This window comes from Erythrolamprus reginae, chromosome 3 (genome assembly GCF_031021105.1).
Source record: "Erythrolamprus reginae isolate rEryReg1 chromosome 3, rEryReg1.hap1, whole genome shotgun sequence".
Classification (NCBI taxonomy): Eukaryota; Metazoa; Chordata; class Lepidosauria; order Squamata; family Dipsadidae; genus Erythrolamprus; species Erythrolamprus reginae.
Genome location: NC_091952.1, coordinates 179,070,209 through 179,214,387, shown reverse-complemented (window position 1 = coordinate 179,214,387; position 144,179 = coordinate 179,070,209). Strand labels below are relative to the sequence as shown.

General features: G+C 40.7%; 1 protein-coding gene across 4 annotated transcripts; it reads left to right on the top strand.

The window, feature by feature from the left end:
* Nucleotides 1-58,599: 58,599 nt before the first annotated feature.
* LOC139164785 (RNA-binding protein 24) lies at nt 58,600-136,996 on the top strand. 4 transcript variants are annotated; one of them, XM_070747318.1, is made up of 7 exons: nt 58,600-58,675; nt 65,652-65,796; nt 71,510-71,643; nt 76,032-76,139; nt 116,889-117,012; nt 123,151-123,205; nt 134,497-136,996. In XM_070747318.1, exons 1-7 carry the CDS (start codon nt 58,637-58,639, stop codon nt 134,834-134,836), a joined length of 945 nt encoding a protein of 314 aa, XP_070603419.1. In that variant the 5' UTR covers nt 58,600-58,636; the 3' UTR covers nt 134,837-136,996. The 4 variants fall into 4 exon arrangements, with proteins under 4 accessions (XP_070603419.1, XP_070603418.1, XP_070603421.1 ...); XM_070747317.1 differs by lacking the exon at nt 58,600-58,675 and adding an exon at nt 60,054-60,222; XM_070747320.1 differs by lacking the exons at nt 58,600-58,675; nt 65,652-65,796; nt 71,510-71,643; nt 76,032-76,139 and adding exons at nt 114,645-114,993; nt 115,143-115,368.
* Nucleotides 136,997-144,179: the final 7,183 nt, after the last annotated feature.

Here is a 144,179-nt window from a genome sequence, read left to right as displayed (position 1 = left end):
TCACCTTCTTCCTTCGGCAGTGACTGTTCTCCTCCTCTTCTTCCTCTTCTTCTTCCTCCTCTTCCTCCCACCCAAATTCCGAGCTTTTATTTCATTCCTAATGGGTTTGCACACATTATTTGCTTTTACATCGATCCCTATGGAAAAAATTGCTTCTACTTACAAACTTTTCTACTTAAGAACTTGGTCACGGAATGAACTAAGTTCTTAAATAGAGGTACCACTGTACTTACAAACCCAAGCTTTGTAGATGCGCCATCCTGATTCTACAGGCCAATGTCATGATATACATTATTTAACTTGTTTGGGGCATAACTGTCACCTCTGGACAAAATCAGAGCTACATCAGCAAAGTTGCAACCCCATTTTTCTTCAGATTATCCCAGTGTGCAATCTTCAGATGTGCCAGATGGGACATCTAATAACAGTTACGACCATTCATTAAGAAAATGCTGGCTGGGGAATTCTGGGAGTTGAAGTCCAGATGTCTTCAAGTTGCCAAGGTTGGGAAACACTGGTCTAAAGTACCTGTAGGTAATCTCAAGTTCTGTCTTTGTCCGGAGAGGCGTTATCAAAGAGCCAGTTGACTTGTCAGCTCTTCATTTCACTTTGGTCATTGGCTCCACTTTTCACAGATCCGTCTTCAGTCCACTATTTCCCCCCCTGAAATCTGACATTAGATGTACATTTAACTGGGAAAAGGCTTGTGATAGTATCTGATAGTATTTGTTTGTTTGTTTTGTCACATATGTTTTGGTGGTATACAAAGATATAATCTTTATATACATGGTATTAGTAAAAGAGAAACATTAGGGCAGGGGATGGAAGGCACTCTGGTGCACCTATGCACGCCCCTTACTGACCTCTTAGGAATCGGGAGAGATCAATACTGGATAGTCTAAGGGTAAAGTTTTGGGGGTTAGGTGATGATACTACAGAGTCTGGAAGTGAGTTCCATGCATCAACTACTCAGTTACTAGAATCGTATTTCCTGCAGTCAAGTTTAAAGTAGTTTAAGTATGTATCTGTTGTGTGTTCGTGTATAGTATATATATTGCACTCCCTTTCTCTGTTCTACTACCATATGTAGATGACTGCCTTGGTCTATCAAACTATATTGCCAATGAGTTCGATAGCTATTTAAATATGTTTTTCTTCTTATTTTGGCATGACAAGAGTTTTTTTCCTGGTGTTCCAATATTATAAACTGACTGGTAGAGCCCCCTTGTGTGTTTGCAGAGCCATATCTTGTCTCTTACAACAAATAATTAAGGCAACACACAACTCTTTCCAACACAAAGGAAGTGGTCTAGTGATAATCACACAAGCTATCATTATCAGTACAATAACATTATCATACCCTTTATGCAACAAGAAGCTTATTCAGGGAGAGGAAATAACATGAATAGTTGCCTAGTAACTTTACAAACATCCCTTATCACTTCTGAATTGCATTTGGGAAGATGTAACTAATTGTCTGCTACTCAACTGTGGGATCCGCTCAGTCCCTTTATCATCATTAGTGGACTCATGCCAACACGAAGGCACCTGACCCCATCCAAAGAGGTTCTTTGGCATCCTGAAATTGTCTGAGTTGAGGATGTGCTCAATTGAACTGGTTGAACGGGTCCAAAGACGGACTACAAGAATGGTGGAAGGTCTTAAGCATAAACCGTATCAGGAAAGACTTAATGAACTCAATCTGTATAGTCTGGAGGACAGAAGGAAAAGGGGGGACATGATCGAAACATTTAAATATGTTAAAGGGTTAAATAGGGTTCAGGAGGGAAGTGTTTTTAATAGGAAAGTGAACACAAGAACAAGGGGACACAATCTGAAGTTAGTTGGGGGAAAGATCAAAGGCAACATGAGAAAATATTATTTCACTGAAAGAGTAGTAGATCCTTGGAACAAACTTCCAGCAGACGTGGTTGGTAAATCCACAGTAACCGAATTTAAACATGCCTGGGATAAACATATATCCATTGTAAGATAAAATACAGGAAATAGTATAAGGGCAGACTAGATGGACCATGACGTACTTTTCTGCCGTCAGTCTTCTATGTTTCTATGTTTCTATGTGCTACGTGACTTAATCACACTTTTTCACAACTGAACAAGGGGACCAAAAGTATTAGCAGGGGTTGGCTACTGCTCGGATGTAGGGGAACACAGTGGGGTAGTGAAAATGGAGCTCCACCCCAGAGCACCCAATTTGCACTGAAAGATGTTGAAAGAAAATGCAGGGTGTCCTGCATAAGCCACGGCCACAGTATGGTAGTAAAAATTTTGGTAGCCCTTCATAGAAACATAGAAGACTGACGGCAGGAAAAGACCTCATGGTCCATCTAGTCTGCCCTTATACTATTTCTTGTATTTTATCTTACAATGGATATATGTTTATCCTAGGCATGTTTAAATTCAGTTACTGTGGATTTACCAACCATGTCTGCTGGAAGTTTGTTCCAAGGATCTACTACTCTTTCAGTGAAATAATATTTTCTCACATATTTCCCCAACTAACCTCAGATTGTGTCCCCTTGTTCTTGTGTTCACTTTCCTATTAAAAACACTTCCCTCCTGAACCTTATTTAACCCTTTAACATATTTAAACGTTTCGATCATGTCCCCCCTTTTCCTTCTGTCCTCCAGACTATACAGATTGAGTTCATTAAGTCTTTCCTGATACGTTTTATGCTTAAGACCTTCCACCATTCTTGTAGCCCGTCTTTGGACCCGTTCAATTTTGTCAATATCTTTTTCTAGGTGAGGTCTCCAGAACTGAACACAGTATTCCAAATGTGGTCTCACCAGCGCTCTATATAAGGGGATCACAATCTCCCTCTTCCTGCTTGTTATACCTCTAGCTATGCAGCCAAGCATCCTACTTGCTTTTCCTACTGCCCGACCACACTGCTCACCCATTTTGAGACTGTCAGAAATCACTACCCCTAAATCCTTCTCTTGTGAAGTTTTTGCTAACACAGAACTGCCAATGCAATACTCAGATTGAGGATTCCTTTTCCCCAAGTGCATTATTTTACATTTGAAAACATTGAGTATTCATTGAGTATCAGTATTAATATTTTAAAGAAAAAAATAAGAAGCTGGGCTATTTATTTTGCTATAAAAGTCAACAGCCCCAAAGCCCCAAAGTGGTGTTGTTAAACCTCTCCCATCCCTTTATATTTGTGATATGAATCAAAGTATGGATTGAAATCCAGCCAGTACTAGAATAACCTTGATATATGCTTTGATTTGTACTTTCTTTGTTACACTTTTTGTCATTGTGTACAAGGGAGACCTGTAAATGCTCTAACATTGTGTCTATCTTTGGAGGATGAAGTTGACAGACCCAAAGCACCGTGGGTCTTTTATTGCCTCGTTGACAGTTTTCAAACAGACAGCATGTACCTTTCAAATGTTACCTGTATGAATAATTTGAAATAAAAACCTCTTGTAGAATTTGTTTTAACTGATAGTTCTAAAACTTTATGACTATGGAGGATAAATGTACTACTGACTAGGCCCTGTGGCTGACGAATAAGATAACAAACAAAGAAATACAACCACACTGCTCTAAGGCTATCCAGATCAGCAGTGGGTTGCTCCCAGTTCAGCCCAGGTCTGTGAATCAGTAGTGGCAGCGGCAGGAGGCTCCCCCCACCTGTTCAGGACACTCCACCCACCCGCCCGGGATGCTTCTGTGCATGAGTGTGAGCACACACGCAAATCAGTAGCAACAGATTTTAGAACCCACTACTGTACCAGATGTATACCAGGTGCAGGAGTGGGCTGCTGCCCGGATCGGGGGAAGATGCAGCGGGGTAGTGAAAATGGAGCTCCACCCCAGAGCACCCAATTTGCACAGAAAGATGAAAGAAAATGCAGGGCATAAGCCACGCCCACAGTGTGATAGTAAAAATTTTGGTAGCCCTTCACTGACCAAGTGGGATGTAAAAAATTCCTACCAAAAACTGCCCTGGAAACTGATTCTTTTTCTCACCACTTTCACGCAAAATGCTATTATCCAGTAAATAGTGTCCTTCCTCCCAACTATTAATTAATTAATTGGTTTAGAGAAAAAATGGGTTTCTGAAAATGGTGTGCAAACACCAATCTTTACAGGGGGGGAAACGAGACCTTACATTAAAAAAAAAAAACGTGGCAGAGAAATTGCATATCAAAGAATGAAAGCAAAATGGTTTTTCATTGAACAAAAGTTCTTGAGCAATTGACATTAACAATTATGCTAATGAACTGAAGATATGTCGAAAGCCTCCATATGTTCTCAGACATTGCAAACATGAATGAATATGAAATTTTCGGCAATGTTTTTAATCAGTACAAAAACATCAGACTGGAGTACTGCTCTACTAAGACAGGCAATAATGTAATATCTTTAGCCATTTGAACATTGCTAGTGTACAGGGACTTGCCATTTAGGTTTTCTAACAGATAAATGTTTGTCTAAATCTATGCATTATCCAATGCTAACTTACATTCTTTGATATTAATCATAGACCTAGGAAGTCCATGTAGGCCATGTAGACCAGAGGTGCCTAACTCAAGGGCCGTAGGCCAAATCCAGCCCATGGGGTGCTTATATCTGGCCTGCAGGGCCGCCCTGGAAACAGTGGTGCCTCTACCAGCAAAAACGAGCTTGGGAGGGCCACATACAGGTTTTCCAGGGTCTGTTTTCATTGGCAGAGGGCTCCATTAAAGGCACTCCTGACACCAGTGATATTGAGCTGGCCATGCCCACCCCATCCCCTCAGGTCAAACACAACCCTGATGCTGCCCTCAATGAAATAGAATTTGACACCTCTGTTGTAGACTAACTATCTGATCAGTGTGGTTAATTTAAAGCCAAAGTATCAGCCATGCATACTGAACCGGATTTGTCAGTGCCGGTCTGTGGATGCCGCCATCTTTATTTTATTTTATTTCATTTTATTTTATTTTATATTATTTTATTTTATTTTATTTTATATTATTTTATTATTTATTTTATTTTATTTATTTTATTTTACATTTTATTTATTTTATTTTACATTTTATTTATTTTATTTAATTTAATTTATTTTATTTTATTTATTTTATTTTATTTTATTTATTTTATTTTTTATTTTATTTTATTTATATTTTATTTATTATTTTATTATTTTATTTTATTTTATTTTATATTTTATTTTATTTTTTATTTTATTTTATTTTTTATTATTTATTTTATTTTATTTTATTTTATTTTTATTTTATAATTTATTTCATTTCATTTCATTTCAATTCAATTCAATTTATTTTATTTTATTTTATTTTATATTTTATTTTCCTTCTGAGCATGCGCAGAAGCTGAGTTTCGGCACTGAGCATGTGGTCGCCATCTTTTTTTTAGCTTTAGTTTTAAATTATTAATGTTTTTTTAATTTTTCATTATTGCTCATGCATGCACAATGTGCGCATATTCCCAGGCAGCGTGCCCATACAGCACAGGAGGGAGAGAACCAGCAGCAAGGCCAGGTGGAACCCACCCCTGCGTTAAAGGTCATGATGAGAATTTTAGTAATACAGTGGTCCCTCTACTTAAGAACTTAATTCGTTCCGTGACCAGGTTCCTAAGTAGAAATGTTTGTAAGTAGAAGCAACTTTTCCCATAGGAATCAATGTAAAAGCAAATAATGCGTGCAAACCCATTAGGAAAGAAATAAAAGCTCGGAATTTGGGTGGGGGGAGGAGGAGGAAGAAGATGAGGAGAACAGTCATTGCTGAAGGAAGAATGTATGTTTTTTTTAAAATAATAGGTTTTTAGATATTTTTTAAATATTAGATTTATTTATTGTATACTGTTTTATTGTTGTTGTGAGCCGCCCCAAGTCTGCGGAGAGGGGCGGCATACAAATCTAATAAATAATAATAATAATAATAATAAGGTGAGAGGAGGGGAATCAAATCAATTCAAAACTTTAAGGCGGCAAGGAGGAGCACGCGCCTCCCATACACCCGGCACAACGCTGCCTTCCATACACTGTGCCAGAGGGAGAAACCCAGGGGGAATGGCAGGAAACTGGCTGGGCCTTCATGCCGCTCTCAAATTTCCTGGGAAATTTTCCCGGGCTCGGGTTCTTAAGTAGAAAATGGTTCTTAAGAAGAGGCAAAAAAATCTTGAGCACCTGGTTCTTATCTAGAAAAGTTCTTAAGTAGAGGCGTTCTTAGGTAGAGGTACCACTGTATATACATTCTCATTTGCTTTGCTGATACCAACTAAATTATATCCGCAACACTTTCCAAATTTATTAAAGTAGTAACCCTTTAAAAAAATAGATAAAATCTGTATGACAAGATTTGTTCTTGAGAAATCCGTGCTAGCTTCTACGAATTGCTGCACTATTTGAAGCTAGCTTAGCAATTGTGTGTAGGTGGTTACGAAAGTACTTGGAGAATACAGTTTGCCTTTTAAATCCTAACTTTGACGTCATCTGGCTCACTCGGTAGGATTAGTATTGATCCAGCCAATCATAATTCAAGAAACCATAAGTTTTGGACTTGCATAAAAACATGGTATCGGGTATAAGTTAAAAATTGAAACAGGAGGAATTAAGCTGTTTTTCATCCATGCACTAATTTGATTTGCTGTTTTTATTTCTGATGCCCATCAGTTGAACATAGATTTTTGTTTGTTTGTTATAAAGATCGTGTCCTTTGAAAAATCGTACTTGTAATTCATGGTCAGATCCTATGCTGGCAGTTGTATGAAGAAAACTTTGTATCTGTGACACATTTGATACTTGCTGATCTTGTTATTTAAAAAGCCTTCGTGGTCAGTTTGACAACAAATATGCTGTCATTTCCCCTTTTCCAACTAAATAAAGGGTGTGTCTTAGACAAAGAGGAAGTGGTATCATCTCTTCAAATGCCAGTAACGAGTAGATCTTTGCTTTTCATAGGAATTTTAGACGTGGTTAATATACTGCTCAAAAAAAATAAAGGGAACACTCAAATAATACACCCTAGATTTGAATGGATAAAATATTCTCACTGAATACTTTGTTCTGTACAAAGATGAATGTGCACAACAGCATGTGAAATTGATTGTCAATCAGTGTTGCTTCCTAAGTGGACAGTTTGATTTCACAGAAGTTTGATTTACTTGGAGTTCTATTGTGTTGTTTAAGTGTTCCCTTTATTTTTTTGAGCAGTGTATTTGAATCTGCGTAAGGAAAAAGCAGTACAGTATATCAGATGCCTCAAGGGAAAAGCTTTTCAGTGGATCAAATACTCAAAAAATACCATTTAATTTTCAGCGCTGAAACAGTATAAGGGAGTTTTTGGCATCGTGTTGTAGAAGCAAAGTGAAGATAGAGTTCGAAGCAGTAAAATCAGGTGTGAAATCCTGTGGATCCTGATGGGTTCTGGAGAACTGGTAGCGGAAATTTTGAATAGTTCGGAGAACAGGTAAATACCACCTCTAGCTGGCCCCAGAGTGGGGTGGGAATGGAAATTTTGCAATATCCTTCCCCTGCCACGCCCACCAAGCCACACTATGCCCACCAAGCCGTGTCCATAGAATAGCTAGTAAAAAAAATGGATTTCACCACTGACTAAAATCCCAGTCTTAGTTTGAGGATGGAGGACTTCTTGAGTTGGGAAGAACAATACTGATTCTTAAGAGATCAATGAAGCAGAAATAATCCTTACTTTGAGCATTTTTATCTTGAAAATATATGTTCTATAATAAAACTGTGGAGTGACTTCTATGCTTAATTGTATTACACATTAGCAGATACAATTGTGCCATTTTTAGAGTGACACCTTTTGATTGCTCAATACCACAGCAGCACTCAGAGCAGTTATAAAATACTTATCTTCTTAACTATTTTTTTTTTACTATTCTAAAAAGTATGTCAAATATTTTTCAACATTTCCCCCCCAAAAAAGGTTAGCATATTTATCATTTCTGGATTCTTTTAAGAACAGACCTTTGGGGAAAATGTGTGTCAGCCTTACTAGTAAACATATACTACTACTACTACTACTACTACTACTACTACTACTACTACTAGTAGTAGTAGTAGTAGTACTGTGATTTTAATAGTGATAGAATCTCCCCAAAGTAAAACAATACTTTCCATGAAGAATTGGAAATGAAAAGAAATGAAAAGAAAGTTCAGGGAGTATGAATTATATCATTCCTTCCTCCGAATTTCATCATAGCCACCAGATGTTAGTTGAAACAAAAGAAAGATTCTTGCAACGTTGCTGGCATAGAGAGGCATCTAAAATTTGCCAAAGCTCTGGAAAACTAAGTACTGTATATGTCTGAAATTTGAAAAAAATGTAGAATTTTTGACACTACTCCAGGTGAAGCAAATTCTCAAGAAATCCTTTTCATTCAATGAGATGAGCTTACCAAGTAAACAGTCATTTCTGGCTGGATCTCAGTAACAACAGCTGTGAATTCTACTGATAAACAGATTTGTTTTCTGCTTGTCACTGAGCTCCTGGAACAGATGCAAAACTTTTTTAAAAAAGGTCACTGAAACATGAAAGGAATTGCATCAGGTTGCAAAACTATAGAAGTGGCTTACTACTGTAGTTCCTGTAACACCAAATTGTTTCTTATTGACTCATATACTGTCCTTCTCCTTATCTTATAATTTTACACCATTTTCTACTGTTCGCTCATATCCTCATAAAAAAAGAATACAATACATAAAATAAGTGTTTATTCAAAATGAGCTTTTCCTTTGGGGAACCTGTTAATCTATCTATCTATATACTATATATAAGCCAAATACCATTCATTCATCGCAAAATCTCCAGAACTTGAAACATGACACATATGTTTTTCTTCGCTTCAAGGTGCTCGCTAAGAAAGGATTTTTCAAAATGACCATCAGATCATGAATATTTTATATACATGCTCTAATGCTAAAGAGTTATACGTTCTACTCCCCCTCCCAACCTGAAAAGAACTCTGTTTCAACTGCCAGTTGCTGTATATTAACACGCTCTAATGCTAAGGAGCTGCACATTCTATGTAAATTTTCAAGCTTTAACTGTCAATTTATCAAGCATGATCACATAGTTTCGTAGCGAAGCACGGGTATCCAGCTATCATCCTTTTCCTCCCACTTAGGACTGTATGACTGTAACTTGTTGCTTGTATCCTAAGATTTTTATTAATATTGTTTCTTCATTGCTTATTTCACGCCTATGAAAATCATTAAGTGTTGTACCACATGATTCTTGACAAATGTATCTTTTTCTTTTATGTACGCTGAGAGCCTATGCACCAAGACAAATTCCTTGTGTGTCCAATCACACTTGGCCAATAAAATTCTATTCTATTCTATTAGTATTTATAATAAACGACGAACTTAAACACAGACGTGCAAGACATTTGCTTCTGGTACACTTATTCAGAAATACTTACCGGTATTTTAAAATACAGCCTTGCTTGCTTGCTTGCTTGCTTGCTTGCTTGCTTGCTTGCTTGCTTGCTTGCTTGCTTGCTTGCTTGCTTGCTTGCTTGCTTGCTTGCTTGCTTGCTTGCTTGCTTGCTTGCTTGCTTGCTTGCTTGCTTGCTTGCTTGCTTGCTTCCTTCCACAAATAAACTCTAAAGAAAATAAAATTCCTTCCTTCCTTCCTTCCTTCCTTCCTTCCTTCCTTCCTTCCTTCCTTCCTTCCTTCCTTCCTTCCTTCCTTCCACAAATAAACTCTAAAGAAAATAAAATGAGAGAAAGACAATTACTGGGTGGCCCACTCAAAATCAAAAACATGGTTAGCATAGTAGACGTAGGAGTAGCACTTACATAGAGGAGCACGCAACCTGTTTTTAAACACATTTAGTGGCCTTTTGAAAAAGCGCTAGACCCTTTTTAAAAAGAGTGCTAGATTCTGCCTCTTATTTGTTGCTGGGTTTGACACCAATGAGCACTTTACAGATTTTTCTGTTGCTTCTTTCTGTCAAGGAATTTCACACAACCATACACTTTATTATTTCCATTTCTTTAGGAGGGGGCTGCCATTTTGCCTACTCCGACACCATGTTCAGTGTTATTTGTGGGTGCTGTGGGAAACAATCACTTGCTATCATCATTGTCATTCTCTTGCAGGCTTTGGGATATAGGAAGTCTGTGTGAAGGCTTTCTCAAGTGGAGGTAATAACAAGATGTACAAATGTTTGCAATCAAATGACATGCAGGCAAAATAAATAAGTCAAGCTCAACTAGACAGATATGTAGTTTTCTTGGCAACAAGCTGTTTTCTTGGCAACAGCTTGTATTTTGCTTCCCCCCCTCCCATTCTTCACATTGTTGCAATCAAGTCCACACTGTACCCTGGTGATTTACTGGTGGTGTTGCATCCAAGCATTCTCCAAGTCTGACCCAGACAGGTCAACCAAGTACTATAAGGGTGGTTTAGTTACAGTTTATTTAACTATAGATAGATTGAGGCAAAATGTTAAGGGTGATTACATTGTCAATAGGTTCTACTGAAATTTTATTGCTTAGTACATTTTTGTCCTCGTCTGTTCATTCTGACTGCTGTTTAGAAGCCTTCCTCCACTGTTTCTCACAAATATGCTTTAGTCCAGTGGTTCTCAAACTTTCTAATGCCGCGACCCCTTAATACAGTTCCTCATGCTGTGGTGAACCCCAACCATAAGTCTAGCGCCAATTCTCCCAACAGAGCTTTAAACTGATAGGCAGGAAGGTCAGAGGTACAACTCCAATGTAAATGCCTCATTGGTTGGATTGTAAAAATATGTTCCAAGGCGTGAGAATAGAAGCTTTAGTTCCTAACACAATGGGAAATTTGTCTTTTCCCATGGTCTTAGGCGGCCCCTGTGAAATGGCCATTTGACCCCCAAAGGGGTCCCAACCCCCAGGTTGAGAACCACTGCTTTAGTCCATGACACTTATTTGATATTTACATATTTATTTATAGGCTTTTATAAAATTTACAATAAATTTATACATTTACAATGACTGTTAACCAATTTATCACTTAAATTTATTAATTACAATGAGCCGAGGTGGCGCAGTGGGTAGAGTGCGGTACTGCAGGCCACTAAAGTTGACTGCTAGATCTGCAGGTCAGCGGTTCAAATGTCATCACTGGCTCAAGGTTGACTCAGCCTTCCATCCTTCCAAGGTGGGTAAAATGAGGACCCGAATTGTGGGGGCAATATGCTAGCTCTGTTTTAAAAAAGTGCTATTGCTAACATGTTGTAAGCCGCCCTGAGTCCAAAGAGAGGGCGGCATTAAAAAATATATATATATATATAAATAAATAAATAAATAAATAAATAAATAAATAAATAAATAAATAAATAAATAAATAAATAAATAAATAAATAAATAAATAAGTAGGTAAGTAAGTAAGTAAGTAAGTAAGTAAGTAAGTAAGTAAGTAAGTAAGTAAGTAAGTAAGTAAGTAAGTAAATAAATAAATAAATAAATAAATAAATAAATAAATAAATAAATAAATAAATAAATAAATAAATAAATAAATAAATAAATAAATAAATAAATAGGCTAAGTTCACACAATGTGCTTGCCCTGAACCTGCAGGTTTAAAAAAATACAGTGGGTGGATTTGTATCACATGCTAATTAAAATTAAGTCTACTACATTACTGCCTAGTACAGTGTTTATCAATTATTTTCTGTTACACCTCCCCTAGCAAGAAATAAACATTTCACACACCCCTCCCCTCCCCAAACTCTCTGCTGGGACAATTGTTTGCAATATTCAGCACGTTTTTGCTAAAAAAACTCAAGCTGCTTATCAGTGTGATTGGGGTGTAATGTGTTTAAGTGACACCTTAATTTATTTGGCTTCATGCTGTCCGCTGTCAACATTTTTAGACACAGTAAACATACTGGTCTTTCCTCATCTCCCGCTGTAGTCACAGTGAAGCCAAGCACTATATATAATTTGTCATATTTCCTCCTCTTAGCTATCGGGAGACTTACGTTTGTCTCATTGTCTCCATCTCTCTCCTCCTTTCTTTTCATTCCTATTGAATATTTTTCCATGGTGTCTCTTAAGAGTTTGTTATATGCACTTCATATCTCCTACTCTGTGCTGTATGCTATTGTTCAGTGCAAAAAACCCCTACTCACTGTGGCAAAAAAAAGCATGTTCCTCTGAGTCATGCGCCCCCCCCCCCCGGCATTGCTCCGTGCCCCTCCAGGGGGTCCCGCCCCACTATTTGAGAAACACTGGTCTAGTACAAAAACTCAGATTATATTAAATGCAATTTACTGCTGTATTAGTGCGTGGAGAGAATTGAAGTCTGAAGTTGGCAGCAAATCAGGATTCATTTCCACAAAACTTTTAAAACTTCATCGACTTACTTAGTGCCCATGATTTAAAAGAAAAATGTTAATATACTGCATATATAGATGGTCCTTGATTTACGCCCATTCATATAATGATGGTTTGGAGTTAGAATGCTACTGGAAAAGTGTCTTAGAAAACATCCCTATGGTGATCAGAATTTGAGTGTTTGGCAACCGGGCATATTTATGATTGTTGCAGCATAAAGATAGGACTCAGTGGTGGCACGATTGTGGTCTTCTAATACAGGGCTGTCAGAGGGAAGAGGGGGCTGATTTATTCTCCATAGTACCTGAGGGCAGGACAAGAAGCAATGGGTAGAGACTGATCAGAGAGAGAGAACCAACTTGGAAATAAGTAGGAATTTCCGGACCACGAGCATGATGGTAGTTAAATGGAAAGGCTTATATCCTCTATCGCTGGAATTTTTCAAGAAAAGATTGAACAATGATTTATCTAGAATAGTATAAGTGCTCCTGCCTTGGGCTTAGAGTTGAAATAAAAGTCCCTTGCTGCCCTGTGATTTTATGATTTTAAGAATTTTGCCTGGCTGACCTATCAAATATGCACCAAGAGGCATGATCTAAAGAAAGAGGGAGAGCCCCAATGACCCTCACAATTAAGCTGCTGTTCTGTTCAGAAGAACTCACACTTGTACTGTTCCCAGGTCTATTTGACCCGGCCCGAAAATTGTTTATTTTAGGTACAGTGGTACCTCATGATACGAACCCCTCGTCTTACGAACAACCCAAGATACAAACCCGGGGTTCAGAAATTTTTTGCCTCTTCTTACGAACGTTTTCCTTCTTACGAACCCGCCGCTGCCGCCGAGAAGCCCCACCGCCCAGCTAGCGCTTTTTGAAACAGCCGGGGGGCTCCCCAGCGTCCTTCTGAACCCGAACACCAAACCCGAACTTCCAGGTTCGGTGTTCGGGAGGCCACCGAGAAGCCCCCCGGCTGTTTTAAAAGGTGACAGCCGGGTGGCAGGGCTTCTCGGCGGCCTCCCGAACGCCAAACCCGGAAGTTTGGGTTTGGCGTTCGGGTTCAGGAGGACCCTGGTAAGTCCTGCCGCCCGGCTGTCACCTTTTAAAACAGCCGGGAGGCTTCCCAGCGTCCTCCTGAACCCAAACGCCAAACCTGAACTTCCGGGTTCGGCATTCGGGAGGCCGCTGAGAAGACCCCCGGCTGTTTTAAAAGGTGACAGCCGGGCGGCAGGGCTTCTCGGTGGCCTCCTGAACGCCAAACCCGGAAGTTCGGCAAAAGTTCGGGTTCAGGAGGCCGCTGGAAAGCCCCGCCGCCCGGCTGTCACCTTTTAAAACAGCCAGGGGGCTTCCCAGCGTCCTCCTGAACCCGAACGCCAAACCCGAACTTCCGGGTTCGGTGTTCGGGAGGCCGCCGAGAAGCCCCCCAGCTGTTTTAAAAGGTGACAGCCGGGTGGCGGGGCTTCTCGGCGGCCTCTCAAACGCCGAACCCGGAAGTTCAGGTTTGGCGTTCAGGTTCAGGAGGACCCTGAGAAGCCCCTCGGCTGCTTCAAAAGGTGACAGCTGGGCGGCGGCGGTTTTTTGCGTTTTTTTTTTCTCGTTGCACGGATTAATTGATCTTACATTGTTTCCTATGGGAAACAATGTTTCATCTTACAAACTTTTCGTCTTACGAACCTCCCCCGGGAACCAATTAGGTTGGTAAAGTGAGGTATTACTGTACTTATATTTGGTCTTTTTGAAAATGTATTTCACTTGGAAACTAGTTTGAACATTTCTGCACACAATGAAATTAAAATTGAACTGAAACAATTAATGTTTATATTTTTATTTTGCTCATAAAAGTCCGCCCGCCCCTCCGTTTTTGTCAATTTTGTTTCAAATTATAGATAGTTTTGCCTGCAAAATGCGTTCAATTTTACTAAAGTTGGTGTGGTAAAGTTGAGGTCCTATGGAGGCAGGAAACGGCCTGTTTCCCAACTTCTGATGGGCCCAGTAGGCTCGTGTTTCATCCTCCCCAGGCTCCAAAGGCTTTCCTGAAGCTGGAGGAGGGTAAAAACGCCCTCCTCCATCCCCCCAGAGGCTCTCTGGAAGCCAAAAACGCCCTCCCAGAGCTTCTGTGCAAGCCAAAAATCAGCTGGCTGGCACACACATGCACATTGGAGTTGAGCTAGGACAACAGCTCGTGTACCAGCAGATATGGCTCCGCATGCCACCTGTGGCACCATGCCATAGGTTTGCCATCACTGATCTAAAATATCCCACAGCACTATGAGCTACCACACCCCGAAGTCTAAAGCATTCACCAGATTTGCAACAATTATCAACTTGCAAAACTTTGGATGTTTGCTATTCTATTTATATATTGCGTAGGCTAACAAATCATCTGTACAGTAACACTTGGGATCATGCTCAAAGCTCATACGCCAAGCTTTTAATCATTAACCTATTGAACTATTTACCACTCTTTGTACGGAATGCAATTAAAGACATGGTGGAGGTTACAGTGCTGCTTCTACATATTTGAGCTTAGGAGACAAGGGGTTGAACTCTGTCTTAGCTCTGATCTCCGACTTAGATGTGTAGCTTATCTAGGGAGAAATAAAGCGAAAACCTGACAGCCATCAGAACAGCTGGCCTGTTCATTTGAAAGGTAAATTTGTGGTCAGGTTAAAGCAGATGTGGGCTGCTAAGGCGCCCCTATGTGTCCATGCGCGATTTCGCTACCTGCCCAGGTGCAATTGCGCTGAACTCCGCTAGCGCTCAGAGCCACGGGGGAGAGCGCACGTCACTGTCCCACCTTAGCAGCCCGCCTCTGGGTTAAAGCAATCAGGCACAATTAATTGTGCCTCTGAGTCCTAGTGTGAAGGTCAGAAGGACAGACATGCAAACAAACTGGGAAAAATAAAACCTTCATATTGAGCTTGATTCCTGGAGACACTATCCACATAGTTTTCTTAGCAACGGGACAGAAATGGTTTGCTGTTGCCTTAGTTTATCCTATCACCTTGGCTTTCTCTGATAATCTCTCATCCAAGAATTAAGCAAGCCTGATCCTGCACAGCTTCCAAGAACTTTAATAAAATTGAATGCATTTTGCAGGCTTAACTATCTATAAACTGGGGGAAAAAAATCACAAAAAGGGGGAGCGGGCTTTTATGAGCAAAATAAACCAATAATCTTCAGTTCAATTCTCATATCATTGTGTGTAGAAATGTTCAGACTAGTTTCCAAGTGAAATAAGTTTTCAAATTGACCAAATATAAGCACCTATAATAAAGAATTTTCAGTCCGGGTCATATTGACCCAGGAACAGCACAAGTGTAACTTTTCCCCCCCACCAAAAACTAAGCCCCCCACCCCCCAAAAAAAATTCTCATAGAGAGAACCCCTGAAATGATGAAAAGTCATTAAATTTCAAGTTTCAGATATGCAGGGAAAATTTTTTACAGGGTCTCAAGTTCGATTTCGGGTCACACAGACCCGAACAGAACAGCATCTACCATGCTAGGTCACGTGGGTTGCTTCAGAACATGGTCTTTGAAGGATTTATTTATTTATTTATTTATTTATTTATTAGATTTGTATGCCGCCCCTCTCCGTAGACTCGGGGCGGCTCACAACAATAACAAGAACAATGTAAAAACAAATCTAATAATTTAAAAAACACTAAAAAACCCATTATTAAAAGCAAACACACACACAAACATTCCATGCATAAACTGTATAGGCCCGGGGGAGATGTGTCAGTTCCCCCATGCCTGACGGCAGAGATGGGTCTTAAGAACTTTACGAAAGGCAAGGAGGGTGGGGGCAGTTCTAATCTCCGGGGGGAGCTGGTTCCAGAGGTTCGGGGCCGCCACAGAGAAGGCTCTTCTCCTGGGTCCCGCCAAACGACATTGTTTAGTCGACGGGACCCGGAGAAGGCCAACTCTGTGGGACCTAACCAGTCGCTGGGATTCGTGCGGCAGAAGGCGGTCCTGTAGGTATTCTGATCCGATGCCATGAAGGGCTTTATAGGTCATAACCAACACTTTGAATTGTGCTTGGAAATTGATCGGCAACCAATGCAGACTGCGGAGTGTTGGTGTGGCATGGGCATATCTTGGAAAGCCCATGATTGCTCTCGCAGCTGCATTCTGCACGATCTGAAGTTTCCGAACACTTTTCAAAGGTAGCCCCATGTAGAGAGCATTACAGTAGTCGAACCTCGAGGTGATGAGGGCATGAGTGACTGAGCAGTGAGTCCCGGTCCAGATAGGGCCGCAACTGGTGCACCAGGCAAACCTGGGCAAACATCCCCCTCGCCACAGCTGAAAGATGTTTCTCTAATGTGAGCTGTGGATCGAGGAGGACACCCAAGTTGCGGACCCTCTCTGAGGGGGTCAATAATTCCCCCCCCCAGGGTTATGGACGGACAGATGGAATTGTCCCTGGGAGGCAGGACCCACAGCCACTCCGTCTTATCCGGGTTGAGTTTGAGTCTGTTGACACCCATCCAGACCCCAACAGCCTCCAGGCACCGGCACATCACTTCCACTGCTTCGTTGACTGGACATGGGGTGGAGATGTACAACTGGGTATCATCCGCATGCTAAATCCATGTTAAAAAAGAGAGTCAACCTGACAGATGGATTTGGAGTTTAGCATAAAGCATGATCCCTTCACATTTTCCACCATGCCACCAACCTATGCTTTGGCACTTCTCCACAAAATCTCTAGACTGCTGCTCATAAATAGCTGGAGTGCCAGGGAAGTGATGTGAAGAGCTTGAAAAGCTGATTAATTTCTCTACCAGGCACTCACAATTTCCCACTCAAACAACAGTACACTAAGGAAAGAGTTTGTTGCTGGTTTATTCCAAGGAGCTAACTTGGGCTTATTTCTAGGTAATGATTTGTTCGGAAGAAAAATTAATGAAAGATATAGAAGTACTGTTGAGGCATATGATTTTGCAGATTCGTGTAACATAGTCAAAATTATTATGTTATGTTGTACTACATACTACTTTTTACAGAGAGTAAATCAAGTGTCCATAGGGAAATGGCAAGTGTCAGAGTCCAGAATTATTATTCATTAGATGTGCGAGAAGGATTGGCAGAGCTGGGGAGGAGTAAAAAGAGGAACCAGCCTAGAATCTTTATGTAGTCATAAACAAAGTTCAAACACACACCCTTCTTAATTGCTATTACCCTTATCTAACTATAAACATGTGCTGACCTTGGTTGAAAAGATTCATGTGCATAGACTTTTAGCAATAAATCAATTAAAATGAATCTTCACATGTGGATTTGATCTTTTGTGCTTGACAATAGCACATACAGAAATGATTTTGGAAAAGACTTTTCCAGTTTTATTAATATAATTACTTTCTTTTTTAAAAAAATCCATTGCCATTTTGTTGCTCTTTAAGCTCGTTTCTCATAAACCAGGAGGCTAATAAGAGTTAGGTGCCTTTTTGAACGTTATCCAGATAAAAAATCCCATAACAGCCTTCATGGCATGCAACTTTCCTTTTTTTTAAGTCAATACTCTTTGCATTTAAGAAAGAACTTAAAGTGGAGACTACTTTGTCCATCTCACTCCTTTTCTCAAAAATCGAAGAATCAGTCCTCTAGTCCAATCTTCTACTTCCGGTCATGAAACACACAAACACAAATGCAGAATGCTCTATCAGGTCCCCAAAGGCTTAGTTAAATACTGGAATAAAAAGAGTTGTCTATAGAAATAAACCAATCCATTAAAAAAAAATTGGATTAAGAACATTAATCCTCCCAAGGAGCTCAAATCTTGGCTTTCTTCACTGCCTGGGTCATTGTAGTAAAAGATGGGTGTCAAACTCAAGACCCGGGGGCCAGATCTGGCCGGTAGGTTACTTAGATCTGGCCTGCAGGGCAACTCTGGAAACAGCGAAGGACCAGTCTGTGGTGCTTCTGTCAGTGAAAAGAGGCACCCGAGCTCCATTTTTGGCTGCCAAGGCCTCCTGAAACCCTCTGCCAGTGAAAATGGAGTTCTAGAGGGCCACGTGTGGCCTTCCCAAACTCCATTTTCAATGGCAGAGGGTTACAGGAGGCTGTGTGGCAACTGAAAACAGAGCTCAGGATCCTATTTTTGCTGGCAGAGCACTTAGACCACCACAGCCATCCCCAACAGGATTGATGTCGAGCTGGCCATGCCCCATCTGGCCACGCCCCTTTGATGTCAAATGTAACCCTGATGTGGCCCTCAATAAAATTGAGTTTAACACCCCTGTAGTAAAAGAAAACACCTCCCTCTGGTGACATAGGGCCGAGAGGCCATATTTTGGGTTCTGACTGAAATATGTCGGAAATTGCATGCTTGCAAAAATGTTTGAAACCAGCAGCTGCATGATCCAGATTATCGGATTCTGAAAGATCACGCAACCATAACAGGCAATCAACAGATTGTGCTATCTTCCTCCAGTCCTACATAATTTTCCCCTTCCCATAATTTTCCCCTTCCCATGAAACTTTCCCATCAGCCCTAATACCCCATTTCAGAGAACAAGCCTAACATTCCAGCAGATGTGGTAGATAAATCCACAGTAACTGAATTTAAACATGCCTGGGATAAACATATATCCATCCTAAGATAAAATACAGAAAATAGTATAAGGGCAGACTAGATGGACCATGAGGTCTTTTTCTGCCGTCAGACTTCTATGTTTCTATGTTTCTAACATTATTTGTAGAGTTGACAATCTGATTACTAAGTAGGAATGACCCCATTAAAGCTTGCCTCCAGAAGTTGTGAATGTCCCAACACTGGAAGTTTTTAAGCAGATGCTGGATGACCATTTGTCTGAAGTACTGTAGGGTTTCCTGCCCAAGAAGGGGGTTGGATTAGAAGACCACCAAGATCCCTTCCAACTCTGTTGTTGTTGTTGATGTTGTTATTATGTCAATGCAACACAGCAAACGAGATCACTATGCTGGATTTCGTATTTCATCACCAGTTGGGCGCTTACCAAGCACCTAGGACTGCGTGATGTAGCGGCGAATTATGTTTGCCGATCCCAGTAAGGCGGCCTTTTGCAATTGACAAATGGAGATTTTGTCAATTCCGATGGTTTTCAAATGTCCACTGAGATCCTTTGGCACTGTGCCCAGCGTGCCAAGTACCACTGGGACCACTTTCACTGGCTTATGCCAGAGTCATTGCAGCTCGATTTTTAGATATTATTATTATTATTATTATTATTATTATTATTATTATTATTATTATTATTATTATAGCATTTGGTCTACTGAACCTGATGGGTTTTGCCTGTAAAAAAACATCCGTACCAAGTCTCCTGGTGTTTTCTTTTGGAGCCAACTTCCCATAAGTAGCTGAATGAATGACAAGATGACAGGTGCCATTTGCCACATCCTTCAGTTTCTACTTATTGTACTGCTTCCACCTTATCTTTACATCATTTGCCCCTCCTAAAAAAAACCCCTATATTATAAACACTACATGACTGAATAACAATAGTAGGTTATATTGAAGATGTGTGGTGTAGTCCCAGCTATGAGTTCCTGTATTTCACAATTATTTTCCATCACATTATAGAAATGGTATTCAGCCAATTCAGACCAGCTTGGGCAAACCGGTAATAGCGACCCGACCCAGTGCTATGCCATCCTATTTTGCCATATTTTGAAGCCTCGTGCATGCATGCAAGCATGCACGAAAATGGAAGGCTGCGTGCATGGAAGGCTGCGTGCATTCACAGAAGGCCTTGTGCATGCACACAATTGAAGCAAACATGCACCCATGTGCACCTACATGGGCGAACCGGTAGGGAAATTTTGTGAATCTCAGCTGTGATCACATAGTGGTCTTTTCTCCACTAAAGAAGACCTGCCCTTCCCCTCCTATAAATTACATTAAAAATCAATCACGACATTCTTTTTCCAGAACAGCCATCACGCTCTCTCTATAAATATACATACACACACACACACACACACACACACACACACACATAGTTGTTGCTGTTGTTGTTGTTTTTGTTTTTTTATTATTATTATTATTATTATTATTATTATTATTATTATTATTATGTCAGTACAACACAGCAAACAAGATCACTATGCTGGATTTCGTATTTCATCACCAGTCGGGTGCTTCCCAAGCACCTAGGACGGCGTGATATAGCGGCAAATTATGTGTGCCGATCCCAGTAAAGCAGCCTTTTGCAATTGACAGATGGAGATTTTGTCAATTCTGATGGTTTTCAAATGTCCGCTGAGATCCTTTGGCACTGTGCCCAGCGTGCCAAGTACCACTGGGACCACTTTCATGGGCTTACACCAGAGTCGTTGCAGCTCGATTTTTAGATCTTCGTATTTCACTAATTTCTCTAGCTGCTTCTCCTCAATTCTGCTGTCCCCTGGGATTGCGATGTCGATGATCCATATTTTCTTTTTCTCCACAATCAGGATGTCTGGTGTGTTATGCTTCAGAATTCGGTCAGTCGGAAGTCGGAAGTCCCGCAGTAGAAACATAGAAACATAGAAGACTGACGGCTGAAAAAGACCTCATGGTCCATCTAGTCTGCCCTTATACTATTTCCTGTATTTTATCTTACAATGGATATATGTTTATCCCAGGCATGTTTAAATTCAGTTACTGTGGATTTACCAACCACGTCTGCTGGAAGTTTGTTCCAAGGATCTACTACTTTTTCAAAAAAATAATATTTTCTCATGTTGCCTTTGATCATTCCCCCAACTAACTTCAGATTGTGTCCCCTTGTTCTTGTGTTCACTTTCCTGTTAAAAACACTTCCCTCCTGAACCTTATTTAACCCTTTAACATATTTAAATGTTTCGATCATGTCCCCCCTTTTCCTTCTGTCCTCCAGACTATACAGATTGAGTTCATTAAGTCTTTCCTGATACGTTTTATGCTTAAGACCTTCCACCATTCTTGTAGCCCGTCTTTGGACCCGTTCAATTTTGTCAATATCTTTTTGTAGGTGAGGTCTCCAGAACTGAACACAGTACTCCAAATGTGGTCTCACCAGCACTCTATATAAGGGGATCACAATCTCCCTCTTCCTGCTTGTTATACCTCTAGCTATGCAGCCAAGCATCCTACTTGCTTTTCCTACTGCCCGACCACACTGCTCACCCATTTTGAGACTGTCAGAAATCACTACCCCTAAATCCTTATCTTCTGAAGTTTTTGCTAACACAGAACTGCAAATGCAATACTCAGATTGAGGATTCCTTTTCCCCAAGTGCATTATTTTACATTTGGAAACATTAAACTGCAGTTTCCATTGCTTTGACCATTCATCTAGTAAAGCTAAATCATTTACCATATTACAGACCCCTCCAGGAATATCAACCCTATTGCACACTTTAGAGTCATTGGCAAATAGGCAAACCTTCCCTACCAAACCTTCCCCTATGTCACTCACAAACATATTAAAAAGAATAGGACCCAGAACAGACCCTTGTGGCACACCGCTTGTAACCTGTCTCTGCTCAGAATACTCGCCATTAACAATAACTCTCTGATGTCTATGCTTCAGCCAGCTTGAAATCCACTGAACTATCCAGGGATTAAGTCCAATCTTCACTAATTTATCTATCAGCTCTTTATGTGGAACCGTATCAAAGGCTTTGCTGAAGTCCAGATAGGCAATATCCACGGCACCACCTTGATCCAACACCTTAGTAGTTTTGATCCTACACCAGTAGTTTTGCTTGCTCATTTTCGACCACTTTTTTGGGCTTATGATCCCACCAGTTCTTTGCCACTGGGAAATGGTAGTTCTGGCACAAGTTCCAGGGGATCATCTGTGCCACAGCATCAATTATTATTATTATTATTATTATTATTATTATTATTATTATTATCATTATTATTATTATTATTATTATATTTTTTATTATTATTATATTTATATGCCACCCCTCTCCAAGGACTCGGGGCGGCTTGCAACATATTTAAAAAATAGCATACATCGAGATACAGTTAGTTTGAATTAAAAGTTCCATTTTAAAAAGTTACATTTAAAAACTAAAAACAACCCTATTAAAATACACACATATCCATTCATACAAACACATTATACATTCACTTTATTTCTCCCTAGATAAGCTACACATCTAAGTCAGAGATCAGAGCTAAGACAGAGTTCAACCCCTTGTCTCCTGAGCTCAAATATAGAAGCAGCACTGTAACCTCCACCATGTCTTTAATTGCATTCAGTACGAAGAGTGGTAAATAGTTCAATAGGTTAATGATTAAAAGCTTGGCGTATTAGCTTTGAGTGTGATCCCAAGTGTTACTGTACAGATGATTCGGTAGCCTACGCAATATATAAATAGAATAGCAAACGTCCAAAGTTTTGCAAGTTGATAATTGTTGCAAATCTGGTGAGTGCTTTAGACTTCAGGGTGTGGTAGCTCATAGTGCTGTGGGAGATTTAAGATCAATGATGGCGAACCTATGGCATGGAAACTCCAGATCGTGCAGAACGCGACCGCGAGAGCCATCGTGGGGCTTCCCAGATTCGCCCACGTATCTACAACACTCCGTGGCCTGCATTGGCTGCCGATCAGTTTCCAGTCACAATTCAAAGTGTTGGTCATGACCTTTAAAGCCCTACATGGCATTGGACCAGAGTACCTCTGGAACCGCCTGCTACCGCACAAATCCCAGTGGCCGATAAGGTCCCACAGAGTTGTCCTTCTCCGGGTCCCGTCGACTAAACAATGTCGTCTGGCAGGCCCCAGGGGAAGAGCCTTCTCTGTGGCAGCCCCGGCCCTCTGGAATCAACTCCCCCCGGAGATTAGAACTGCTCCCACCCTCCTTGTCTTCTGTAAACTACTTAAGACCCACCTATACCGCCAGGCATGGGGAATTTGAGACATCTTTCCCCCAGGCTTATTATAATTTATGTTTGGTATGTATGTGCTGTTTAGTTTTTAATTATGATAGGGTTTTTAGTTTTTTAATATTAGATTTCTGCCATTATAATATTTTTTTTATCGTTGTTGTGAGTCGCCCTGAGTCTTTGGAGAGGGGCGGCATACAAATCTAATAAATTATTATTATTATTATTATTATTATTATTGTGCCACAGGTGGCATGCGGAGCCATATCTGCTGGCACACGAGCTGTTGTCCTAGCTCAGCTCCAATATGCATGTGTGTGCCAGCCAGCTGATTTTTGGCTTGCACAGAAGCTCTGGGAGGTTGTGTGCAACTTCACTACCTGCCCAGGTGCTGTAGCAGAATTGCACTGAACTCCGCTAGCACTCAGAGCCACTGGGGGGAGCGCACGTCACTGTCCCACCTTAGCAGCCCGCCTCTGGGTTAAAGCAATTAGGCACAATTGATTGTGCCTCTGAGTCCTAGGACAGGCATACAAACAACCTGGGGAAAATAAAATCTCCATATTGAGCTTGATTCCTGGAGACACTATCCACATAGTTTTCTTAGCAACGGGACAGAAATGGTTTGCTGTTGCCTTAGTTTATCCTATCACCTTGGCTTGCTCTGATAATCTCCCATCCAAGAATTAAGCAAGACTGATTCTGCTCAGCTTCCAAGAACAGCTGCATTATTTTACCTTCGCAGATAATGTATAATTCACTTTTGTTGTATTAAACCCCTGCAGTTGTAAGTTTCTAGACAGGATTGGATAGGTGAACCTTCTAAATAAAGCGTTTTGAACTATTCTTTAGAATCTTTTTTTTTAAAAAAACCCCACAAGTGTTATTTGGCCTTTACAAAAAATATCTACATCTGCTCCAGGGAATATTTACTTCTCACACAACAGCTTATACAATCCCAGCAGGCGTAGCTGTGTCCAAACAGTATGTTTTAAAATTATTATTGGCAGAAACCCATGAAATCCGAAGTGCTAACACAGATATCATAAACCACATGTACTGGCAGCTGCTGAAAGAAACAGTATGAACCGCTAGACCACCAACAGCTCTTGCTCATATAGTAAACGATGCCTAGATTGCAGTTTTACAAAAATCAGATTATTTGAAGGAGAAAGCCAATGGAAAGACACAAAGAATGCCCGTGTGACATAGTATTAATATACAGTAGGTATTGGAGTATAGGACAGGTGTTTGTACCATCTGACAAACAATAGAGGTGCTTGAAGCTACAGATGTCCAGGGGATGGAAGGCAGAATTAAATGGCCCCTGAGGTTTACCTTGTAACCCCCAAGAAAGCCCGTTGCCTGATGGAGGAAACTCTTTATTTATTTTATTTATTTATTTATTGGATTTATATGCTGCCCTCTCTGCAGACTCGGGGCGGCTAACAACAATGATAAAAACAGCATGTAACAATCCAATCAATAAAACAACTAAAAACCCTTATTATAAAACCAAACATACACACAAACATACCATGCATAACTTGTAATGGTCTAGGGGGAAGGAATATCTTAACTCCCCCATGCCTGGTGGCATAAATGAGTCTTGAGTAGTTTACGAAAGACAGGGAGGGTGGGGGCAATTCTAATCTCTGGGGGAAGTTGGTTCCAGAGGGCTGGGGCCACCACAGAGAAGGCTCTTCCCCTGGGGCCCGCCAAACGACATTGTTTAGTTGACGGGACCCGGAGAAGGCCAACTCTGTGGGACCTTATCGGTCGCTGAGATTCGTGCGGTAGAATTAAAATAAAATTGAAGTACAATTCAATTACTATTTCAGTTGGTCTATATCACTGATGGTGAACCTATGGCACGGGTGCCACAGGTGGCACACAGAGCCATATCTGCTGGCACGCAAACCGTTGCCCTAGCTCAGCTCCAACGTGCATGTGTGTGCCAGCCAGCTGACTTTTGGCTTCCACAGAGTCTCTGAGAGGGTGTTTTTATCTCCCAGAGAGCCTTTGGGGGGGATGGGAGAGGGCACTTTCACCCTCCCTTGGCTCCAGAGAAGCCTTTGGAGCCTGGGAAGGGCAAAACACAAACCTATTAGGCCCACCAGAAGTTGGGAAACAGGCCGTTTCTGGCCTCCAGAAGGCTTCCAAGGGGCAGGGGAAGCTACTTTCGCCCTAGCCATGGATTGATTTATGGGTGTGAGCACTCGCACGTGCGTGATAGCACATGCTCACGTTCTTTCGACACCCATGGGAAAAAAGGTTCGCCATCACTGGTCTATATGGTGGTGTAAGGTGCCATGTTTCTCTTGGCTCCAGCCAAGAGCCTTTTGTAGAGAAATGGAAGGTCCATCTAGGACCATGATGGTAAACCTATGGCACGCATGCCACAGGTGATACACAGAGTCATATCTAAGGGCACATGAGGTGCTAACCTATGTCAGCTCCAGCATGCATGCACACACTGGCCAGCTGATTTTTGGCCTAGGGCAGTGATGGTGAATCTATAGCACGGGTGCCACAGGTGGCACGCAGAGCCATACCTGCTGGCACACGAGCCATTACCCTAGCTCAGCTCCAATGTGCATGTGCATGCCGGCCAGCTCATTTTCGGTTCACTTGGAGACTCTGGGAGGGCATTTTCAGCTCCCACAGAGTCTCCGGAAGAATGGGGGACGGCATTTTTGCCTCTGGAGCCTGGGGATGGTGAAAAATGGGCCTATCAGGCCCACCAGAATTTGGGCAATGGTTGTTTCAGGCATCTAGAGAGCCTCCAAGGGGGCAGGGTAGGCCATTTTCACTATCCCCAGGCATTGAATTATGGGTGTGGGCACTCATGCATGCGCGATAGCATGCGCACCCGTGCTTTTGGCACCCAAGGAAAAAAGGTTCACCATCACTGGCTTAGGGGAAGGCTGTTTTCACCCTCCCCAGGCTTCAGGAAGCCTCCTGAAGCCTTTGGGGTGCGAAAAATGGCCAACAGGCAAATCAGAAGTCCACATTCCCAAACCTCTGGTTTTCCCATTGTGCCATTTTTTGCACTCCGGAAGCTTCAGGGAAGCTTGAGGGTGAAAAATGTCCCAATGGAGGGGGGCATGCATAATGTGGCAAGTGTGTGAGGTTGTGTATCCATTTTTGACACACAAGAAGAAAACAGTTCACCATCACTGATCTAGTTGTCTTTTTTGCCTTCTTCTTTCTCCTGATCCTACTTCCACAATTGTTTGTTTGTTTGTTTGTTTGTTTGTTTCTTTCTTTCTTTCTTTCTTTCTTTCTTTGTTTATTTATTATTTATTTATTTATTTATTTATTTATTTATTTATTTATTTATTTATTTTATTTGTATGCCGCCCCTCTCCGGAGACTCGGGGCGCCTAACAGCGACAATAAAACAGTGCACAGTAGTAATTTGGTGTTACAAATTATTAAAAATCCATTAATATAAAAACCAAACATGCATACATACATACCATGCATAGAATTGTAAAGGCCTAGGGGGAAAGAGGATCTCAATTCCCCCATGCCTGGCGGCAGAGGTGGGTTTTAAGTTGTTTACGAAAGGCAAGGAGGTTAGGGGCAGTTCTAATCTCTGGGGGGAGTTGGTTCCAGAGGGCCGGGGCCACCACAGAGAAGGCTCTTCCCCTGGGTCCCGCCAGGTGACATTGCTTAGTTGACGGGACCCGGAGAAGATCCACTCTGTGGGACCTAACTGGTCGCTGGGATTCGTGCAGCAGAAGGCGGTCCCTGAGGTAATCTGGTCCGGTGCCATGAAGGGCTTTATAGGTCATAACCAATACTTTGAATTGTGACCGGAAACTGATTGGCAACCAATGCAGACTGCGGAGTGTTGCAGCTTCAAGTAATGCAGTCACATTAGTGATCATTCTTTACCTTTCACAAGATATCCTGGTCTCCAAACAAGCTCAGCCGCATTGTTCATTCGATTATGTTATAACTTGTTTATCAGGCTTTTGCAGCTAGGGCTAAAACATGAACATGGTATTTATACAACCATCTAAATCAATCACCCTCGGAGCATGAAGGTGAAGGAGGTGGAGACGGGTAGAAGTTGTTTGGCATGGAATGCAGAATGATGGAAGTCATTCTTATGTTAAGTAAACATTGTCCGGGTTGAAGAGAAAACGGCTAAGAGCCAAGAACGAGAGATCATTTATCTTTGTCCCTTATTAATCACACGTGTTTAATCAATCCCAATCAATTTAATTAAGTTATGTCATCCATCTATATTTTAATCAATCAATAACTTCTTTCCAAATATACCCTGGAAATATTCAATTGCTCTTTTTTTATTTCCTACTATTAAGCACAATGAGGATGTATTTTTCTGGATGGGTTTTGCTCAGGGGAGAGAAAAGGATACGTTTTTAAAATGCATTTTTCACTTTCATTCTTTGGTTAGCCATTAGCAGACAGTTTTATTGACTTACAGTTCTGGTTCTGTAACATTCATTTAATTATTTCCAGTGGGATTTTCAAAATGAAGCTACATATTAATGTTTACTATTAGCCACCATTTGCATTAAATATATTCATTCATTCATTCATTCATTCATTCATTTCTTCACTATTTGGAAGTGAGGTAACTTGAATTCTCCAGATTAGGTCCAATATCAAATTAAATCACAATATAATTGAACTAAATGAGGTTAGACTACTTGTGGCATATTATTTCTATATTCATTGCTAAAACAGAAGAAAAATGGATTGCTTTTAAAAACAACTACTTTTATTCCAACTATTCCCCCACACACACACATTTTTTGGTAAATCATCTTGTATTTTCTCCAGTTTGGAAAAATCAGCACTATTAATGTTGCTTCAATTTCATGTTGTCCTTTATGTTAACAAAAAGTTATATTTTGGAGGTCATAACAGCAGATGGCAACACCTAATGACCATGGGTGACCTTAGAAAAAAAAACCTAAGCAAGGTAAATCTTACTTAAAAATAGAATATATTCTAGAAATCATGGTAATGTGTGTGTGTGGGGGAGGGTGTTTCTTACTATGGAGAATTGCATTTGTAATACAGATTGCAGTTGTGGTGGTATGGTTAGTTGGTTTTGTGACTGTTATTGGCGATCATTAATAATATATATTCCATGTAATATTTTCAAATCTGTGTTTCAGGTCTCGATTGATCACATAACCACTGGCAGCACAGTAGCAATATAGAGTCCATTCTTCTTGTTCATTTATTTTATCGACAGCTGGGAGATAGTACGTCAATTGTTTACTTCTGTGCAGGGGTGAAATGCTCCCATTTGGGTGTGCCTGCCGGAGCACTCTGCACATGTACAGAGGGTAAAAGAACCCAAATGGCGGCGGCCGAGTGGGGGGGCAAAACCTTGTCCTGCCGTTGCTACCAGCTCTCCGACCACTGGCCGGCATGCCCAAACTGGGAGCATTTTATTTATTTGTTTGTTTGTTTGTTTGTTTATTCATTCATTCATTCATTTATTCATTCATTTATTCATTTGTCCAATACACAAATACATAGGAAGAAAAATAGACATGTGACAATATAAAAGAGGGTAAAAGTGAACTTAGAGGAGAGGATATAAGAAAGGAAGAGAATATATAAGATAGGTGAAAGAAAGGAAAGACAATTGGACAGGGGACGAAAGGCACACCAGTGCACTTATGTATGCCCCTTACTGGCCTCTTAGAAACCTGGAGAGGTCAATCGTGGAGAGTCTAAGGGAGAAGTGTTGAGGATTAGGGGTTGACACAATTGAGTCCAGTAATGAGTTCCACGCTTCGATAACTCGATTGTTGAAATCATATTTTTTACAGTCAAGTTTGGAGCGGTTTGTATTAAGTTCGTATTAATTTCACCCGTTTGTGTGTAAGGAGTTATCAGATATATATAGCAGTGATGGATTGCTGCTGGTTGGATGGGTTCTTTAGAACCGGTAGCAGAAATTTACTGCTGCTCACCGAACTGGCAGCGATGACCGGTGACCCACACTCTGGAACCAGTCCTCCGGTCACCACGGTTTGCAAAAAACCCTTGCTCAAAGGGTCGTTTTGGGTGTTTTCCACAATGTGATGGGAAGTGAACATGCTAGTGCAAAACGCGCACTTCTGTCGCAATGAGAACCGGTAAGGAAGGTAGATGGAAGCCACCCCTAATACATAGTCTTATGTTTTCTTTAGGGTTCATATAAGGGTGATAGTAAGGCCAACTAATGTATTATCCAGCCAATCCAGCCAGCCTTTCTGTTGCTTAATGGACAAGAAATTAAGATAAACTTTATGATTTTCCCAGGCGGCTTCTTCCAAGCAAAGCCAATGGGAGAAGCTGGATTTACCGACCCTGTGATTCAATTAACAACAGTATCGGGTGGCTACCGGTACCGATAAAGATGGCGTATTGGTAGCAAAAATTGAGCTGGGTGCACAGCTTTGCTTTTGCTGCAGGCGCACAGATTTTGCTTCTGCAGAACCTAAGGAGCAAAATCTTGTGAGGGGATGCGCTTGGGTGTGAGATTTCGATGTTTTTTTTATTCTGCCCATGCACAGAAGCAAAACAAATGGCCGAATTTGTGTGTGCATGTAGTGGTGGAATCGAGAATCTGCCATTGCTTAACCACTGCATACCCGTTTGCTTGTGGCAAAGCACCCTTATTTTGATCCCGTAGCTACAGCGATGGTGCAACAGTCATAAGTGCAAGGATCCACTGTGAATCGCTTTTTTTCAGCATTGTAAATAACTTTGAACAATCCCTAATGCAGGGGTAGGCAAAATTGGCTCTTCTATGACTTGTGGACTTCAACTCCCAGAATTCCTGAGCCAATAATGCTAGCTCAGGAATTCTGGGAGTTGAAGTCCACATGTCATAGAACAGTGTTTCCTAACCTTGGCAACTTGAAGATATCTGGACTTCAATTCCCAGAATTCCCCAGCCAGCATTTGCTGGCTGGGGAATTCTGGGAGTTGAAGTCCAAATATATTCAAGTTGCCAAGGTTGGGAAACACTGTCAGAGAAGAACCAACTTTGCCTACCCCTGCCCTAATGAATGGTGTTAACTTAAGTCGATTAAGTAAAAAAATAAAATATTGTGATATTTCCAACTACATTGGCCACCAGGAGGCAGTATGTGACCAGTGTCATCCTTTTTGGGATAAATAAAGCCGGTCATTCCGTTTTTATTGGTCATCTTTATTACACCCCCCCTCCCTCATGCCCTACAAATCATATTACTCTATTCTGAAACCTAAGAAAAGCTGGGCTGAATATACCATTTTGACAGGCTGGCAGTCATGCAAGTGAATGGAGATGATTGATGAACATAGTACCAGGATAGAATGAGGACAGAAATATTCATGGACAAATGCATATAAATATATTCAGGGGGTTATTCACAACGACGAACTTGGGCTCCCCTCAGTGAAGGGCTACCAAAATGTTTACTACCACACTCTGTGGGCGTGGCTTATGCATTTTCTTATAACATTTTTCATGCAAATTGGGTGCCCTGGAGTGGAGCTCCATTTTCGCTGTAGCCCGCCCTTGGCTCCCCTCCACATTCAGTCAGGATTAATGTGGGAGAGAGGTGAGGTTAAAGCCCTCATACTTCGGCAACCAGATCCTGTGGGCCCTTCCCTCACATTTGGCTTTAGCTCTGCTGAGCAATGTTAGGCAGCCACTGGGCACTTATCCGCAATACACGGCAGCCATTACAGGAAGGGAACTTTGCCGTCTCTGTCTGAGAGCAATGATTCTCAAATTTTAAGATGCACAGTTAATCCTCGACTTTTTATCACAATTGAGCCCAAAATTTATGTTGTTAAGTGAATAAATAAATAAATAAATAAACAAACAGTTAAGTGAGAAATGCGTTACTTAACTATTTATTTATTCATTCATTCATTCATTCATTCATTATCTCCAAGACCGCCTTCTGCTGCACGAATCCCAGCGTCCGGTGAGGTCCCACAGAGTTGGCCTTCTCAGGGTCCCGTCAACCAGACAATGTCGGCTGGTGGGGCCTAGGGGAAGAGCCTTCTCTGTGGGGGCCCTGGCCCTCTTGAACCAGCTCCCCCCCCCGCCAGAGATTCGCACCGCCCCCACCCTCCTTGCCTTCCGAAAAAAATTGAAGACTCATCTTTGCTCCCAGGCCTGGGGTCATTACATCTCCCCCCCCGACCAACGAATGTGTTTAGAATAAACTGTTGATTGAATGAATGTGAACTGAATCTTTTAATTTTTAGGATGTTTTTAAGTTTTTTAAAATTATTATTAATTGGATCAAATTGTTTTATTGTGTATTCCTTGTTTGTTGTGAGCTGCCCTGCGTCCACAGAGAGGGTTGGCATACAAATCAAATCAAATCAATCAATAAATAAATTTGACTTCTATGCCGCCCAATCCAATATGAATAAGTCATAAATATGAACCAGTTTGTCAAGCATCATATGAATGTAAATCACATGACCACGGGGATACTGCGATGGTTACACGTGTGAAAAATGGCCATAAGTCACTTCTTTTCAGCTGTGGCTGTAACTTTGAACCGTCACTTAGCAAACTGTTGTAAGTCAAGGACTACCTGTATGGGAATTCTGAGAGATGAAGTCCACAGATCTTAAAAAGGTTGAAGTCGAAAAACATTGTCTTAGAGCAGGGCTGTTAAAGTTGTGGCCCACAGGCTGGATACATTGTGCGCTGGCCACGCCTACACACAGTTTAGCAAGGGGGGGGAGTTGTTATACATGACACTGCTGTGACAACATGAGTTTGACACCCTTATCTTAGAGGAAGAGGCTGAAATAAGAGGTTGCATGTAGCAGATAACAAAAGGTGTAGGCACAAAAACACCCAAAATTGTTTAATATTGATTTAATAAGAGCTGGGGTGGCACAGTGGTTAGAGTGTAGTACTGCAGGCTACTTCAGCTAACTGCTAGCTGTATTTCAGCAGTTCAAATCTCACCACCGGCTCAAGGTTGACTCAGGCTTCCATCCTTCTGAGGTGGGTAAAATGAGGACCCAGATTGTTTGGGGCAATAGGCTGGTTCTGTAAACCGCTTAGAGAGGGCTGTAAAAGCACTATGAAGTGGTATACAGTAAGACCTCACCTATCACTGGTGTTACGTTCCAGACCCGGCCACGATAGGTGAAATCCGCGATGGGGAATTTATCGACTGATAGTACTTATTTAAATATTTATATTGTAATTGTTTGGTAAGTTTTCATTGTTTTAAGTGTTTATAAACCCTTCCCACACAGTATTTATTTTAGATACAGTATTTACAGTTTTAGATATATTTTTTTTAAAAAACGTGCCGATCGAGTTCCGCGGGCTGTTTAAATCTGCCGATCGACTTCCTCAGAAACCCGCGAACCAGCGAAGATCCGCGAATGATTTTTCTCATTAATATTTCTTGAAAACCTGCGATGAAGTGAAGCCGCAGTAGGTGAAGCGCGGTATAGCGAGGGACTACTGTATAAGTCTAAATGCTATTGCTAATATATTAACTGCTTCTTACATGCCATGGGAATTACAATTAATTTATAGTTACAGTTTCAGGGTACAATTTATATACTTTTTGGTTAAGATATGAATTTATAAGCATTTTGGTGCTTAGCCCACCTTTCCATAATAACAACATTGTACTGTTGCTTTTTCCCTAAAGTACAGCACCTAAATAGGCTCACTTTGGATTAGAAGAACTTCAAAGTCACTTCCAGCTTAATTCTAATTGATAGCAATTAACTAATGGGATGACTTGCCTTCAAAAGTTCCATGGCTGATGGTTTTTAAGAAGAAATTGATCAACTATCTGAAAGGACCGTTGAAACTTACCTGAACGGTCTTCTCGATGCACTGCAAGGAGAGTCCAGGATGGGTAATTCTTCAGTCTGATTGGTCGGGACTGAGTTTAATTTAAATAATAGGCAGGTACCGCCCCCCTTAGCCCTCCAGTCTAAAGGAAACGAAGGAGCAGTATAGCTAACACAAATTTATTCAACATTCAAGGTAACTGGAAAAAAACCCAACTCTCAAAGGTATACCCTTGTCAGAAAGAGTCCCTGGTCCCCCTTTTGGGTGGGTCTGGACTCTCCTTGCAGTGCATCGAGAAGACCGTTCAGGTAAGTTTCAACGGTCCTTCTCCAATGCACTTGCAAGGAGAGTCCAGGATGGGATATACCCAAGATATTAACCAAGGGAGGGAGAAGGTCGGACCGGGGGCTCTGAGAAGGAACACACCCGCTGTAGTACCCTCCTCCCAAACGCTGCTTCCGCAGAAGCGAAAGAGTCAATTCGATAGTGTCTGATAAATGAGGACGGCGCCGCCCAAGTGGCCGCCCTGCAAATGTCCTCTAGTGAAGCCTGGGTGCTCCAGGCTGCTGAAGTGGCCGTACTACGAGTGGAATGTCCCGTGAGTCCCTGAGGCACAGGGGATCCTTTAGTCCGGTAAGCCTCTCTAATGCAATCACAAAGCCAGCGGCTGATTGTCCTAGGGGAGACTTTAGTGCCCAACGTCCTGGTTGCAAAGGACACGAATAAAGCCTCCGAAGCTCTGAATCCCTGAGTCCTGCGAATGTAAATTTTCAGAGCTCGTCTCACATCGAGCTTATGCCACCTAAGCTCCGAGGGGTGAGTCCCGTGGGTACAGAAGTCTGGGAGGACTACCTCCTGTGCCCTGTGGAAAGCAGAGTTAATCTTTGGTAGAAAGGCTGGGTCAAGTCTTAAGACCACCCTGTCCGTGTGAAAAATGCAAAGATCCTCCCTGATTGAGAACGCTGCAATCTCAGAGACCCTCCTGGCGGATGTGATTGCGACCAGAAGGGCCGTCTTGAGGGTTAACATTCTGAGAGGTATGTGTCGAAAGGGTTCAAATGGAGGTCCCGTTAAGGCGTGGAGCACCAAGGATAAATCCCAAGAAGGGAACCGATGGATCGGTGGTGGTCTGATGTTAGCTGCCCCTTTCAAAAAGTCCCTGATCCAGGGGTGTCTGGTCAGAGGGCGGGAGTTGCCCCCTCCTATGATGGTGGATAAGGCGGCCACATGACGGCGTAAGGTGTTTGGAGCAAGACCTTTTTCAAGGCCCGCCTGAAGAAAACTGAGGACCAGGGGAGGGGAGGCCTTTTGTGGATCTACCTCCCGCTCCTCACAGAACCTGGAGAAGGAAACCCAGGTAGCCTGGTATATTCTTCTTGTCGAAGGCCTGCGCGCCGCCTGGATTGTATCAATAACTGCCTCTGGTAAGAGATGTTGTCTTAGATGTTGCCGCTCAATTTCCATACGGCCAGCTGCCACCACTGTGGCTCTGGATGGGAGATCGAGCCCTGGGAGAGGGAAATCAGGTGATCTGGAATCCTCCAGGGGGGTGACACTGACAGTTGCATCAAGTCTGCAAACCAAAGGCGACGCGGCCAGTATGGAGCCAGCAGCAGTACCTCCGCTCGTTGCTCCAGGATCTTTCGCATGACCCTGGGGATGATGGAGATCGGGGGAAATGCATATAGAAGTCCTGGCGGCCACCGTATCCGAAGGGCGTCCACTCCTTCCGCTCCCGGGGTCGGGAAGCGGGAGAAGAAACGTGGGAGGTGGGAGTTGCTTCGGGTAGCAAACAGGTCCAGGATTGGCATCCCAAACTTTCGAGTGATGATCTGAAAAATTGCTGGATCCAGCTGCCACTCCCCTGGATCCAATGTCTCCCGGCTCAGCCAGTCCGCGCACACATTCTCTACGCCTGAGATGTGCTCCGCTGACAGGGAAGCCAGATTTGCCTCTGCCCATCTGAACAGGGACTCTGACTCCCTCATCAGTCGTCGAGACCGAGTCCCCCCTTGTCTGTTGATGTGAGACCGGGTAGAGACATTGTCGGTTCGAACCAGGACATGGTGGCCCGTTACCAGGTTCGCGAAGCTGAGGAGAGCCAGGGAAACTGCCTTTAACTCCAAGAAGTTGATGTTGACTTCTCTCAGGTCGGATGGGTCCCAAAGGCCCTGGGCCAAATTGGAGGAAAGATGGGCTCCCCATCCCGTCAGGCTGGCGTCTGTCGTCATTGTCAGAAAATGCTTGTCTAGGAAGAGTGATCCTTTTGTGAGAGCTGGGGAAATCCACCACCGTAAGGACCGTCGAACTGCCGGGTCGAGGTGCACCTGAAGGTGGGAATGGCTGGTCTTTCTCCTTTGGTATGGTAGGAGGAACCACTGGAGAGGGCGTAGGTGGTACCTGGCCCATGGAATGATGTCGATACAGGACACCAGTGTACCTAGAAGCTTGGACAGCGACGAGAGTCTGGGGAACTGCTGTGTCGCCAAGCTCCGGACGAGCTCTCTGATAGTGGACTGCCTCTCCTGGGACAGGAAAACAAGACCCCTCCTGGAGTCTATACTGGTACCCAGGTGGGCCAGCCGTGTTGTGGGAGTCAAGTGGCTTTTTTCGAAGTTGATCGAAAAGCCGTGGTCCTGAAGTGTCTGGATCGTGAGATGCAGGTCCTGAAGCGCAAGGTCTCGTGATCTGGACAGGATCACGATATCGTCCAGATAGGCCATTAGGCGCACCGATTTCTGCCTGAGGCCTGCCGTGAGAACGTCCAGCAGCTTCGTGAAGGATCTTGGGGCCGATGAAAGCCCGAAGGGCATGGCCCTGTATTGAAAATGGGCTCCATCCAGGCTGAAGCGCAGATATTGTCGGTGAGACGGAAGGATGGGGACGTGAAGGTAGGCCTCTTGTAGGTCTATGGACGTCATGTAGTCCCCCTGTCTGATAGCTGCCAGGATGGAACGCAGAGAATGCATTCTGAACCTCCTGTACTTTACATAGAGGTTCAGTCTCCGCAGGTTCAGAATGAGGCGTGCCCCTCCTGACGATTTTGGTACCAAGAAGACCGCTGAGTAGAATCCCAAACCCCGCTGGGGTATAGGGACCTCCTCGATGGCACCTATCTCCAGTAGGTGAGATACCTCCTGATATAGGAGCCTCTTCTTGGACATCTCCAAGGGGGCGCGACAAGGTAGGTAGCGACAAGGTGGAGGGCAAAGAAATTCGATCTGTAGGCCTTGTGAAACTGTTGAAGTCGCCCATGGATCTGATGAGGTGTTGGTCCAGACGTCGGAGAAATGGGTTAGTCTGCCGCCTAAAGGGATGTCCGGAAGAGAGTCACTTGGTCTTCCTGAACCCTCTGCCTGAACCTCTAAAGGGACGGCGGCCCTGGTAGGACCTGGAGCGATCAAATTGTGGGTTCCTGTCCGTGCGAAAGGAACCCTGACCGAAGGATCCCTGAAAGTAGGGCCTCGACCCTTGGTTGTTGGTCGAGGTGGAATCATTCCGAAAGGACTGCCGCCGTTGGTAAGGTGTAAAACGCCGTCCTTGCTTCTTACTGGAGTTGGGCATAATCTTCTTCTTATCCCTATCCTCCACTAGCACATCGTCCAAGATGTCTCCGAAGAGCTTCTTGCCCTTAAACGGTGAAGAAGCTAGGGCCCATTTTGACTTCACGTCGGCCTGCCAATTCCTTAGCCAGATGAGTCTGCGGGAGGCGACCGACGCGGCCATTGCCCTTGATGAGAATTTGGCGGCATTGACTGTTGCGTCCGCCGAAAATTCAGTGGCCGCTAACAGTTTGTTTAAGTCTTGGCGCAGTCTCGCATCCTGCGGATCGACTCTGGACTGAATGTCCTTTATCCAGAGGAGCGTAGCTCTATTAAAGAATGATGCCGCCGAGGCGGCTCTTACGGCCCAAGCTGACATCTGGTGAGCCCTGCGAACCACATTGTCCGCCCTTTTGTCTTCCGCTTTTAGTCCCTCCTGGGATTCTGAAGGGACTAGGGCATTTGAGACTAGGCCGGTTACCGGCTTGTCCACTATAGGCAGCTCCAGGAGGTCCTCCATGTGCTGGTCAAAGGTGTAGAAACGTCTGTCCAGGTTAGACGGGCCCTGACCCGTCGCTGGGTTTTCCCATGGGCGTTGTACAGTCTCTAGAAAAAGATGGGAGGATGGTACATTAACAGTCTCCTGTTTTGGAAATACAAAGAGACCACTCGTAGGCTGATCTAGAGCAGAAGCAGCCCCTTGACCTCCCTCACCAGCCTGGTCAATGGTGATCCTGGCTTTGTTCAGGAGAACCCGGAAGAGTGAGGCCTTGAACAGGCCTGGTAAGGCGGGTTGCTCAGGTGGCTGTTCATCGCCGGATAACTCATCCTCATCCTCGCTGAAGCCTTCTCTAGAAAATTCATCCTCCTCCCCCGACTCCAGGATGGATTGAGAGGCTGGAGCCGTCCAGGGGTCTCTGAATCTCGACGGAGCAGGTCCGGCCGGTACCTGCTGCTGCTGAGCCACGCTAGCCTGCCCTTGTGTGTAGGCGCTGACAATCAGGTCCTGCAGTGCCTGAGGCATGGTTTGCCAGGCATCCTGTGCCGTGCGCAATCCAGCAGCCGTAGGGGTGAAAGTGGCTGCTGAAGTCTGGCCACCCTGAGGGGGCGTTGGCTGTGGGGCAGTAGATGTGCTGGGCCACGCTGCTTGTCTTCCAAAGGCGAAGACATCTGGTCTGGAAGAGGTTGAGGGTTGGAAGTATCTTTCCGGTGACCAGTCCCTCACCGAGGCCGAGCCTGCTACCCCTGGTGCAAATAAGGGGGAGGCTGGCTGAGGGATGGAAATGGGGGGTTGTGCAGGCGGAAGCGTGCCTCCAGACCTCTGAGAGGATTCTAACTGTTTCTCCAGCGCTTTAATCCTCTTCTCGGCCTCCCTGAGCGCAGCCCCCTGGGAAGATTTTTGTTTCTGGGGCCTTTCCTTGGGGGTAGGGGGCCTGGTAGCACTGGCTTCCTCCCCAGCCGGAATAGATTGGTCAGCCATAACTCACGAAAAAGTTGAGACAGCAGGATCGTCTGCTTCTGCACACTCAAGCAACAGAACAGCAATCGAAGGTTGTTAAAGGTGGAATCCACAACCGAAACGTTGCTCCTAACCGCTAGCAGTAATGGCGTCTAAGGCAGTAACTGCTGGTTAGTGTTGTGCGCCTGCGCGTCTCTCGGCAGAGGGGACACTTGGCGCGAAAAACAACAGCCTTGCTGAGGAAGACGCTCTGTGCGCATGCTCGAAAAAACATGGCCGCCGGGCCGTTGTCCTGGCAACCAATGATGCCTTCAGACAGTAACTGGCCTGCCCGCTCGATTACGGGCTCCTTAAAAATGGCCGCCGGCTGTTGCCATGGAAACGGGCGGGAAGCCTCCCCTGGCTTCCCCGCCCTTCCTCCAGCGCTGCAGGCAAACGGCGACCGCCGAGGCTTTTCCTTGCTGCCAGAGCCTGCTGTATTATAAAGGCATGTCGAGCCTTTCAGCGCTTCCATTTGGCTTCTCCGCCGATGGTAAGGGGGGGGGGGGCGAGGCGCGCTCCCCTCTTCACTGAGGACCTTCCTCTCCTGGTCCTCGGGTCTATTCGCCACGGGCGGGACGGACCCTCCCGAGGCGTCAACCCCTTCCTCTCTTCCAGGGTCTACCTCGGAGGTAGTCTCCCTGGGTGCTCACTCCGGGGACAAGGCTGCCAGCCCAGCTCGTGGGTTGGGAAAGGAGGAGCTGCAGACCCCTGGATAAACCCACTGGAGGTTTGAATCCAGGGCTGCCTGAGGAAAAAAAAGGTTTCCCCCAACTGCACCTGCAAGATAAGAAAAAGAAGAGAAAAACAAAATATTAAATTGAATCAATACATATAATTAACAATAAACAATAAATATAAATTTATTGAAGAGAAACAAACTCAGAGTCCCTATACTGCGACTGAGTTTTTAGACTGGAGGGCTAAGGGGGGCGGTACCTGCCTATTATTTAAATTAAACTCAGTCCCGACCAATCAGACTGAAGAATTACCCATCCTGGACTCTCCTTGCAAGTGCATTGGAGAATGGCAGAGGATCTCCTGCTTAAGCAGGGGATTGGACTAGATGACCTCCAAGATCCCAACTCTATTATTCTATGTTCTATGGCTTAGGCCTTCAGGAGAGTCATGTTGATTTCTGAAGTTACAAACAATAGCATTTAGACTTATATACCACTTCTCTTAACCAAACTAAATCAGCTAGCGGTACCTGAACACACTTATAAATAGACCACAAGCATCCTAACAGACAGGAAGCAGCAGGTGAAGCTAGGAAAAATCATATAAGATACATGTACTGCATTTCAAACGATCCATCTGTTAAACTACTGAAGTTTGCAGACAACACAACAGTGATTGGACTCATTCGAGACAATGATGAATCCGCATACAGACGGGAAATTGAACAACTATCCTTGTGGTGTGACCAGAACAATCTAGAACTGAACACACTCAAAACCGTAGAAATGGTGGTAGACTTTAGGAGAAACCCTTCCACCCTTCCACCTCTCACAATACTAGACAACACAGTATCAATAGTAGAGACCTTCAAATTTCTAGGTTCTATCATATCTCAAGAACTAAAATGGTCACCTAACATCAAAAACATCATCAAAAAAGCACAACAAAGAATGTTCTTTCTGCGCCAGCTCAGGAAGCTCAAACTGCCCAAGGAGCTGCTGATACAATTCTACAGAGGAATCATTTAGTCTGTCTTCTGCACCTCTCTAACTCTCTGGTTTGGTTCTGCAACACAACAGGACCGACACAGACTTCAGAGGACAATCAGAACTGCAGAAAAAACAATTGCTGCCAACCTGCCTTCCATTGAGGACCTGTATACTGCATGCGTCAAAAAGAGGGTGGAGAAAATATTTACTGACCCCTTGCATCCTGGACACAAACTGTTTCAACTCCTACCCTCAAAACGTCGCTACAGAGCACTGCACACCAAGACAACTAGACGCAAGAACAGTTTTTTCCTGAACGCCATCACTCTACTAAACAAATAATTCCCTGTCAGACTTTTTACTAAATCTGCACTTCTGTTCTACTAGTTTTTCTCATCATTCCTATCATCCTTTTCCTCCCACTTAGGCCTGAATGACTGTAACTTGTTACTTGTATCCTAAGATTTTTAATAATATTGATTGTTTCATCATTGCTTATTTGACCCCTATGACAATCATTAAGTGTGGTACCACATGATTCTTGACAAATGTATATTTTATTTTATGTACGCTGAGAGCATATGCACCATGCGTGTCCAATCACACTTGGCCAATACTATTCTATTCTATTCTATTCTATTCCATTCCATTCCATTCTATTCATGGTGCTTTACAGCCCTTTCTAAGCGATTTACAGAAAGTAAACATATTGCCCCAACAATCTGGGTCCTCATTTTACTGACCTTGGAAGGATGGAAGGCTGAGTCAACCTTGAACCTACTGAGATTCGATCTGCCAAACTGCTGGCAGCTGATGATCAGCAGAAGTAGCTTGCAGTACTGCACTCTAACCACTGCACCACCGAGGCTCTATTAGGCTCTTAGAAACAAAATCTCTAAGACAAACAAGTGGGACACAGGAATGCGATGTACCAGACTTACATATTAAAAACTGTCCTGGGGTCACATAAGCTTGTTATTCATATTTATAGGAGCTAGTTATGAATATTTATGAACAAGTCTAATATAAACCACAATCTTGTTTAATGCCATACAGTATGCACATTTTCTTCATATTCACTTGTGTCAGGCTTTCCCCCCCCCCCCAACTAAAAACACATTTTGCAATTCACTCGAGTGCTATTATTATCTTGCATTCAGACCCACTATTAGAAATCACATCTTTCAATGAAGCTGTTTGACTTTCCGCTCTTCAAGCCGGCACTGTCAGGAGCCTATTCTAAATTTGCACCTGAATATTCTGCCTATGACAAATTTATAGATATAATAGCATGAGCTGATGATTAAATTTAACCCATACCATATGCATACCATTTCCCCCCCTCTTTTCCACGCGAATGATTTGGATAATTTAGGTGACTTGCTTATTAGTATATGTAAAGAGGAAGCAGTGTAAAAGACCTTGGACATTGATCGCTGCCCCCTTTAAATGAACTGAACGAATTACAGTGGGAATAGGGTACATCAATTCGAGGGAAGGCCAAAATGTTGCCACACATTAACAAGCAATGGGATTCTGGCATGATATTCTTGAGCATCGTACTCCTGTTTATCTGGCTTACGGGGGCCTGGGGCTGGGGTGGCTTATTGAGAAGATCGGTGAGGCAACGATTAATGTCATCTCAGTTACCAATCTGCAGGGAGAAAGCCTTACGCACAGAAAATCAAAACAAGCACGACAAGTGGGAAGTCTCCCTACCTCTTTCTCTCCATAGCACGTATTCATGCATGTCATTGGGGGAGGAAGGAAAAGGGAGGGAGGAAGGGAGGAAAAGGGAGGAAGGGCGGAAGGAAGGAAGGAAAAAAGGAAAAGGATGGGAGGAAGGAAGGAAGGAAGGAAGGAAAAGGGAGGAAGGAAGGAAGAATGAAAGGAAGGGAAAGGGAGGAAGGAAGAATGGAAGGAAGGAAGGAAAAGGAGGAAGGAAGGAAGGAAGGGAGAAAAGGAAGGAAGGAAGGAAAAGGGAGGGAGGAAGGAAGGAAATAAAAGGGAGGAGGAAGGAAGGAAAAGGGAGGAAGGAAGGAAAAGGGAAAAAAGAGGGAAGGAAAAGGGAGGAAGGAAGGAAAAAGGAGGAAGGAAGGAAAAGAGAGGAAGGAAAAGACGGGGAGGGAGGAAAGGAAGGAATGAAGGAAAAGGGAGGGAGGAAGGAATGAAAAGGGAGGAAGGAAGGAATGAAAAGGGAGGAGGAAGGAAGGAAAAGGGAGGAAGGAAGGAAAGAAAAGGGAGGAAGAAGGAAGGAAAAGGGAGGAAGGGAGGAAGGAAGGAAAAGGGAGAAAGGAAAGAGGGGAGGAAAAGGGAGAAAGGAAGGAAAAGGGAGGAAGGAAGGAAGGAAGGAAGGAAAAAGGAGGAAGGAAGGAAAAGGGAGGAAGGAAAAGACGGGGAGGGAGGAAAGCAAGAAAGGAAGGAAAAGGGAGAGAGGAAGTAATGAAAAGGGAGGAAGGAAGGAAAGTAAAGGGAGGAGGAAGGAAGGAAAAGGGAGGGAGGAAGGAAGGAAAGAAAGAAGGAAAAGGGAGGAAGGAAGGAAAAGGGAGGAAGGAAGAATGGAAGGAAGGAAAAGGAGGAAGGGAGGAAGGAAAAGGGAGGAAGGAAGAATGGAAAGAAAGAAGGTAGAAAGTGCTTTCCTAAGATTGTGTGCAGTAGTGAGATGCAGCTGGGACAGTGAAGTACGGCATCCCGGTAGCGAAAATGGAGCTGACCAGCGGGTGCATGCATTGGTGCGAGCTTTGGCTTTTGCGTATGTGCCGGGAGCAAAAATATTGGCGAAAATTGCTGATATCTTGCTCATGTGCATGCCCATGTGAGATTTGGCTTCCAGTGCATGCGCAGAAGCCAAATCTCATGCTAATGTGTGCCCGCCCGCCTGCTAGATGCTCTCGCACCTGTGCCGGTCACCAGGAGCGTTCCGTAGCACCGGTGATGGGGAGCCTCACTGATTGTGTGCATGCATTCATGTAGGCACACAGGTGGGTGCACAGAGACACACATGGACACTTGGTGTTACGTTTGGACATATGGAGCGATTATTTGCATAGCTGCTGCTGATTGGCTAATCTAGCGGCGGGAGATTTAAACACCTGTCAGTGGCTAGCGGGCTGCAGGATAGCGCTTAAAAGTGTCTTCCTTGCTGTCAGTTGGTAGTCTGTATTAGCTACAGCCAGTAATGGGAAGCCAAAATTTTTACTGACACACTGTGGGTGTGGCTTATTTTGTGGGTGTAGCTTAATGGTCATGTCGCTGGGTAAGCCGGCTATGTGATCAGGTGGGAGTGGCTTGAACGATTATCATCGTTCAAGTGAACTGTTAAGTCCTCGACTTACAACCTTACCAGTGTCACTCGCTGGGTGACAATTTGCTTCGCATTTCCCGTGCTCTCCTTCCTAGGTCACCCCCGCCTGCCTCAGGCTGTGTAGCTAGGCCAAAACTCTGGTATTTAGGTTGTCAGTTTGCACTGGAATAGTAGCATCCTAAATTGCATCCCAAATAAAATTAAAATAGAATCTCCTTAAAAATGTGATTATAAGAACTGGGGGCCAATATTATTAACATTCATCCCAAGTCAAAGTTATCTTAATAGAGAAATCGTTGCACCCAAGTAAATTTTTCAAAGCACACCATGATTCTCTTCTTCCAAATACGCTTTGACAGAACAAGGCAAGAAAACGTAAGAATACAGTGTTCCCTCGATTTTTGCGGGTTCGAACTTCCCGAAAAGTCTATACCACAGTTTTTCAAAAATATTAATTAAAAAATACTTCGCGGGTTTTTTCCCTATACCACGGTTTTTCCCGCCTGATGACATATGTCATCGCCAAACTTTCATCTGCCTTTAATAAATATTTTTAAAATAAATTTTAATAAATAAACACGGTGAGTAATAATCTAAATGGTTGCTAAGGGAATGGGAAATTGCAATTTAGGGGTTTAAAGTGTTAAGGGAAGGTTTGTGATACTGTTCATAGCCAAAAATAGTGTATTTACTTCCGCATTTCTACTTCGCGGAAATTCGACTTTCACGGGCAGTCTCGGAACGCGTCCCCCGCGAAAATCGAGGGAACACTGTATTTCAAACTCTGCCTCCTGCCTTCCAGGTAGCCACTAATTTTGAGTAGCCTGCCTTTGCCTCTTGTCTGCTCTCTCCTGCAAAGTTCTCTTCTTTAAGGCAATTTTCTTCTCCGACTTAACTATAGTTCATAAAATTATATACTAAAATGTCCTACTTTAGCGACTACTTCACCCTCAACAGCAACAACACATGAACACAGTAATAGATTTAAACTAAATGTCATCTGCTCCAAACTAGACTGCAAAAAATACGACTTCAGCAATAGAGTCATCAATACCTGGAATGCTCTGCCTGACTCTGTGGTTTCTACTCCCAACTCCAAAACCTTTAAGCACACAACAGATTTAAACTTAATATTAACCGCTCCAAACTTGACTGTAAAAAATATGACTTCAGTAACCGAGTTGTCGAAGTGTGGAACTCATTACCGGACTCCATAGTGTCATCCCCAAACCCCCAACACTTTACCCTTAGATTATCCACAGTTGACCTTTCCAGATTCCTAAGAGGTCAGTAAGGGGCGAGTACAAGTGCACTAGAGTGCCTTCCGTCCCCTGTCCTATTGCTCTCCTATATCTCCTATACCTTTCTTCTATTACTATACCTTCTTTTCTATTCTTTCATAGATATATTTTACTATGAGTATCTCCTCTATAACCTTCATCATGTATTTTACTATGTGTATACTGTATAGATATATACCCACTAAAACCCTCATTGTGTATTGGACAAAATAAATAAAATAAAATAAATAAATAGATTATCTACAATTGACCTCTCCCCCTTTCTAAGAGGTCTGTAAGGGGCAGACATAAGCGCAACATTGTGCCTACGGTCCCTGTCCTTTTGTTCTTTTACATTTTCTTTTTTTAAATTTTTTTAATAAAATTTTATTACATATATACACATTTACAAAAATAAGATAAATGGTCAAGTCATAAGTTGAAACAATGCCAAACTAACACATACTAACAAACAGACGAACAAACAAAAAATAGAATAATTCTAGTAGTATAGTTAATTACTTATTTAAATACACTAAACAATAATAACAATAACAATAAACATATAACATAATATGTAATATTTATACTTAAATTCCCTTGAGGGGGTAAGTTATAAATCATCATATAGTTTTAAATTATCTTCTGGTGAAGTATATCATATCATCGGTATCTACCATATTCTCCTTTTGGTTTTCCATATTTTTTTTAAATTATTTTTATTTTCTTAACCGCCTTCGTTCATTCATATTTAATTTATTTAGATTCATACAAATTTTCCCTAAAAAAGTTACTATATATAGATCTTTTGTGATTTGTCATATCAAATAAAAAGGATATAAAGTATTATTGTTGTTGTATTTCAATTTAAGTTTTTGTTTCTTCTCTTGAACCAATCATAGAAGTATTTCCAAGTTTTATAATGGTCGGATTCTTCTTTATTTTTTAATTTGAGTGTTAATGCGTCTGATTCTGCACAGTCTAAAAAATTTTGTTCTTTTACATTTTCATCATTACTTTTTATCATTACTTATCTAATGTTCTATCTGTACAAATTACCTTCCTATAATTGTTTGGCAAATATATAAATAAACATAGTCTATCCATTGTGCGCAGTTTAAAAACCAATTGTCTGCCATGCATGTGCTTGTGGTGCTTTCCGTTCTGTTTCATCTGAGTTTTGTTGACTATTAGTCAGCAAACCTATTTAGTATTTCATGATGATTCATAAACCCATGTGAGAGTTTCCCCTTTGATCTCTAAGTGCTCTGACCAGGCATTTAAAAACTGCTTTACGAGTGTTTCAGATGTATTTGCCTGAAAACGTTGCAGGGAAGGGATAGAATTTAAAAATAGCTGCCACCTTCCTAAGAGGATGCTGAACCAAGACAAGCTACTGATCTCATTTTCCACTATGTATAGAACATCCTGGTATAATCATACCTGCTTACTCACCCTGCTTTGAAATGCCTATTTATGCACAAAGACAATCTCTCGTTTCAATATTTTTTCCCCTGCTTCATTCCTTTGTTTCTTTTGGTGTTTCCATGACCTTTTTTTTCTACCATCTCATTTCTCTCTCTCTTTCTCTCTCTCTCGCTCTTTTTCTCTCTCTCTCTCGCTCTTTCTTTATCTCTCTCTTTTTCTCTCTCTCTCTTTCTCTCTCTCTCTTTCTCTCTCTCTCGCTTTCTTTCTCTCTCTTTCTCTCTCTCTCTCTCTTTCTTTCTCTCTCATTCTTTCTCTCTCTCTCTTTCTCTCTCTCTGTCTCTTTCTCGCTCTTTCTTTCTCTCTCTTTCTCTCTCTCGCTCTTTCTTTCTCTCTCTCTTTCTCTCTCTCGCTCTTTCTTTCTCTCTCTCTCTCTTTCTCTCTCTCTCTCTCTTTCTCTCTCTCGTTCTTTCTCTCTCTCTCTTTCTCTCTCTCTGTCTCTTTCTCTCTCTCTGTCTCTTTCTCTCTCTCTCTTTCTTTCTCTCTCTCTTTCTTTCTCTCTCTCTCTCTGAAAAATGCCCACACACATCTCGCAATCAAAATAGACAACACAATCAGACAGGAAACAGGCCAGATTCGGATTTTTGTTACACATTGTATTGTCGCAGCATGTCAAGTGTGAAGAATCAGGACCACCCATTAAGTTCCAATTAAGAAGAATTCTTGTTCATGCCTAGACACAAGAGTCAAAAAGCGAAGGGGAAGCAACAATGAAATGGCAAATAGTGACATTGACACAATGAACAAAAATTTGGGCAAACTCTAGGAGAAAGTATGATTTCAAAGAGGTGATTTCACAGGGGGCGTGGTGTGATATGTTAAATTATTATTATTATTATTATTATTATTATTATTATTATTATTATTATTAATTAGATTTGTATGCCGCCCCTCTCCGTAGACTCGGGGCGGCTTACAGCAATGATAAAAACAATATATAATAACAAATCTAATAGTTAGAATTTAAAATAACAATAATACATTTAAAAAGTTTAAAAAAGAAGAAACCCCAATATATAAAAACATACATACAGTCATATCATACACAAAAAACTACATAGGCAGGGGGAGATGTTTCAGTTTCCCCACGCTGGATGGCAGAGGTGGGTTTTAAGGAGTTTATGAAATGCAAGGAGGGTGGGGGCAGTTCTAATCTCTGGAGGGAGCTGATTCCAGAGGGTCGGAGCCGCCACAGAGAAGGCTCTTCCCCTGGGTCCCGCCAAACAACATTGTTTAGTTGACGGGACCCGGAGGAGACCAACTCTGTGGGACCTAACCGGTCACTGGGATTCGTGCGGCAGAAGGCGGTCTCGTAGATACCCTGGTCCGGTGCCATGAAGGGCTTTATAGGTGATGACCAACACTTTGAATTGTGACCGGAAACTGATCGGCAACCAATGCAGACTGCGGAGTGTTGGAGTAACATGGGCATATTTGGGAAAGCCCATGATTGCTCTCGCAGCTGCATTCTGCACGATCTGAAGTTTCCGAACACTCTTCAAAGGTAGCCCCATGTAGAGAGCGTTACAGTAGTCGAGCCTCGAGGTGATGAGGGCATGAGTGACTGTTGCACAGTGTTGGATACGATTTAGCAACTGAACGACAACATACACAAGAATCTAGTCAACTAACAGTACTCAATACACACTGGATAAAAGAGTTAATGGAATCCAAGATGGGCTGGCAACATAAGGATTCCAGACTGATTCCCCTCTTGACTCTACCACCACTCCAGCATAGGTGGAAATTCCTTTAATTTTCCTCATTACACTGTTCAGTGATTTTTGACTAAGCAAAGGGTTTTTCAAAGCCTTCAGCCAAGGTGATGTTTCAGGGCAAAACTCAGTTTAAGCCATGCCAGCAGCATTTCCCACTATAATAAAGGGTTAGTCCACAAGGAAAGCAGAAACCATTCAAGCATTGGGCAATGTGACAAATGGCTTGGTTTTTTAAGGCATTTAATCCCTTTGTGAATCATATGAATGGGTACATCACAACAAAGTTGTACATGGGCATCCTTTGCTGTATGGCCAAGTCTCTTCTCTCTCACCTGCCATTTTACTACAAGATGTTCATACAGTGGTACCTCTATTTACAAACTTGATTTGTTCCATGACCAGGTTCTTAGGTAGAAAAGTTTGTAAGAAGAAGCAATTTTTCCGATAGGAATCAATGTAAAAGCAAATAATGTGTGTGATTGGGGAAACCATAGGGAGGGTGGAGGCCCTGTTTCCTCCCGGGAGATTCCTAGAGAGGCCACACAGAGGCTTCTCCCTGCCTTTTCCGGCCCTCTTTCCTCCCAGGAGATTCCTAGAGAGGCCCCATGGAGGCTTCTCCCTGCCTTTTCCAGTTACAGTTTCAGAGGCGTTGTAAGTAGAAAATAGTTCTTGAGAAGAGGCAAAATAAAATATTGAACACCCAGTTCTTATCTAGAAAAGTTTGTAAGTAGGGGCGTTCTTAGGTAGAGGTACCACTATATCTTGCTTCCTTTTGGCAGCTCCAAATTAGCTTTCCAGAAATTCAGTGCAGCATAGGGAGAAATGAATATTATGGTAACAACCGCTCAAGCAATTTCCAAAGAGGTGATGGCCTGTGACAGTTAAGAATGTTGCTTCATCTTTAATCGTAGTGACTTTTCCTCCCACCTTTTTTCCTGACTGACACTTTCTGCAGCTCATAGTAAGAGACAATTATTTGTTGACATTCCACACATTTTTGCTCCGAGGAGCTCAAGTTCCCAACATCTCCCTGTTTTTAATGAATACCGAAGAGAAATGTTTACTCATTCTTTGTGCACATAGATTTTTATTGGAAGAGATCAAATGTTAAATTGAGGTTTAAATGTGACTTCTTTATAATATATCAGTCTGGGCTTGATTCAAACAGATGTAATTAAAGCAATATAGCCATTATTATTCCTCTAAGCAAGCATTCAGAGGAGTGCATGGTTCATGAGGTTAGGACCCTGGGCTGACAATTGGCCGGCTTGTGTTTGAGATCCAGTTGCTGCTGCAGGATAGAGTGAGTTCTCATCACATGCTCCAGCTTCTACCAACCAAGCAGTTATAAATAGGTACCACTTCAGTGTGTAACTTAATGGGTGCAGCATGGAAGGAGCCCACAACTGGGCATCCCTCATGCAACGGTGGTGTCACGGTCTAATTCTTTCAACCCAGAAGCACTTTGATGCTCCAGACATGACTGTAGTAGTAGTACCAAGCAATCAAGGATTCTTGCACCAGAGCTCTTTCTTTCTTTCTTTCTTTCTTTCTTTCTTTCTTTCTTTCTTTCTATCTTCCTTTCTTTTTATTTCTTTCTTTCTCTTTCTTTCTTTCTCTCTTTCTTTCCTTCCTTCTTTCTCTCTTCTTTCTTTTTTTCTTTTTTTCTTTCTTTCTTTTTCCTTCCTTCCTTCCCTCTTCTTTCTTTTTCTTTTTTCTTTCTTTTTCTTTCTTTCTCTTTCTTTCTTTCTTTCTACCACCAAGAGCTTTTATTACTGGATATGGCAAAGTTTGACTTCAAAGATGTGATTTTAACTTATTGCTTTCCCGCACTTCTCAACTTGAGCACTGGATGGATCTATGCCACAATCTATGGCATCTTTCACATTGCCACAGGCCTGTGTCGCCATCCATTGTCGCGGCATCCATGCCCATGTTTCTCTGAATCATTCTCAATGAAGTTACTTCTTACTTCATTGCTTGACTTTTTTTTTTTAATTTTAAGAATAAGGCCATTGTGAATAAGCTGGTCTCTCAAGAACAGTGCTGCTGTGGCAAGCACTATTTAAAGATATCTCACATCTTACAATTGAAGTTATTTCAGAATTCCAACTAAAATGAAACACGGCTACTTGGAAATTATTTTTAGATGTATTTACTACTGAAGTGACAAAGCAATAAGATTCAAGGGATTTTCCTATGGCCATTTCTTCCAAAGTAGTTTTCAAGGAAGAAACTCTTGTTTAAGTCAACTTTATCAAGAAGGAGGTGCTAGTTCCAGACAGCCCGGTTGCTAACAACTCTGTTCTGGAGAAAGGCAATGCCTCCTTGTCCTGGTCTTCTTTTTTTGCCTTACCTCCACAAGCCTGTCCCAGAAACATGAATCTCAAGGTAGTTCAAGAGAGAGCTGACCTACTCTCAGAACATTCATTCATTCATTCATTCATTCATTCATTTATTTATTTGATTTGTATGCCGCCCCTCTCCAAAGACTTGGGGCGGCTAACAACAATAAAAAAGACTATGTAAACAAATCTAATATTAAAAATAATCTTTAAAAAAACAATTTAAAGAACCAATCGTACATAAAAACATACCATGTATAAATTCTATAAGCCTAGGGGGGAAGGGAAAAATTTCAATTCCCCCATGCCTGATGACAAAGGTGGGTTTTAAGGAGCTTGCGAAAGGCAAGGAGGGTGGGGGCAACTCTGATATCTGGGGGGAGTTGGTTCCAGAGAGTCGGGGCCGCCACAGAGAAGGCTCTTCCCCTGGGTCCCGCCAGACGACATTATTTAGTCGACGGGATCTGGAGAAGGCCAACTCTGTGGGACCTAACTGGTCGCTGGGATTCGTGCGACAGAAGGCGGTCCCGGAGATATTCTGATCCGATGCCATGAAGGGCTTTATAGGTCATAACCAACACTTTGAATTGTGACCGGAAACCGATCGGGAACCAATGCAGACTGCGGAGTGTTGGAGTAACATGGGCATATTTAGGAAAGCCCATGATAGCTCTCGCAGCTGCATTCTGCACGATCTGAAGTTTCCAAACACTTTTCAAAGGTAGCCCCATGTAGAGAGCATTACAGTAGTCGAGCCTCGAAGTGATGAGGGCATGAGTGACTGTGAGCAGTGACTCCCGGTCCAGATAGGGCCGCAACTGGTGTACCAGGCGAACCTGGGCAAACATCCCCCTCACCACAGCTGAAAGATGGTTCTCTAATGTAAGCTGTGGATCGAGGAGGACGCCCAAGTTGCGGACCCTCTCTGAGGGGGTCAGTGATTCACCCCCCCCCCAGGGTAATGGACGGACAGATGGAGTTGTCCTTGGGAGGCAGAACCCACAACCACTCCGTCTTATCCGGGTTTAGTTTGAGTCTGTTGACACCCATCCAGACCCCAGCAGCCTCCAGACACCGGCACATCACTTCCACTGCTTCACTGACTGGACATGGGCGAGATGTCTAATAAAGCTCAGGAATGTGTGGTTTATCATTAATAGCATGAATGAAATGAAAATAGGACTGGAAATGGAAACTGAAACAGGTCTACTGCTCAGCAGCTCACCTCAGGCAATGCCTTGATTGCAGTCGTCCCTACAGTGGTTCTCAACCTTTCTAATGCCATAACCCCTTAATACAGTTCCTCAGGTTGTGGTAACCCCCAACCATAAGTCTAGCGCCAATTCTCCCAACAGAGCTTTAAGATGATTGGCAGGAAGGTCAGAGGGACACCCCTATTGTAAACGTCTGATTGGTCGGATAATAAGAATATGTTCCAAGGTGCCAGAATAGAAGCTTTAGTTCCTAACACCATGGGAAATTTGTCTTTTCCCATGGTCTTAGGTGACCCCTGTGAAACAGTTGTTCGACCCCCCCCGAAGGGCCCCAACCCCCAGGTTGAGAATTACTGCATAACTATACCTCTCCAACAGGTAACAGCTTGAGATGTTTTGGCTTGGGGGGGGGGGCAGAGCGGGAATGTAAAGTCTGACTTTCCTTATCTCACCTTATTGAGTTGATTAGTCTTCAAGAGCAAAAATAAATCATTCAAACACTTGTCTCAAAGGTGCTTTGGCAAAAGACAATAGGACTTTCTAGTTTTTGGCTTCTCATCCAAGAAGCTTCTTCAGCTCTGATGAGAAGCAAAATGTCTTCAAAGAAAAACCAAAAAAGTCCAGTTGCTTCTTGAAAAAGCACTTTTGGGACAACCATGACCTGGTTGACTGAGACTCTCCATAGACATTCAAATACTTCATACTCGTTATATATAATTTATGTCATTAAACGTTAGTTTATACTGGTGGAAAAGTCTTCGGAGAGGGGCGGCATACAAATCCAAATAATAAATAAATAAAATAAATAAATTCAGGTTTTTGACATATTGATTATTCATAAACATGTTTAAAAGTTTGTAAAATAAAACAAATATTTTTAATTAATATGTGCAATGAATGTATTTCTGACTCTTTCAAATTGCCTATAGTTTTCTGGCTCATGTGAAGGAAAACGATGAGCTATAAGGAAAGAATTAAGGAATAACAGGTACATTTGCATATGATAAAACTAACACACTGTATAATCGATAGCAGGTGATCAAATACAGACAAGGACAATTTTTGCACAGGCCTAGAACAACTGGCATTACACTACATTACACGATTTACATCACATACTTTATCCTACAGTAATAGGATAAATATCTTTTTTTTAAAAAAATGTCATTACTCTAGTCATATCGATTGAGTTTTTACAGGAGTGGATTCCCAAAAAATTACTGCCACTCCGTGGGCATGGCTTATGTTGTTGGTGTGGCTTGATGGCTCTGTGGGCATGGCTTTGTGGTCATGTGATTGGTTTGGCGGTCATATGACTGGGTGGGGTTGTTGAATGATCATGTCACTGGGTGGTCATGTGACTGGGTGGACATGGCCAACTTGATGTCACTCACATCAAGAGTTAGGATTAAGGTGCCTGGCCTCTCCTTGTCTCAAAGATCTCAACGAGATATAATTTCCCTGTCTATTTACTACTATTGAATATTCAAAATATGCTGTTTAATCCTATGTATATATGCCACATGTGTGCACTCCCCCCAGAGGTTTGCATTGCCCTCACCTTTCTGGTCTTTCAAAAGGCTTTAAAAACATATCTTTGCCAGCAAGCCTGGGGCCGTTGAGCGTTGACATTCTGCTCCAGCTGATGGTATGATTGGGATTGGGATGAGTCTGGATGAATGGGTTTGATGTTTGGGATTTTTAGACTTGGGTTTTTGTTGTGGTTAGCTCTGGCCCAGCTCCTGCCCCAAGGACTGTGGATGTGGGGGAGACATCCACATGCCGCAGGCCTCTTTTGCTCCCAGTGGAATCTGATGATGAAGGCTCCTCTGACCAAGAAGACATGAGTGATAGGGAGGAGGAGAGTGGGGCAGACAGCTCAGAAGGAGATCAATTATCTTGGATTCGGAACAAGAGTTAATGATACAGCCACGCATGCGGAGAGCGATGCATAGGCAGCAACAACTGAGAGATTATTATCAAAGAAAATGAGGCCACCTGTGGTTGGGTGGGGCTGTGGTAATTAGTGAGGCTGCTATAAAGAGCAGCCTGTGGGTTTGGCCATTGTGGAGGATTATCTGATCATTGTGTTTCGTGCCTGCCTTGCTGACTTTGGCCTTTTGTGTGCTGATTTTTCCCCGCTTTGAAACTAAAGCAGAGCAAAGGGTGTTTCACTTTATGAAAGAAGAAGGACTGTGAATTGCCTCACAGCTGCAAGCTAAGTATCTCAGAACTGATAAGGGACTTGTACCAATTACCAGTTCGTTTGGAGACGAGTGGTCTTTGCTATACAAAAAGAGGGCTTGGTTTAAGTGAATTTTCGTTATAAAGAACATTGTTTTGAATTTTCAAACGTGTGTGTGTCTGAAATTTGTATCTGAATTTTCGGGAGGATTCTGCCAGAGAGCTCGACAGAACAGGTTTTACAGCTGGGTTATAATTTATACCTGCATTTGTGTTGATTTTATCCTGTAAGCCGCCCTGAGTCCCTCGGAGAAGCTCCAAATAAGAGAGCTGCACTTTGAGGAACTAGACTACAAGCTGATAGAAATCAATTAATTTAGAAGCATGCTAGCATAACGCTTGTCTTTATTTGATTGCAATGAAATAAGCACTAGGAACTAGGAATCTATTCTTGAAATGTTGGCAAATATCTCTACTCAGATTTTTGAAGATAGACGTGCATTCCTTACACAATAGGAACATGTTCAAATGTACTTTTATGCCTTTAATTAGATATCTTATTAATATTTAAAAATGCAATATAGTATGTGAGGCCAAGTTGATGACATTCTTTTTAAAATTATATTTCTGCTATTATTCTGGTTAAAAATACATGATGTAAACAATGCAATAAGTACAATTGTACTTCATGCTAGCATAATGTTAATGTAATTCTTGTTGCTTTGTTGCCCTCTGCTGGTTTTGAGATGTATTCATTTGTATGCACTAATTACATAAATATATATAAATACTAAGTGAATTTGTATCATGTCATTGTGTGAGCTTATATTTTGGCTAGGTCACCCAGTTACATTAAGCATTGTGTGATTTAGTGCTGGGAATACTTTGTTGCATTGCATTAAGCTATTGTGGTTTGTAAACCATGGTTTATGATTTAGTGTTGCTTGTGAATTCCGAAAGAGATGGGAAAAGAGACATAGTTATTAATTAGCCATCAAGAAGATTGATTGATTTTTTTCCCCCTAAATACATTCCAACTACTGTCTGATGCGTAAATATCTAGTATTTCTTCACAGATAGTTTCAAGCAGTGCCAATCAAAAGTTATTGTGCAGGTCTTTTACTTTTTCTCTCCTCAACTGACATTTTTGTTAAAAAAGAAAAATAGAGGAGTTTCAGAAAAGCATTACATACAGCTGTGTGATTGTAGCACAACATTTATTCTAATGGGGCATGAGAAATGCTTGCTATTCTATTACAAATCATACAGGGATCTGTCAGTAAATCCCAGTGCACCTTCAGCCTAAAAATGATTGTGCTTATGATAATAATACAGCCCAGGAACATTTGTAACTCTGCCTTGTTTTGGGGTGTCTTTGGGACATTTTGAGCATCTGTGGGGTGAATGCCAGACTGGTCAATTTGGAAACCCAGTAAATCTACTTTGGTTACCCCAATTTACCTTTGTCCCAGTTGACTTTGATGCCCCTTTGCACAGCCTGATCATAAGTTGTGCCTCCAATTCCCACGAGACGAGGACATCATCAAAGTAGGGAACTATTCTGGGGATGATATGTAGTAATTATTCCATCATGCTCTGGAACAGTCCTGGGGCAACATTTACCCCAAATTGCAGGCGGTTACATTTAAAGGCCCCTCTCTGTGTGACTATTGTCTGGGCTTCTGTGGTGGCTACCTCCACTGGCAACTGTTGGTATGCTTGGGTCAAATCTAACTTGGCCAAAAACCCAACCCTTTCTTAGAAAGTGCAATAGGTGTTGTATTATGGGCATAAGGTAAACATTTGGCTGCAGTGCTTTGTTAAGGGTGCCCTTCTAGTCTGCGCACACACAAATCAAGTCATCCAGCTTCATCGGGGTAACAATGGGGGTCTCCCATGTAGCATGATCAACTGGCTCTAAGGCCTTTTGGGCAGTTCATCCACTTTTGGCTGGAGAGCAAATGGGACTATACGGGGCTTTAATCTAATGCGGGTGAGACTGGGGTCGAGGTTAAACTATCTGGGATTGCCTTATATTTACCTAGACTGCTGTCAAACATGTCTTGCTTGTCCAGCAAGCACATCTGCCAGTAGTTTGTCTAGTTCAGTGATGGCGAAATTTTTTTTCTTTCAGTGCCGAAAGAGTGTGGGTGTGCACTATCATGCATGCGCGAGTGCCCATACCCATAATTGAATGCCTGAAGAGGGCGAAAACAGCTTCCCCCACCCCCTGGAGGCCTTCTGAAGGCAAGAAATGGCCTGTGTCCCAACTTCTGGTGGGCCCAGTAGGCTTGTGTTTTGCCCTCCACAGGATCCAAAGGCTTCCCTGGAGCTGGGGGAGGGTAAAAATGCCCTCCCCAACCCCCTGGAGGCTCTCTGGAAGCCAAAAATGCCCTCCCAGATCCTCTGAGCAAGCCAAAAATCAGCTGGTCAGCATGCGCATGAACATTGGAGCTGATCTAGGGAAACAGCTCGCATGCCAGCAGATATGGCTCCACGTGCCACCTGTGGCACCCATGCCATAGGTTCGCCATCACTGGTGTAGTTTGTCTCTCTTGATTTGATGCAAGCTGGTGATTCCAATGCCGAGAAGCTTGAGCCATTCTCTCCCAGCAGGGTCATTCTCTTCCTCTCGATAATAGTCAAGAGCAGCTTGCCTCTAAAATATTTGAATCTGATGGCCACTTCTGCTCGTCCTAGCACTCAAATCAGGTTGCCTTTGAAGTCATTGAGATGAATGGGCTGTGTTTTTAGCTGGTGTCTCATGAAGTTCAGCAGGACTTACTTCAGGGTTTCCCAGGACATGATGGTGAATATGGAACCAGTATCTAGCTCCATCTGACATGGGGTTCCTTCTATGGCCACAGTGATGGGAAATTTCTCTCCTTGCCAGGCATCAGAGTGACCCACAGTGGTGTTGTAAATCCCCCAGTTGTCCTGGTATTGGTATTCATCCCTGTGCCTACCTCTATCACCTCCTGAATGGTTCTGCCCTTGTCTTCCCTGCCCGTGGGTGATTTGGTTTGATACTAGGCTGGCTGATATGGGGTCGGTTGGGTGATTCTGAAGGCTTCCATGATCTGCCCTCTATTCTGGCAACAGCGGCAAATGCATCTTTGAATTTGCAAAGTGCCTTGGCATGGCCCTCTAGGCAACCCAAGCATTAGTTTTGTCTGTTCTCACAGTCTCTGGGGCTTATCCCTTTTTCTGTTTGAACACAGTATACCCTTTTGTCCTCTTCTGACTAATCTTCATATTCGGGGACTTCAGTCATTCAATCAGGCTCCCTGTCTGTGCAATGGACCATGCCAGTTTTCCAGAAGTCTGTAGCTCAGTTGTCTGAGGATTTAACGGCTCAAACTTCTTCCATGACATATTTGAACATTGCCCCTTTCTGATCAGTAGATTCTTTTGAAGATTGAGATCTGTCATTCAAAGGATCTTTCATTGTTTCCTCCGGGTTTATGAATTCACATTTGGTTGAAATCTCCCGGAGTTCGGCAACAAAGTCATTGATGGATTCACCATCGCGCTGCCAGTGATGGTGATAAAATTCATTTCTGCTGACCATCGGAGTTGCTGCAGGAGCATAGTGTTCCTTCAGGGTTGTCTGAAGCATTGTCCAGGAAATGGACTTAATGTCAGTGGGTGACACCAGAATCTGAGCCATTTAATAAATTTTAATCCCACAGTAGGTTGGGAAGAGAGCCCTCTTCCTGTTGTCTGGCAGATCCTGGAAGTTGTTGGCTTCCAGAAACATGTGAAACTGGCTCATATAATTTGTCCATTGTTCTGTCTTTGGGTCAAAGATTATTGGAGCAGGAGAGATTTGAGTAGCTATCCTCATGTTTCACTGGAGCAGGTCTGTGCTTGCTTCTAAGATGGCCATAGATGCCAGGAGGTGTCTTTGTCCTGTTGTCCTTCTTCAACCACCTTTGTTGCCAGTGTTAGATTCACGCAGGAATGAAGGAGCAAGACACAGGAACAGTTCGGCACCTTTATTTCTCCAAAGCTGAGTGCAATACGAACTGCTGGCAGACTGCAGGGAAGCTACTTTTAAGGGTTTCCCTGTAGCCTGCTGGCCGCTGACAGCAGTTCATTTCTCCCGCCGCTAGATTAGCCAATCAGTGGCGTCCATGCAAATCAGTACTCCATATGGCAGTACATAACTCTTCCTGCTATAAATATTTATTATTGCATTATCAACAGCAATAATAATAACAACAACAATTACAACAACAACAGATTCATTTATATATACAGTGGTACCTCGTCTTACAAACGCCTCGTCATACAAACTTTTCAAGATACAAACCCGGGGTTTAAGATTTTTTTACCTCTTCCTACAAACTATTTTCACCTTACAAACCCACCACCGCCGCTGGGATGCCCCGCCTCCGGACTTCCGTTGCCAATGAAGCACCCGTTTTTGCACTGCTGGGATTCCCCTGAGGCTCCCCTCCATGGGAAAATCCACCTCCGGACTTCCGCGTTTTTGTGATGCTGCAGGGGAGTCCCAGCAGGGGAATCCAGCAGCGCAAAAACGGGTACTTCGCTGGCAATGGAAGTCCGGAGGTGGGGTTTCCCAGCGAGGAGATCCTCAGTGAAATCACAGCATCACAAAAACACAGAGGTCTGGAGGTGGGGTTTCGAGGACTTCGGTGTTTTTGTGATGCTGTGATTTCACTCATGCTCCCTTCGCTGGGAAACCCCACCTCCGGACCTCCGTTGCCAGCAAAGCGCTCGTTTTTGCGATGCTGGGATTCCCATGCTGGGATTCCCCTGCAGCATTGCAAAAACACAGAAGTCCAGAAGTGGGGTTTCCCATGGAGGGGAGCCTCAGTGGAATCCCAGCAGTGCAAAAACGGGCACTTCTGCTGGCAAAAGGGGTGATTTTTGGGCCTGCACGCATTAATCGCTTTTCCATTGATTCCTATGGAAAACATTGTTTCGTCTTACAAACTTTTCACCTTAAGAACCTCATCCCAGAACCAATTAAGTTTGTAAGACAAGGTATCACTGTACTAGAAATGCAGTTCAACAGAACAAACCACAATGGCTGAAGGCAGCTAAAGAAGAGAAGAACAGTGCCCTTGGAAGTCAAAGGATTGGATAAAAAGTGCTACAATCACATTTCATGCCATTTGGCACCATCTTCCAGAAGCCTCCATATGACCTTCCATGAAAAAGAAGCTGATGCCTGTCTATGAAGGAATTTGGAAGCTGGCAAGCATTGTGGGTTCTTCTGAATGAATGCCACCAATCATGCTTTGCCAGCAGGTGTTGCTATCTACCATGGGAACAAGCAGCTTATAGCAGCTGCATTACCTGAAACTATTTCCCTGCTGATATTGTCTATAAACTTCAGAAAGCGTGTGCTACAATTGATGTTTCAAAAGCCAACCAACTGTCATTTATTAAGCAATGTGAGTTACAACTATCTCTTCTGGATCTAGAATTATAGTATTAATGTCAACCCTTTTTTCTAATCCTGTATGCAATGGGAGCAGTCCTTGATAGGGAGGGTCAACCCAATTATCAGCAAGTTCAGTTCGGTCCTTGTGTCCTTTCAATACTGTATATAGCTGGCCTTTTTTAACTGGAGTAGCTATCTCTAATGGCAATGGCCTTGCATTGGCTGGGCAGAGGCTGTCCACTTCATTTTTGCAGGTAGGACCCAGGGAAACCTCCACTCTAAATCTATTAGCTGCTGTTTTGCACTGTCAGAAACATGTATGTATGACTGGTGATTGTCATGGGAAGAATTTTGCGCACTGAAAATTAAGAGTTATTCAGTGGTTCTCTTGTTGGCTGTCAGTGGGGGTTTCTGATATATTGTTGGTAATTTAATTTAACAATTGTCCCGAAAGGGTTGTTTTCTTTTTGTCTTTTTGTCTATCTGTCTATCATCTCTGATTCTCTCTCTCTTTCCACCCATCCATCTTTCTTTTTATCTATTCGTCTATTTTATATGGCCAATCAAATGACTCTAAGCAGCTAACAACAATAAAACACCCAGCATCTACACACACAAAAATAGACAATTGGCAGTCAACTTTGCTTTGCAACCCAATGCAAATGTAATGCAAATATTTCAACAACACCCTGTTTGTTATTTTCCTACTGGACAGCCCTTTCCTTTTAAGGGAATTCATGTATTACACTGTAATAATGTTTAACCCAAAGGCTTCTCAATGTCCTGAGACTAAAAAAATGAAAGAAACTGATCATATTTGAAATCACCTGTTAGGTCTTGTTATAATTATTAAAAGTAAACTATAAATCTTAACGGAGCACTGAATTCAAGCACTTTTGAACATGCTTAAACTTTCTGTTTTGCTGAGAGCAATTAGCAAGCAACATATGTTATCTTAAATTTGTAACAACTTCTTTAAAAAGATTCTCTATTATACGTTAATCCTCTTTTTTATTGGCATGCCTGACTTTGAATGCAATATGAATGTAAAATGAGACACCAAACTGAACTGCAACATTTCCCCCAATAAATTTGAGAGTATTTTCTCTTTATTTTTGTTTTCCCTTTGTTTTATTGCCAAGGGTAATATCTGGATTCTGACAGATACTAGAGAAAAGACTGTATATGCATGTGTTTTTCTCTCCTTAACATTGTTTGGGAGCACCCTTACGTAATCCACCAAGATCTGAGAACGTTATTCTACTGACCACATCAGACCAAACTCTGCATGTTTAAGCAAGGTCATAAGCACTTGCAGGATAAGGCCATAGACAAAAGACTTTTCTGAGTCTGATTTATTGTAGCAACAAACCATAGCAACAGCTTAAGTTCATAGCAGTGGTGAAGTGCTCACACCGTTTTCCTGAAAACCAGAGGGCCGAACTACTTGTTCTAATTTTAAATCTTGTTTTACCCATGGGCTGCACTTCCAGCCAAGCAATTACCAAGAAATCAGAATCCAAAAATCAGCATCATGGCAGAGAAACACCAAACCAGGTAATGCACTCTTAAATCTTCTTTCTGCTTCCCTTATTCATGAATTGTTCTAAAGTTGATGTTTCCTTTATATTGGAGATAACTGAAGAATGTGAGAGAAGATTTCAATGTCCATTTTGTTTATTTATATACTAATGGGGCACAGTGAAGACAAATATGTGTCCTTCTTGCACCTGATTTCTAATCAGAAGAACCTGAGAAACTTTCTTATCTCCTTCACATTGACTAGATCAGACAGGGAAAGTATGTTACACATTATACTGGTTTTCAAGACGCTATATTCTTATATTCTTGTAGGAAATGTATTTATGAAAATTGTATTTATGAAAATGAACACTGGAATAAAGTAGTCGTTTTGTTCAATTTTGCCTACTTATTCTGAATTCAGTCTTCATGTTTCTTCTAAGAAAAACTGTTGCTCATATCCCCAAAATATAAATATTGCATCTTTTTTTCCCTAATAGATTTTTTTTAATGAGGAAAAATTGAAAATTGTAGTGGGTCCTCTACTACCATAAAACTCTAAATGGGGCAAGGCAATCTATAGACTACCAAAAGTCTCTTTCCCATAACCTTAAACCAGAAGAAAAAGTGCATCATAAAAAGTGCGTCATAGGGCAACAATGTTTGAACCAAAGGTCAGTGGTACCTCTATTTAAGAAAGCCTGTGCTTAAAAAAAATTCTAGTTAAGAACTGGGATAGATTTTTTTTTGCCTCTTCTTAAGAACCATTTTCTACTTAAGAACCCGAGCTGGGAAAAATTTCCCAGGAAATTTGAGAGTGGCACAAAGGCCCAGCCAGTTTTCTGCCATTCCCCCTTTAATCCCGGCCATCTCGGGCTTTTCTGGGCCTGCCAGAGGAGCCTTTCGGTGGCGCTTAAGGAGGCTTTGGCAGTCCAGAGCGAACGGAGCATTTTTCTTTCTCTTGGCGCTTGGAATAAACCTCTGCCAGCACCCAGAGAATAGAAACGCTCCCTTCGCTCTGGGCAGCCCAGAGCGAATGGAGCGTTTTCCTTTCTCTGGGCGTCAACATAGCGAAGGAAAGGCGCCAGCTACAAAGTGAGCGAGTGAGAGAAGAGGGAAACCCTTCAGCATGGGAAGGAAGGGGAAGTGGGTAGCAGCAGCAGCAGCAGACGTCTTTCAGTCAAAGGAATGGGAGGCTCCCCCCCTCGTCCGTTTGGGTTTCTTTCTCTGGTGCATTGTGTGGGAGGCGCGCGCTCCTCCTCCCCGCCTCAAAGTCCCTCTTTTTTTTTAAGGCTTAAAGTTTTGGATTTTTTTTTATTCCCCTCACCTCACCGTCTTCCTTTGGTAGCAACTCTCCTCTTCCTCTTCTTACATAGAAACATAGAAGTCTGACGGCAGAAAAAGACCTCCTGGTCCATCTAGTCTGCCCTTATACTATTTTCTGTATTTTATCTTAGGATGGATATATGTTTATCCCAGGCATGTTTAAATTCAGTTACTGTGGATTTATCTACCACGTCTGCTGGAAGTTTGTTCCAAGGATCTCCTACTCTTTCAGTAAAATAATATTTTCTCATGTTGCTTTTGATCTTTCCCCCAACTAACTTCAGATTGTGTCCCCTTGTTCTTGTGTTCACTTTCCTTTTAAAAACACTTCCCTCCTGGACCTTATTTAACCCTTTAATATATTTAAATGTTTCGATCATGTCCCCCCTTTTCCTTCTGTCCTCCAGACTATACAGATTGAGTTCATTAAGTCTTTCCTGATACGTTTTATGCTTAAGACCTTCCACCATTCTTGTAGCCCGTCTTTGGACCCGTTCAATTTTGTCAATATCTTTTTGTAGGTGAGGTCTCCAGAACTGAACACAGTTTTCCAAATGTGGTCTCACCAGCATTCTATATAGCGGGATCATACTCTCCCTCTTCCTGCTTGTTATACCTCTAGCTATGCAGCCAAGCATCCTACTTGCTTTCCCTACCGCCTGACTGCACTGTTCACCCATTTTGAGACTGTCAGAAATCACTACCCCTAAATCCTTTTCTTCTGTAGTATTTGCTAACAAAGAACTGCCAATACGATACTCAGATTGAGGATTCCTTTTCCCCAAGTGCATTATTTTACATTTGGAAACATTAAACTGCAGTTTCCATTGCTTTGACCATTTATCTAGTAAAGCTAAATCATTTACCATATTACAGACGCCTCCAGGAATATCAACCCTATTGCACACTTTAGAGTCATCGGCAAATAGGCAAACCTTCCCTACCAAACCTTCCCCTATGTCACTCACAAACATATTAAAAAGAATAGGACCCAGAACAGACCCTTGTGGCACACCGCTTGTAACCTGACTCTGCTCAGAATACTCGCCGTTAACAATAACTCTCTGATGTCTATGCTTCAGCCAGCTGCAAATCCATTGAACTATCCAGGGATTAAGTCCAATCTTCACTAATTTATCTATCAGCTCTTTATGTGGAACCGTATCAAAGGCTTTGCTGAAGTCCAGGTAGGCAATATCCACGGCACCACCTTCATCCAACACCTTTGTGACATAGTCAAAGAAATCAATGAGATTAGTCTGACATGATTTGCCTTCAGTAAAGCCATGCTGATTTGGGTCCAATAAGTTATTGTTTTTTAGGTGCTGATTTATCCTCTTTTTGAGTAGAGTCTCCATCATTTTAACTACCACTGATGTCAAGCTAACTGGCCTGTAGTTACCAGCTTCTTCTCTACTGCCCTTCTTGTGGATAGGCACAACACTGGCCATTCTCCAATCCTCAGGAACTTCTCCTGTTAACAAGGATTGGTTAAACAAATCAGTCAAGGGGGTAGCAATGACAGATCTGAATTCTTTAAGAACTCTGGGGTGGATGCCATCTGGACCCATTGCCTTATTTATCTTTAATCGTTCAAGTTCTTCTAAGACATCGGCTTCTAAGATCACTGGTGCTGAATCCGTACAGCTGGAAGCAATGCTATATCCCTCCATAGTATTATTTTGTAAGGTGTCTTTTGAGAAAACTGAACAGAAGTAGCTATTGAAATGGTCAGCGATCTCCTTATTCCCATTAATGCATGTATTATTCCCGGTACTAAGCTTCGTGATGCCGCAGTTTTTCTTCTTCTTATCACTAATATATCTGAAGAAGGTTTTATCCCCCTTCTTTACAGATTTGGCAATTTCTTCCTCTTTTGAGGCTTTAGCAGCATATATTATCTGTTTTGGCTCCTTCTGTCTCATTTTATACACCTCCCTATCAGCTATACTTCCAGACTCTTTATACCTCCTATAGGCAGCCTTTTTTTCATTGACTATAGCCCTTACATCATTGCTAAACCATAGCGGTTTCTTCTTCCTTTTACATTTAGTTATTTGTCTTACATACAGTCCAGTGGCTTTTAAGATGGCCTTTTTTAATACAGTCCACTGGGTGCTCGCACCTGCCATTTTATCCCTCCCCTTTAATTCATTATCTAAATATTCCCCCATTGCATTAAAATTTGTTTTTCTGAAATCCAATACTTTGGTTGCATTATAGGATTGCTCACAATGAGTTTTTACATCAAACCACAAACATAGATGGTCACTGCAACCTAAATTTTCTCCCACCTTGACCTCTGAAACCCAATTCCCATTCGTAAAAACTAAATCTAGAATATTCTCCCCTCTAGTCGGTGTCTTAACCAGCTGTGCCAGGGCTGCTTCTGTAAAGGCCTCTACTATATTCTTACTTTTGCATGTAAGGGCACTGGGGATATTCCAGTCAACATCAGGCATGTTGAAATCACCCATAACCACAATATCTCCCTTTACTGCCATTAGGGTAATTTCATCCACCATCTTGTTGTCATGTTCCTCAGATTGCCCTGGAGGCCTATAGATCACCCCAATTCTAATGACAGAACCGTCTTTATTTTGCAAGCAAATCCAGAGGGGCTCCAGATCTTTACATGTATTTTGAATTAGTATTGTTTTTAGACTTTCTTTAACATAAATGGCTACTCCACCTCCCCTTCTCTCTATTCTATCCTTCCTATACAGTGTATATCCTGGTATGGATATTTCCCATTCATTAGAATCCTTAAACCATGTCTCAGTTATGGCAACCAGATCCAAATTATCTCTAGATATTATGGCCATTAACTCACAGAGCTTGTTGCTCAAGCTTCGAGCATTTGTGCACATTACCCGAACAACATTATTTTCATTATTAGTTTGCCCCTTATCATCCACAACTACATCTATTTTATTTGCAGCTCCCTTTTCATAAGCTTCCAAAAACTGATTTATCCTCATTGGACGGGGACAGAAATCACCCACATCAGTTACATCTCTGTCCCCTTTACCTAGTTTAAATGCCTGTCCAAGAAAGTTCTGAATTCCTCACCGAGCACCTGGGTACCTCTGTATGATGGATGCAAACCATCCCTTTTAAACAACTCCCTATTAGACCACCTACTGACATCATGACTTACATAGCCAAAACCTTCAGCTTTACACCACTGCCTTAACCATACATTAAACTCTCTGATACACGTTGTTTTATCCTCTTGGCCACAAACCGGTAACACCTCTGAGAAAGTCACTGAATCAGTTATTTTACCCAGCTCCACACTTAGACATTGAAAATCTCTTTTTACTACATTAACATTTCTCTGGGACAAATCATTTGTGCCAAGATGCACCACCACATCAACGTTATTACCTTTACTCACAGCCTTGACAATGTTTGTAATCCGCCTCCTGTCCCTGCTGGCAGTGGCCTTCTTCTTCCTCCTTCTCCTCCCACCCAAATTCCGAGCTTTTATTTCTTTCCTGATGGGTTTGCACGCATTATTTGCTTTTACATTGATTCCGATAGGAAAAATTGCTTCTACTTACAAACCTTTCTACTTAAGAACATGGTCATGGAAAGAATTAAGTTCTTAAGTAGAGGTACCACTGTACATCAAATGGGCTATTTACAGAAAGTGTCCAAGATCTAGGACACAGGACTCTCAAAGAATTGAAATTTGGCAGACTTTATAAAATACTGTATTTTATGACATAAATTTATCATAAAACAGTTTATGACATAATACAAAATGTCGTAAAATATTTCCAGTTCTGTTGTTTGACTGTGCTATATGCATTCCAACATGGGCTACTTACAAAGTAGATATATCTCTGAATGTATCCAGAAAAATCAAATTGCCTGATCCAATTCTGTCTGGGCAACAACCAGCACTCAGAGGAAGATTGGAAGCCAGCACAGAGCTTAAAGGTCAGGCTTCATCTGTTCATGACAACAAATTGTGTTCCAACAGATATGAAAAAAGTCAAATGAGGGAACTCAGCAGTCAATCATCTCACCCAATCTCTTAGCCAACACTCCCAGAAGCATGCATGCAGGCAAACACAAACATATTGAATATTGTATATGCATAAAGGATGCTGTAATTTATTTATTTTTAGGCGAGAAGAGAGAAAATATTTCTTGGCACAGAGAGCCCTGTCCCACAAGATGGTTCAGCAGCTGCAGACGATTCCTGTGGAAGAGGCTTGCCAGAAGATACAATGAAGGGATCCCAGTCCATTAAAGAACAAAGCAAAAGCATGGGTACGTGCAGTGGAGGGCTACCAACATTTTTACTACCACACTGTGGGACGCCCTGCATTTTCTTTCAACATCTTTCAGTGCAAATTGGGTGCTCTGGGGCCGAGCTCCATTTTCGCTACCCCACTGCATGTCCCCCCCCTCCATCCGGGCAGCAGCCCACCCCTGATAAATGATAAAAGAGGTGTGTTTCATAGTAAGAAGAATTACTGCACTTCTTCAAGAACTATCATTCTGATGTACAACTGTAAAGAGTGTTTCTTGCATGATTTGGATAATTTAGAGATTAGGTCCTGTAACATAGAAACATAGAAGTCTGACGGCAGAAAAAGACCCCATGGTCCACCTAGTCTGCCCTTATACTATTTTCTGTATTTTATCTTAGGATGGATATATGTTTATCCCAGGCATGTTTAAATTCAGTTACTGTGGATTTATCTACCACGTCTGCTGGAAGTTTGTTCCAAGGATCTACTACTCTTTCAGTAAAATAATATTTTCTCATGTTGCTTTTGATCTTTCCTCCAACTAACTTCAGATTGTGTCCCCTTGTCCTTGTGTTCACTTTCCTATTAAAAACACTTCCCTCCTGGACCTTATTTAACCCTTTAATATATTTAAATGTTTCGATCATGTCCCCCCTTTTCCTTCTGTCCTCCAGACTATACAGATTGAGTTCATTAAGTCTTTCCTGATACGTTTTATCATAGTATAAGACAGTGATGGGCAACCTTTTGAGCTTGGTGTGTCAAAATTCGCCAAAAAACTGAGCTTAACTCGGGTGGTGTGTCACCTTGAGAAAAAAACTGGGCGGCATAGAAGTATATATATATATATATATAGGTAGGTAGGTAGGTAGGTAGATAGATAGACAGACAGATAAACAAACAAAAATAAATAAATAAAAATAAAAATAAATAATAAATCCCTTCTTTTTTATTAAAAGAAATTAATAATAAAACAAAACAAAACTCTATTACTATTAAAACTAAAACAACCAGCAAATTCAAAAACATAACTATTAATAAAAACAGGTGAGGGTTGGGGGTTTTTCTCTCTGTTATTATGTTTATGTTTATGTTATTATATGTTTTAAATCAAGAGTCACTTCTCTCTCTCTTTCTCTCTTTCCTGTCATTCTCTGCCTCAATCATTTTCTCATTTCTCTTTTTTTTCTCCCCTTTATTCTATCATTTCTCTCTCTCTCTCTTTCTATCTTCTCTCTCACACTCTTTCTCTCTCTCTCCCTTCCTTTCTTTCCTTCTCTCTTCCTTCCACTTTTTTCTCTCTCTCTCTCTCTCCCTTCCTTTCTTTCTCTTCCTTCCACTTTTTTCTCTTTCTCTCTGTCTCCCTTCCTTTCTTTCTCTTCCTTCCACTTTTTTCTCTTTCTCTCTCTCTCCCTTCCTTTCTTTCTCTTCCTTCCACTTTTTTCTCTTTCTCTCTCTCTCCCTTCCTTTCTTTCTCTTCCTTCCACTTTTTTCTCTTTCTCTCTCTCTCTCTCCCTTCCTTTCTTTCTCTTCCTTCCACTTTTTTCTCTTTCTCTCTCTCTCCCTTCCTTTCTTTCTCTTCCTTCCACTTTATATTTATCTCTTCCTTCCTTCCTCTCTTCCTCCCTTTCTCTCTCCCTTTCGTTCACTTTTCTCTCTTCCAGCGGCCCCTGCGAGCCAACCACCGTTCGTGGTGGGCTCCGACGCTTGGCGCCGCGCCAATTAATATTCCCTCTAATTTTTTCCCGGTGTGGGCAGAAAAGTATAGTGTCTGAGCGGCAGTCCCTTTGGGACTGGGCAGCATAAAAGTAATAAATAAATATATAAATAAATAAATAAAAATAAATAAATAAATATTCATGCCTGAGCAGTGCTATGTATTTTGTCAATAGTTAATGAATCTAACAATAGAGGTTCTCAAATTCTGAAACAGATTCCTAAAAAGATAAACCAATTTATGTAACCCACTTTATGAATAAATTAATCCTTTCACTGGCATAAGGGCTAGGCAAGGAAATACTTTTAAATTTCATGTTATAATATATGTTAAATAAAACAATTACATAATTGTATAATTTAATTTTCAAATATTTAATTTAAAATATGATATTTATGACTATGTTTTGATGGGATGAATGAACTTGCTTACTTTTGTTGACATCTGAATCAATGTCTGATAATTGCAAAAAAACCTTGAGTCAGAGAAGTAGAAATGCCACAAACGTTTATCAGCACTGTCAATGAATTGATTATTAGGATTGGGTAAGAAGCTTTTTGAAAATACCTAAAAATGTTTCCATGCTAAAAAGCCAAAAATGTAAAAAATGATTTGAAATAGTAAATTTCACTATTAAAAAGTCACTCAAAAGATTATGGAATTACCAGTATGCTAGTGGGGATATATGAAACAAACATTTTCAACAGAAGCAATGCACAGTAACATTTGTTATCATAATTTAAATGATTTAGTTGGCAGCTCATACACTTCTTGCCGTTACTTAAAAAAAGAAGCTGAAAATTGGTTTGTAAGCATAGCAATGCTCACAATTCCAAATTTGATTATCATGTCTGAAACAAATATTTTTTAAAATTCCTACATACCACTTCCAAACCAATGTTGAACTTCTTACTTTATAGAGAAGAAAACAATTTCTAGCTTTGTTTTCCAAAACCCATAAACATTGAAAGAATTGCTATCTCCTCTTATAAATTCTGTGCAGTATTAGGAGAACTCGAGATCCGCCACCCACCTTACAGAGAGATACTGGTGCTCCGCCCCACTCCTCCTCCTCCCCCGGGATTTCCTCTTTCCCGCTCCAGACTTTCCCTTATTCCCCCTGCAAACAACACGGGGGGAACTAGGCATCTCACCTCCCGCTTGTTCCTGGCTGTGCTTGTCCACCGGCTGTTCTCTCCGGCACCTGGGCCAGGCGGCTCAGGGGACGGCGTGGTGCTTTCCCCCGGCCCCAGCCCAGCCTGACCTTCACGCCAAGCGGTTTCTCAGCCGCTGGCGAGACTGTTCCCTCGGCATGGGTGGAGTGGGGAGGAGGAGGATGACTGGCTGCCCGGCACTTTGAAAATGCCGCCGCCGCCCCCCTCAGCAGGGGGGAGGGAGGAGGCCACTCCCCCCCCCCAGGAAAGAGTTGCAAAAAAGCAGCGCATTTGAAAAGCGCGCTGCTTTCTCGGAAAGCCGGCTTTCCTGGCCGGCACAGGGCTTTCCCGCCGAAAACACAACGGAAGATGACAGGCAGGGCAAAGCGGGGTGGAGCTACGGGAGGCTCAAGAAGGCAGCCCCGCGCTTTTCTTTCGGCGGAAGAGGAGGAGATCGGGCGGGCGGGGGCAGCGCCTTCTACTGCCGGCGCCTCCCCCCCCTGCGGGCTGGCAGGGGGATGGGGAGTGCACGCCCGTGGAAAAGGCTGCGCGGGGGGGGGGGGGTATTTTGGGGCGGGCGCTTCTTCCCTGACCGGACAGGCATGCTTGTGCTGCCAAAGGCAGCGTGTGGGCGAGCCTGCACTCTGCAGGCTCGCCCATACAGAAGGAGGAAGGAGGCAGCTGGGAGGCGGCCGCGTGTCACCGAAAATGGCCAGGCGTGTCAGTGGTGACACGCGTGTCATAGGTTCGCCATCACTGGTATAAGAAGTACAATTTATGTCCAGCTGTCACAGATCTATACCTGGGCTTCTGTCCTATCTTTGCCCTTCCTGTGTCCTTCAATTTCTTTGTATATTAAAATCTGTTCTGCAAATACACATTGGCAGGCATTACAGCATAATTCTTTAGATAATAATAATAATAATAATAATAATAATAATAATAATAATAATTTATTAGATTTGTATACCGCCCCTCTCCGAGGACTCAGTGCAGCTCACAACAAGCAAAACCATCATATACAAATCCAATATTAAAACAGTTTTTAAAACCCTTATTAAAAAACAAAACGATCATACAACCTAAGCAAACCATCCATAAAACAAAACAGCTAAGGGTACATTAATTTCCCCATGTTTGCCGACATGAGCCGGGGTGGCGCAGCAGGTAGAGTGCTGTACTGCAGGCCACTGAAACTGACTATAGATCTGAAGGTCAGCGGTTCAAATCTCAACACCGGCTCAAGGTTGACTCAGCCTTCCATCCTTCCGAGGTGGGTAAAATGAGGACCCGGATTGAGGGGGCAATAGCCTAGTTCTGTTAAAAAGTGCTATTGCTAACATGTTGTAAGCCGCCCTGAGTCTAAGGAGAAGGGCGGCATAAAAATCGAATAAATAAATGAAATAAATAAATAGGTGGGTTTTCAAGAATTTACGAAAGGCAAGGAGGGTGGAGGCAATCCTAATCTCCGGGAGGAGTTGATTCCAAAGGGCCGGGGCTGCCACAGAGAAAACTCTTCCCCTGGGTCCCACCAGATGGCATTGTTTTGTCGACGGGACCCGGAGAAGGCCAACTCTGTGGGACCTAATTGACGGGCATGGAAAGGGTTGCTCTTGGGCAGCGAAGGATTGACATCTTCCGTGCTACCAGAGCACCCTCCAAGGCCATTGCGGGCACGTGGGCATCCGGCGCAGGCAAGATTCAGCTTCTGCATGTGCACAGCAAGCGAAATTTCATGTGACGATGTGCATGCAAGTGACATTTTGGCGATTTTCATTGATATTTTTGCTCTCACGCATGCACGGAAGTGAAAAATCATTGAAAATCACCGAAATCTCACTCATGTGAGTGTCTTCAAATGAGATTTCGCTTGCGGCACATGCAGAGAAGCCAAATCTTGCTTGGGAGTGTGCGTGTGCACATCGGGGGGGTGCATCCCAAAAATCGCTACCGGAACGTAGCACCCTGCTGTTCCGGTAGCAGGCCATCAGTGCTCTTGGGTAGAGTGACAGCTGACCATTTGAAATTGTTAGATTACCAAGCTATCAGTGTTGCTGGTGAGCTATAGGTGCACATAGACATAGGTGCAAATGGCAACACATAGAAGAATAAGAAATAGCAATTAGACTTATATATCATTTTGAGGTGCTTTACAGCCCTAACTGGTTTACAGAGTCAGTATATTGGCCCCCAACAATTTGGGTTCTCATTTTACCAACCTCAGAAGGATGGAAGACTGAGTCACCCTTGAACTGTTGGCAGTTGGCAGAATTAGCCTGCAATACTGCATTCTAACCACTGCGCGTCAGGGCAGGAATGCATAAGAATATTAAGCAAAACAAAGGCAGAAAATGGACAATGTGAATAATACTGTTTCATGACATACATGTACACAAGAGTGTTTGGGTTGGCTTGAAAGTTTCATTTACTAGTTGGTTTTATTATAAATCAAACTGTCTTGCAGAAAGGATAAATAAAATTAAGCACCATGCAGCATTTACGGGTATTTTTGGTGGAAGTGGGATGAAAGGGCAATAAAATTGTAGCAATTAAACATCCAAATTAGCTGAATTATTGGGGGGGAAAGATTATTATGTAACATTTAAAAAAAATAAGACTTAAAATATATTTTAAGGCTATTTTGAGATTGAAGAAAAATAGATTATGCTCAAGAGTATTGTAATTTATACTTTTTTTCTTTTTCCTACTACTTCCCCCATGCATTCATACACTCTAAGTGAAAATATGAGTTAATTAATATTATTTAAATTAATCTGAGTGATTGAAAATTTTAAAAAAACACCCCAAATTGATTAATTATTCTCTCCTTCCACTTAAAAACAATTCAAAATATTTAGGTGCCATTAAATCACTTAGCCAGCTAGAAACAGAAAGACAGACATCATCAGACATTTTGGAAGAACTTCGGATGCAAGGAATCATCAAGACTTCATGTCCAACCACTAAAAACAGAACTGCAGATGAAGACATGGTAAGCGTTGTTTAAAATTAGCTTGGAGTACGTTAGGTTTCGGATGATGTTTTGCATATAACATATGAACTACTCCAGAAATGCATCTTTCTTCCAGCTGTGAGAATTGATGTTTTTCTGCAGGTTCCACTTCTTCACAGTTGCTCCTTACATTTGAAATTCTTCCCAAAACAACTTTGTGATCAAATTTTTCCCTCTCTTAAAAATGCAGTTCCTGAGAAGTTTACAGACTTTCAATTTCATGCCAAAAATAGGCAAAAGTACATGCAAGTAAACAGAATAAGTAGGCCTGAATTACTGGCATGCCAGTGGCATGGTGGTGTAGTGATTAAGATGCTGGGTTTATCAATCAGGAGGTTGACAGTTCAATACCCAACTATACAGGTCAGTGGAGCTCCCATTCTTGTCCCAACTTCTGCCTGCAATAAATATACGTGTAAACCAATTTGTAATGAATTTTAATTGATATAGCAAGTGCAAATATCCATAACAATATTTCTGAATCTTTTGCTATATCATAAATGAAATACAATTTCCTCATATTCATATCAGAATTTACAGTGCTGTGAAAGAAAACAGAGCTGTTAATTATCATGGTGCAATCAACAAGCATCACATTGAATCAATGGGACCAATAAGTTTGTGTCTCAGTGTTCTGTATATGTTTTCTATTTTATCTCCAAATATTATTCTGTAGTCATTCATAACTCCACTTCCCAAATTATGATACAGAGAACTGAACTAGAATAGAAACAAACCTTGCAAAATCCTGAGAGAAGTACAGTGTTCCCTCAATTTCTGCGGGGGATGCGTTCCAAGACTGCCTGCAAAAGTCGAATTTCCGCGAAGTAGAGAGGCGGAAGTAAATACACTATTTTTGGCTATGAACAGTATCACAAGCCTTCCCTTAACTTTAAACCCCTAAATTGCAATTTTCCACTCCCTTAGCAACCATTTAGATTATTACTCACCATGTTTATTTATTAAAGTTTATTTTAAAAAATTATTAAAGGCAGATGAAAGTTTGGTGATGACATATGACGTCATCAGGCGGGAAAAACCGTGGTATAGGGGAAAAAACCCGCAAAGTATTTTTTAATTAATATTTTTGAAAAACCGTGGTATAGACATTTCGCGAAGTTTGAATTAAAATAACAACTTATAAAGAACATACAGTAGTTTTGTCCAATAACTTGAAATTCACCATTACTTCTATGGGTTGGTTCAGCAAATCAGAAAATTATTTAGTTTTGTCCTCAACTTTTCAAAGGGCCGTGCTTGAAGTTAAAAATGTCTAAATCCAAATGTAAAATATTGCACAAACTGACCTAAGCTTAGAATATGTATTTGGAAATTAAAGATGAGAATGCAGATTTTTTTTCCGTCATGATATTAATTTACTAGGCATTCAAAGTGGCACTACTGAGCTGTATCAAAATCACAAATGTTAGCCATAATCACCTTTTAGAGTATAATGAATTTTAAACCCAGATGTACACTCACTTAATTTGCAAATTAAGAGCTGAATGAAAAGTAATGCCTCTGAGGTTGAAAAGTCACCAACAGATGGCAGTACGCTGTCCTCTGAAGTGTTGTTCAGCATCTGTTCTTTCATTTGAGTTGTCAGGAAGTTGCTATGAGAAAAATGTTGTGACGCTTTTGTTCATGAAATGGAAATCTGCAGTGAATATTAGCCACTGTGCTTTAAGCAACATGCCACGATTGAATGTTTACTGCTGAAGGTCCCTCCAATTGAAAACTCACCATTAATGCAGATTGTTTATGGCAGTGTCTCCCAACCTTGGCAACTTAAAGATATTTGGACTTCAACTCCCAGAATTCCCCAGCCAGTGTTCGCTGGCTGAGGAATTCTGGGAGTTGAAGTCCAAATATCTTCAAGTTGCCAAGGTTGGGAAACACTGGTTTATGGTAATGACTAGGCTGATGTGTGTGTGTGTCATTGTGTTTGTGTGTCATTGAGCCAAAAAACATAAATAAATGTAAAGATGATGAACTGAGAAGAGCTGATTTGTGTGATTAAGGATAAGTGGCTGGCAGATGACTGCAATTTAACATAATTCATTTGAAAAAAATTGATAAACTAATTAAGGACAATAGGTAGGTTGTGGAAAGGGGACTGCTGTCAAGTTTGGCATTTCACAGGAATGTGCAGATTGCATTATTGATGTTCCTCAATATCAAAAGGATAATGTTGGTCTGTGACAGTAATAAAGATTGAATTGGATTGGATTGAAAAGGATTGTGTAAAATATAGGTTCCTTCATGCTGACAGCAGAAAGGAAACATTTAAGAACTGGAATTTGCCAGCAACTGTCAGACTCTCAGAAGGAAGGTGAGGAATTTTTTCATAGCATTGTGCCAGCCTATGAAATATCATCATAGGCTGTTTATCACGAGTTATAGGACAAAGAGGAATCAGAGTTCTACAAAGCGTGGAATAAATGGTACATTTGGCTGGAGAAAAGACAATATACAACCCCATCGTGATTGTTCTGCCGGGCTCTCTGGTAGGAGCCTCCCGAAAATTCAAGGGTACAAATTGCAGACACACACACGTTTGAAAATTCAAAACAATGTTCTTTATCACAAAATTCAAAATAAACGAAGCACTCTTTTTGTATTGCAAAGAGCACTCGTCCCAAAACAACCGGGTAGTCTGTACAATTTCCCTTAAGCAGTCATTAAGTACTTAGCTAGCAGCTGTGAAGAAACCTCACACCCCTTCTTCTTCCAATGAACTGAAACACACACACACACACACACACACACACCTTGCTCTGCTGTGGTTTCAAAGGCGTGAAAAATCAATAAACAAAGTCCAGAAAACAGCAACACACAATTCCTGAAGAACTGCGATCAGATACTCTTTTACAACAGCCAAACCCACACGCTGCTATTTATAGCAGCAGCCCTAATTACTGGAGCCCCACCCAACCACAGGTGGCCTCATCTTCTCTTGTAATAATCCTTCAGTTGTTGTCTCCTATGCATCACTCTACGCATGCGTGGATGTGTCATTAATTTTTGTTCAGAATCCAAGGATGATAGAGATGATTGATCTCCTCCTGGGCTGTCTGCCAAACTCCCCTCTTCCCTGTCACTCATGCTTCCTTCGTCAGAGGAGGCTTCATTGGCAGATTCCATCGGGAGTAAAACAGGCCTGCGGCATGTGGATGTCTCCCCCACATCCACCTGCACATTCCTTGGGGCAGGAGCTGGGTCAGAGCTAACCACAACAGTGATCCTCTTAACCTTCACCCAAACAACTATTCCATGAACCCATAAAACAATACTACGAATCATTGATAAAAGGATGAACAAATTCAAAACAATAAAAATTTAAACCCTAACTCAAGTTTAGAAACCCAAAATTTTCATTTATACTGATAGTAAAGATCTTAAATGCTGGAGATTAACCGGGTCAACAGATAGGTTGGCATTATTTACAACACCTGATAAATTTATAGATATGAATTTACCTCTTATTTTCTTTCTTCTTTCTCTTCTTTTTTATTCTTCCCTTTTTTTACTTTTTTTCTCTTTCATCTTCCATTTTTTTTCCTTCTCTTCCTTTCCCTTTAGTTTTTCTCCTTTTATATATGTGTGTGTACAAGGTTACCAGCTTTTTGAATGCATATGATATTGTTCACATGTCTTTCCTAAAACCGAGCAGTATTAACAGCTTAGACCACTATGCTGTAATAGTCAAAATGTTGTAGAGTTTTGAAGGATAGGAAATAAATTGCTCTTTAGCGTGAAAGACCTCACACATATTGAGCTACCCAAGAGGCAATTGCAGAACTGAATCTTATTATCTTATACTATCCAATGCTCCATTAGTTTAATGTAATGCAACTTCCACCTTTTCCCAAAACTGAAGTAAAGCCCTTATGGGTATCTATTTGATTAACATGAAGAGGTGAAAAGGATTGTCAGGACTTGGCTGTAAATAATGATGATTATGTGAAGAAATTTTATTTATTTGTTTGTTTGTTTGTTTTATTAGATTTGTAAGCCGCCTAACTCCTGACGGACTCTGAAACAAATAGAGGTGACAAAGAGGTCATTTCAGGAATTATTTTCCTGGTTCATGTATTAAAATATCGCTATTTAAATTAAACTTGTGCAAGTGGTGGTATTTCTTTTCATTCAACCTTCATAAAAATCATTGAGTAGTTTCCATTTCCTGTTTTAGTTACAAATATTTTTAATTTATATTTTCATAATTTGTAATTTATATTTTCATGTAAGTATATAGAATAGCACAGCCTGTTTTGTTTCAAAATGCAATATCATTTAATCAATTATAATTGATTTGATAATTATGAATTATCAAATAATTCATAAATTATCTTGTATTTCCACAGCTGGTACCTGCAGAAAGGACACTACAAAAACCACCCGTCAAATTGGAAAAGCTTGAACTTAAACAGAAGAAATTGCATGCTTTATCAACAGACGACTCTGATAATAAGGTAAAAAAAGAAATCACCTACCCCACTTTATATTAGCATTTGAGTATCTGTTAATCAAGGATACATTAAATAGAGAAGGCACTTGACTGTCCTACACCTCAACCATTATATTATAGAATGCTGTGCAATACATCCCCACTTTGGTTTACCAAATATTGTAGAACTGGATGTTCCCAATAGAAAGGTGACTCAGCTCTACTTCTGTGTAATGTCTGAATCAGAAGAATATGTGCATATTCTGAACCAGCACCTGGGTACAGTGATCAGTAGAAGAGGGCAATAAATTGGGAATGATTTTCAATAAGTCAGATGTTTTTGGACTGGGTAGGCTCTGATGAGATTGTACCCCTAGCCAGTGCAGAATGTGACAGCCAGGTTGCCGACTGAAGCTTGAGGATGCTCTTTGCAACTACATGGAGTGCCAGTTACCAAGTCAAGCTTAACATTTTGATTTTAACATACAAGGCCCTAAATAACTTGGGACTGGCATATCTGTCACACAAATACTGCATCTGCTGTTATAGACCCAAACAATCACTAAGATCAGAACTCCTGAATGCCATATAGGCAGGGTGGGTTCCTCCCGGTTCGGACTGGTTCAGGCGAACTGGTAGCAGCCCACTGGTGATGTCATGATGATGTTACCAACCCAGTTCGGTTGGTGCCAGTCCATGGGCGCCACCATCTTTTTTTGTCATTTTTTTTTAATTGTCTGATTTTTTTTTTAAAAAAAATTCTTCTGAGCATGTGCAAGAGCTGAGTTTCCAGCACTGTGCATGCAATCGCCATGTGGTTTTTAGCTTTTTTTCTCCTAGATATTTTGCCACTGTGCAAGTGCACATGCCCATGAGGTGCACCCATGCAGTGTAGCGGGAAGCATATAGGACAGTGATGGCGAACCTATGGCACGGGTGCCACAGGTGGCATGTGGAGCCATATTTGCTAGCACACCAGCAGTTGCCCTAGCTCAACTACGTGCATGTGTGTGCCGGCCAGCTGATTTTTGGCTCGCACAGAGGTTCCAGGAGGGTATTTTTGGCTTCCGAAGGGGCTCGGGGGGAGGGTGTTTGTACCCTCCCCCAGATCCAGGGAAGACTTTGGAGCCTGGAGAGGGTGAATCATGAGCCTACTGGGCCCACCAGAAGTTGGGAAACAAGCTATTTCTGGCCTTCAGAGGGCCTCCGGGGGGTGGGGGGAGCTGGTTTTATCCTCTCCAAGCAATGAATTATGAGTGTGGGCACTCGCGCATGCATCATAGCATGTGCCCACATTCTTTCAGCACCCGAGGGAAAAAAGGTTCGCCATCACCAATCTAGGAGATGCTCAAAGGCAGGTTATCTGTAGTTCAGAATGTTCTTGTATCTGAAATTTCAGATGTATTTATTTTATTTGTTTATTTATTTATTTATTAGATTTGTATGCCGCCCCTCTCCGAAGACTTGGGGCGGCTCACAACAGTAATAAAAACAATATATTAGTGGAACAAATCTAATATTAAAAAACATATAAAACCCTATCATTATTTAAAAAACTAAACAGCACATTCATACCAAACATAAAACAAAGTATAAAAAAAAAGGCTGGGGGAAAGGTGTCTCAACTCCCCCATGCCTGGCGGTATAAGTGAGTCTTCAGTAGTTTATGAAAGACAAGGAGGGTGGGGGCAGTTCTAATCTCTGGGGGGAGTTGGTTCCAGAGGGCCGGAGCCGCCACAGAGAAGGCTCTTCCCCTGGGGCCTGCCAAACGACATTGTTTAGTCGACGGAACCCGGAGAAGGCCAACTCTGTGGGACCTTATCGGTCGCTGGGATTCATGCGGCAGCAGGCGGTTCCTATTATAATTTTAAGGCTCATCTTGAAAACAGTCAGCCAGGCTGTCCAGGTACGAATGTTGGAAGAAAACTTCCTCTGCATTTTGATTATGCTTTAGTTTTTATCCAATATTACTTTGTATTGTTTTAAAAGGTTGTTGGTTGTATATTTTATTGTTGATTTGGCTGCAAATATTCAGAAGAGAAAGCTATGTAGGAATCATTTAATTAGTAGAAATCATTTAATTAGATTAAATAAATTAGATTAAAATAAATCAATAGATGGAGATCAGGTTAGGCTCTTTCTCTGTAATTCCATTAAGTATTCTCACAGGTTGACTCTATCAATATTAATAATTTCTTAATTAGGACTAGTTTTGTGTGTGTGCATGTGTATGCAAGTGCACAACTGTGTGTTTGGGATTCAAAAAAGTGTTATGCCTAGTCTATCTAAAGACTTGTCTCTTTTTAGACAAGAGAAGAGCAATGGAAAAAAGAAATGCTGACTGATAGATCGTCACCAATAATTCCTCCTGAAAGGGGAGTACCAAAAGGCATTTCTATAATTACAACAACTCCCAATATTTTTCAGTTCCCATCTTTAAGTCTGGGGACAGAAACCTGGCCAGAGAAGGAAGAACTGGATGACAATATAAACAATGACTTTGAGGATTTCACAATGGTGGAGTCAGACATAACCTATAATACAGTTGATGGTGTATTCTAATTACCAACATTTGTATCAAACATTTGAATCTCTAACAAGTTTAATTTAATAATATTGTTACCAATAAAGGCTGCTGGATTCTGAAATATGTGGATTCTTCTGCTTTCTAAGGTAGCCTAAAAGTTTCCCTCTCCTTCCCTTTTTAAATTTCAAAATTAGGATAGGCAGAAAGAGTACCAGTATGTGTGTGTACATAAATGCATATGTATATAAATTTGTGTTCGAAAGCTTAGGAATCACTGTGTGTCAGTATCAGGTTGCTACTGGTACAGATAAGGATGCCGTACCAGTAACAAAAATTGAGCTACATATGCAGCTTCACTTCTTCTGTGGCTGTGCAAATGTATCCCAGTGAGATTTGGCTTCTGCTCATGCGCAGGAAGCAAAACCTTGCGAGGGGACGCGTGAATGCAAGAGATTTCAGCTTTGCACATGCACAGGAGGCTTTCCGCACGCACAGAGGGTAAAGGAACTCAAATGGCGGTATATGGGCAGGTGGGCGGAGCCTTGCACTCCCTTCCTAATCAGCTTTCCTATGACCGACAGACACAAGCGAATCGGGAGCATTTCACCCCTGCTTTAAAGTCTTAGGAAAAAGCAGGATATAAGTACAAAAAATTAAAATACTGAGCAGAGCCTGGTTACAAGCGGTGTTGCCACAAAGGTCTGTTCTGGGTCCTATTCTTTTTAATATCTTTGTGAGTGACATAGGGGAAGATTTAGTAGGGAAAGTTTGCCTATTTGCTGATGACTCTAGAGTGTGCAATAGGGTTGATATTCCTGTAGGCATCTGTAATATGGCAAATGATTTAGCTTTACTAGATAAGTAGTCAAAGCAATGGGAACTGCAGTTTAATGTTTCCAAATGTAAAATAATGCACTTGGACAAAAGGAATCCTTAATCTGAGCATTGTATTGGCAGTTCTGTGCTAGCAAAAACTTCAGAAGAGAAGGATTTAGGGATAGTGATTTCTGACAGTCTCAAAATAGGTGAACGGTGCAGTCAGGCGGTAGGGAAAGCAAGTAGAATGCTTGGTTGCATAGCTAGAGGTATAACAAGCAGGAAGAGGGAGATTGTGATCCTGCTGTATAGAGCGCTGGTGAGACCACATTTGGAATACTGTCTTCAGTTCTGGAGACCTCACCTACAAAAAGATATTGATAAAATTGAACGGGTCCAAAAACGGGCTACAAAAATGTTGGAAGGTCTTAAGCATAAAACCTATCAGGAAAGACTTAATGAACTCAATCGGTATAGTCTGGAGGACAGAAGGAAAAGGGGGGACATGATCGAAACATTTAAATATGTTAAAGGGTTAAATAAGGTTCAGGAGGGAAGTATTTTTAATAGGAAAGTGAACACAAGAACAAGGGGGCACAATCTGAGCTCAGTTGGGGGACAGATTAGAATGTAAGAATGTGAGAAAATATTATTTTACTGAAAGAGTAGTAGATGCTTGGAACAAACTTCCAGCAGACGTGGTTGGTAAATCCACAGCAACTGAATTTAAACATGCCTGGGATAAACATATATCCATCCTAAGATAAAATACAGGAAATAGTATAAGGGCAGACTAGATGGACCATGAGGTCTTTTTCTGACGTCAATCTTCTATGTTTCTATGTTTCTAAAATAAAAATAAAGCAGTTATGCTATGCCTGTCACGTGACATGCAGTGATAATCTCTCCAGGATTTTTAGACAGTGCAGATATAGCAACCATATTATACACCACCCCAGGCACCATGATTGCCTCAGCCCAAATTATCCCGCATAAAATGCCACATTCATTCTTGAGTTCATTGTGCTGGCAAAACAAATTGCTGGATGGAGGATTTGCATATGCATTTATTCCCCTACTACTGCATTAAGTTAAACAAAATTCAGAGAAAGAATGAGTTGGATGACATTATGATGAAGTTCATTTCTAAAAAGTGAGGATTAGCATATTCAGTTAAGAATTGGAAAACTATTTCCACATCATTCTGAAATTGACTGTTACACAGTATTTATCTGTCAGCCTAATTATGGTACCTTGTTGGATAGTTTCAAAGGTAAAATAAGTTTATTAAAATGACAAAATGTGGGTAAGACACATTATATATAAATAAATGTTGCCTTGCTTATTACAATATGTAAATGTAACAAATAAATAATTCACTGTTTTATGTTACAATAATAGTCACCTATATTTGGGGATATCACAGGTTCCTAAATTATGATTTAGCATCTGTTGGCATAGATCATACGTACTAGATTAGTTCAGCTGTTTGGAATTCTATTAGCAAAATGTTGAGCAAATATTTTAGAAATAAATATTATTAATCAGCAAAATGAAAGAGAAAAATTAAATGAAATTATGATATTCCCAAGTTATAATTCATTCATATACAAATCCATATACCCCCATACTTATTTTGAGAATAGAATGTTACATATTTGAATTGAAATAAGTTCATGCATAAAGAAGCAATATTCATCCATTCAGTATCTCTTGGAGCAGTATCTGTTGGAGCAGGAAAAAACTACAGTAGTGTATTATACATTCATATGCAGTAATTGAAATATGGGGCAAGGGGGCTGGCCAAATGCTGCGGCAACATGGAGTTTCCTGTGCTCCACGGGAAATTCCAGAACCCATGCCACTTGGGGGACCTGGTTCAGACAGAACCAGGTTGGAACCACCCTGAAGGGGTGGTGAAGAAAGGAGACACTGTCATTCTCCCTGGGAGGAGTGGCAATCCCCCCAGGGAGCCGAAAAAGAACTCCCAACCAGCGGCGCTGGGAAACGACTTGTCCAAGCTGCAGTGGCCACAACCAGCATGATTGTTAAACATTGGATGTTACCTGGAAAGAAGACTGAAGACTAAGTGCTAGAGAGAAGAACTGAAACTAAAATTGGTGAGTTACATTGCCAAAATGAAGCTTTGGGACTTTTTTATTAAGTTAAAAGGAAGGGGAAACAAAAAGACAAAAAAGAGGTTAAGCGGCTATTCTACACATAGAACTTTAATAGAAGATCACTGAGGAAACATTTGAAAGGAGAAATAACCAAAGCCCAATTCAGAGAATTTACTGAAGTTTTTTTTAATGGTTGGATTTTATGCATTCAGAATTGATTGAAAATATATTTAAAGTATATTTAAGGTATATTGCTGAAAGAGAATGGAACTGTCAGATTAACGAAGAGGGACACCTGCTGGCTGGAACTGTTATAATTGTGGAAGATTTTCAATTTTGTTTGCACAGCTGTTGACCTTCAAATGAGAATTGCTATGGCACTACCTGAGAAAATACTCAAGAATTGTTTTGGAACTGTCTGAGAAAATACAAAATGGTGGATGACTTGCTTTGCTTTTAAAGAAAAAAATTGTCTCCATTCATTGGGACTGAAATTAACCTAGGATGAATTTGGAAGGCTTAAAGGCTTAAAATGGATAGTACACTTAAAGGAAGACGCGAGTAATCATAACAGGCTGTAGAATAGAAATCTATTGACAGGTGGGTTGATTGAAAAAAATTGTGAAGCATAGCTTTGCAATTTTAACAATATGGACACAGGGGACTTTAAAGACTTTGTAGATTGCTGTAAGGATTTACAAAGATTTTCTTGGAGTATGCAGATGGAGTGAAAAAAGGAATAGAGAAAGTATTAAAGTCAATAAAGACTTTGGAAATAGAACAACAAAGAATGAAAGTGGAATGAACATGGAACAAGAGACCAGCAGAGGAAAAAAAGACAAAAGAAGATATTAAAAATGGGCAGATTAATTATTTTATTGAAATGTATGATAATTATGATGATCACAGGGAAAAGGGGGAAAAGAAGCAAGGGGTGGAAAAGAAGAGGAAAGAAAAGAAGAAAAAGGAAAAAAGAGAGAAGAAGAAGTTGGTGGTACAAGGCAACAAGGAAAAAATCAGTAATGGATGAAATAAATTAATCTTTGGAAATTGAGAATTTTGAATGATTAATAGTTGATAACGAGAATTAATATTGACATTGATATTGCTTAATTTCATTTAAAAATTAAATTTAACGTAAGTATTTAAAAGTAATTAATTATATAATGAAGTGATAACTTTGGGAAAATATAATTACAGATTGGTTTAAAATGGATTCGTGGAAATAAATTTAAAATTATATATCTGAAGCATAAATGGGGAAGACACAGTATAATGAATCTGTTTAAGTTTTGAAATTTGAAGAATCTCTCCTTCTCCTGTATTGGAAACTATATTAATTATATATAAGATATAAAATATTTAATATGAATTGACACTTTTGAAAATAAGTAATGGTGGAATTTTTAGGGGCATTTAGTTATGAGAAAATAGGGGTTTAGAAAAATGAAGGATGGGTAAGGAAATAAGAAAATGAATGAAGCACAATGGCTTTGAGTTACTAAGCAAGAGAGAACAATTAGCAGAGGAGGTAAGTAATAGTATTAAAATTTAATTGGAGAATGAAACGGTCTGTGTAAACCAGGTGCCAAAATTAGATAAAGAAGGTAGCATGAGAGCAATGACATATACTGAGAGTAATAGATACAAAATTAAATAGTATTAATGATATTTAGTAGATGATATATGTTTACTAAGTTGTATTGATGTACAGTGATCCCTCGATTTTCGCGGGTTCAAACTTCGCGAAACACTATACCACGGTTTTTCAAAAAATATTAATTAAAAAATACTCCGCGGTTTTTTTTCTATACCACGGTTTTTCCCACCCGATGACGTCATACGTCATCACCAAGAGTCACTTCTCTCTCTCTTTCTCTTTCTTTCCTGTCATTCTCTGCTTCAATCATTTTCTCATTTCTCTTTTTTCTCCCTTTTTCTATCATTTTTTCTCTCTCTCTACCTTCCACTCTCCCCCCTCTTGCTCTCTCTCTCTTTCTCCTTCTCCCTCTCTGTGAGAACGCCTGCCCCCACCTCTCCTGCAGCCCCCTCGCTGATAGCTGGGACGAAAGTGCTCTCAGCTAAGGGACTGTGAGAGTGGCGAGGCAGGCATTCTGAAAGCGCTCAGAATATTGCAATTTATATAGTAGATAATGTATATTTTTGTGTGCCTGTGTGTAATATGTATGTACACATATGGCATATATACATAGAATTAAATAGTATGCTTTGGATGTTCAGTAATAGTAAGTAGATAGTGAAATTGTATGTCTTTGAGGTGAGGAGAGGCCAGGCACCCTAACCCTAATCCAAACCCTTGATGTGAGTGATGTCAAGTTGGCCACCTTTAAGCTAGTCACATGACCTTTAAGCCCCCACAGCCACTCCTGCCGGCTCACATGGCTGGCAAGCCACACCCACAAAATAAGCCATGCCCACAGTGTGGTAGTAACACTTTTTTCAGCCCTTCACTGGAACAGAGGTACTAGAGGTGGAATAACCACCTGAGATAGAAGGAGGGGAGTGGAGAGAGGGAAGATAGAGATGGATCGAATAATAAAATTAAAATTGGAATGTAACTTAAATAATTGTACTATTGTTTTTAAACAACAATATATGTATATTGACTTCTATTGAAAGTACAGTATACAGCATGTGATGTATGTTATGTATGTTTTTGATGTGGAGGAAAAAAATAAAAAACTTTTACTGGGAAAAAAAGTACGGTAATTGAAATATAAAGGGAAAAAATACTATGATGAAGTATTTGCTTTTGCACATGCTCCAAAGTCTCTTGATGCCATGTAATTCTAAAAATTTCATTGAAATGATAAATGGGAAAATGCCTGAGTATTTGTTGTTTTGTACTCTAACAGAAGGTATGATTTATTATTTCAATGTCAGAACACCATCACTTCTTTTAAGTATCTTATAACACTGTGGGCCATCCCATTTTTTTCCCTTTAAGAGCCACTTGAAGAGGGCAGCATGCTGGGAAGACTGAAGCTAAGTAGGATCAAGATGAAACTGCAGGAACTAGGACTCTGTGAAAATTATGGGGTGGGGAGAAGAATCACAAAAGCACTTTTTCCCTTCCTAAAATGACAAATCTGTAAAATAAAATCATAGAATATTATTTGTGTGGAGCAGTGATAAATGTCTTTGCTTCAATTTATAACCTCTTCCCAAGTTGGCCCAACATTGGACCAGCTCAACTTCAACCCCAAGTGGAAGATTTCATCTACAGAAAAGATTGAAGTAGTTTTGAAAAGTGGGAAAAGATTTAAGTGGAAAACGACTAACTTGGAGAGAGAAAGACAAAACTGGATAGGCCCACGAACAGAATCTTAAAAAAGGAATATGTCTTGCTGGCTTTCATTTAAATAGGAACTTTCAGCATCAAATCATCTTATTGCAGAACCATTCGCAGCCCAAGATATGCTCTGTGTATTTGAGTGTGTGTTGTGTGTGTTTCCTTAGCAATTTGTTTACAGTGTTCCCTCGATTTTCGTGGGTTCGAACTTCGCGAATAGCCTATACCACGGTTTTTCAAAAAATATTAATTAAAAAATACTTTGCGTTTTTTTCCCTATACCACGGTTTTTCCCATTTGATGACATCATACTTCATCGCCAAATTAATAATTTTTGTAAATAAATAACAAAAAAAAAATTATTGTTAATAAATAATTATGTTTATAAATATCAGGATCACTAAGTGCCTTATTCAATGGTGAGTACCAGTAATAATGGTGAGTAAATGGTTGTTAAGGGAATGGGAAATGGTAATTTAGGGGTTTAAAGTGTTAAGGAAAGGCTTGTGATACTGTCCATAGCCAAAAATGGTGTATTTACTTCCGCATCTCTACTTCGCGGAAATTCGACTTTCATGGGCGGTCTCGGAATGCATCCCCCGCGGAAATCGAGGGAACACCATATTTTCAATCCATGTCTTTAATCCGGTCTTCCTGGATTAAGAAAAACTGATAAAAGAAGTGGAAATACACTCCTCTCTCTTTCTTTCTTTCTCTCTCTCTCTCACACACACACGCAGTTAAGATAATGCAAGTTACATAGTTCCTGTTATGAAAAGAACAATATTTCAAGATAGAAACTTAAAGTAAACCGCTCCAAACTCGACTTCAGGAAATATGACTTTAGTAACAGAGTATTTAATGCATGGAACTCACTACCTGACTCTGTAGTATCATCACCTAACCCCCAAAACTTTACCCTTAAACTATCCACTGTTTACCTCTCCCGATTCCTAAAAGGTCAGTAAGGGGTGTGAATAAGTCAGTGATGCGCTGCTACAGGTACCGTCAAGTATGTAGAACCGGTAGAATTTTTTTCCCCCTTTTTTTTCCTTCTGGGCTCTGGGTATGTTTTTCCTTTCACAGTAAATGAAGTTGAATGTGCATACTTTTAGAAGAGCTGTGCATGTGTGTGTTTACATACACATAGTTTATATAGTAGATAATGTATATTTTTGTGCGCCTGTGTGTAATATGTATGTACACATATGGCATATATACATAGAATTAAATAGTATATTTTGGATGTTCAGTAATAGCAAATAGATATAGAAATGGTATCTCTTTGAGAATAGGCCAGGCACCCTAACATTAACCCTTGATGTGAGTGACGTCAAATTGGCCACCTTTAAGCCAGTCACATCACCTTTATGTCACACCCACAAAATAAGCCATGCCTACAGTGTGGTAGTAAAAAAAATTGCAGCCAGAAAATTTGCAGCATAAGTGCACCAGCATACCTTTCGTCCCCTGCCCTAATGTTTCTCTCTTACCAGTATCATATATATAAACATTGTTATATATTTATATACCACCAATACGTGCTTGACAAAATCAATCAATTAATTTATTATAACTAGCCGCCCCAAGTTCGAAGAGGGGCGGCATACAAATATAATAAATTATTATTAAATTAGAATAGAATAGGATAGGATAGGATAGGATAGGATAGGATAGAATAGAATAGAATAGAATAGAATTTTATTGGCCAAGTGTGATTGGACACACAAGGAATCTGTTTTGGTGCATATGCTCTCAGCGTACGTAAAAGAAAAGATACATTTGTCAAGAATCATGTGGTACAACACTTAATGATTGTCATAGGGATCAAATAAGCAATGAAGAAACAATCAATATTAATAAAAATCTTAGGATGCAAGCAACAAGTTACAGTCATATAGTCCTAAGTGGGAGGTAAAGGATGATAGGAATGATGAGAAAAACTAGTAGAATAGAAGTGCAGATTTAGTAAACTATTATTATTGTTGTTGTTGTTGTTTTGTTGTTGTTGTTGTTGTTGTTATTGTTGTTGTTATTGTTACTAAAATAAATAATAAAATAAATAATAAAATAAATAATAAAATAAAATAATAAACTGCAGTTTTAAATCAGGGACTGATTCTGAGACATGCACAGTAAAAATGCTGAGCAGATTTGAGGATGGGCTCTAAAATAACAGAAAAAGAGACATGTGTTTTTGTTTTAAGGGAGATCTCTGTAAGAGAATGAATTGGCCGGCTTGCAAAGAGGTCAAGAGGTACATTTCTGCTCAACATCTTGAACATCACACAACTCTATACGAACTCCAGTGAGCTTCTGACAAGGAAAACTGAAGGAAGATAACTAGCATCCCTTTAAAACAGTTTGCAGCTTGATAAGTGAGGATGTCATTAAGAGTCTTCCTTAGCCTGATGCTTGGAAACTGAACAGAATCACTTCTGCAAAGCGTTATGCTTCTGATTTTAGCTGCCTAAATATTCTCCAGAAACCATTGGCTGCAGAGTGAATTTTTTGCTGACACAAAGATTAATCCTGGTTGTTAGAAAAGCAATATTTCCCACTGTGAAATGTTGTGGTGATTTTTTAAAAAAAAATTTTTTTTTAAACTGGAATAGAAAAAATATTTTATATCATTTACAGTATGTTTTGTGTTCTTTACCACTAGGAATAAATAAAGAATAACCCACCTAAGGTTTTAGATGTAACTTCATTTTTATAAAGGAAACAATATGCATACATACAGCTGTTATGTGTGCACTACAATGATTTTAAATGGCATTTTTATCCACAAAAGCATAAGGATCTCAGGATGGCATGTATGAATTTAAAATAAATGTCAGTAATATGAATAATTTATTAAGCATTGTATATTAAATTCAGAGAGGACCAAAAGTATTAGCCGGGAAAAACAGACAAAAATAATGATGTTAAAATACCCAATTAAAATGGCGAAATCACTTTTGTTGTAGTACTCCCTCAAACTGGGGAACCACCATTAAAGAGGCCCTGTCTTTAGTAAAAACACAATAAGCTTCTGTTGAATCCTGGAGACAATCTTCCTGAATGCATAAATAGGATGGTTGTGAAGACTATGCTAATTTGACATGAAATGTGTGTTTGCAGTGACAGATGACTAAATCAGGCATGGGTTCTAAAATTTTTTACATGTTCTGTGGGTATAGCTTATTTTGTGGGTGTGGCTTAGAGGTCAGGTGGGTGTGGCTTCAGACTGGCGTGACTCGGTGGTCAGGTGACCAGGTGGGCATGGCCAACTTGTAAAATGTGGTGAAACTCACTTGTGGACTCAATTGTGGTCATAAGTCTTTCTTTCTTTCTTTCTTTCTTTCTTTCTTTCTTCCTTTCCTTCTTTCCTTTATCCTTTCCTTTCTTTCCCTTCTTTCCTTTCCTATCATTTTTTTATCTTTCCTTTTTTTCCTTTCCTTTTTTCTTCTTTTCCTTTCCTTTCCTTCTTTCCTCTCTTTCTCTCCCTCTTTCTCTTCCTTCCTTCCCCCTTTCCTTTTCTTTCTTCCTTTCCTTTCCTTTCTTTTACTTTATTTTTTCCTTCTTTCTTTTTCTTCCTTTCTTTCCCTTCTTTCCTTTCCTATCATTTTTTTCTTTCCTTTCCTTTTTTCTTCCTTTACTTTCCTTTCTCTGTCTTTCTTTCTCTTTCTTTTTTCTCTGTCTCCTTCCTTCCTTCCTTCCTTCCTTCTCTGGAACTGGGGTGGCTGAACAGCCTATCATGTGCCGTCCTGCCACCCCTCTCGCCTTCCTGGGGTTGGCTACAAGACCAGTAAAGAAGCTTGATTGAATGGGGTGGGGGGTGTTAGTGCAGAAGCAACAAGGAGTTCAGGGCAGACAGTGGTTCATATTTGTGCATGAAGGGCAGGCAAGGGGAGGGCTGGGGAACTTCCACTCCCAGAACCCCTCCTCTGCGCAACCTGCTGCCGCCGAGCAGTCTCCTTCCCACCACCTGCTTCGCTCATGGGCTGGAACTTCTACGCTTTTTTGCTGGAGTGGTTGAGCAGGGCTGGGGCCACCCCACTCTTCACCCTGCCTGAATGTACAGCCGTCACATCTGCCTCTTGCTCAGCGTGGCTCCAATGGTGATGGTTTTGGGAGGTGCAGGCTTGTCTGATGCAGCTCCCCTGCATCTGAGCCAGCGGCTTCTCCCTGCTAGTCTCGGGTGCGAAAGAGCAGGGCAGGTGAAAGACAGGTGCAGTGGCTCTATGTTCGGGCAGGGCGACGGAGGGAATGGCTCATCTAGGGCTGCTCCCTTGCACCCACACCCGCAGCAATCAAAAAATATCTTTTGCACATGCGCAGAAGCAAAAATTAGGGAAAAAAGCAAAAAAAAAAATCCAAGATAGCAGCATCTACGCAGACACTGACCGAACCGGCTTTGTGACATCACCACTGAGTTATTGTTCTAAAGAACCAGTTGGAATAGTAGGAACCCACCTCTGGATTAAACCAGTGGTGAGCTACTAGCCAGAACGCTAAATTGCGCTCGCCGCCACGGCTCATAAGTGCTTGCGGGGTCAGCGCGATTTTGCTTCTGCACCTGTGGAGGTAGCAAAATTGCGCATGGAGCTGCAGGTGAACCCGTGTTTCCGTGACTTTTTTTGCTTCCGTGCATGCCGAAACACGGGCATACCTGCAGCTCCGTGTGCAATTTTGCTACCTCCACAGATGCAGAAGCAAAATTGTGCTGGCCTCACAAGCACTTATGAGCTGCAGCAGCGAGCGCAATTTAGCGTTCCGGCTAGTAGCCCACCGCTGGATTAAACCCATGTACCTCTAGACAAAGGGAGAACATAGGTTTAGCCACCTTATATGCTCACTCCCCTATTGCCTGCCCTGTCTTTCTTGAGTAGGCAAAGAGGGACAGATTTAACGTATAGCTAAGTATTTGCTCACCCTTTGTAGTCTGAAGAGCCCTACTTTCTGGAACTTTTTTTTTCTGAATTGGTCAAGAAAGGAAGACTGGAATGCAAAACTAGGACCGTTCTAGTTAACCTGGGATATATATGGTATGTCTATGTCAATGGTGGGTTCCTACCGGTGCAGTTCAGTACTGTGCACCGGTAAGGCCCCAGTGATGATGTAATTTTCAGCTATTTTTTTCCGGGCTTAGATGGCTCCTCCACATCCTGTGCTTTTGAAAAAAGCCGTCCCCTCCACCCTTGCATTAATGCCGACCTTTATTCTTTATTCGAAGCACAGCCGAGAAGCTGTTAATCTTGTTTCGGCTTGTAATGTCATCATGAGCATGCGCGGAAGTGAAATTGTGTGATGGGAAACGCGCACGCGCGCAGATGCACACTGGTAGCAAAATGTAACTGGAACCCGCCCCTGGCCTGGGTTTAGAAATTTCAAGAGAACTCTCCAGATCTTAAACTGGGTTTGTTGGAGATAGTTAAATGTACCGTATTTTTCAGAGTATAAGACGCACCTTAGTTTTGGGGGAACAAAATAGGGAAAAGAATCTGTTTACCAGATATTAATATGGATAGCGTCTTTAGTCTGGTCAGTTTCAGCACATTATTTTATGCCCTGGTTAGGGCTTAAAAAACCTTATTTGGAGAGAGAGTAACAATGAAAGAGCTTGCAAGCTGGTAAGAGCTGGGAACATCATTAGAACCTGGTTAAGGCTGGAAAGAAACTTACTTGGAATAAGTTAGAGTAATGAAAAAAACTCTGCAAAGACTTAGAGCTTGGGAAACATTCTTAGCAGAGAGTAACAATAGAATAGAATTCTTTGTTGGCCAAGTGTGATTGGACACACAAGGAATTTGTCTTGGTGCATACGCTGTCATATGAAAGATCTTGCAAGCCTGTAAGAGCTGGGAACATTGTTAGCACCTGGCTAGGGCTGGAAAGAAACATTCAGAGCAATAAAAAAACCTACAAAGACAGGGTTTGGAAAACATTATTCACAGAGGGTAAAAGAGGGTGAAAGAGTTTGCAAGCGGGTGAATCCTGGGAACATCATTAGCACCTGGTTAGGGCTAGAAAGAAACATTTGGAGCAAGTTAGAGCAATTAAAAAAACTGCAAAGACAGTGCTTGTAAAACATTCTTAGCAGACAGTAACAATGAAAGAGCTGGGAACATTGTTAGCACCTGATTAGGGCTGGAAAGAAACTTACTTGGAGTGAGTTAGAGAACTGAAAAAAGCTTCTGCAAAGACTTAGAGCTTGGAAAACATTCTTCACAGACAGTAACAATGAAAGAACCTGCAAGATAAGAGCTGGGAAGATCGTTAGCACCTTGTTAGGACTGGTGGGGGGAGCTTTAAAAACAAATCTGCATTCAGAGTATAAGATGCACCTGAATTTTCAGCCTCTTTTAGGGTGAAAAAGGGTGAGTCTTATACTCCGAAAAATACGGTAATTCTTTTGGAATTATGGCTCCATAAAAACAAATCTAACCAAGTTCTGCAGTGGTTGAGGCCTCCAAAATCTTCCAAGGGGGGCACATTACACGAATGCAACCTTTTAAAGATTCATTTGGCATTTTCCACAGAACAGCTAAATTATAACCTTTCTGGACAGAAATCATTGGAACTAATGGAAGTAAATGTTTCACCATTGCACTCAGGGCCACCGAGAGGATTATTAAGTGCTGGAACAAGACTAATATGGAGCCCCGCTGTTTTTTCCCCTCTACCTCCTTGTCCTCAGCCTCATCGCCACACACATGCTGCTCGGAGAGGCCTCGGTTGAAAAGGAAGGGAGGGCACATAACCGCGTGAATGTACACGCATGCACGCTCGGGAGAGGCGCCCCCACACACCCTGGCTGGGCACTGTTGCATTTAACACCAAATTGAAAAAGCGTTTGCCGCCCCTTTTTAATAATCTCATCATTTATTTATTTATTTAATTTTATTTATTTATTTATTTATTTATTTTGTCCAATACACAATGAGGGTTTTAGTGGGTATATATCTATATACACATAGTAAAATACATGATGAAGGTTATAGAGGAGATGCTCATAGTAAAATATATCTAAGAAATAATAGAAAAGAAGGTATAGTAATAGAACATATCAATGAAAGAATAGTAGAAGAGATATAGGAATAGAAGAAAGGTATAGGAGATATAGGAGAGCAATAGCAGGTTGTAAGATGATGTTTCAGAACCTTTCATAAACCGAAATGAAATATAAAATATATTGATAAACAAAGAAACTGTTTTTCTTTTAAAAAATCTGGGTTTTTTTTAAAAAAAAATTAAAAATTTCCCCTTCTTGGACCCCCTTTGAGCTCCATGGGCCCCAGAATAATGTACCAGCTACACCACCCCCTTCTCAGACCTGATCACACTACATCAGAAATACTTCCAGGGGTGAATTTTCTCTTGCTTTCAAACCATTTCCACATCCCTGATATAATTATGACAGCAGGACCCTGCTTGAATGCTTTTGGCACTGTTTTTAGACCATTAACAAACTACAGCTTTGTACCTGAAAGAAGCAGACATATCTTACATGTGAAGTATTTTGTTTGGCAGACAAGATACAACTCCCACAATCCACACATATCTATTCTGCGGTGATTCCAAAATGTGAGCTTCTAGCTTGCCTTAAAATAGACCTTACAAGAATACTTGAAATGGCCTGCATCTGTCAACAAGTGATAAATAACATTGCGGGTGTTAAAGCTCACTCAGAATACTGGTCTAGAAGAAACACATCAGGTTACCATGTGGTCGGCAATTTAGAAAGCATTCACAACTTTCTGAAAAAGAACTTCACTCTGTATCTTTTTTAATATAATATTCACTATCAATAGAACTACAGTAGTCCCTCGCTATATCGCGCTTCACCTACTGCGGCTTCACTTCATCGCGGGTTTTCAAGAAATATTAATGAGAAAAATCATTCGCGGATCTTCGCTGGTTCGCGGGTTTCTGAGGAAGTCGATCGGCAGATTTAAACAGCGCGCGGAACTCGATCGGCAGGTTTTTCAAAAAATATATATCTAAAATTGTAAATACTGTATTTAAATACTGTATCTAAAATAAATACTGTGTGGGAAGGGTTTATAAACACTTAAAACAATGAAAACTTACCAAACAATTACAATATAAATACTTAAATAAGTACTATCATTTGATAAATTCCCCATCGCGGATTTCACCTATCGCGGCCGGGTCTGGAACGTAACACCAGCGATAGGTGAGGTCTTACCGTACATTCATATTATAGCACTGGTGCATATAAACCTCAAGCATTATATGGCACATAATTACTTAAAGGTCAATTTTTCCCCCCCCAGCAATTACTTTTATTCTAGGTGAGAATTTTATCTAAAGTATTTTGCAGATTCCAGAATTATTGGGGGTGGGGGAGAGAGAGAGAAATTAGAGAGTCCTTAAATATAATAAATAATTTTTAATTATAATTTCATTTATTATATTTAATAATAAATTTATTATATTTATAATAAGTAAAATGTGTTACATTTCATGTAGTGATTCAGACATCAGCTTGAAAGCTGTAGATCTTATGTTCAATTCTTGGCTTTATCATAAAGGCACCCGGGTGACTTTGGGCCAGTCACTTTGTCTCAGCCCTAAGAAGGAGGCAATAACAAAGCATTTCTGAAAAATCTTGCCAAGAAAATGGCAAGGGATTATCCAGGCCGTCTCCAAGAATCAGACAGGATTGAACAGATGAGGGGGGGAAATACAGTACGGTACATTGACATATCTTGATGCCAATATTTTCCATCCAGATGATTTAGGACCAGTCTTCAAAATTTCCAGCTGCCCTGGATATTCCAACATAACTTGCAAAATTTTAAGTTGGGAAATTTGAGTTAAGGAAAGTAATAAAAGTGGTTGTATCTACAAACTGTATCCAATTAGCGATAAGCAAAAGTTTCACCTATGCTGTATTTATTAATAAAATAATATATTATTTATTTTAATTGATCCAATTGTACAGATAGACTGACAGAATTGTTCTGGACTTTGCTCCCTGCTTTGCTTGTACAAGTCCATTGGCAGTTATGATATTCCCCTGATATATTGATTCTATATCTATAATTATAAATACATATCCTTTTTCTTGCCAAATCTATTCCCAATGAAAATGTTAGCTTTCTGCATGGTAAGACACATTTGTTTGTCACTTTAAGGGGATTATGTATTTGCATTGTTTAGAACCTCTAGCCTAGAGGTTATTCCAATTTTCCAGAGAATGTTTAATGAGGGGTAGAATATAAACATTGCTACTAAACTTTTTTAAAAAAATTCAGAACATTCTTTGAATTTACCCTGTAAAAGAGCTGTTTAGTCTCATGGAATGAAAAATGCAATTTACTAAAGAACAAGTTTGGGACAAAAAAAAAGTCACTTATGTACTTAGCTAGAAATTCTTTTCTTCAGAAAGGACATAGTGGGAAAGTTTTGCAATTATGAAACTCGTTTAAGAAAGTGCAATTTGACTCTTTATTATATTAAGCCATGTTGTTACTTTAAAACTGCTTGTAATGAGGGTCAGGTTGTACAAAATAGGTTGAAACACGTATTCTTGAACACCAGCATCTAACTTTGAAAAATAGGAAAGGAGAAATTTGTTGCTATAGCATTTTCCATATGCCATAATAATTTACCTTCCACCAGACAACACCAGAATATTACAATGTTTCTGATGGGGAAGGGAGCAAGAGATGAAGCTTTCCTATGCTAGAAGAAGCATAACACAGTCCGTTTCTTGCCATATGATGCTTGTCCAATGTTGCAATAGGCCAAGAAAAGGAAATGAAAATCTGGGTCACAATGCTTCAATTTAAGTTTGCACACTTGCATCAAACAACAAGACGAAATGGCAGATTGGCATTGTGGCATCATAAATTATCATGTTGTTGTTGTTTTTACACCATCAGTTTGGATCAGAGATTTATGTAATCATCTATCTCAGTGTTTCCCAACCTTGGCAACTTGAAGATATTTGGACTTCAACTCCCAGAATTCCCCAGCCAGCGAATGCTGGCTGTGGAATTCTGGGAGTTGAAGTCCAAATATCTTCAAGTTGCCAAGGTTGGGAAACACTGATCTATCTGATCCAAGGAAGTTGTGCCCAACGTGTTCTGGCAGGATTCCATTCCTCCAAGAAGAATCAATTTTCCAGTCCAGGAGTGTTGATAAATACAAATTGGTTACCAGAGTTCTAAATGGTATCTATAGCCAAAGTTCCTTTCGGTAACTAGAGAGAGTTCTGGTGTGTGAATTCTCCTGGACAGACACTATTATCTTTGACTGGGAACCTTGGTTATCATTACAAAAAGTGCCCTTGTTAAACTTCCTTTGAAATATTCTTAGAGATTGGCCAATGTTCTTCAACAATGTCAGTTCATTTCTAAATACTTTCCAAAGAGTTGAGATTAACTTTTACAGTATCTTTTACCATTGTATATGAAGAATTATTATTATTATTATTATTATTATTATTATTATTATTATTATTATTATTATGTCAATACAACACAGCAAACGAGATCACTATGCTGGATTTCTTATTTCATCACCAGTCGGGCACTTCCCAAGCACCTAGGACTGCGTGACGTAGCGGCGAATTATGTTTGCCGATCCCAGTAAAGCGGCCTTTTGCAATTGACAGATGGAGATTTTGTCAATTCCAATGGTTTTCAAATGTCCGCTGAGATCCTTTGGTACTGCGCCCAGCGTACAAAGTACCACTGGGACCACCTTCACTGGCTTATGCCAGAGTTGTTGCAGCTCGATTTTTAGATCTTCGTATTTCACTAATTTCTCTAGCTGCTTCTCCTCAATTCTGCTGTCTCCTGGGATTGCGACGTCGATGATCCATACTTTCTTTTTCTCCACGATCACAATGTCTGGTGTATTATGCTTCAGAATTCGGTCAGTCTGAAGTCGGAAGTCCCACAGTAGTTTTGCTTGCTCATTTTCAACCACTTTTTCGGGCTTATAATAATCATAATTATTAATTAGATTTGTATGCCGCCCCTCTCCACAGACTATGCTGTAAATCTGTTCAGTAGCCAAGAGGTTACCCCCAGAAATTGGTCTCATAATGCCTCCCTATTCTGACACAAGGAAAGGCTGTGCAGCAACCAAAGACAGAATGTCATTATAACTTCCAAACATATTCAACCAATACAAGTATTTACAGTAGCTCCTGCATTATTTTCATTGTATGGTCTTCAGATGATTTTCAATTGATTCTCTTAACAACCCTTTGAGTTTGGGACTATCCAAGTTCTAAATACATGCCTACAATATATTAATATGTCATAAACCTAGTCTAACCTCTTTCATAATTGCATCAATCATAAGTAGATATACTGTTAACAAAATGGCTGGTGAACTCATGATGGAATCATTAGAGTCCCATCACTGCTTCATATGCTATTTTAGAAGACTTTCTAGCTGTCTGGAAAGAGGTCATGAGACCAAAGGGGTCATACAAACATTGCCCCACCCTAACAGTCTCATGAGCAGAGACTGTTTATGAGATCTCTGGATCCAGTCCTGCTACTAACTTGGCATTTACGATATTTGTGAGTGCTCAAAGTACATGACGTACCCTATCATACTCAACAACAATCTTGATAACAAAATAGTATTCGGAATATACATACTGGTGGGAAGGAGACTGCATCCCACTCCCCAGGCAGATCTTACTGAGTCTGCTGATGGAAGCTCTGACTATAATTTAATGAGTCTTCTGTTCAGTTGAGAGCTGAACTGAGGTTTGAAGACTAGTCTGTAAAACAACAGCACCACTCTTGTTTTCTATAACAGCGCTCTAGTCTAGAACAATTAATCAGTGGAACGACTTGCCTCCAGAAATTGTGAGTACTCCATCACTGGAAGTTTTAAAGAAGAGTTTGGACAACCATTTGTCTGAAATGGTATAGGGCAGTGATGGCGAACCTATGGCATGGGTGCCACAGGTGGCAAGTGGAGCCGTATCTGCTGGCACGCAAGCCATTGCCCTAGTTCAGATCCAATTCAAAGTGTTGGTTATGACCTATAAAGCCCTTCATGGCACCGGACCAGAATATCTCCGGGACCGCCTCCTGCGGCACAAATCCCAGCAACCGTTTAGGTCCCACAGAGTTGGCCTTCTCCGGGTCCCGACGACTAAACAATGTCATTTGGCGGGACCCAGGAGAAGAGCCTTCTCTGTGGCAGCCCCGACCCTCTGGAACCAGCTCCCCCCAGATATCAGAGTTGCCCCCACCCTCCTTGCCTTTCGCAAGCTCCTTAAAACCCACCTCTGTTGTCAGGCATGGGGGAATTGAAATTTTTTTCTCCCTTCCCCCTAGGCTTATAGAATTTATACATGGTATGTTTGTTGGTATGATTGGTCTCTTAAATTGGGGTTTTTTAGATTACTTTTTAATATTAGATTTGTTACATTGTTTTTTATTGTTGTTAGCCGCCCCGAGTCTTCGGAGAGGGGCGGCAATACAAATCTAAATAAACTAAACTAAACTAAACTAAACAATGTGCATGTGTGCGCTAGCCATCTGATTTTTGGCTCGCACAGAATCTCTGGGAGGGCGGTTTTGGCTTTCAGAGAGCCTCCAGGGAGATGGGGGAGGGCATTTTTACCCTTCCCCGGCTCCAGGGAAGCCTTTGGAGCCTGGGGAGGGCAAAATATGAGCCTACTGGGCACACCAAAAGTTGAGAAACAAGCCCATTTCTGGCTTCCCGAGGGCCTCCAGGGTTGGGGAGAAGCTGTCTTTGCCCTCCCCAGACATTGAATTATGGGTTGCACATGCGCGATAATGCATGCACATGCTCTTTTGGCACCGAGGGAAAAAAGGTTTGCCATCACTAGTATAGGGTTTCTTGTCTGATTAAGGTGTTGGACTAGAAGACCTCCAAGGTCCCTTCCAAATCTGTTACTTTGTTCTGTTATTCCCGTTGCCCATCATTCTATTTGAGTCAGAATTCCAAATATTTTTTTCCTAATATCAAAAGTTAAATTTCCCCATTGCTTTCTTATTTCAAATTTGTCTTTCAATATATTGGAATTCTTTATTGGCCAAGTGTGATTGGACACACAAGGAATTTGTCTTAGGTGCATATGCTCTCAGTGTACATAAAAGAAAAAATACATTTGTCAAGAATCATGAAGTACAACACAATTGACATATAGTACAAATAAGCAATCATAGCTTCAGTTATCAGAAAAATACAAGTAGTACACCAGGACTAAAGAGAATCCAATTCCTCCCCCCATTTTTTTATTCACAAAGAACTCATCCATTAGTAAACCCATCTTGTATAGGGTTACCTCTGTTAAGCTTATTCCTGTTCATTTATTCAGGGGGTGTTATCTGATTTCAATATTCAGTTTCACAAATGAAACTGTAGAATAAAAGAATGCAAAGCAACAAGACAAGAGGTGTGCCTTGTGCTCCCAGGCAAATGCACAGAAAGGCAGCCAAACAATCCTTTTCTTATCTGGAAATAATTCTGATTAACTTTCATAGATAAGATAGAGCTGTGGGTCTGAAAACCAAAATTCAGGGCATATCCATACCTAGGCTACTCATTGGGGATGCTATATACAAGGATAGATAAAAACTTTATTACAGCCTCAACCAACAAAAGAAACATATTTGTTTGGTCCCACAGAGTTGGCCTTCTCCGGGTCCCGTCGACTAAACAATGTCGTCTGGCGGGATCCAGGAGAAGAGCCTTCTCTGTGGCGGCCCCGGCCTTCTGGAACCAACTCCCCCCAGAGATCAAAATTGCCCCCACCCTCCTCGCCTTTCGTAAGCTCCTTAAAACCCATCTCTGTCATCAGGCATGGGGGAATTGAGATATTCCTTTCCCCCTAGGCCTATACAATTTATGCATGGTATGTTTGTGTGTATGTTTGGTTTTAAATAAGGGTTTTTTAGCTATTTTAAATATTAGATTTGTCATACGCTGTTTTATTATTGTTGTTAGCCGCCCCAAGGTCTACGGAGAGGGGCGGCATAGAAATCTAATAAATAAATAAATATACAACCCACCACCACCACCAATGTTTATATAGTTGGAATTTGATCTTTAAGAAGCACTAGACAACTCATGCCCTACGGGGTCATTGTTTCAGAAATATTTCCTTACCTAAACAGAAAAAAAGAAGGACCAAAGGTGTGGGGGGGGGGGGGGAGCTGTGGGAACAGGAATGACTTCCAATTTCCCCATTGAGTTTCTTTCTGTGAATCTGGCAAGGAACATCTTCCTTCCTTCCTTCCTTCCTTCTTCCTTCCTTCCTTCCTTCCTTCCTTCCTTCCTTCCTTCCTTCCCATCTTTTGTAACGAATATCCTTCTGGGTTCAGTTCTAAGTGGGGAAAAAAAACACTGGGTTCATGGAAGTTGCTTGGAAAGAAGGTTTAATGCAGGACAGGAGCACATGGCATGAGGTCCTGAACAGAAAAAGTGGATCATATGCTTCCAGATGTTGGGTGAAGAGGAAAAAAAAGTCAAGCTGCTGATAGGATTGGCCTTCTCCGGGTCCCGTCGGCTAAGCAATGTCAGTTGGCAGGGCCACAGGGGAGGGCCTTCTCTGTGGTGGCACTGGCTCTCTGTAACCAGTGGGGGCAGTACAGCCTAATGTCTGTACTGCTCCCACCCTACTAGCTTTCTGGAAAGCCTTAAAAAACCTGGCTCTGCCAGCAGGCCTGGGGGCCGTGAGCAATTGACACACTTCTAGATCCAGCCACAATTAGATTGTATAATTGTATTAATTGGGTTTTTAAATTGTTCTTGTAATTTTTTTTTAGATATGGTAAGCTGCCCAGAGTCCTTCGGGAGTTGGGCGGCATACAAATTTAATTAATAAATAAATTTAATTAATAAATTATATATAATATTCTGCCTTTTTAAATATTTCATAGGATATTTCATTTTTCTAGGAGAGGGATTGGTGCTAATTTCCTACCTTTCCTTCCTTCCTTCCTTCCTTCCTTCCTTCCTTCCTTCCTTCCTTCCTTCCTTCCTCCCTCCCTCCCTGCCTCCCTCCCTCCTTCTCTCCCTTCTCCCCCTTCCCTTCCGCCTTCCCGCAGGAAGATACAGTAAGTGGCTGCTGCTGGGTGGGGAGTGAATGAGGGATTGCGAGACTGGCATAGAAATTATCACAATGATGACAATGGAGGATCACGTGAGTAAATCAGCAATACAGCAGCAGCCAGTAATAATGAAACAACCATATCTTCTACAAATTTATTTCCCTTAGGAGTCACAGGTCCTAGATTTTGGAGACATTCTGTAGTAAGTTAGCTTATTTGAAGTACAGTGGTACTTCTACCTAAGAACACCTCTACTTATGAACTTTTCTAGATAAGAACTGGGTGTTCAAGTTTTTTTGCCTCTTCTCAAGAACTATTTTCCACTTATAAACCCAAGCCTCCGAAACTGTAACTGGAAAAGGGATGGAGAAGCCTCCGTGAGGCCTCTCTAGGAATCTCCTGGGAGGAAACAGGGCCGGAAAAGGCATGGAGAAGCCTCCGGGGGCCTCTCTAGGAATCTCCTGGGAGGAAACAGGGCCGGAAAAGGCATGGAGAAGCCTCCGGGGGGCCTCTCTAGGAATCTCCTGGGAGGAAACAGGGCCGGAAGGCGAGGAGAAGTCTCTGTGTTGTCTCTCTAGGAATCTCCTGGGAGGAAACAGGGCCGGAAAGGCGAGGAGAAGTCTCTGTGTTGCCTCTCTAGGAATCTCCTGGGAGGAAACAGGGCCGGAAAAGGTGTGGAGAAGCCTCCGGGGGGACCTCTATAGGAATCTCCTGGGAGGAAACAGGGCCGGAAAGGCGAGGAGAAGTCTCTGTGTTGTCTCTCTAGGAATCTCCTGGGAGGAAACAGGGCGGAAAGGCGAGGAGAAGTCTCTGTGTTGCCTCTCTAGGAATCTCCTGGGAGGAAACAGGGCCGGAAAAGGTGTGGAGAAGCCTCCGGGGGACCTCTCTAGGAATCTCCTGGGAGGAAACAGGGCCGGAAAGGCGAGGAGAAGTCTCTGTGTTGTCTCTCTAGCAATCTCCTGGGGGGAAACAGGGCCGGAAAGGCAAGGAGAAGTCTCTGTGTTGCCTCTCTAGGAGTCTCCTGGGAGAAACAGGGCCAGAAAAGGCAGGGAGAAGCCTCCATGGGGCCTCTCTAGGAATCTCCTGGGAGGAAACAGGGCCTCCACCCTCCCTGTGGTTTCCCCAATCGCATGCATTATTTGCTTTTACATTGATTCCTATGGAAAAAATTGCTTCTTACAAACTTTTCTACTTAGGAACCCTGTCACGGAACAAATTAAGTTCATACCTTGATTCAAAAATTGTTGCCTTATGTTGCACTGTGTTACCCAGTTAAAAAGTCATAACAATGAGAGATTTAGTATATCTAGATTTTCTTTCTTGAAACAAAATAGCAAAACTTGGTGGCATCGCACCTGTCCTGGAAGTTTTTATTAATTAATAGAAAAACTAGGTGATAATGATCTAACTGCCTTAAGATTGTTGTTAGAAAAGAAGGGGAGGGGGTCAAATTTTGACTAAATTTCAGGAAAGAAGCACATGTATGATACATTCAACTTCCTGCATGCCACAAGAGAACAGGCAGCGAGTGAGACAAATGTTACATGCCATATATGTGTCTGAGATAATCTCTGAAATGAATTTGCTTTTACATAGACCATCAATTTTAAAACTGCTCGCTTATTAACAGGTGCCTGTGAGCAACACCCCTTCCATTTGATAGCATATCCTCTGGGGTGACTTTCAAGTTGGGCACTGTCTTTATTTTTGTCATGTAAAATGCCAAGCAGAACATCTGTGCATTATCATGTTACGCTTGCTATCTCAATTGTAGCTGCGCCAGATAGAGAGGATCTGTTTTCCTGAGCCTAACGGGACCTTTCTTTAGAATGAAAACAGAGTCTTGGATGATATTAGAGTCTCCTTAGAAAGCACGCCATGTATTTTCCGAAGCACTTCACTCCTAGCATGCCCAAGACTGAGAAATCTCACCAAAAAGAGAGACAAGCACATTCCACAATCAGCAAAGAATGATAAGCAATGTGATAAGGGGTGTGTCTAAACCACAACAGCTACCTGCTTCTTGAAAATGTTTGTGATATGGAGCAGACATAGTTCATTACAACTGGTACAACTCCCAAGGGCTTGCCAATTTCCCAGGGATAACAAGTCCTAAGAGGCAGTACTTTCTACAAACAGCAAAACCTATGATTATTTACATGCATTAACAGCATTCAAGCTAATGAAATATTTTATTAATGAAATTTATGGAAGAGCTGAGAAGTAAGTGGTAAAATGCAAGGAAATGTAAGGAGGAAGTAGTGAAATGAATGGAATTATATATTATATGTAACTCAAAATGCAGCCCACAATATTATGCAATTTTGCATCCTATATAGGAGATCATCATAGGTTTTACTAAATACCTACACATCATATGTTTCAGTTGATCAGAGTTTATTTTAAAGAAAAGCCGCCCCGAGTCCGCGGAGAGGGGCGGCACACAAATCTAAATAATAAATAAATAAATAAATAAATAAATAAATAAAAGACCAAGTAACTAATTAAAAAATTAAATAATAGAATTTAAATTATGTCTCATCAAATAAATTATTTTTAGTGTAAATAAAAACTGCTCTTTGATTTTATTTATTGATCCTGCCATTTCCTTAGGGCAAATAATTATAATATTGTGGCACTCATCCACAAAGAAAACAGAGCTTTTTCACTAATACTTTACCTTAAAATGGGTAGTTGTTATAGATTCCCTGAGAGTATAATGATATAGGCAGTCCATTTTTAAAACTGATAATGTTACCTAGTCTGGTGACGAAGCGTTCAGAAATTAAATTAAAACAATGTCAAAAAGCTACCTTTTTCATGAGAAAGTCTCATTAAATATGATTGCTCCAAATATTGTTTCTTTTTATTTCTTGTTTGTTAATAGGACATGGGGGGGTGAAGTCTAACAATAGACAAAAGCAAAAACCAATCAAGTTATGACTGACAGGAGAGGTTCATGTTGGGATCCGTCTCAGGCGAGCCAACAATTTGGGAGATTGGGTTATAATCCAAATTTTGGGTAGTATTGATCAGGCTTTCATAAGCAAAATAGACACACTGTCAAAACCCACCCTGGGCCTAATTAAAATGCAATGATTAAAGGTAAGGGGAACATATTTCTTGCTCAGACTTAACTGTAAATTTATTCGTGGGCTGTTCATACCAATTTCTGTACCCTGCCCTATTCATTGTTTTCTTATTTTGAATCTATGAACCCTTTTACATAAATAGTATACTGGCATCAAATTTGCAGAAAGATGTAGTGTGTAACTTTATCATGTAGAAGTTGTGTGAGGGGTTTTTTTTACATAGAAATTAATTGAGACATAGAATTTGACACTAGTACTTACACTTGCATGTAACTATTTACTGAGAGCTTAGTTAGATATACAGTATGTTATCAGTGAAGATTTGTTTTAAATTATAAATTCAAAGCCTTCGTGGAACTAAATGAAATTTAACATTCATGAGTTAAAATAATAATAACAATAACAATAACAATAATAATAATTATTATTATTTATTAGATTTGTATGCCGCCCCTCTCCGGAGACTTGGGGCGGCTCACAACAATAATAACAATGTGACAATGTAAATGTAAATGTAAAAATGTATCTACAAACAAAATGTACCTACAACCTATAACAGTGATAGCGAACCTTTTTTTCCTTGGATGCCGAAAGAGCATGCGTGTGCATTATCGTGCTTGCGCGAGTGCCCACACCCATAATTCAATACCTGGGGAGGGCAAAAATAGCTTCCCATGCCCCCTGGAGGCCAGAAACAGCCTGTTTCCCAACTTCTGATGGGCCCAGTAGGCCCGTGTTTCACCCTCCCCAGGCTCCAAAGGCTTCCCTGGATCCCGGGGAAGGTAGAAACAAACTCCCTGTCCCCTTTGGAGGTTCTCTGGAAGCCAAAAACGCCCTCCCAGAGCCTCTGTGCGAGTCAAAAATCAGCTGACCAGCACACACATGCACGTTGGAGCTGAGCTAGGGCAACGGCTCACGTGCCAGCAGATATGGCTCCGCGTGCCACCTGTGGCACCCGTGCCATAAGTTCGCCATCACTGACCTATTTAGCGGATTTGTTTTTATAACCACATCTAAAAGGCTGCATGGTTTCTGCTTCAAATATTACACGAAATCTCAGTTTAGGCTGCAATTTTATATACATGTACCTGACACTAAGTCCATTTTATTTTGGAGCAGATATGTGCAGTATTATATTGCATGATTAGGTCATAATGCCCTTTTCAAAATGTCTTGTGTCATTATATGGTGCAGTAGACCATTGGCAGGAATAAATAGAGTGCAATATAATCAGAGGCTCTTTGTTGTCTCCACCAGCCTCCTGAATGATTACACAGCATTGTTTTCTCCTTGCTATGACAGGCATCTGGTGTGCATAAATAAATAAAAAGCTTGACAATAGACTTAATGCTAATACCTTTGAATTAGTAGCAATTGGTAAACCTGTAAACTGTCTGTTCATCGCTGCTCTGACAGAAGGCTATACAGAAGTACGGTATATCAGTTAAAACCATTCACTGTAAGTGATAGCTTCTGGGTGAGGCCATCTTAACATATCCTCCAAAGACACATTAGATAGTTTAATTCTGCATGAGATAAACCATATATGTGAGCTTTTGGAGAAAAGGCTGATATCATAATGACAATGGGTTAAATTATGCAGGTGATCTACGGTATTATATGTGCATGGCACTCCAGAAGGACATAATTTAGTTTCACAATTCCTTCTGCAGAATTGGCTTTTTTATTTCAATTCTGACTATGAATAACCAATGTTTCTTTTTTACAAGCCTATTCTAACTTCCCCATGTGACCCAGTGGTAGGTGATGATTAAAGACTCTGCATAGAAACAAAGAGACAATGAATCCTAGTCCTGCGTTAGATAGAAAGTCATATGGCTGACTTTGGGCCAGTTACTCTCTCTCTCTTTTCTTCTCACACTTCTTCTTTATGAGGAAGGCAAAATCTTGTAAGAAACCTACAGGTTAGTCTATGTAATTACCAAGAGTCAAGACTTACTCAAAGGAAAAAAATATAAGCAAAATGAGAAAATATTATTTTACTGAAAGAGTAGTAGATCCTTGGAACAAACTTGGTTGGTAAATCCACAGTAACTGAATTTAAACATGCCTGGGATAAACATATATCCATCCTAAGATAAAATACAGGAAATAGTATAAGGGCAGACTAGATGGACCATGTGGTCTTTTTCTGCCGTCACTCTTCTATGTTTCTATGTTTCTATGAACACCAATGTACCCCCTTCTCTCCATACACATCCCAATCTTCACTCAATAGGTGGCCTCCACAATCAGGGATGTCCACAGAGCAGGGATGGCAAACCTTTTTTCCCTCAGGTGCCGAAAGATCGTACACACGTGCTATCGGACATGCACGAGTGCCCACACCCATAATTCAATGCCTGGGGAGGGTGAAAATAGCTTCACCCACCCCCCAGAGGCCCTCTGGAACCAGAAACAGCCTGTTTCCCAACTTCTGGTGGGCCCAGTAGGCTTGTGTTTCACCCTCCCCAGACTCCAAAGGCTTCCTTAGTAAAAAATGCTCTCCCCCCATTCCTCCAGAGGCTCTCTGGAAGCCAAAAACATCCTCCAAGAGCCTTTGTGCGAGTCAAAAATCAGCTGTCCGGCACACACATGCACATTGGAGCTGAGCTAGGACAACGGCTCGCGTGCCAGCAGATATGGCTCTGCGTGCCACCTGTGGCACCCGTGCCATAGGTTCGCCATCACTGCCACAGACCAATATCTGCAAGATGGAGGATGATGTCATGACCAAAGACCACGTAGCCTGAGATTTATACACACACACCTGCCTCCAGTTGTGTTTGACTTTAGGTAGTAAAGCTGGTTAGGACTGAGAGAAATTACATCGAAAGGATCCTCAGTTTCAGATCTAAATTGTCTAAATCTATACGTCTGTCAGATAACAAATGTAGCAGAGGTGGGTTCCTTCTGGTTCACCAGTAGCAAATTGCTGGTGACATCACAGTGATGTCCGTGGACACTGTTATCTTTTGGAATTTTGGGGAGGGTTTTGAGGGATGGGAATTTCCCCCCAGTTTTTTTCTTCGGAGTTTCTGGCACTGTGCATGTGTCACTGTTCTGTGGGGCTCTCTGGTAGAATCCTCCCAAAAATTCACAGGTACAAATTTCAGACACACACACGTTTTAAAATTCAAAACAATGTTCTTTATAATGAAAATTCCCTTAGCCTAAGCCCTCTTTTGGTATAGCAAAGAGCACTCGTCTCCAAACAAACTGGTAATTTGTACACGTCCCTTATCAGTTCTGTGATACTTAGCTTGCAGCTGTGAGGCAATTCACAGTCCTTCTTCTTTCACAAAGTGAAACACACTTTGCTCTGGTTTAGTTTCAAAGCGGGGAAAAATCAGCACACAAAAGGTCAAAGTCAGTAAAGCAGTCACGAAACACAACAATCAGATAACCCTCCACAATGGCCAAACCCACAGGCTGCTATTTACAGCAGCCTCACTAATTACCACAGCCCCACCCAACCACAGGTGGCCTCATTTTCTTTGATAATAATCTCTCAGTTGTTGTTGCCTATGCATCGCTCTCCGCATGCGTGGCTGTATCATTAACTCTTGTTCTGAATCCAAGGAGGAGCTAGATAATTGATCTCCTTCTGAGCTGTCTGCCCCACTCTCCTCCTCCCTGTCACCCATGTCTTCTTGGTCAGAGGAGCCTTCATCATCAGATTCCACCGGGGGCAAAACAGGCCTGCAGCATGTGGATGTCTCCCCCACATCCACAGTCCTTGGGGCAGGAGCTGGGCCAGAGCTAACCACAACATGCACCATCTCTTTTTTTGGCTTTTTAGGGGGGTTGGGATTTTTCGGCATGGCACACTGCACCCACTGGGTACAGTCATGCAGTGGTAGAGGAAGCAAATCGACATCAAGGTAAGTTAGAACCCAAATGTAGTTATTGCTTCATGCTGCATTTTTAAACAGCAGTTCATTCTTAGACTTAGAATAAACTTTATTGTCCCTTTGAATGTACAATAATCGCCATACATTAAAATGAAATTTTGTCGCATAGGATCTCACAAAGGGTCTCCATCTCCAACTCATTTCTCAAGATATAAAAGTTTATTACATATCTAAGTATGACATTTTATACGTCATCTTGCAAACGATTATAGTGTAATAATAAAAAGAATTACAGATAGAAGCATTTCTGCTTAAATATTTTAAACATGCCCTGGTCTTACAGCAATGCTTGTGATGGTTTCAAAATTGTGAGGCTGAGCATTAATAAATAGATATTTTAAAAGTTTCTGCAAAATATAAAAATAGTACCATTTCAAAAACTTTCCTTTTGAAACATGTGCCATTCTGTCTGCTTTATATTGAACTACAGGCCAACACTTCACATAGAAACATAATCTAGAAAAACCATATTAATCCTATGGATATTCTGCAACTGAAACATTCTAATGAGAGGCATGAGAAATACCATCACCTAAATATATTTAGAATGGGATTATTTTAAACACAATTCAGATAAATGGGTTTATGTGTGTCTGTACATAGAGGCATTTGCAGAAGGAACAAAAAAAAGTCAAAATGGTGGTCACAAATGCACAATTGAACCCCTGATCTTTTATGGAAGCTTTTATGGAACAAATTCAAGTTAAATGCTTTGCATAGAAGTAGTTTTTGTATATCTTTCAATTTACAGTTGCTTTGAAAAAAGGGCATTTCTTTTGGTCATCAGAGAAGTTGCTTGCCTTGTCATATCTAATTTTTAATGGTCTGGTTAACTTTTAACTCTTAGGAAAGACTCCTAAGAGACCTTTCTTCATACAAGATTTATGGGATATGGACACGCCAGCAGGTGGCTCTTATATTAAGAAACTTACTATTTTGACTAGGAAGTTCAGAAGTCATTCCGCCTGGGGAAAGTGAACACAAGAACAAGGGGACACAATCTGAAGTTAGTTGGGGGAAAGATCAAAAGCAACATGAGAAAATATTATTTTATTGAAAAAGTAGTAGATGCTTGGAACAAACTTCCAGCAGACTTGGTTGGTAAATCCACATAAATTGAATTTAAACATGCCTGGGATAAACATACTGTATATCCACCCTGAGATATAATACAAGAAATAGTATAAGGGCAGACTAGATGGACCATGAGGTCTTTTTCTGCCGTCAATCTTCTATGTTTCTAGGTGTATTCAATAAGAGGATGGAAATGTTCTTTTTTTAAGCAATGTTTGGGCTTCAACTGATTGGTGCATTCCTCTAGATCAGGTGTATCAAACTCAATTTTATTGAGGGCCACATCCAGGCTATTTTTGACCTTGAGGGGGCCAAGTGAGCATGGCTGGCCGGGTGAGAATGGCCAACTTAATGCTATTCTCCAAACTGCTGACCCATTGTTTCCTCTTCGCATTGGGTAGACCAGGCTGAAGCTATGCTGGGTTGACCAAACTGAAGCCACATTGGATAGACCAAGCTGAAGCAATGCGGGCCAGTCCCTTAAAATTTTCCAGGATGGCCATGCAGGCTGGGTCCAACCATGTCAAGGGTCAGTTCCGGCCCACAGGCCTTGTGTTTGACACCCCTGTTCTAGATACATATTACTGTTACATTACTAATACATGATTATGTTGTTTTTGTTTCTTTGTTCTACCCCACCCCAAAAGCCATGGATTGGTACCAGTTTGCAGACTGGGCATTGGGGACCCCTGCACTATATATTCAATCTTTATAAAAACTAACTTTTTGACATTGAAACATTTAATTTTTATTATTAAATCAATCTGGATTACAATAGAGCTAAATAGAGTAAATGGAGAGCTATTTGTCATATATTTATTTAAAATATATAAATTATGTATTTGTTTATGCAAACTTTAGTGGAGTTGCCATCTTTTATCTTTGGTTTTTTTATGCTTTATTGGTTTTGTTGTAATTTCTTTTTGTTGTAAATCCCCCCTGACAGAGTCAGACAGGTGGCAGTCAAGATTAATAAATTATTATTATTATTATATATCACGTAAACATAGCAGAATAATGCAGGTGAGCACACTGCACAGTTAACAATTCTGCCCTGCCCTGCCCTATTCTATGTCATTTCATTTCCCCCTACAAACAAACAAAGCTACCTTTTATAGTCTGAACACTTCCGGGGAATCCCTGAGTTAAACATTCAAGTAAAGAAAACGCTTGCCAGTTCTGTAGGTTTCCCAGTTCAGCTCACTTGATTCACTTCTGTAACTCGTTTTTTTACTTCTGGCCATCATCTCCACCAGGGCGGGGGTTGCTGCTCCTGCTACTACCGGTGTACTGGGTGTGCAGCTCTGTGCCTTCAGCACATGGGCGGGAAACGAAATCTCACGAAGGGACATGCATGAGAGATATTTCGGAGATTTTTTTACTTCCGCACATGTGCAGAAGCAAAAAATGGCTGAAAACTCACACAAGATTTTGCTTCCTGTGCATGCGCAGAAGCAAAATTTCACTCGTACGCGGAGCTGCACGCGCAGCTCAATTTTTGCCACCGGTGCGATGGTGTCAACTGTACTGGTAAGAACCCGCTACAGATTTCCACTCAACATAAAAGACAATGGTTGCTATGATTGTCTTTTCACAATCAAAATAATAGCACAGTGGTCCCTTGACTTTCACAGGTCCGACTTTTGCGGAAAGGCTATACCACGGCTTTTCAAAAAATATTAATAAAAAAATACTCCACGGATTTTTTGAACATTTAAATGTTTTCTCACGGCCACCCGATATACAATACTGTGCGTTTTAACTCTCCACCTCCCCACCCCACCCCAGTTGTCCTGCTTCTTTAAATAAAAGCTCCCCTTCCGCCCCAGGCTCCTGATCCCTCCCCTTTAATTCTCGGAGTATTGGTATGCTCCACTTGAAGCCAAGCCTTACTGCCACCCGCCGCTGCCGCCTCTTCTTCCCCCACCCACCTAAGCCATCTCCCTTAGTGGTAGCATCCAACCTCCCAGCTGACCGGCCTGAAATCCCGGCTTCAAGTCCTGGCCTGGATCCCTCTTTCCTTGAGGTTCTCCTTCCCCTGTCCTGACCCATGGGAGATGCTGGCAGCGAGCGCAGCAAAGCCCCTAGCTTGCCACCCCGTTGCCCCTGCGGGTTCTGGGGGTAAGGAAAACCAGGAATGGAGGAGGGAGGGGGAGGAAGGAAGGGAGCGTCTCTACTTTGCGGAAATAATAATAATAATAATAATAATAATAATAATAATAATATATTAGATTTGTATGCCGCCCCTCTCCGAAGACTCGGGGCAGCTCACAACAATAATAAAAACAATGTTACAGTGGAACAATCTAATATTAAAAGGAAAAAAAAGGAAAAAAAGAAAGAGAAGGAAATTTGACTTTTGCGGACGGTCTTGGAACATATCCCCCGCAAAAGTCAAGGGACCACTGTATCCTCATTTTGGACCCATAAGAAATACTTCAGTAAGTATATCTGCTATCCCTAGCATAAAGAGATGCAGTATAGAAGAAAGGCTTTAGCTGGTATATGGTTTATCATTCTGAGAAACACAAGTGTTCTAAGAAAAAAGAAAAATCTTGTAACATATTTGCAAGATACATCTCCACATTTAGAAATAAGATGTTACAAGCAGGGTAGAAGAAATATCACTGTTCTGAACACCGGGACGGAACACAAATAAATAGAGATACTTAACAACTTACAACCACAATTGAGGCCCAAATTTATGTTGCTAAGCAAGACAGCTGTTAAAGTGAATTTTGTTCCTTTTTATGATCTTTCTTGCCACTGTTGTTAAGTGAATCACTGCAATTGCTAAGTTAGTAACATGGATGTTAAATGAATTTGGCTTTCCCATTGACTTTGCATGTCAGGAGGTCAACAAAGGGGATCACACTGCAACCATCACAAGCATGAATCAGTTGCCAGGCATTCTAATTTTGATCACCTGACATTGGGGATACTGCAAAGATCATCACTGTGAAAAGCAGTTGTGTCCCTTTTTTCAGTGCTTCTGTAACTTTCAATGGTCACTAAACAAATGGTTATAAGTCAAGGACTGTACGTATTCCAAAAGAAACTAGATTACAGTTAAACATGAATGTGCAAGATCTGGTAGACTGATGAATCCCGAAGGATCATTCTATACTTCATTTACTGTATTGTAAAACAGAAATAATATCATGATTAAAAAAACAATTGCATCAAATCTGGCAAGAAATGTAAAAGTAAAAGAAGCCAGGGTGGCGCAGCAGGTAGAGTGCTGTACTGCAGGCCACTGAAGCTGACTGTAGATCTGAAGGTCAGTGGTTCAAATCTCATCACCGGCTCAAGGTTGACTCAGCCTTCCATCCTTCCAAGGTGGGTAAAATGAGGACCCGGATTGTGGGGGCAATATGCTGGCTCTGTTTAAAAAAGTGCTATTGCTAACATGTTGTAAGCCGCCCTGAGTCTAAGGAGAAGGGCGGCATAAAAATTAAATAAATAAACAAACAAACAAACAAACAAACAGATAAATAAATAAAAAATATATTAAAAAAATAAATACATAAAATAAAATAAAATAAAATAAAAATAAAATAAAAATAAAACAAAATAAAATAAAAATAAAATAAATAAGACACATGTTTTATAGAATGTCCTAAACATTTGAAAATTGTCAATAATTTTCAGGTTTTATGTTTGGTTGATCTGCATCTGTACATCTCTTTTTAGCTGGCACTTCAAGGCCTATTTGGGAACAAAAGCTACACTGACATTTTGAGCTTTCTTGTTAAAGTGAGCGGGTTCCTATGGATTTTCAGACTTGGGAAATTTATTGGCCTCCATAACAACTGGATCAAAAATTCCCAGCAGCAACCCCCGCTTTTGCCCAAGCTGATAGGAGCTACTAAGAGTGAAATGTGGGCACTGTGGATAAATAAATACATGACGTGGGCAGTGTCCCCTCTAATTTTTTGGGGGGGTGGGCGGAAAAGTATAGTGTCTGAGCGGCAGTCCCTTTGGGACTGGGCGGCACAGAAATATTAAATAAAAAAATAAAAAAATAAACAAACAAACAAACAAATAACCCACCCTGTTTTGCCTCAGAGAATTTCAAAATAAAATACTGTAACAGTGAGCTCATAATAGGGCAACTCTATCAATATCAAAATGCCACTTAAATAGTTGAGCTAGTTTCAAACTAGATTTTGATTTTCTTTCTCTCTTCCTTACTCCCATTCTTTTTCTTTTTCTTTTCCTTCCTCTCTTTTTTCTATCTCTTTCTCTCTCTTCCTCTCTTCCTCTCTCTCTCCTTCCCTCTCACTCTTTCTCTCTCGGCTTCTGGGCAGGTTTGGAAAACACTGAGTTGATGATGATTTTTAAGTGAGCGATTGCTCACTGCTCAGCTTAGAGGGAACTATGGACGTGGGATATAATTCTGCTTACATTGAATAGAGCAGCACTTCCCCTTAATCATCAGATTCAGCATCAGAGAGGCAGGCGATTCCTTGATGCTTTTAGACAACACGCTGGTTGAAGCTTGCATTTGCGTCCAAAACTTTGTGTGTGGCCTACATAATGTTATAAAATTGTTGTGGACACTGATATGGAAAAGATATGGGGATAAATCATATTAATTGTGTTTGTGTTTATGTAATATTTTGTCCACTTTTGGATGTAGATCCCAACATTCCACTTACATCAAGAGGTTCAAGGGTTTGTTCTGAAAAAAAAGTCCACCCATCTAGTTTAGATTCCAATGTTGTTTGCCCTTCTTACATACCTCTTCTCGGAAAACTCCTGTTTACTTTACACACTGTGCTTCACTACTGAAATGTATCTTACATGGGCTGCACTTGGAAAGCAATCAATTTTTCAAACAGCTGGTTGGGTCTGGATCATATCATGCCTGGAGCACACCGTGATCTGCAGGGTCTTCCAGAAAGCTGACCTAAAGTCTGGGAGCTACGCTGAGTTCTCTGCACTGCCCAGACCACAGGATGAGTTTGGGCAGGTAAGAGAAACGAGTCCTAAAGGTGCTTCTTCAATAGGTAAAGCATCTTTGGTTGACTCAGCCTTCCATCCTTCCAAGGTCAGTAAAATGAGGACCCAGATTGTTGGGGGCAATATGCTTACTCTCTATAAACCGCTTAGAGAGGGCTATAAAGCACTGTGAAGCTGTATATAAGTCTAAATGTTATTGCTATTGCTCAATGCTATCTTGCTTCTCATCCAAGAAGCCTCTTCAATCTGAAGAGGCTTCTTGGAGGAAAAGAGAGATGTCTTCAAAGAATAGCCAGAAAGTCCAGTTGCCTCTTGAAGAAGCACTTTTGAGACAAGCATGACCTGGATAATGGAGAATCTCCACAAACATTAAGAGAAATTTTCCTTAATGCTTCTCCTGCCTGTCTGACTTTAGCTCATCTAAAGGGGTGAAACAAGGCCTGGACAAGGGCTGAAACTAATGTTTCATTGCCTCACAATCAGCAGGTTGCAAGTTTGATCCCAGATAGAGGCAGGTGTAGGGTCTTCTGCTTGGGCAGGGAACAGGACTAGATGACCTCTAAGGTCCCTTCCAACTTGTCAATCTGTCTATTAAAGATCTGCCTGTCTGTTAAATGCCATTGCAGGTTGCCTCATTCCCCCCCCCCCATGGTGCATGTGTCCATCCCCCTTTCCTCTCTGACAGGCTTGTTAGAAAAGAACAAGAGATATCTCCTTAGATCAGGTTGACTCGGCCTTCCATTCTTCCCAGGTGGGCAAAAAGACCCAGATTGTTGGGGGCAATATGCTGATTCTGTAAACCGCTTAGAGAGGGCTGTAAAAGCCCCACTAAGCGGTATATAAGTCTAAATGCTATTACTATACTATTAGTACAAGTAGGAAAGCTGCTACCATTTCTGTTTGGCCTCCTCCTCAGCCATTGTGACCTTGCCATTTCTGCACAGCCTTCCCTGCTCTCCTTTCCTGTGTGTGTGTGAGAGAGAGAGAAGGCAAGAGTACAAGGCCCTTTACCCAAACAGCCACCACTGCCCATTCAGACAGAGAGAAGCGCTCTGCCGGCCACAAGACTGAGGAGAAATTCGCAGGCTTTGGGGAGGGGGGCTGTACGAAAGTGACTTCCCGGCCAAGGCCGCCCGAGGCAGCCAACCAATGAGGAAATCGGGTGCCCAACGCGCCTGGCGGGCACCAGATAGGGGAAGGGTGGCCCCAGCAGATGCAAGGAATGCCCGCCTTCTCCCCTCAGGGCTGCCTGAGGGCGAACTTCTTGCGCCCCGCCATGCGCCTCTGAGGGGAGGCTGAGCGCTCCGCCGCGGACGCCCAAAGAAGGTCACGTCCCGTGAGCTTTACAAGGCGGAGAGAAGGCGAGGCGAGAGCTCCTGTGTGGGCAGCGCCGTCAGCCATCAGCCGAGCAACGGGAGCGGCCGCCGCTCCCCCCCTTCCCCCAAACATAGGGCGCCGCTCCAGCGCGCAGGTGGCGAGGCCGTCCGGCCGCTGCCTAGCCGCTCTCTGTGTGTCTTTTTTTCCCCCCGACGCCACACTCGCTATAAGCCCCCCCCGCCCGCGCAACCTTGGCTTTTATAAACCCTGCCGGCTTCTCTCCCAGGAAGAGACCAATAGCCGGAGGGGACTCCGCCTTGGCTTGCCCGCCCCTCCGAGGCGGGGCGGGGAAGCGGGGAGGGGTGTGTGTGTGTGTGTGTTTGGAGAGGGCCGGCAGCGGAACGGGGAACTCGCGCGCGCGCGTGTGTGTGTGTGTGACATTCGGGGGGGAGAAAAACCTTCGCCGGCGGAAGATTTCCCCGCACTTTCCTCGCCGCTCCCCCCCCTCCTCAACTCTGCACTGTCTACCTCAACAGCATCCTCCGACCAGGCTTCCCTTCCCCCCCCCTCGGACCTCAGACCCCACTGTCGGCGCCGGGAAGAAAGGAAGGTTCCCTGTCCGGCGAAAGGGAGTTTATCGCTGCTGCTGCTGCGCGGCCGGCGAAAGCGGACGGTGAGAGTGAGAGAGAAGTTGCTTGGAAGCGGGCAGTTGGCGCCTTTAGCAGCCGAAGGAAAGAGGCTTACCCCTCCCTTCCCCTCTCCTCCCTCCCTTCCTCCCCCTGACTTTCTTTTTTTCCTTCCCTTTTGTTGCCGGTCTTGTAGCAGGGGAGAGATTCTCTCTCTCCCAATCTCTCCCAATCTGTCTTACTGGGGGGAAAAGATGCACACGACGCAGAAGGACACCACGTACACCAAGATCTTCGTCGGGGGTCTGCCCTACCACACCACGGACTCCAGCCTCCGCAAGTATTTCGAGGTCTTCGGCGAGATCGAGGAAGCCGTGGTCATCACCGACCGGCAGACAGGCAAATCCCGGGGATACGGATTTGTAAGTCAAATAAAGTAGAATAGGATAGAATAGAATTGCTAATTGGCCAAGTGTGATTGGACACACAAGGAATTTGTCTTGGGTGCACATGCTCTAAGTCTACATAAAAGAAAAGAAAATATTTGTCAAGAATCGTGAGGTACACCACTTAATGATTGTCACAGGGGGTCAATCAGGAAACTGTCAATATTAATAAAAATCTTAAGGATACAAGCAACAAGTTACATAGGAATGGTGAAAAAAACCTAGTAGTAATAGTAGTGCAGACTGAGTAAATTGTTTGACAGTGTTGAGGGAATTATTTGTTCAGCAGAGTGATGGCGTTTGGGAAAAAAACCCTGTTCTTGTGTCTAGTTTTCTTGGTGTGCGGTACTCTATAGTCACGTTTTGGGGGTAGGAGTTGAAACAGTTTATGTCCAGTATATGGGGGGTCAGTAAACCCTTTTTTTTTTACTCTGTGCAGTATACAGGTCCTCAATGGAGGGCAGGTTGGCAGCAATTGTTTTTTCTGCAGTTCTGATTATCCTCGGAAGTCTCCATCAGTCTTGTTGGGTTGCAGAACCAAACCAGACAGTTATAGAGGTGCAGATGACAGGCTCATTGACAGATCCCACAGAGGGTGTGTGCGGGGCTGGGGTGGTAGTGGTCACTGAACAAGGATCAGGAGGGAAGGCAGAGCTGGGGAGGAGGGGATCCCACAACCTCAGTCTCACCATCACCACTACTACCACCAAAAGAGTCTTGAAAAGATTGTGACCATTCAGAAGACAGACGAACGTTATATTTCCCTCAAACTTAAGCAACATGTAAACAAGGCACTGAAAAATATCAGCCTATCAACTGAGGGGGGGTGTCCCACAATTTGTACCCAGTGTTGTGCACTTCAGTGGTTGTGGGTTATCTGGGGGAGCATACATTCTTCTTTGAATATTATGCTGTGGGCTGCTGCTGCTGCTGTGAATACTTACTTCATGCCTGTATAGGAAAACTTGCTAATAAAGTTTTGGCATTGTATGAAGCCAGCTGTCTGCAGACTGATAGGACATGTTCATATTTTTATCTACACTGGCACATGCTACTGTGTCACCGGCTCGGAGCCCTGCAAACTTTCTATGCCACTCTTTAGGGAAACAGAGAATGTTTCGAATAGAACTGGATTTAAAAAAAATATTTATTCTATTATAATTTCACAGAGAGAGAGAGAAAGAGAGTCTCCAAAATTCCAACACTGAAAGATACTGCCTAGTTGTGTTTTCATTTGAATGAGGGGAGTTTATTTATTTGTTTATTTAACGGGCTATCCAAACACCTGTGGGCTGCTTACAACTAAACAACCAATATATAAAAGAGTGCAATCAACTGTAAAGCAAAACAGTAAAACAAAACCAGAACAGAACAAAAAGGGGACTTCCTGATCATTCTAATCTGAAAGAGTCCATCCAGAAAGAATATTGTTTTATGATATCTGGAAGGTTGTTTTGAGGGTCACGTTTTGATACCTTTGCTTGTTTATTATCAAGGTGACAATGGCTGATCGAGCTGCTGCTGAAAGGGCCTGCAAAGATCCTAATCCAATCATTGATGGCCGAAAAGCTAATGTGAATCTTGCATATCTGGGAGCAAAACCAAGAATTATGCAGCCAGGTAATAACTGTGATTATTATCTTCTAATTTTAGAATGAGTGGTTTGCAAATGAACAGGCAAAAGTTCTCAAAGAACATAGTTGTGAAGCATTTTAATCATCACCCAACTCTGTGATTTTAATAATGGCCAATTCACATTGGGGATACTTTGTGTCAACACAATACAAAACTTTGGTATTGGTGGTTCAAATGTAAGAATTACCGTATTTTTCAGAGCATAAGACGCATCTTAGTTTTGGTGGAAGAAAATAGGGAAAAATAATCTGCCTACCAGGAATTCATCTGGCTAGTCCTTAATCTGGTCAGCTTCAGCACATTAGTTTGCTGCACACATGCTTTCTTTTTATTCCCTGGTTGCGTATTTAAAAAAGTGTTTCTAAAACACTTCATTTCTCTCTCTCTCTCTCTTCAGAGAGAGAAACAACGGGAAAAAGGAAGATGCTTTGCTAGCAAAGCACCCACTTCACTTGTTAGCACCTTGTTAGGCCTGAAATAAAGGTGGAAGATCGCTTGCTAGCAAAGTAGGGAAGATCACTTTACCAGCTTTAGGGCTGAAAAAAGTCTACTAAAGCCCAGAAGCCCAGATGATTGTTGGAGGGAGCAACTTTGAAAAAAAAATAGGCAAAGGGAAGATTGCTTAGCTAGCAAAGCACAGAAGATCGCTTCACTCATTAGCACCTCGCTAGGGCTGGAAAAAAAGCTTAGTAAAAGCTACATTCAGAGTATATGACATTCAAATTTTCAGCCTCTTTTGGGGGGAAAGTGTGTCTTATACTCTGAAAAGTATGGTATGTCCAAGAGGCATAATGTCATGTGATTTGCAGAATGTGGGGCTGAGCTTCCTAGAGCTGACCTAAGACATTTGAAACAGAAGATGAAAGCGAAATAAGTTACTTCTTCCCAGGTATATGTATCTGCTCCATGTAGAAAATATGGAGGATGAAACAGCCAGAAAACTTTCATTCTTTTTTTAAAAAAATGTTCCTTTGCCTTGTTATGGAAACCTTCGCTTGTGCACTAAAAGTGTAGTTCTATTTATTTATTTTATTTATTTTTATTTATTTATTTGTTTATTTATTTTGCCCAATACATAATACACATTGAAGAGAAAGATATGTAATAATATAAGTAAAGAAAAGAATAGAAGAAAAGATAGAAAGTATAGGTGAACATATTTGAAAGGAAGAAAAGATAAATGAGATAAGGAGAGACAATTGGACAGGGGACAGAAGGCACACTGGTGCACATATGCACGCCCCTTGTTTAAAGAAGTGCTTGCACCGCCCTTCTCTAAATACTTGATTGATAAAAGTCCAGGAAACAGAAAGTGAAAATTTAGAAAGCACTAACTTGAGAATGTAGAGAATAACATCATAGCCTCATGCAAAATCTAGTGACCTGTAGATTTTGCCCTTAAATAATGGACATAGGATTATGGTCTCCCTCTATATATTCTGTGTGTATATATAGGCAGAGATTAATGTATATACAATAGGAGTTCTTTCAAATATGCAAGGTGGTTGTTTTTTTGGTGAGTCAGTTACATATGATGTCCCCCTTTAATTGAAGAGTCTAATTAATGAATGGGACTAATTATTTAATTGATCAGAGAGTCTAATTAAATGGAGAATCATTCTGTTGTATGTGACACAGAATATAAATTTTCTTTTAATATCAGATTTAATGTTTCTAGTACAATATTTGGCAGCATTAGGAGTCAACTTTTGATTTCTAAGAATCATCAAAAACAAAATGCTTCAAAATGAAAACTGGAATAGCTCCAGAAACAAAATCTTATTTTAGTTTAATTGGATTTGTATGCCGCCCCTCTCCGAGGATTCAGGGCGGCTCACAGCATATATAAAAGACATAATAATACAATTGATCCAATTAGTATAATTAAAAATCTTTTAAAATTCTAACTTTAAAACATTCATTAACATTCACTCAATAAATCCCACTAAAAACAGTCGTTGGTCAGGGGGAAAGATCTAATGAGCCCAGGCTTGGCGACAAAGATGAATTTTTAAACTCTTTCGGAAGGCAAGGAAGGTGGGGGCAGTGTGAATCTCCAAGGGGAGCTGATTCTAGAGGGCCAGGCCCCCCACAGAGAAGGCTCTTCCCCTAGGTCCTGCCAGCCGGCATTGTTTGGTTGACGGGACCCTGAGGAGACCAACTCTGTGGGATCTCACCAGATGCTGGGATTCATGCGGCAGAAGGCAGTCTCAGAGATAATCTTGTCCTATGCGATGTAGGGCTTTATAGGTCATAACCGAAACTTTGAATTGTGTCCGGAAACCAATCGACAGCCAATGCAGTCCACGGAGTATTTTGCATTTACAGTCCATTAATAGTCAGCAACCTGTTCTGGCACCAAGTATAACACTGTAATATCTCCTAGGCATCTCAGAAACAAACCAAATTTTGTAAAAATCAGTAATTTGCAATATTGTCATAACTTTACATTAATTTGCATTAATTAATTACATTAATTTGCACACACAAATTGTGTGTCATTTCTGTGTTGCCAAATGCTAAATTCCTGAGCTATTTCAGTTATTTATTTATTTGATATTTCTTTTTTACCCATGTTATATTCCTGAAGTACTATGCATTTTTTTCCCCAGCCAGACATATTTATGGAAGGTTTTTTTTTTCATTTCTAAAATCAGCCTCTAAACAAGATCAGCATGTTTTCTGTTCATTGCTGAGGTAACTAGGAATAACCATGGTCAACCCCTACCCTGCATGTATACATTTAAACTCAAGATAAACAGTATTAAATAGTGGAGTTTTTCAGGAAAATGAATAAATTATCACTAAAATTCAGTGGGTATAAACATGTATGTTCTCTTTAACTCATCAGTAGGGGAGGTCCTACTGAAAGCACGAAGTCTTCCTGACTTACTTAGTAAATTACATGTTTAATCTTAATTCTTTTGCATCAATTAATCCTTTCGGTCATAGTTATTTAATATAAATATATTACAGACTTTTTAGAAATAATTTAGAATGAATGCGTTCACAAGTTGGCCACCCTGTTGCATTCTGCTTTCTAACTTACCTCTGTTAATTTTAATATATGAAATGTTTTAATATATTCTATTTTTGCTTTTTTTAATGCTGCAAGCAGCCCAAAGTTGCTTGACAGTGAAATGGTCTTCATGTGAATTTAATAAATAAATAAAGCAAAAATGCAAAATAAAGGCTTTTATTATACATGCTAAAATTAAATGAAAACTAAAAATAAATTGTCAGTTATTTTGTCTGTATGTTTAAGTTCTAAACTAGGAAGTGCCTTCAACTATTATGAGAATATATAGTATTGTATGTGTATCAGCTTTTAGCATTGAGTCAATTCAGACTCACACCAAACCTTGGTTCATTTTTTTTTTTTGCTGTACTGGAAATTGGATTCCTTGTCAAAATTGGATCTGACTGAGAAGGAGGCTCAGCAGAAGCACCTCGCTGAGGACTAGGAGCATAGGTTTTCCAAGCAGAGGGAAGACCTGCAGGAATGTAAGGCCAGGTACTGGTGCCTGTAGGCTTAGCAGGCTGAGATAATCAACCAGTTCCAGGTCATGATACGGCTCTTTGCCACCAGCAGCAACTCTTTCCTCTAACCTTCACCCAAAGCCCCGCACCAGAAGACCGAAGTAAACCTCGAGTTGTAATTTATGCTCCCCTCTAACCCACACAAAAAGACCCCAAAGGGGAAGACTCTCTGCAGCAACTCAAACATTCATTGCACGTATCTGGCCCAGAAACCGTAGTTTGAAGATCTCTGATTTAGTGCAATATAAAAAATGCAAAATAATTTTTCTGCAGACCACCAAAATTTTCTGACGGACCCATCAGTGGTCCACAAACCACCAGTTGGTGATCACTAAAATACAGCATTAGCTTGAAAAAAAGTTTTTTTACTTCTGGTTTAGTTAATAGTTTATTGAAATAAACTAGGATCAAACCAGTTTGGTACAGGTAAAGGTTCCCAATCATCCAGCCTCAGCTAAGAGATTGGGAACATAAACATCCCTTTTTTCTTTTGTCTTTCCATCATTGGTTTTAACTATGATGTGGCATTGCCTCTTCACAGTCAAGAACTAACCAGATTAACACATAATAATATAATTCAGGGTCAATCAATTATTTTTCAAAACTTACTCTAGTTATAAAAAGACGACATAGATCACACCAGTGCAAGTCCCAATTACACAGGAGTCAGCCCAAAACAGCATCGATGCACCCATATCAAAAAATTCTGCATTCCTGCAGAAGATCTTGTGAAATTTTACACACGGCTACTGCAAGCTCATAAAATTTCAGTAGAAATGTTTGGAAATAAAAGTTTGGGGGAAGGTATTTGGCCAATGTACAAATTTGGGCTGCCAGGCCACCTGACAAAATTTTCAACTTATTTCCTTTACCATATTTAAAGCAATCCCTAAAAGGACAGCAGAAACCTAAACAAAAACATCTGCACAAAAACAAATTATACCAAAAAAAAAAATCAAAACGGCGACCAGTTTTAGAATACTGTGAACATTATATCAGCCTCAAACTATAACGATCTATGAGAAATAACGACTATTTATCTTGAGGTATAATATTATGAATATTGCTGGAAAAAAAGATTACTATTAAGGCTGTGAACGCTTCAAAAATGATTCAGAGGAAGTGTAGTACCTTTCTGCTATTTGGTAAAGCTGCCTGGGGTTTTTTTGGGTTCTTTTTTATATGTGGGGGTTGTTGCAGTTGACTCATGCTCAATTTGTCTGCTGGAATGCTGTCAGCCCAGATTTGAGAGCTGAGCATCACAGGATAGGCTGAGTTCCCATCCTTGCCAATATAGCACTTTGAAGACATGTAAATGTGAGTAGATAAATAGGTACCCCTTCAGTGGGAAGGTAACAGCACTCCATGATGTTATGCTGGCCACATGACCATGGAAATGTCTTCAGACAGCATTGACTCAATGGCCTTGAAATGATCACTACCCCCTATAGTCGGCAACAACTAATGGAGTAAAATCCACAGCAACTCCTATTTTTTATATATGTGGGCCTTAAAAAATTGTGTTGTTGTAAGAGTGTGTTGACTTTAATGAGCTGAGTAGTTAAAAGTTGCAGCCTTTATTTCACAGATGAAAAAAGGTTTGTGTTTCAGTGAATTATTATTACATTTATTCGCTGCCCACAAATTTGTGGTTCGAGCCGACTGTGAGCAGCAAATAAAAGTGAGGATCTACTTACACAAGCCAAAAAGTAGTTCTTCCAAATTATTCTCAAACTCTGCAAAGGGTCAATGAAGGAGAATATTTGTAAGTCAGGGTTGAAAGGAGGGATCTTTTATGCTTTCTGAATGATGACGTCCTGATTAGTAGTAATAATGTTAGTTTGGGCAGTGATGGGATTAAAAAAAGTTTACTACCCGTTCTGCAGGCATGGCTTGGTGGGTATGGTGTGGCTTGGCAGGGGAAGGATACTGTAAATTTCCATTCCTTCCCCATTCCAGGGGAAGATTACTGCAAAATCCCCATTTCCTCCAGATCAGCTGTGACCCAGGAGCAGAGAATATGTGGGGATGGAGCCAGTCAATAGTTCTCCAAATTACTCAAAATTTTCACTACCAGTTCTCTAGAACTGGTCAGAACCTGCTGAAACCCATTCTTAGTTTCAGTAATGAAACATCTGCAAGCAAACAACCAAATTCAAAGAGCACCAAGAATCCTTTATGCAGATTCTTGTTATTATTTTATACTCTGTGGTATATAATATTTTTAGGTCATGTTCAATTATGTATTTTTAATATTGGAAGCAGCTAAATAATAGAATCAATGTCTGGCCTCTGTGCCTTGAAACCCAGGATTATTTATTTATTAAGTGAAACACAATGCATTCATCTATAAAACATTTTCATGAAAGGTAAGTGACATTTTACCTACTTTTCGTTCAAGAACGATCCCAAGATAGAATTGGTTAGAGTATAAATCTGCAACGCTTTGGTTTATTGATGTGGAAGTCCCATTTAATTTCATAGACTTTAATTCTCCACAGAGAGGTAAAAGATCGCCAACACAAAGTAATAATACAACAGGAGGAGTACCAGTATACAAAATATGCTTTGTTTTGTTGTTAGGTTTTGCCTTTGGGGTTCAACAGCTCCATCCAGCCTTAATCCAGAGACCTTTTGGGTAAGTCTCCTCTAAACCTTTTTGTTTTTTGTTTTTTTTGCAGTGGGAAACAGATAGTGTATACATATTAGTGTCCTGTAATGTGACTGCTGGCAATAAAATTGTTACTTTTTTTTTTTCAAATATGCAGATTTAAAATGCCCTTGCTTCCTTAATGGTTTTCCAATAAGAGTTAAAAGCTGGCGGGAAGATGCCCAGCCACCTTCATTGAAGCAGTCCTGTGCTGGATAAGATAGTGTGGGGATACCAGGTCTGCCTGTAAACAGCCCTCCAGTGTCCCCCCAACAATATATCTATTTTTCTTAAGCTAAACTCAATGTTATTTATCTCTTTCTAATCTGACAGGGATCGTTTACACTTAAGATAACTGATGAGAAGGAATATGAGGTGGAATAGTTCTGTTTGGAATTAAACTCTGTAACCAGTAGACTCAAAACACACAAACAAGCTAAAATGGTGATTAACGATGCATGTATGTTTTCTTTCTATAGTCCATAGATATCAGTGTGGTTTTTATTTTATTTATTGATTACAGTAATGAAGTGGTGTTGATAGCTAAACTGTGTGCTTTTGTTTAATTGAAAGAGCTGTAGTGAAAGTTTTTGGTGGCTTTTCCGTTTTGGTTTTTGTTGAGGAGTGTTGACTTTGCGAAGGGGAGCAAACAAACCCCCCCCTTTCCCCCCCTTCTTGCTTTCAAGCTGTAGCCTGCGACTTATTTATCTTCTTTTTAACCATATTTTGTAGTGATTGCTAAATTTGTGTGATACCGTTTTATTTTCTTTTTTAAAAAAAAAAGAAAGCTCAACATTGCTTGCATGTTACTTTTTTTTTTGTTTTGTACTTTGGGAAGGATGTGGAGCTTTGTGTTATTAACAATACGCGTCCACTTGCACTTTCCCATTAATGATTTTGTTTTCATCAGCTTTAATTTACAGTATTCCTTAAATATATGCTATTTTCAATAGAACCTTGGGATTTAAAAAAAAAAAATCAACATGAAATTAGAAAAGGAATCTGCTTGAACTCTCTTTGTGCTCTTTTCTCCTTGCTAATCCTTGCTAAGTAAGACTCATAGTGAAACTGGAGAATAGTTTTGAAATGCTATAACTTATTACCATGAAACACGAGCAGCAATAATTGTATTTAGCCAGCTGAAGACTGAAAAAGACAATATCCGGATTTACATATTACTGTGTTCACACAACACTCTGAGCTATAAACTAGCCAACCACTTTTTAGTCAAAATCACAAAACGTGGTTTACAAATGATAATTGCCAAGTTCATTTATAACGAACGGCATTATGATTTGGTGTGGTGTGTAAATTCAACCTGTGAGTTGATGCTCCTGCAGAGGAGCTCTGATAATAGGGGCCTGGGCTATTATGGAGAAAAGAGAGAAAGAAGTGGAAAATGTTGTGCCTTTTCAGATAGCAATTTTCACCAATTTGGTGTCTCCAGATAAAATGACGTTTTTACAAGTTTGGGGACAGGAACAACAGAGACTGTTGGGAAAGGTAAAATTAGTTGGCCTTTCATCCATAGGATCATGGTTTCTGGAGTTTCACTTGGTGCAACACTGAATCCAGTTCATTGAGTTGTTTGAAAAGGGCAGCATAGAAGTCTAAATAATAAATAAATTGCCTACGATTATATGTAATTTTCTTGATATTTTAAAAATTAATTACCCCAACTATTTGTCAACTTAGGGGAAGTAAAGATGTAGAAATGCTAAATCTGTCTGCCATTAACAGAAAAGCTAAGTGTATACCGTATACAGTATATAGGAGGAACAAGGGACTAGATAAATAAGATAAAGGCTTCAAGATACAAAGCCAAATACACTGCTCAAAAAATAAAGGGAACACTTAAACAACTCAATATAGCTCCAAATAAATCAAACTTCTGTGAAATCAAACTGTCCACTTAGGAAGCAACACTGATTGACAATCAATTTCATATGCTGTTGTGCACATTCAACTTTGTACAGAACAAAGTATTCAATGAGAATATTTCATTCATTCATTTCTAGGATGTGTTATTTGAATGTTCCCTTTATTTTTTTTTGAGCAGTATAGATTTATAACCATTAAAACTCTTATTATAAATCTTAAACCCATTTTTTTCTTGAACACCAAAAAACAACCATACAAATCTGTTAAGAATACACAAGGTATTCTTGATATTTAAAAAACTTCATAGTGTAACCATGTCTTAAATTGACTTTTTCGCTTCTCTTGAAAACAAAACCTTTAACATGTTTTAGCTATTCATCAAAATAAACCCCTGCCTACTTCCTTAAGAGGTTTTACTGTTCATCAAATATTTATACAGTACAATTCACCAAAGCATCTAATTTTACCTAAATAGAGTGAGAAGAAAATTACTTTCTATCATCCTGACAGGTGTCACAAGACTCTTTATTTTGTCTTTACAACGAGAGAAGCTTCTCTTCCCAACCAGAAGTGAAGTGTGCAAAAAAGAGATTTTTTCCCCTCTCACATTGGTGTTCTCCTGACATTTGCTATTATTGTGAAACTGCAGCTTCAGGAGGACCATTCATGCTGGGATCATAGTATGGGAGGAAAGATTAATTTCTATTCCCTGCAATGTGGTTTGGCATTTAGCCAGTCTATTGAGAAGGATAACCGTATGCAAAAGGCCAGTGTTTTGTAAAAAGGGGAAATTCAACAAGTATAGTTTGGCATACAGCCAAGGAGATGAAAAGCCAAAAACTACTTGGGCAAAGAAACTACTTTAAATAACACAGTTGCATACTTCTGTATCAAAAGTTCTCTAAATTTAATAGAAATTGTAAATAAGTCAGTAGATAAATACTTCACATCTCAAATTGATATTTTAGCTATGTTGCAGTCCATCAGCTTATGTATAATAAGGCAAGGTCTTCTGCTTTGTCCATTTGTACACTATTCTACAGTTCATCTACATTAGGTAGATGCTACAGATCAGTAATGGCTAACCTTTTTTTCCTGGAGTCCCAAAAGAGCGTGTGTTTGCGCTATTGCGCGTGTGTGAGTGCCCATACCCATAATTCAATGCCTGGGGAAGACGAAAACAGCTTCCCCCTATGGAGACCAGAAACAGCCTGTTTCCCAACTTCTCGTGGGCCCGGTAGGCTTGTGTTTCACCCTCCCCAGGCTCAAAAAGGCTTTCCTGGAGCGTAAAAACGTCCTCCCCCACTCCCCCGGAGGCTCTCTGGAAGCCAAATGCGCCCTCCCAGAGCCTCTGTGCGAGCCAAAAATCAGCTGGAGAGCACACACGTGCACGTTGGAGCTGATCTAGGACCAAAAGCTCATGTGCCAGCAGAAATGGCTCCGCGTGCCACCTATGGCATCCGTGCCATAGGTTCGCCATCAGTGTTATAGATGCTTACATTGATTTAATGACATAAATAATTGTGTCACCGTTAGCATTCTTGAATATCTATTGTGTGCTTATCCAGTAAAGAGAATGAAAATGTGCCAGCTGTAGAGTATATAATTTCATATTTCCAGAACCATTTCTCCATAGAACTGAATGGCAGGGCGATATGTCGCCTCGGAATTTTTTTTGCCATGCCAACTAATGTTGCTGTGCTCCAAAATAATTGTCAGGTTGCAAGCATTACAGGCAGTATAATAATAATAAAGAAAAACAATATTATACAAATTTGTAGGATATAGCTTTTATGATATAATGAGTAATTCAGAGACTGTTTCAAAGATAAATTTGAAAACGTTTTTTTCTGCCGTCTAGGTGGTATGATAGAATGCAGAGATAATGATGGATCTTGATACAATACCTTTTTCTGATAAGATAAAAGATCTGACTTGCAAATATTCAGATGCCTATTAGATGACAGCAAACAACTATGCAAAACCCAATTTATTTGTTATCACCTAATAGTCACAAAGATCACTGCAGATGGATATACTAGCCCTATTTTGCACCAATGTTCTCCAATCCATTGTTCTTGTCATAATGGTTGATGCCAGCCATATATTTATAAAATCTTTATTCATCCAGTTTTATCTTGTTGTTTCATCATTAAAAATAATCATATTTTATTCTAAGAACTTTTAAATTTATAAAACTTTATTTGATCAGAATTTTATTATTTCTTGGAATATAAATGGAAAATTGCAATTGTTCCACATGAATTACTTGGATTTACTTGAATATAGTATGAGATGTTCAAAAGACCCTCCGTCATCCCTTCTGGGTGTGCCCGGAGATGTTAATATTCACAAATGGTAATAAAGTTTAGCTACTATAATTTAGGGTTACTTTATTTTGGAAAACAACCTTTCCTTCCTTCCTTCCTTCCTTCCTTCCTTCCTTCCTTCCTTCCTTCCTTCCTTCATTCATTCATTCATTCGTTTATTTATTTATATTTGATTTTTTTTTTAAATGCTGCCCTTCTCCTTAGATTCAGGGCGGCTTACAACATGTTAGCAATAGCCCTTTTTAACAGAGACAGCATATTGCCCCCAACAATCTGGGTCCTCATTTTACCCACCTCGGAAGGATGGAAGGCTGAGTCAACCTTGAGCCGGTGGTGAGATTTGAACCGCTGACCTGCAGATCTAGCAGTCAGCTTTAGTGGCCTGCAGTACTGCACTCTACCCACTGCGTCACCTCGGCTCATTATTTGGGCCTTAAACTGATTTTTAAAAAATAAGTTTACTAGGAACAGTGAAATATTTTTAAAATTCAAGATTATTTTTTTTTTATCCAGTGGCATTTTTTTTTCTCTTTCTGATTTCTTCATTTAATGCCTGCATTTGAATATTATAGAAATTCATGGTATTTCTTGTGACAAAAAAAATACTTTAAACTATATGAATCTGTGTTAACATTAACTTCATGGAAGCAAGCCAATACCTTGATGGGTCAACCTTTTCCACACTCCAAATCATAACCACATGATGGTTTGGCTGTATCTTCATACCAATGAAGTTGGCTGCATTAACTCAATAGCCACCAAACGATGTTTACAAGCAATGAGAAAATGACACACTGTGTGGTCACCTCAGATTATATAGCCAATGATGATATAAACAGTTTGCATTTTTTTTCCTTCCATCACCAGTAATTCTCCTAGTTACCTTTCCAGAGGTTGCTCAGCTCTTTATATATATATTACCCTTTTGTTAAAACAAAAACCCTAAATGCAGACATCCTGTACCCTGAATGGAATGAAAACTGCTGAAAGCAGGACAGGAGAAGTGTAATTCTTCTCCTGTGTTCTTTGTTTCCCAAAATAACTTCCTGCTAGCCCTGAAGGGATGGAAAACAAACCAGAGCAACAGAGATAAAACTGAAGCAACAATTTGGGGCTACTCCTGCAGCCTTGCTAGTTTTTCAGCTGTTGTTAAATCTAAAACAGGACAGGGGCATGATTGTGAATAGGTGATTGAATTCAACAGATTTGATAAGGCTTTCTGCTTTGTTGAGCTTCAAATATTGACACAGATTCACATATGGACAAAGCAGGGGAGGGGTGTTGGCTGTTAGGATGGGCTCATATCATGAGTGTTGTCTATAAGAGTGCCAGGAAGATTCCTGCTCTGCTATTTGTGTCTCACACATTGCTAGAATCAAGACAGGTTTGTTTGGAGGAAGACACAGAGAAAGAATGACTCAGATTTATTCACTGAATGAATCAGATTATGTGCTTGCTGGTAGACTTTTTAAAATTTATTTTACATTATTTGTATGTTGCCCACATTGAAAGCTTATCAGTAGCATACAGCAAAAAAAAACATGTTAATTATCACCGAAATAAAATAATAAAACCAGACGTAATAATCTCTGAAATGCTATGGACTTCATAATCTCCCAGTGCAATTTACAGAATTGGGCATTCAAGCAGGCTCCAAACCAAAGAAATTCAGTGATTTCTTGCTTAATTGGATTATCTAATTAAATTAGACTCATTTGAAAACAGGTTGAAACCTACATCCAATTCTTCTGCAAAGAATACATTCAAAAGTAAAAGTAAAGTACTGTACAATCTTATTTTTAGTTAGGTTTATACAGTGTAATGAGTAGCAATTAATTAAAAGAATACTAGAAGTGAATGTTTCCAAAATTTTCCTTAAGCCCTGTCAAATTCAAAAGGCAAAATCTAAAATTCTGGAAAGAGGCTAGGTCATTCTTATCATATTAAATCTTAGCTTACTGTGATATTGATGCCTTTATACATGACTGTCTATACTCTACCAGAAATATGTTACCACTTAAATATTCTGATTCCACTTCAGTTACTGTGGAAATGCTAAATGCTTTAAAGGTACCATAGTTCTCAACTTACAACCACAACTGACCCCCAAATTTTTATTACTAAGTGAAATAGTGAGTTTTGCTCCGTGGTATGACTTTTCTTGCCACAGTTGTTAAATGAATCACTACAGTTGTTATGTTAGTAACACTGTTGTAAAGCGAATTTGACATCCCTATTAACTTTGCTTGTCAGAAGGTCACAATGGGTGATCACATGACCCGGGACACAACACCTGTCATAACTGTGAACCAATTTCTAAGCATCCAAATTTTTGAACATGTGACGGGTAGGATGCTACAATATTCATAAGCCTGAAAATTTGTCAAAATTAATCTTTTTAGTGCCATTGTAATTTGGAATGATCATTAACAAATGGTTGCAAGTTGAAGATTACTTGTTTTTAGCCTGTTGTAAGTTAGCCCAAAGTATTAACTTTGTGATGGTATTCACACACACACACACACACACACACACTATTTAGATCAGTGAATTATTGAATCAATAATTGAATTCAGTTGGGGTTGAATTCTGAATAAAATGCATAGGATATCGTTACATAGCAAGTTCAACAGAGATAAAAGTGAATTCTTTTGAAAGGAATGAATCCAACTCCAGATTTTACAGTGATATATTGTAATATGCATGTTTTCTCAAAGGTGAGACCCATTAAGGTTTTTATTCCCAGTGGCTTATTTAAAAGTACTACCTATCAGCCCTTGAGCCAGCAAAAATAAATTTATACTGGCATAAAATATGATATTTCCACTGACAGAGCGACACAAAACTGGAAAATGATTCTATCCATATTTATGATACAGAGATTATGTTGAGGGTTGGAAGTGTTTCCAACTTTGTTTCCCCCTCCTCCTAGTACACATTCCACCATGTCGCCAATAGGCATGAAAGTGGCCATCAGTTTTTCTCCTTACTGTACATTGGGATAGTAAAGAACCTGGGGAGGCAACAAGTTTTGACAATGGCTGGATAGATGTCTTTAGCAATCTATCAAAACTCAACTCTGTTTCTGCCTTTCTGCTCTACAAGTGAATTCAAAATGGGCCTGAAAATTGTCTCCTACGTTCCTTTTGAACATAACAAAACAGTGCTATTCCAGAATACTTCTAAACCCATAACAGGCGGCCAGACTGCTAGACGTGGGTTTGTGAACTGCTGAACATGAAGCCCATATTTAAAAGTAGCCTGAACAACAGCTGAACAGGTGTGGGAAAAGAAACAGCTCTCTCTTGCCACCATGCAGCTGCTCTATCACTATTGTCGGTCAGCTGTTATTCAGATTAATCCAGGACCCTGATCCGGGGAGACCCCAGTTTGGAAAAAAAAATGGGTTAGCCTATTTCCTAGGAAGAAAAAAATGTCCCTAGAAGACAAAATGCAAAGACTGAAGGGAGAATGGCCTGCCCATACCAGCTTCAATTGCTGATACATGGTGAATTGACCCCACTTGGATCACCCTGATTAGTGAAATGCCTGTAGCTGTACCTGTGATAGGTCTTTTTAGGATAGGAGGGGGGGAAATACTGTTTTAATTCCAGTACAGCTAAAGATGAATTAAGGCCTCCTCAAGTGTTTGTTGGGGATCAAATGCAATATAATGCCATCAGAACCCAGCACAATATATACAATCTATTTTTTTTTAATGTTTTTCTATTGTTTGATAGAAGTAAGGAAACTTACTCTCTTCAGTAGGGTTACTTTCATGTAAGTGTTTATAATAATCTTGAAGTGTTTATAATAATCTTGAAGGGAAACTAATGAGTTCAGTGACTACTGTATTTCTAATGTACCAAAGAAAACTACCTCTGAAAAATTTGGAAAAAAGTGCAGAATCTAGTGTGTCTCCTAAAAGTAATCTCAGAAGAATATTTTCAATCTATTGCTCAGAAGAATACTTTCAATCTATTGTTCAAAGATGCCTGAACAGCCTAATGAGAAGCTGCTCTTTAACCTTTTAACCTTGAAGAGCATAAAAGGAGCTAGCATTTTAGTATCATGACAATCTCTGCATGCTGGCGTTTCCAACAGATGGGACGTTTACTTTGGCCTTATAAAGCCATTTTACTCAGCTGGAAGCTCTTGTCGCATGACAGATGATCAAAAATAGACCCACTGCAGCTTGTGCTGTCAATCATGTGAGATATGGCATAACAGTGGGCGCCTGAACAGAGCGCATGCATATTGTAGGCTACAAAGTTCTAAAGGGGTAAAGTTTCATAATTCTTCCACCTGTTAGTTTCTTGACTTAATAGAAACAAATTGCAAGAGCTTGAATACATACATTCATCATGATATTCTAACAAGAAAACAACTTTAAAATCCAGGATGGTGACGATGGTTCTATCAGAACAGAGCTATGACTTAACTATTATGAAGTGATCTGCATGTGTCTTTTAAAGATCGTCTTAAGTCTGAAATTATCCTTGGCAATAGATCTGGTTTTAAATGAGCATTATGATCAAATGACTATGTGTATGGCTTATATCTATTTAAAACCATATAAAAACAAAGTTATTATTGACTTCGATAGCACAGATTTCTTCACAGAACACTCAGTAGAAGAGATCATTTTTGCTATTTTTTTAAAAAAAAATTATTAAGTGACTGTTATTATTCTGTTCAATAATCTCTTCTTATGTGTCCCTAATGTGTTGCTGTTTCTCTATCCAGGACAGTGGGAAACCAATGATAAATTTTTGTTAGTTAGATCTTTAATATTGAATGGTAGGCACTGAAAGGGGAATGATTAGTTTCAAAGCAAAGCTGTACAGATTTTAAGTCCAAATAATTACTTTTCAGTGCAATAGTACTATATAACTAAAAACAATTTTTGCTTGGCAACATCATATGAACGTTGAACATAATTTTTATTTCAATGCAGCTGTATTAATTTGGTTATAATAGGGTGATCAAGCGGACGTAATCTGTGCAATAGAGAGAAAGGAAACACACCACATTGCATGAAAAGCTGAAAGATTTCATTCTGCATCTGAAGCTCTGTGTGTGTGTGCGCGCGTGCGTGTGTGTGCGCGCGCGCGCGTGTGTCCCCTGGATCTTACCAGAATTATGCAGGAGAGAAAGTTTGATTTCCTGATAAAGTTTTAGCTGCAAGTTAAAACTTTGGAGAAGGTTCTGTTTATTCAAAAGGGAGTAGTAGGTTGGATACATAAAATATAAGAGTAATAAGTTGTTTGGATAGATAAGATACAAGGGATCAATCTATATACAGTGTTCCCTCGATTTTCGCGGGGGATGCGTTCCGAGACCGCCCGTGAAAGTCGAATTTCCGCAAAGTAGAGATGCGGAAGTAAATACATTATTTTTGGCTATGAACAGTATCACAAGCCATCCCTTAACACTTTAAACCCCTAAACTGCAATTTCTCATTCCCTTAGCAACCATTTAGATTATTAATCACCATGTTTATTTATTAAAGTTTATTAAAAAATATTTATTAAAGGTGGACGAAAGTTTGGCGATGACGTATGACATCATCGGGCGGGAAAAACCATGGTATAGGGGGGGAAACCCGCAAAGTATTTTTTAATTAATATTTTTGAAAAACCGTGGTATAGCCGTTTCGCGAAGTTCGAACCCGCGAAAATCGAGGGACCACTGTACATATAGATGGGGAATTAGCAACTTGTTTAGTTGTAGCAACAAGCAGAGCTTATTTTAAGCCATGCAAATTTATTTAGAGATTTTTAGGCAAACCATTATTTTTCAGCTTTACCCTTCGTATGCATAATAACCACGGTCTCCATTACCAAGCCATTTGTAAGTAATCCTGAGAGAATACATGAAGCTTTTGGGTATTGAAAGCACCGCGGAAGTATTGCTATCTATACATATGAGAGCTTTATTACAAATATAACAGTGGCCTGCTTGTGCTTCTAACGGTACCCAAAAAAAAGGTAATGTTTAATAGTAAGGGGAATATTGAAGTATGTACGGTATGTAATAACAGCAAGGTTGTTCCTCAAAATATGTTTCTCCTTTTTTATTTTTTTTTACTAAACACTAGATCTACCTGAACATAACTCTACCCCAGTTCTCCCTATTTCCTTCCAAAGCTATGACTTATATAGAAATAAGGAAGCTGGCACAGGATTCCGTGGCCTGATATGTCATAACAGGTTTGACTTTCATGGCCTCACAACCTCTTCAGAAGTGTGATGCACATCTACCCACATCCACCCAGAGGTCACTGTCATGTACTTTAATGGCATCTGTGTAGCTTCCCCTCAATAGCCTTTTGTGACGGAGTGAATTGCACTATAGTTCGTTTGACAAGTGTGATTCTTGCTGTGTTTACCACACCTGTGAATTTCTATTTAAACCCCCTTTTGTCGCCTGTTTTTTTTTTATTATTTATTATTTTTTAATAAGGATGACTGAAGTTGCAGAGGAATTAATGTGTGCATAGCAATTCAAGTAGGATTGCCACAATACAAAACATTTGTTACCCTACATCACATTTGAATAATGTGGGTAATGCAGTGAAACAAGCAATAGGTCCTGTGTAACCATCAGTATTGGACCATGGAACTAAACATGTAGGTTACCAAAATATATATTCTAAGGAAAGAGTCATATAAACTCTCAGTATATTAGAATTCTTAGGGGGGAAACTAGCCACTTCTTTGTGGCTATGCACCCCGTGTCTTCCAGCCTCAAACCAGGATTCTTTCATTTTTCTTTTCACAAATGTATATTTTAAGATTATCAGTATTTTAAAATTAGTAGTGTGCCTTTATAGCAATTCTGATCAGTGCTATAAAATTGGCAATAACACCGTGACGCTATTTTTTTTTTTAAAGATACATTTTCACCAGTGTGTCTCCTTTTTAGCTTGTAAGGTGATCGCTGAAATTAGTTATTGTGGCAACCCTATGCATATAACAACAACTAAATTTGAGTTTGGTTTTTTTAGTTCTGAACCAGGGAGTGAGGCTTCCCAACGGTCTAACTTTATCTTCTGTTTTTCAACAGGATCCCTGCCCATTATGTATATCCGCAGGCTTTTGTGCAACCTGGAGTGGTTATTCCACATGTCCAGCCTACGGCTGCTGCTTCCACCTCACCCTACCTTGACTACACGGGAGCTGCATACGCTCAGTATTCGGCGGCGGCGGCCGCTGCAGCAGCTGCGGCCTATGACCAGTATCCCTACGCAGCTTCGCCAGCTGCTGCAGGATATGTCACTGCTGGGGGATACGGCTATGCAGTCCAGCAACCTCTCACTGCAGCGGCGCCTGGAACAGCTGCAGCTGCAGCAGCTGCTTTTGGCCAATACCAGCCACAGCAACTGCAAACAGATCGTATGCAATAGCAGATGGACATGGCAAGAAAAGCATCCTTTCTTACTATTCCTATCAATTTTACCTTCGAGCCTTCCAGTAGAAATAATTAACTTTTAAGTTATCCAAGCTTTAAAAAACAAAACAAAGTGCTACAATGCAATAGAATAGTATAAGAACAAATAGTACCACTGTCTTTTTAAAGCATTATGCCTCCCATAGAATGAATAATATTGTGGCACAAGATATTGTAAGAGTTTCTAAGCATCATTTTATCATGAAAGCATAGCTAAAGTAACCAAAAAAAATTATGTTTTTTTTTTAAAAATAAGGTGCTTTTTACAGTATCCAGGGTAAAAAGTTCAGGTGAGCAATACGTAACTATCAAGTAGAAGATTACTATTATTTAAATATTGAAAACGCTGGCTGTCATTACAACTTTTCAGTATGGCCTATTTTGTGTGAATGAGTAGAAAAATACATATATATATATATATTTGACGATCTCCTATTGGGCATAGAACAAACTAAGAAAGATGGCCCATGGGAGGTGGGGGAAGGGTAGACAGCATCAAAGTTATTTTCTCATCTGTCCTCTCTATGAATGGGACTATGGAGCAAGTGGTGTGGAATTAAAGGGTGTAACAGCTGTACCGACAATCAATGACACAGCCCGTTCTGGAAAGAACACACCACTTGTTCTCATTTGATGAGGTTGTCACATTCTAATCCCTCTCCCCATCCTGTTTCACTTTTAGGGAAATTTTGACTGCTAGAGTCAGCTATTCTGATTCTAAAACAGGATCAGCTCTCTCCGGCAACAGCTTTCTCCTTTTATTTACTGTATCTATTCATGGCTTGTGAATAAAGGCAGGAAGAAATTTGCTGAATTTAAATATTTAAGAACTGTATTAGGGAATGCTTTTTGAAATGATTTGTATACAAGTTAATTCCTATTTAAATATTTATTTGCAAAACATAGGCCTCTTCCATGCGGCTACTTGTTGAGACTGCAATTCTTCAAAGGTTAATTCTATGTGAGCTATATTGTGCCTTAATTGTAATGCTATTTAAAGATATATTTATTTTGAAAGTTGTACGATGCTGCATTCTAAAGAAACCCACTTTAGATGTGAAACTGTAAAATATTGTATTCATCTCATAGTGTAAGTTATTTAGCAGGTTTAGGAGTAGAACATAAACTAATAATCTAAGCAATTAAAAGATGCTGACATAGGTTTATTGTCTTCAATAAACATACCTTTGTAAGGATATTTTAAAACTTTTGGAAAGGTTTTGATCTTTAAAATGCTAGTTTCATGATTTTCCCACTGTTTCACTGACTGAATACCTGTTTTCTTGGATGAAAACTTTACTGGTTTTCAGTAAAGCTTACCTTGAAATATGTTAAAATACTATACATACCAATTGGGGAGTAAGACTCAAATTAAAAATTACTGTGGTGTATAATAGGAGCTATATTTATATCATTGGTCACATACATCCATAATAACGTCTGCATAGGGAAACCATGTGAATTGGTTGAACAATTGGGGGGGGGGGGGGAGAGCATGGTATTTGTCCAACCTGGGATTTTTCCTGTAAAGATACTTTTGGTAGCCCATGTGTTGACTGAGTTGCAGATAAATAGCTCCAGTACCATAGCAGTAATCCAAATTTGAATCTTAAATCCCACTGATCTAGATGGGACTTTTTCCTCAACCAGGTATTTAATGATAGTCTGAAGCCCCAATCTGAAACACAGTATATGAAACCCATCATGTCTTTATTGTGGGTTATTGGTATTTACTGCTATGAAAAGGGGTCATTTTTCAGTTTCATCTCTATATAGATCAACTATTATTCCTTAGGTAGGAAATGCTGCTTTCATTTGTCCTGTGAAACTGCAATAATTTGTAATTTTTATTCTTGACCTAAAAAAGAAATTTAATATTTTAGACTGTATTGGAATCTTTTTATACTTGAACAATTTCATAAAAGGGAAGACAGGATAGCATTTTTATGGATTTCTCCAATGTCACTGGATTTATTTTGAATACTAGCCAGTGTTATATAAGATATATAACATGACTACTGAGCATGTTATTTATTATGTATATTGCTTTATAATGTTTCAGATCTTCTAATCTATACACTTGTATTAAAATAATAAAAATGTCATTGAATCCAAACTTTTTACAATTGTATACAAAATAAATTTCTTAATGCATCAAGACATCTTAAAATGCATTTCAGAGTCCCCCTATTGAGTAAACCACTGTTTCATGGTTTTTAAAAGGTTGATTGAGACAAATGAATTGTTACTTGCTTTGCTTTATTTATTTATTTATTTGTTTGTTTGTTTATTTATTTATTTATTTATGCAGTGCGGTCAAATTAAATTTTAAACAAGTGCTGTTACCTGCAATGCATAATTAAGTTGTAGAACACCATCATGCCATTCCTCTAAAAATTGGAATCGGACCTATAAATCCATTTTATTTATTTATTTATTTTCCAATAAATTTTATTAATTTTCTTAAAATAGACAAAACTGACAAGCATACATTTATCATAAGAATGGGATTGTATCTTCCCCGCTTATTCTAGAAATAAAATTTCAATACAGAAAAAAGAATACATTCAAAAAATGCTTAAAATCAACTTATTACCTTAAATGAAAAGAAGAAAATTGTTTGACTTTTTATAATAAATCTTCATACATGACCTAATTCTAGCATAACTCTTAAATCTTATCCCTACTAATTCTAATATAACACTTAAATCATATCTCTACTAATACAATTCTCTTATTTATTTATTTATTTTTACTTTTAATATTTCTTCTTATTTATCCATGTATACACTTTGTTCCATATCTCATAAAATCCATTTTAAAAACCCCCACTGTTCTCATTCAGAAAGAATATAGTTTTATTTTTGCATTTCCAAAAGCACCACAACTGACACGCACACTATCCTGAGTGTCTTACTGGGGCAGACAGACGTTAAATATTTTCTAAATCGGGCTCCCCAACCCACTGATCCATGCTGGGCTGCAGCCCATTCGGAGCCGGATTATGGATGTGATGGGTGAGTATGTGATGCTGCATTTCTAAAAGCAGCACATGCATGTGGAAACCATCCCTATCGCCTCCCTCCCAGTTGGAGATTGGAGACCACCGTTCTAAATAAATGGCCACAGATCTGTGTGTATCCATATGATCCCACATTCCAAGATTACCTCCCTTGTGTTACAGCAGGGATAGCGAACCTTTTCCCCCCCCGGGTGCAGAAAAGAGCGTGCATGCACGCTTATCACGCATACCCGAGTGCCCACACCCGTGATTCAAGTGAAAACACTTTCCCATCCCCTGGAGGCTCTCTGGGGGTCAGAAACAACCTATTTCTCAACTTCTGGTGGGCCTAGTGGGCTGGTTTCACCCTCCCCAGGCCCCAAAGGCTTCCATGGAGCCGGGGAGGATAAAAATGCCCTCCCCCATCCCCCCGGAGCCTCTGTGAACCAAAAATCAGCTGACCATCACATACATGAATGCTGGAGCTGAGCTAGGACAACGTCTCGTGTGCCAGCAGATATGGCTAAATCTGCAATCTGTGGCATCCGTGCCATAGGTTCGCCATCACTGTGCTACAGTATCGAAAGAGGTAAAATTTAGGGGACTGATGCTATGTATATCTAGGTGTATTTTTTTATTATGCAGAGTTTCATCAAAACAAATTACCTCAATTTAATTATGCATTATATTTATTATCTATCACTGAAACGTGAAGGTTTTTCAGAGTTGAGATGGGACTTAGAAAACTCAGAGAGAAAACACTGGGAACTGATTTACTAAAAGTATTCTTAGAGTTGTTTGAAATATGTTTTATTTTTCTTTAATTATATATTTAGGAATTTAAAATGATGTCTCAGTTCACTGATTATTGCTGTATAATTAAGGTGTGCTGTTATTTTATTTTCATACTGAAAGCATACTGTACTTTTCTCCAAGAAAAGCTAAAAGTGAATAAAACAACTCTGAAATTTAAATAAAACTAGCAATCCTTAAAATTAATAGATTCCAAAGTTTAAAATGTTCATTTGGAGGGGGAGGGAAGAAAATTGGCATTACATTGTCATTGTGGCTTACAGCACCCCACCCACCCCAAAAAAGAGCGGGATGGCAGTCCCAGAATCCAAAGCCGTACTTATATTCATTGACAGAACCTTACAAAAATAAAAAGCAATAAGTATCATGAATGTAGTACAGTGTTCCCTCGATTTTCACGGGGGATGCATTCGAGACCGCCCGCGAAAGTCGAATTTCCATGAAGTAGAGATGCGGAAGTAAAAACACCATTTTTGACTATGAACAGTATCACAAGCCATCCCTTAACACTTTAAACCCCTAAATTACCATTTCCCATTCCCTTAACAACTATTTACTCACCATTATTACTGGTACTCACCATTGAATAAGACACTTAGTGATCCTGATATTTATAAACATAATTATTTATTAACAATAATTATTTTTTTTGTTATTTATTTGCAAAAATTGTTAGTTTGGCGATGACATATGATGTCATCAGGCAGGAAAAAACGTGGTATAGAAAAAACCCCGCAAAGTATTTTTTAATTAATATTTTTTGAAAAACCGTGGTATAGGCCATTCGCGAAGTTCGAAAATCGAGGGAACACTGTATTATCTTTATTTGTTGGATCACACCAAGTTTCCCAAAAGTTCCAGAGTATGTATTACTAACCTTGAATGATCTTAAAGCTAAGCAGGGACAAACCTTGATAGTACTTGCATGGAAGACTAGCAAAAAATACCAGAGCAGAAGTATAAACTGGGAAGTACAAAAAAAAATCCTAGAGGAAGGAAATAGGATTTCCATATTGTGGCCAAGGAATATATGGACATTTCCTTAATAGTACCCAAAATGAATTGAATTAAACATTCCCTTCATAATGAACACTAGGTTGACAATTGCTTTTTATGTATACTTGTGTTAAAACAAATCTGCACACCTTCTACATGAACTTATAGTGTTGTGTATATCATGCTTCACGCATGATTCTATTAATAAGAAATGTTATGTGGAAAACTATGTCAGCCATGTTTAAAGAAACAAAATACTATGACATAGCACCTTATATTTTCAAATGAGATCATCTAGTATATTTGACACAGAGAAATTATAATGCAATTAGGTATCTGATTGAAGTGCAGATACACTTCAGGAATGTATTTTTCTAGATTGGAGGACTCACAGAAAGTTTGTATTATTTAAGTGCTACAAAATGTGTACTCTATCTGTAGGAAAAGCAGAAAGAATGCATGGGGATACAACAATTAGTAGGCTTCTTATTCATTTTGCAGTCTTTCTAGCATGGTAACATAGCACCCCCACACTGAAGTTAGATTTGAAGGCAGACAAAGGACTGTACTGGGATTCAGAAGGATTAGCAGAGGTTGCTTTCCATTGGAAAAAATAATCAGTCCCTTTTATGTAGCCTTCTGCCGACAGAAAGAAAACATGAAATCATAGAAATCACACACATAAATCCATAGAGGGGATGTTGTAGTAGACAATGAGAAATAAATACAATGCTACAGCTGGTCTTCAATTTATCCTACAACAGGGACGGGAAACTGGCAAAAATATCATAAATTGTGGTCATGTGTTCATAGGATGCCGCAACTGGTCCTAAATGTGAGCAGATTGCTAAGTGCCTAAAATGTCGTAACATAACCGCACAGAGGAGTGTAATTTTTTTTTTTACAATGGCTGTAAGTGTTTTATGGGCCAGAAAGTTAATGGACTATAAAGCACACTTTCTGAGGCCACTGTAACTTCTAACAATCATTAAATGATCTGTCGTAAATTGAAATCTACCATACCTGTATTAATTTCAAGAACAATCTAATTTCAACCCCAGGAAACTGTTCAGGTAGTTCTCAATTTACAACCATAATTGAGCCCAAGATTTATGTTGCTAAGTGAGAAATTTGTTAAGTGAGTTTTGCCCCATTTTATTACTTTTATTGCCACATTCATTAAGTGAATCACTACAGTTCTTAAATTAGTAACACGGTTGTTAAGTGAATCTGGTTTCCCCATTGACTTTGCTCCTAGCAAAAACACCAAAGTCCTTGAAACCCCACTTCCGGACCTCTGTGTTTTTGTGATGCTGCGATTTCACTGAGGCTCCCCTCGCTGGGAAACCCCACCTCCGGACTTCCGTTGCCAGCAAAGCACCCGTTTTTGCACTGCTGGGATTGCCCTGCAGCATCACAAAAACACGGAAGTCCGGAGGGGGGTTTCCCATGGAGGGGAGCCTCAGGGAAATCCCAGCAGCACAAAAACGGGTGCTTCGCTGTCAACAGAAGTCCAGAGGTGGGGCATCCCAGCAGCAGTGGTGGGTTTGTAAGGTGAAAATAGTTTGTAAGAAGAGGCAAAAAAATCTTAAACCCCGGGTTTGTATCTCGAAAAGTTTGTATGACGAGGCGTTTGTAAGACGAGGTATCACTGTATTCTCTGAAAAGAGTAACACACAAGAGCATCCAGTGGGTTTCATAAAAAAAGGGAATCTTAAAATGTATGGCCTGTTGGAAGAGCTTTATTAAGCTTAGTTGACCCTGGAAAATTAAGCAGTATCAGAAGCAGTAGTGGGTTGCTACCGATACTGTAGAACGATGGTGCATCGGTAGCACAAGTTCGCTGCAAACGCAGCTTCAGTTATCTTGCCTGTGTGCGCGTGCGTCCAAGCATATTTTTACTTCATGCGCATAAGCAAAATCTCTCAAGGGGACGCACACACGTGTGAGATTTGGGCAATTTTTTTGCTTCTGCGCATGCACAGCAGCAAAAAAAAAATGCTGTAATCCCATGGGCGTCCCCTCTTGAGATTTCAGCTCACTTTTGCTTCCTGCACATGCTCAGAAGCAAAAAACACGCAGGAACGCGCATGCGCGCAAGAGAACCAAAGCTGTACACGCAGCGCAGCAGTAGCAGCAGTAATAGCAATAGTAATAGCAATCTGCCCCTGATCAGAAGTGGTTATCTGCTGGATAGGAGACCATTAAGAAATGAAAAGTAGTACTGAAAAGTAAAAAATAAAAAGTAAAAAATAAAACTGTTTCAAATCTGCCCTCCCCAATGCCCTAAATCCATGTAGGGGTCTATGACGTTATCACAAATCAAGCTTCATTCAAAACAGACTTTGCACTGAAATAATAATATCTGTTTAATTTGCATTCAACTGATAAAAATTTATAACAAATCATCAGTATAATTAGAATACCCTAGCAGAAAACCTAACATATTTTCACTGACTCCAGTGCATGGGTATCGTTTTTAATATTGCAGCATTTCATTTTTAATACACTGAATTATTAAAATAACCATCTCTCCTTCCAAAGCAATGCACCCCGTAGAGGAAGTTTGGAAGGCTGCCAATAGTTTCCTCTTTAAAGCTTACAGAGTTTAGCACCCAGTGATGGGCTCCTACGGGAACGGTCAGGAACGCAGTTCCGGTAGCAAAAGTTGGAGCTCCACCCCAAGCACCCAATTTGCACTGAAAGATGTTGAAACAAAATGCATAAGCCACGCCCACAGTGTGGTAGTAAAAATTTTGGTAGCCAATCACTGTTAGCACTTGACTATCTGAAAGACTGCCTATGTTAAGAGGAACATGTTTGGGATCTAAGGTCAATAGAAGAAACCTTCTTAGTGATCAGCCAATTCCAGAAGCTTATTTGTCAAATTAATTTCCTACACTGATCCCAAGATTACATATTCTACTCTCTTGACAGGTCTTTAAACATACCAAGACCGCCTTCTGCCACACGAATCCCATATCTCTGAGATTGCCTTCTGCCGCACGAATCCCAGCGACCGGTGAGGTCCCACAGAGTTGGTCTCCTTAGGGTCCCGTCAACCAAAAGATGTCAGTTGGCGGGAACCAGAGGAAGAGCCTTCTCTATGGAGGCCCTGGCCCTCTGGAATCAGCTCCCTTTGGAGATTTGCACAGCCCCCACCCTCCTCGCCTTCCGGAGGAGTTTAAAAACTCATATTTGCTGCCAGGCCTGGGGTTCCTTAGATCTTCCCCCCTGACCAATGAATGCTTTAGTTGGATTGTTGAATGAATGATACTAATGATATTTTAATTAGAATTTTAAAGATTGTTTTTTAAATGTATTAATTGGATTGCTATTATTCTTGTTTTTCTGTATATGCTGTGAGCTACCCCGAGTCCTCGGAGAGGGGCAGCATACAAATCCAATAAAATAAAACAAATAAATAAATACCCAAACAAGCAACTGAACTATGGAAACCTTACAGCAAGGATATCATTAAGAGAGTAGGCCACAACTTCTGGATCACTTGGGGATACAAGGATGAACCTTAGGAATGAGAACATTAGCATTTCACATCCTAGAGGCCTATGATCATCTTTATTTTACACTTTTTATCTGAATTGAAAAACATCCTGGAAAAAATGAAATGGCAAATCATTTCTCCATCATTGCCAAGAAATTTGTGATTCAGAAGTAGCAGAGGTCTTGAAAATTATTTTGCAAGGCAAGCTTTGGAAGATCAAAAGACTACTCGTTAATTTTTCTGGTGTTACAGTGGATGGAGAGCTGATGCAAATTGGATGGAGCCCAGTATTGGGCTGCAGCATGAATGGTCCTGTACACCATCCCGGTAAGAAAAATGGAGATGTGCACGCATGTCAGTGTCCCCGATGCATGCATGAGCACACACACGTGAGATTCGGCTTCTGCACATGTGCAGGAAGCGAAATCTCACACAAGGATTTTTTTGTGTTTTTTGCTTCCGAGCATGAAAATCTGTTGACTTTCCTGGTACTTGACACTTACCAATGAAGAGTGAGAAACTGCATTTCATTTATGTATACTGTATACATAATACTGTATACTGCACAAGTCAAAAAGAGGGCGGTGAAAATATTTACTGACCCATCACATCCTGGACATAAACTGTTTCAACTCCTACCCTCAAAACATCGCTACAGAGTACTGCTAGACAACTAGACACAAGAACAGTTTTTTCCCAGATGCCATCACTCTGCTAAACAAATAATTCCCTCAACACTGTCAAACTTTTTACTAAGTCTGCACTTCTATTTCTACTATTTTTTTCTCATCATTCCTATCACCCTTTCCCTCCCACTTAGGACCTTATGACTGTAACTTGTTGCTTGTATCCTTAGATTTTTATTAATATTGATTGTTTCTTCATTGCTTATTTGATTCCTATGACAATCATTAAGTGTTGTACCTCACGATTCTTGACAAATCTATATTTTGTTTTATGTACACTGAGAGCATGTGCACCAAG

Excerpts from the sequence above, each read along its gene's own strand:
- LOC139164785 (XM_070747317.1), top strand. The coding sequence starts at position 60,142 with ATGGGCTGCACTTCCAGCCAAGCAATTACCAAGAAATCAGAATCCAAA. Across the intron at positions 65,797-71,509 it reads AGAACAAAGCAAAAGCATGG|GTGCCATTAAATCACTTAGC; the intron begins GTACGTGCAGTG and ends CAAAATATTTAG. Across the intron at positions 76,140-116,888 it reads CAGACGACTCTGATAATAAG|GTGACAATGGCTGATCGAGC; the intron begins GTAAAAAAAGAA and ends TTTATTATCAAG.